Raw genomic sequence first — 127,104 nt, 5'->3', positions numbered from 1 at the left:
AAAGCCAGCCCATTTCTGCTATGTCATATTCTGGCAGCTTTAGCAAACCAAAACAGTCCATTTCCACAATTACGTTCACTTTCAGATATTAAAAAGTCTGGTACAGGAGAACCTAAGATGGTGGCTAGGAGTGACAGGGCAAAAAAACACCTCCATGAAAAATACTAGATAGAGGCCAGAAAGTGACCCAGAACACCAGTTCCAGCGATGCACCAGCTGGACAATGTCTGCTAAATCCACAGGGACTATGCAATTGGTGAAACCGGGAGTCTGCATTCTGAAATGAGTGAGTGAGCCTGCTGAATGTCTGGCAGCCACACTGTGGTGTGGGGAAACCAGAGGTTGGTGTTTGGAGGCAGACTAGTTCTTTTAAAAAAAAAAAAAAACCCAAAAGCAGCTGCAGATATGGCAGCGAGAACCACACAGTGAAGTGAAGCAGGAAAGGGCTGTGCGAACACGTCAATATCTGGCTTGGAAGATAGCCTTTCGTGCACCCACTGCTAGTTGTCTCAGAGCAAGGAGGGCAGAGGGGAGCCAAAAGGGAAAAAAACCATGTCCCTTGCAGCCATCTTCCTGGTGGGTGGGGAACACTCCTGCCCGGTACCGGAGCTACAGCCCAGAGGTGCGCCAAAGGACCCAGTGTGATGGGAAGTGTTTCCTGCAACACCGCACACACACCACAATATTGGGCATGGACAATAGTCTTTTGCACACCCACAGCTAATTGTCCCAGAGCTGGGAAGGTGGAGCTGTGTGAAAAGGGGGAAATTAACATGCCCCATTCAGCCATCTTTACAGCAGGCTGGAAATGCCCCTGCAAAGTCCAGCAGCCGAGGGCTTCCCTTGAGGGATGGTGCACACTTGTGACATAGCACAGCCTTCCCTCAGCAAAGGCCCTAGAAGGGCACTGCTGGGAAGAGGAACCCACCCAGAAATCCCAGGGACCCTATGCCAATACCAAGGACTTGTGGGTCAGCAGCAGAGACAATCTGTGGCAAGACTGACATGACGGTTTAGACTCTTGCAACAGCCTTAAATCTCCAGGAACACCTGGGAGGTTTGATTATAAAAGCTGCCCTGCCCCCCTAACCACTCAGACACACACCCCACATTCAGGGCAGACAGCACCAACAACCCATCCAAACTTGGTGCACCAATTGGACCCCACAAGAACCAGACCCACACACACCAAAAAGACAAAGTTAGGGAGAACTGACTTGAGGGGAATAGGTGACTCGTGGATGCTGGTTAGTTAGAGAAAGTGTATGCCACCAAGCTGTAGATCTGATAAATTAGAGATTGGTATCTGAATAATCTTTCATAGCTTAAAAGAACCCTATCAAGTAAAGCAAATGCCAAGAGGCCAAAAACAACAGAAAATCTTAAAGCATAAGGAAAAAACAGACAATATGGATAACCCAAACCCAAACACCCAAATCAAAAGATCAGAGGAGACACAGTACTTGGAGCAATTAATCAAAGAACTAAAGATAAACAATGAGAGCAAGGCACAGGATATAAAGGACGTAAAGAAGACACTAGAAGAGCATAAAGAAAAAATTGCAAGAGTAAATAAAAAAAATAGATGATCTTATGGAAATAAAAGAAACTGTTGACCAAATTAAAAAGATTCTGGATACTCATAGTACAAGACTAGAGGAAGCTGAACAACAACTCAGTGACCTTGAGAACCACAGAATGGAAAATGAAAGAACAAAAGAAAGAATGGGGAAAAAATTAAAAAAATCAAAATGGATCTCAGGGATATGATAGGTAAAATAAAACATCCAAATATAAGACTCATTGGTGTTCCAGAAGGGGAAGAGAAGGGTAAAGGTCTAGAAAGAGTATTCAAAGAAATTGTTGGGGAAAACTTCCCAAACCTTCTACACAATATAAATACACAAAGCATAAATGCCCAGTGAACTCCAAATAGAATAAATCCAAATAAGCCCACTCCAAGACATATTCTGATCAGACTCTCAAATACTGAAGAGAAGGAGCAAGTTCTGAAAGCAGCAAGAGAAAAGCAATTCACCACATACAAAGGAAACTGCATAAGACTAAGTAGGGACTACTCAGTGACCACCATGGAGGCGAGAAGGCAGTGGCATGACATATTTAAAAGTCTGAGAGAGAAAAATCCCCAATGAAGAATACTTTATCCAGCAAAACTCTCTTTCAAATTTGAAAGAGAGCTTAAATTTTTCACAAACAAACAAATGCTGAGAGATTTTGCTAATAAAAGACCTGCCCTACTTCAGATACTAAAGGGAGCCCTACTGACAGAGAAACAAAGAAAGGAGAGAGAGACATAGAGAAATTTACAGACATATGTAGAACATTACATCCCAAATCACCAGGACACACATTCTTCTCTAGTGCTCATGGAACTTTCTCCAGAATAGACCATAGGCTGAGACATAAAACAAGCCTCAATAAATTTTAAAAAATTGAAATTACTCAAAGCACATTCTCTGACCAAAATGGAATACAAATAGAAGTCAGTAATCATCAGAGACTTAGAAAATTCACAAACACCTGGAGGTTAAAAATGAAGGGGAGATGAAAACATTCCCGGACAATCAAAAGCTGAGGGACTTCAGCACCAGTAGATCAGTCCTATAAGAAATGCTAAAGGGAATTGTGCAGGCTGAAAGGAAGGGACACTAAACAATTGACTGAAACCACATGAAGAAATAAAGATTTCCAGTAAAGATCACATGGTAAATATAAATACCAATACTACTGTATTTTTGATTTATAACTCCACTATTTACTTCCTACAGGATCTAAAATACATAAAGTGTAATGATAAATCAGTGGTTTTGGACTCAATGTAAAATATGATATTTTTGACAAGAGCTACATAAAGGTGGGGAAATGGAGGAGTATAGGAACATAGTTTGTGTGCCCTATTGAAGTTAAGTTGGTATCAAAGAAAACAAGATTGTTATAGACTTAAGATGTTAAATTTAAGCCCCATGGTAAACACAAAGAAATTAACAGAGAATACAATCATAGAGATGAAAAGTAGAGTATGGGTTACAAGAAGTGGGGGAAGGGCAATGGGGAGTTAAGAAATGAGTGTAGGATTTCTGTTTGGGGTGAAGGGAATTTCTAGTAATGGATGGTGGGAAGGTGATGGCATTGCAACATTTTAAATGTGATTAATCACACTAATGGAATGCTAGGGAGGGGATGGAATGGGAATATTTATGCTCTATATATGTTTGCACAATTGAAAAAAAAAAAGTCTAAATAGATAATGACAATTAAATGCCATAGATGATCCTGGATGAGATCTAAGAATAGAGGAGAAAAGGCTCAAAAGAACACAATTGGGACATAAGAAAAAAAATAAAATATAGAATGTAAGCTTTATATCAATGTTAAATTTCTTGAACTTCTTAACTACACTTAACGTGATGACGTAAATGAATATTCTTGTTCATAGGAAATATACATGTGAATTATATTATTTGTTCAAGGATGTGTGCAACTTGCTCTCATATGTTCAGAAGAGAGAGCAATAGAAGATGGATGATAGACAGGGAGGGACAGAAGGAAAGAAATGGTAAAGTGACAAAATATTAAAGTTGGTAGATCAGGGTATCAGTGGAGGGAATTGGGGTATGTTGGAGTTCTGTGTATGGGGTTTGTATTATTTTTGCAACTGTTATTGTAAGTTTGAATTTATTTCAAAATAAAAATTTTAAAAAAGTCTGGTACAGTCTTACATATTCAATCATATATCCAATTCAAAGCCTTCGCCCTCTTCAAAGTTTAGCTCTGTCCAACCCTATTCTTCCCCTATTTCTCCTCTCAGTGATTCTTGCCTCCTGGTTTTCACACCCTTGTGTAATCTCCTCTCACATTAAATACAGCTAATTTGTAAAAGAAAATTGCAAAAAAGTGATGGAATATAAAAGACATTTTGGTTTCTGACTTGATTCCTCTTGATTTACTTGCTCAGGGGTATGCCTGCAGCTGTGCCTTGAGTACACTCAATCAGCCTTATGGAGAGGTTCATGTCTCAAGGAAATAATGCCTCCTGCCAACATCCATGATCAACTTTCTAGGCACATGAGTGGGCCACCTTGGAAGCAGATTCTTCTGTCCCAGTCAAGCCTTCAGATGAATGCAACCCTAGCCAACATCTTGACCATAACTTCATGAAAGACCCTGAGCCAGAACCACTCAGATAAGCTGCCTCAAATTCCTGATCCACAGAAACTGTGTGAGATAATAAATGGTTTTTGTTGTCTTAAACATCAAGTTTTAGGAAAGTTTGTTACTCGGCAATAGATAACTTATACACTCACTTATTCCCAGTGTTGTCTCTGGTTTCCTCATGAGCATAGTAGAGAAGAGAGAATGGAGAAATTTGGACTAATAACTTACCTAATAGTGCTATTGTATTCAGGCTGGTGGCCCAAATAATGGCTCTCTCTGAGATGCTGCCTATGAGTTTTTGAATGGTTACTGCTAGGACCCTGAGATGGGCAATGTATTGTCTGACTGTACTCTCATAATGTTCTTACCCCCTCAGCAATTGTCCCTCATGGCACCCCTCAGAGTCTTATTGTTAGATCCTCACACCCTGGCAGCAATCCCTCTGGGTTGGGGTACTTAAAAGATCACCAAGAGCCCAGTTATCATTCCTTCATGTCCAATAGGAAACATATGTTAACTTTCAGTGCACAATGATGTTGTAGGCAGCCCTTCTACTGCCCTGTGTCCTCTGGGGAGAAGCTGGCACCAGTTTCTAGGTTTATGGAAGCTCCCAGACTCCTGAGCACACATATCAAGCTCTATCAAGAGCCCACTCACCATTCTTTATTCCAATAACTTCACCAGGATGGATCCATGAGTTCTGGAACTTCATTAGGTACCCTGCAGGAAAGGGGAGCATCTGTCTCCCCTTCTGGTAAGCACCCCTAATCTCTCTAAATCGTCTTGTTGAAGCCCTCTTCCATTGGCCTGGAGTGTATGAATAATCCTCCTTCTCCCACCTTGATGTGGAGAAAGAGATCCTCAAAGGCATCCATGTGGGAAGTTGCAGAGTAGAACATGGAACTGGAGTCTGGGCTTTGTACTTCAACAATAATACTCTTAACTTGTGCTCTTGGCCAATAGTTGGCATGTGATTTCAAATATAAATGGAGAAAAAGAAAGTACACATTAAACAGACAGTATACAGACATCACTCAGTGTTTTGTGTGAAGACACAGATTATGTACTGGGTTCTTTTTAGAAAAAGTATTAAATCCATTTAAAAATACAATAAAATATACTAAAATATAAAAATAAACTTTCTCTTATAATCATGATACCTTTATATGACAACTAGATTCTCTCCCCCGCCCCCCCCCCATCCTCCTTTCTCTCTGGTTTTCCTTTCCAAGTTTAGAAAGGTCACTATGAAGAGTGGAAAATGCCTAAGATTTTGAGTCAGACAAATACAAACAAATTTGGGTTCAAATTCTGTTCTCCCTATTATTGAATTAACCTAAGATCTCCAAGTCACTCATCTGTTGTATAAAGACAATAATGTTTACCTTGAAAAGTTTTGGGAAGAATAAGAGATGAAATAAAGTGTCCAGAAGAATGTCCTGGAAGAAGATATTCAACAAAGTGCAGCTATTATCAGCTGTTATTATAAATGTATATATGGTTTTTATTATATAGTGAAATAGAATGTATAAAATATAAAATTTTGAGTTGTTTTTAAAAATTTATCTAATCTTATTTCAAAAACATTTCCATGCATTCTCCAATAACCATATTTTCATTTTGACTGAAAATCTTCCAACATTTTAATATTTTATAATTTATAAGCATTCCTCTAGCCCCTAAAATTGAGAGTATTTATAGTTTAAGACTTTTTTATTTTTTCGCAATTTCAAATTATGATGCTATAAACATCCTCATACATATAGATTTTTTATCTTACTTTAAATTACTTCTCTGAGATAAAACTCCAGTTGTGGAGTTACAAAAGTGGGTCAGAGGGCATGAATATTTTTATAGCTCATGATAAGTAATCCCTGCTGGAATGTAGGGCACGGTTGAAATTGTTTTTTATTCCATGGAGACCCCTATGCTGGCCAGGCATTCTCTGGCTCTGTTATGTGTTTAGCAGGAATGGCTGCCAAGGACAGAATTCACCACCAAGTCACAGTGGGTTACGTCTGTGATTGGAGGACAGGTTGGCATTCAAGAACATTTGGAGCCATCAGATGCTGCCACAGAAGGTGGTGCTCTATCAGGGAAGGTCATGATTTGGACCTCCCCTGATAGAGCACCTCTCTCTAAGATAAGCTTAGTCTTTTCTTGGTGAGACCTCTAGAAAGTGCAATAATTTACCTCCATGTAGTTAGTGAAATGACAGTGGGGACAGGTAGGAGATAGGATTGGAGATGTAAGCAGAAACCAGTTCATGTAGGGCTTATAGCTTATGGGTTTAGTTTTATTTCACTTAACATGGGAAGCCATTGGAAGGTGCAAGCAAAAGAATGATGGAATCTGATTTACAGCCAGGAACTTGCTATGAGATAAGGAGATGAGATCAGAAAGCAAAGGGAATTCTAATTCACGTGGGAGTGTGCATGCCCAATGTAAAGAGGGTCTTGAGCAAAGGAATAATGGGATTTGACTCAAGGGTTGAAAAAGATTATTCTATTTGATATTCAGGGTGGGAGCAAGAATAGTAGCAGAGAGAATAGTAACACAGATAGAAATGATATGGCTTGGACCAGAGTGGTAGCAGTGGGGATGTGAAAAGTAATCAGATTTGATATGCATTGTGAAGAAAAAATACACAGGATTTGCTAATGAATTAGATGTGAGAAGACAACAATAATTCCAATATTTGACTTGAGCAGCTGGAAAGATAAATTTACAAGTGGAAAAGATGAAAAAGGTTGAAGTGGGGCAGGGTTGGTTTTTTTTTGGGGGGGGGGAGTTATCATTTGAGGTTTGGGCATGATGAATTAAGCTATATATTAGATACCCAAATGAGGTGTCAAGTAGGTAGTTGGATATATGAGCCTGGAGTTTGGTAGAGATCTGGGTCATAGCTATAAATCTAGGAATTGTCAGCATATTTATGACATTTTAAGTCATTTGAGTTAATGAACATAACAAGGGAGCTACTAGAGATACAAAATAAAAAAGACACAAGACACATTGTTAACAATTCTTTTCTTTCAGTACTTGGAAAATATTACGCTACTTCTTTCTGGCCTCTAAACTTGCATGTTGTATCTTATGTGTAGCAGAACTATCCTTCAGAAATGAAGGAGAGATAGACATTCTAGAATGAAGGAAAACTAAGATAATTTGTTCCTACAGAATTATTCTTAAGGAATGGCTAAAAGGAGCCCTCCAAACAGAAATAAAATAACAGAAATTCAATATCTTCAGAAAGGAAGAAACAATGAAATGGGTAAAAAAAAAATAAACACAATGAACTATCATTTACCTCATGAGTTTCTTTAATCATATTTTGTGGTAGAAGCAAAAATGACACCACCATTTGATGTGATGTTCAATGTTTGTAAAGGAAATACTTAAGAAAATAATGTTTAGAAGTGGGGAGGGTACCTGAGGAATTGGGGGAAAATGTGGAAATATTAGACATCCCCACCTGGGTTATTACTGATATTCTTACAAACATTGAGGACTAACAATTTAGTAGGCTGAGCCTCAACCTTGGGTCTTGCTCTTTTGAAGATTGTTACTGCAAAGGACAGGATAAGCCTACTTATAACTGCCTAGGAGTCTTCCCCAGAAAACCTCTTTTGCTGCTCAGATGTGGCCCTCTCTCTTTCTAAACCCACTCAGCTGGTGAACTCACTGCCCTCCCCCCATGTGGGACACAACTCCCAAGGGTGTAAATCTCCCTGGCAATGCAGGTTGTAACTCCTGGAGAAGAGCCTGGACCCAGCATTGTGGGATTGAGAACATCTTCTTGACCAAAAGGGGGACGTGAGATGAAACAAAATAAAGTTTCAGTGGATGAGAGATCTTAAATGGAGTCAAGAGTCACTCTGGTGGGCATTCTTATCCACGATATAGATATCTCTTTTTACAATTCAGTGTATTGAAATAGCTAGAAGGAAATACCTGAAACTGTTGAAGTGCAACCCAGTAGCCTTGATCCTTGAAGATTATTGTATAATTATGTAGTTTACACGATGTGACGGTATGATTGTGAAAACTTTGTGGCTCACACTCCCTTTATCCAGGGTATGTATGGATGAGTAGAAAAATGGGGACAAAAATGAAATGAAAAATAGAGTGGGATGGGGGGATGGAAGGATTTGTGTGTTCTTTTTTACTTTTATTTTTTTCTTATTTTCATTCTTTTTGGAGTAATGAAAATGTTCAAAACTTGATTGTGATGATGAATGTACAACTATATGATGGTACTGTGAACAGCTGATTGTATACCATGGATGATTGTATGTTATATGAATTATCTCAATAAAACTGTATAAAAAAAAACCAAAAGGAAAAAAAAATTTTAAATGGGGAAGCTAAAGGGACTTAAATGGAAAAGATTTCTACACTTCATTTGAAGTGGTAAAACATTGATACCAGTAGGCTATGATAAGTTATGTATGTAAATGGTAATATCTAGAGCAACCACTAAGAAATCTATACAAAATGATATGCTCAAAATGTTATGTAGAAATCAAAATATATCAAAAAAATATTCAAGCAATCCACAAGAAGGAAAGAAAAGAAAAACTGAGGAATGAGAAACAGAGGGAAAAAAATGAAAACAAATAATAAAACAGCAGACTTAAGTCCTAACATGATCAATAATTACTTAAATGTAAGTGGATAAAACACCATGATCCAAGTAAATGCTATCTACAGGACATTCATCTCAGACATAACAAATATGTAGGTTGAAAGTAAAAGGACAGAAAAAGACATATCCTGCCAACATTAATCCAGAACAACAGAAATAGCTATACTAATATCCAAGAAATCAGACCTCAGAGCAGAGAAACATGCTAGTGATAAAGAGCAACATTATATATTGATAGATGCCTCACTCCACTAAGCAATCTTAAATATATATGTACCAAATATATGAAGCAAAAAAACTGATAGAAGGGAAAGTAGAAATAGAAAAATCCACAATTGTTGGGGATTTTAACAACTTTCTCACAACAATTAATAGAACAAGTAAACAGAAAGTCAGCATACATATAGTAGAACTGAACACCACCATAAAACAGGATCTAATTGACATTTATAGATCACCCCACCCAACAACAGCTATATACACATTCTTTTCAAGTGATCATGAAATATTCACCAAGAGAGACTATACCCTGGGTCATAAAACAAACCTGAACAAACATTTAAAAATTAAAATCATACAGATATGTTCTCTGACCATAACAGAATCAAACTAGAAATAAATAAAAACACAACAGGAAAATCTCCAAACACTTGGAAATTAAAACACACACACACACACACACACACACACACACACACACTTCTAAATAACCCACAGGTCAAAGAAGTCTCAAAGGAAAATTTTCAAATGTACATAGAACTGGATGAAAAGGAAAACACGACATATCAAAATCTGTGTGATGCTGCTAAAGCAGTTCTGAGAGAGAAATTTATGGCAATGAATGTTTACATTAGAGAAGAGGAAAGATCTCAAATCAGTAATCTAAATTCGCCCCCACCCCAAGAAACTAGAAAAATAATAGCAAAATAAACCCAAAACAAGCAGAAGGAAAAAATAATAAAGATAAGACCATAAATCAATGTAATTGAAAATATGAAAACAATAAAGTTCATGAAACAAAAACCTGATTGTTCTGGTTTGCTAATGCTGCCATTATGTAAAATACCAGAAATGGATTGGCTTTTATAAAGGGGGTTTATTTGGTTACAAAGTGACAGTCTTAAGGCCACAGAGTGTCCAATGTAAGGCATCAACAATAGGGTACCTTCACTGGAGAAAGGCGATTGGCATTCAGAAAACCTCTGTTAGCTGGGAAGGCACGTGGCTGGCATCTGCTTGCTCCCAGGTTGCATTTCAAAATGGCATTCTCCAAAGCATCAGCTTTCAATGGCCATCTTCAAAATATCTGTCTAGGCTGCAGCTCCTCTCCAAAATGTCACTGTCAGTTGCTTTCCAAAATGTCACTGTTAGCTACTCTGAGATCCTTCTGCCTGTGAATTCCTTTATAGGACTCCAGTGATCCAATTAACACCCACCCTGAATGGGCCAGGTAACACCTCCATCGAAGTTATCAAATCATATATTTCACTCACAGTTGATTGAGTCACATCTCCCTGGAAACACTCTATCAAAGGATTCCAATCTAATCAACACTGATACATCTGCCCCACAAGATTGCATCAAAGAACATGTCATTTTGGGGTCACAGTACATCCAAACTGGCACATTAATTCTTCAAAATAATCAATAAAATTGAAAAGTCTCTATTAAGACTTACAGATATAAAAAGAACACAATATCAGAGATGAAATGTGATAATACAACAGATTCTGAAGCCACTAAAAGAACAACAAGGGCAGGTGCCGCTGCCAGAGCTGCTGTCCGCCACCTCGGCCACAGCCAGCACCTCGGCCACAGCCAGCATCAACATCATGACAGGGCTCATGCCTCCCTCCAGCTATTTGCAGACCAAGTTCCAAAGACAGCAGAAAATATTCTTCCTGACATTCAACAACTTTATGTCAGCGACCCTGACCGAGGAGCCTATTTCTTTCTTAATGCTGAAAATTTTCTGTTTATCTTAGCATTTTGGGCAAAGCTTCAGATATCACCAGGTCTTAACCTTCCTAAGAAGAAAGAATTTGAGAAAACCAGACAGAGAAGTGGAGTGCTGAGGGGTAGAATTGTAGTGTTAGCATTTTAAATGTAACCTCACAAGTGTAAACAAGCTCTGAATTAGAGTCTCAGTCTCGCAGAGGAGCAATATGTGAAGTATGCACCCAGACTAGGAGTCATCATGCCCCAGGTAATTTAGAGGATGTAAATCCTAAAGGAAGTTGTAAATAGCTGAGATACGGAACTAATGAAGTTCTTTTGACCCCTGTTAACTTGTTACCCAAGATGATTATCTTTCTTTGTCTCTAAGGAGTTTAAAACTCCCAAAAAATCACTACTGGGAGGCAGATTTGGGAAGTCACCTCTGCCCTCCCACTGGCATGAATTAATCTTCTTTTCCTCCATTGCCCATTCGGTATGTCTATGCATTGAGCCATGCCAAGCAACAAATCCAGATTTGGGGGGAGGGGGGACCTCATCTTTAGAATCAGTAACAGAAGGGGGAAAGAAATAAAGTACAAAGATTAAAAAGAGAACAAATAATAAATCTAAAACAAAAATAAAAATAAATAAATAAATAAATAATACCAAGTTCATGCATACTTATTAGACCTGTATCAGCTAGCTTCTTTAGGATACACCCAAAAGGAGATACAGGCAGGAGACTGGAAGGCAAGAGATGGGGAAGAAAAACAGGAAGCCCAGGTGTTTCTGCTCCCTCGCTACCTCCTGCAGCAGCTCTGCCAGTGGCTTCATCTCTGGGTCTCCAAACTTGGCTGCTATGGCTTCCGCTTCTGTAGGATGAACCTAGGCCCTTTGTTCCTCCAGCCTCAGAGAGGTAATTGCTTCTCACTGTTGCTACTCTCTGGGTTGCCTCACTATCCTTTGTTTGGTTTCTCAACTCTTCTACCATCTCTATAATCAATTTCCTGCCTTAAATTCCTTCTGTTCTGTTGTTGTATGTTTACTTGTTAATGAAGTATAATATACAGAAAAGTACAAAATCCCAAGCTTGATGAAGTTTCTCAAAGTGAAAACACACCCAGTCATCATCACCCATATCAAAAAATCACAATGTTATCAATATCCCAGAAACTCCTCTTTTGTCCTTTTCCAGTCACTACCCCCTGCCAAGGTTACCCTTCTTCAAATGTCATATATTACTTTTGCCTATTTTTGTATTTATAAAAATAGGAAAGTATAGTATGTACTTTTCTTTCATAGCTGACTTCTTTGGCCCAACATTACATATCTTAGAGTTATCATTGTTGTGCATAGTTGTAATTTGCTCATTCTAATTGCTGAATAGTATTGCACTGTGTGACTATGCCTTGTCTTATTTATTCATCCTGTGGTTCATGAACATTTGAATAGTTCTCAGATTTGAGCTTGATTTGAGCATCATTTCATGAACATCATTTCTCTTGGGTATACATCTAGGAGTTCAACTGCTGAGTACGCATATGTGCAATTTCATATTGCCACTTTTCCAAAGTGGTTGTACCAATTTACACTTCCATCAGCAATGATGAGAGTTTCAGTTGCTCTACATCCTCACCAATACTTGATATTCTATTTTTCATTTTAGCCATCTTTGTGGGTATGTAGTAGCATTGCCTTGTAATTTGCATTTCTCTCATAACTGATGAAGTTAATCACCTCTTCATATGCTTACTTAATTTCTTCTGTTTTAAATACTACTAGCTTATTTTTCTTATTTGATTGATATACCTAATATAGGGAATGATAAAATTACTGTTGAGTTTTCTTCCCCATTCCTTCTCTACATCTAATATTAGTCAATTTATTCTTCTTAGTACATATACTATTTAAAATGCTTATAGTTGTATTATTTGACAGTTTGGAGTTTTTAAGGACCCCAGAAAAGATCATGTTCTTAAAGCTAATCCATTCCTGTGGGTGAGACCTATTGTGGGTGGGACCTTTTGATTAGGTTATTTCAGTTGAGGAGTGCCCCAGGAGGGTCTGATTCCTCTTAATGGAGACCTTTATAAGAGGATGAGAAATGGAGAGAGAAAGAGACAGAGAACATGAGAGAGAAAAAGACACAAATGCTGAGAAAGAAAGCCACAGGTAGAGAAGCCAGTAGCTGAAAGCAACAAAACCAGGGAGAAAAGGAGAGACCAGCAGACCTGCCATGTGCCGTGCCATGTGACAGAGGACCCAAGGGTCTTTGGCAGCCTGTCTTCAGAGTGCAGGTATTGTCTTGATAATGCCTTGATTTGGTCATTTTCACAGCTTCAAAACTGTCAGCTTGTAAGTTAATAATTCCCCATTGTAAAAGCCAACCCTTTTCTGGTATATTGCCCTTTGGCAACTTTAGCCAACTAAAACAATTGGATTTAAAATCTTTGGCTTACATGCACTCTTCCATGTTATCTTGAAGATGCCACCCCTGTAACTTCTTGTGTTGAATATTGCCAACTCAGAATCAGTCTCTGCTACCTCAGAGACGTGCTGCTTCCCACAAATATGGTGGCTTTGTCACTTTTTCTGTACCCTTCACCTCTTTTGCTCCCAAACCAACCTGCTTTTTCACTTCACTTTCTCTCCTGAGACTTCTAAATAAGTAGAATGAGTTTCAAAGGAGTCAGGTGGTAGCATATCTCAGAACACTCCAGCAAAGATACTGACCATCTTGATGGTGAGAAGCCCACTCTGAAGTGCAAATACTGTAGCCCTCATTGTCAGCAGTGAGGAAGGAAATGGGAGGACTAGGGTTGCTGGTAGAAACTTTCTTGGACCCAGGTTTCTTCAAGAGTATTATAGGTGAGGGTACAGAAAGGTCAGACATAGGGATTTTGAAGGAGATGAGGGTCAAGTTTCAAGATAAAAGAGTGGGAAATAGAAGACTTTAAGGTTCAAATTCTTAATAAAATGTTAGGTAACCTGACAATGTCACCTATGACAGGACAAGATTAATACCTGCAAAGAAAGTCAATGAGTGTTTTTTGGTACCCTTGAAGGTAGCTTTTGTGTAAAGATTTCAGGATATATTTGGTTTTAAAATTCAGTATTTATTTTATTAAACTTAAAAATTCAAAAGCTTACTTCTTTCTTAGAATTGAATTAAATTTGTAAATCTTATGCTATTTATATAAATTCACAAATTTTAGCAATTACTCAAGAGTTTTTAAGCACTTATTAATATTGTAGCTACTTTAACTGTCTTTACACATTCAATATAAGCCATTTTCTTTTTTAAGTATTTCAATTGTCTAACAATAAAGAGAAACTTTCCCAAGCACTTATAAATCTAAAATACATAATTTGTACATATTTTTACATATAACCTAAGAATGTGAATCTTAGTTTATATAAAATATGCCAAGAAATTACTCAATTACACATTTTAAATTGGAATCACAAGGCAAATATGCCAGATTACCCTCTAAAGTGCCAAATAAGTAATTAAAACACTACATATGCAGAGATTATTCCCAAACTTAAAAATATTAATCATATTAATTCAATTTATTTCATCCTTTCTGTATTTAATTGAAAATCTCCACTGGATTAAGTCAGTACATACTAAGGAGACACATCTGGTATTCTTCTTGGCTTGCTGATACTGTGTTTTAACCAGAGATTTTGACTGAAACATGAGATGCAGAGCAAGGGTAAATTGTTGCAAAATCTGGAGTGTTATCTTGAGTCCTTTTCTGTAGCTTATAAATCAATATGACCCTTAAATGTATGTCCTTTGGGTGAAATAATCTCACAGCTGGGGGCCTCAGCTTTATTCATTTACATTACTTAATTACTAGGTCAGTTTTATCTGTGACATCCACCAATGTCGCTACTTTAAGCTTGTTTGGGTTCAACTAATCTATTCTAATATTTTATTCTATTCTGAAGTCTTTCCATGTCCTTTCTATCTGGTAGGACATTTTTAGATATTTGAAAGGCATTAAAAGGCATTATGTAAATTTCTTATGTCTATGCATGACTTTGTTTACACAAATCTAATGATATTCTAATGATATACATTAAAAGTAATTATAGAGAATAGGCATCTAAGATGGTGGCATAGAGAGGAGTGGAAGCTAAGTAGTCCCCCTGGAACAACTGAAAAAAAAAACCAGAAACAACTAGTAAATAATCCAGAATAACTGCAGGAGGACAGACGTGAACATCCAATCATCATACACCAACCTAAATTGGGAGGAATGCCCAAGATCACAGCACAAAATCTATAAGTAAGAACTGTGGATCCAAATCGGGAGACCCCCTCCCCCATAGCCTGAGTTACAAAGCCTCGTGATGCCAGAGAGAAGCTCTCTCCCAGCAAGCAAATATAGCTCAGCTGAGTTCCAACTGGGGTTTTAATTAGCGAGTGTGAACTGCTCAATACAAGATGCAAATCCCCAACAAGTAGACAGAGGCTTTGGGTGATGACTAACCTTGGAAAGCCGGAAGGTCTCCTTGGACTAGCTCTGTTCCTTTTTCAACTCAGTGGAGAAAGCCTCGGCCATTTTGAGTTCCCAGTTCTGTGACCCAGACAAGGGTGTGGCACAGGCAGAGAGAGACCACTGAAATGCTAATGACCTTCCCCTAAGGCATCCATCTTCTCCAAAGAGGAAAGGGGTGGGGCCCAGCTTTACTGCCTGCCTTTCATTCAGAACTTACACCAGTCAAGAATTATAGGCTAATCTTTGCATCAGGCAGACAGCGCCCCTGCATGGCCTGGCAGCCCAGGGCTTAGCTTGAGGGACAACGTGCACAGCCTTCCCTCAGCAGAGGTCCTGGAAGATCACAGCTGAGAAGGGGGGCCTGCTCGGAAAACCCAGGGACGCCATGTCAATGCCAGTAGTATGTGGGTCAGTGAGAGAAAATCTGAGGCAAAATTGAAATGAAGGCTTAGACTCTTGTGGTGGCCTTGAATCTCCGGGAACCTGGGGGATTTGAATATTAAAGCTGCCCTACCTCCCTGGCCACCCATACACATGCCCCACTTTCAGGGCAGACATCTCCAGCAACACACCCAAACTGAGTTCTCCAACTGAACCCCACAAGAATCATTTCCCCACACACCACAGAGACAGAGTTGGGGAGAACTGACTGGAGGCGTATAGATGACTCATCTGCTGCTTAGTTAGAGAAAGTGTAAGCCAACAAACTGTTTCTGAAAAATTAGATCGGTATCTTTTTTTTACAACTTGAAAGAACCCTATCAAGCAAAGCAAATGCCAAGAGGCCAAAAACAACAGAAAATGCATATGATAAAACCAGATGATATGGAGAATCCTACTCCAAACTCCCAAATCAAAATATCGGAAGAAAGACAGTACTTGGCAAAATTAATCAAAGAACTACAATCGAGGAAGGAAAACATGGCAAAGGATTTAACGGACATCAAGAAGACCATGGCCCAGGATATAAGCGACATAAAGAAGACCCTAGAAGAGCATAAAGAAGACACTGCAAGAGTAAATAAAAAAATAGAAGATCTCATGGAAATAAAAGAAACTGTTGGCCAATTTAAAAAGACTCTGGATATTCACAATACAAGATTAGAGGAAGCTGAACAATGTCTCAGTGTCCAGAATAGAAAATGAAAGAACAAAAGAAAGAATGGAGAAAAAAATCGAAATGGATCTCAGAGATACGATAGATAAAATCAGACGTCCAAACTTAAGACCAATTGGTGTCCCAGAAGGGGAAGAGGAGGGTAAAGGTCTAGAAAGAGTATTCAAAGAAATTGTTGGGGAAAACTTCCCAAACCTTCTACACAATATAAATACACAAAGTACAAATGCCCAGCAAACTCCAAATAGAATAAATCCAAAGAAACCCACTCCAAGACATATTCTGATCAGACTCTCAAATACTGAAGAGAAGGAGCAAGTTCTGAAAGCAGCAAGAGAAAAGCAATTCACCACATACAACGGAAACAACATAAGATTAAGTTGTGACTACTCAGTGGCCACCATGGAGGCGAGAAGGCAGTGGCATGACATATTTAAAATTCTGAGAGAGAAAAATTTCCAACCAAGAATACTTTATCCAGCAAAACTCTCCTTCAAATTTGAGGGAGAGCTTAAATTTTTCACAGACAAACAAATGCTGAGAGAGTTTGCCAATAAAAGACCTGCCCTACTTCAGATACTAAAGGGAGCCCTACCGACAGAGAAACAAAGAAAGGAGAAAGAGATATAGAGAATTTTAACAGACATATATAGTACCTTACATCCCAAATCACCAGGGCACTCATTTTTCTCTAGGGATCACGGATCTTTCTCTAGAAGGGACCATAAGCTGGGACATAAAACAAGCCTCAATAAATTAAAAAAAAAAAATTGAATATACTCAAAGCACATTCTCCAACCACAATGGAATACAAATAGAAGTCAGTAATTTTTGAATTGTAACTCCACTATTTACTTCCTATATGATATAAAATACACAAACTCTAATGACAAATCAGTGGTTTTGAACTCAATGTAAACTATGTAATTTTAGACAACTATATAAAGGTGGGGGGAATGGAGGAGTATAGGAACATAGTTTATGTGTCCTATTGAAGTGAAGGTGGTATCAAAGAAAAACAAGATTGTTATGGATTTAAGAGATTAATTGTAAGCCCCACAGTAAACACAAAGAAATTATCAGAGAATATAACCATAGAGATGAAAAGTAGAGTATGGGCTAAGAGAAATGGGGGAAGGGGTAATGGGGAGTTAAGAAATGAGTGTAGGGTTGCTGTTTGAGGTGAAGGGAAATTTCTAGTAATGGATGGTGGGAAATGTGGGAAACTGAGTCTTCCATGTTGCCTGAGGCATATCTAGGGTGGTGGCTTAGAACACTAAGCCTCAGGCCTGCATGGAACGCCATGCGGGCCCACCCTGTAAAGATATGTGTCTTGTGACTATGACGACAACATTTACCATTGTCCTAAACCTAGATTGTCCCTTTTGATATGCAACAGGATGTAAACATAGGTATCTGGTGGGCTCTCCCAAGCCTGAGGACATTTAGCATATACTGCCTGATCTTCTGAAATAAATAACTGAAGCAAAGGCGCATTATGGTCCACTTAGCACGAGATGCCGTGGGCCCTCTGCTCCCTTAATTCTTAACTTTGTGTCTGTGTCTCATTCCTGCGCTGCCCTGTCAGCAACAGGGAAAGAGAATTACAACATTCTAAAGGTGATTAATCCCACTAATGGAATGCTAGGGAGGGGGTGGAATGGGAAGATTTAGGCTGTATATATGTTTCTACAATTGGAAAAAAAAAAAAAAAAGGCAGTCTAAATAGATGACAATTGAATGCCAAGGATGGACTTGGATGGGATTGGAGGATGGAGGACAGGAGGCTCAAAGGGACACAGTCAAGACACAAGGAAAAGGAAATATAGAATGTAAGCTTTGTATCATTGTTGAATCTCTTGTACTTCTTAGCTGCTCTTAATGGGATTGCATAAAAGAATGTTCTTGTTCATGGGAAGTGTATATGTGAATTATAGTGTTTGTTCAAGGATGTGTGCAGCTAGCTCTCATATGTTCAGAAGACAGAGCAATAGATGATGGATGATAGATAGGGAGAGAGGGAGGGAGGGAAAGAAATAGCGATGTGCCAGCATGTTAAAGTTGGTGGATTGGGGTATCAGGGGAGGGGGGTCAGGGTATGATGGAGTTCTGTGTATGGGTTTAGTATTGTTTTTGCAACTGTTCCTATAACTTTGAATTTATTTCAAAATAAAAAAATAAAACTAATACAAAAAAAGGAAATAAAAAAAGTAATTATAAACTTGTGCTTGGTAGTCAATCAGAATTCTATAAGGAAGTTAAGGATGGTTAAATAACATACTTGGAGTATAAACTACTGCCATCTATGTTATTTTTCCCAGGAGGTCCTTGGCGAGAGTTTCAAGAAGGGAGAAAAATTATTATTGGTCATTCTCAAGACCAATAATATCATATGGGAATGGAAAGGTGGGATTTTTCATTCTTAGGCTACAGCTAGACAAGTGCCTAAAAACTGACAAGGTATAAAAAGAGCTGCCATTTTACTGAAAGAAAATGCCGATCCATCAGATGTGGTAAGAAAGTAGATCCTCAATGTGGTTAGGTTCAGTTGGGACATGAAATTCCACTCTACCACCCCAAGATTTACCCTCTCCTTGGCAATCTTTCATTAGCGCTGCCAATGTCATGTGGCTCTGGCTTTCACACTCTGACCTGTTTGGAGTAGGCAACACTGTTCTTAAAAACCCACAACACAACACAAAGGAGCCTGAAAGTTTTAAACAAAACTAAAGGCCAAGGGGTAACAAAGTGTAATTATAAAAAAGAGTCACATATGTTGAGATTATACTTAAACATTGTGATTTGCAGAATTCTTCTCTATCTCCAGCCTGTGGACCTGACTCCTTGGATAAGTGGCACAAGGAATAGCTACCTACAGAGGGGAGAAAAAGTCTATCCTCGATGCATTCTGTCTCATAAGCTACCTCAGGATAATTACCAGCTCAGTAACACAATAACCGCAGTACTTAATCCAGAGATGCATTTCTACAATATATATATATAATATATGGTGGTGAGGGTCTGTGGGCAAATCTCCTGTCCTGGAAAACCTGGGTTCTAGATTTAGAAGGAAAAAAAAAAAAAAGATGGAATTTCCTCTTCCCTCTTCTACCTTCCCCCCACCCCCACCTCCCACCCCCACCCCTGCCAAATAAAAAAAAAAAGGAACTAGGACATTTTTCCCAGAGAAAAAAATAGTGTCAGGACAGACAAGATCTCTCTCAATATGTTGTACATGTTTTTACAGTAGCAAGAGCACAGGCCTTTGAGCATATAAAGGGAGCCTAGAATCCACTTCTATTTCCTACAAGTTATTTCCTCAGATAAGGGAACAGAACCATTTAAGCCTATGTTTTTTCATTTACAAAATGGGAATAAGATAAATATTTTACAGAGTTATTGTGAAAAATAAATGAGACAACAAAAATGGTAGGTATCCAACAGTTATTAATTAGCTTTCCTTTTTTCTTCAGATATTCAGAAAATTATCATGTGGTTGAATAATCAGGCTTGTTCAGTTTCACTAGATTAAGCACAAAGTCCCTCCTTAGACAGTACTAGAAGTTATAAAAATTAATATTTTAATAAACAATAGGAAGAAGCAACATTAATGTTCATTCTAGGGAGCCATTATTTGAACATATCAATACAAGATTAATTAAAGGTCTTTCTTTTTCCGTACAAAATTCATCAGAGTATTTTCACTTTCTTCACAAAACCTGCAACCGAGAGCCAAAAAACATAATTATATAACTCTTTTAATGAAATCAGAAGCACACCTTATAAACTCACTGATCTATATTCCTGAAACTTGTTAACCTTTTATGTAGCCAAAAGTAAACATTTGCAACTTGTAACTCACTGAACTGTAACCCCGGTGCCTTGATGCTTTCCTACTAATGCTTTACTCTGTAACTGTATAGCCTCATCATAATCTCATGACCCTGTACTTACTTATCCCTTATCTTGTTTTGCAACTTAAGAGTCTTGTGATTCTGCTTACAGCTTCTTAATGTTTATTAATGAAGAAACCCAATTCAACCCACCCCAATTCCTACCTTACCATTATCGATAAAACCAGTTCCAACTAGAATTGGCAGGCCTGACATGCCTAGTAGCTTAAAACTTCACTCTAAAGTAACCTATACCTCATTAAAATACTAAAAATCATGCCCATCATCATATTAAGGCTACCATCTTCTTACATGTGTCCTGTGACAGAGTATGTAAGCTATCTGCACACGCTCAACAATTATACTATCTCTAACTTCATCATCTCAAGCCACAGTACTCATTATCATGAGCCTGCCTTTGCCAAAATGCTATGAAACTGTCAAAGCCTCTCCAGTTTAGAGTCAGATCTGAGGCCTGGAAGCCTCCTGATTTCCTTACATTGCACTTTGCAATAAAAACTCTTTCTCTCTTTGAATCCCTGGTGTCATAGAATGGCTGTTATTTGCATTGGGCAGGGTGTCCACGTTGTGTTCAACAACAAACACTCTCCTTTTGAATCACACACCTCCTCCCCCACCCTCAGTAATAATAGCACCAGCATGTCTTCATCCAGATTTCCGTAAACAGATTAATATTCATTTAAGGGTTATTTCAATCAAATCAAATGAAATATAAAAATCCATAAAACAGTCACATTTATTCATAACTGATTTTAGATATATCATGAGCTATTGTTGCCAATAATGGCATGTCTTGAATTTTCCATTAAATTTTGTCCTTATTAGAAAATAATCAAATCGTCTATCACCAAGTGGTAGTCCAAACCTCCTCTCATGTCTCATCAAAGATATCCCTCTTTCAAAATTATGTATGCTTCTTCCCCTTTGCTTGATAATATCTGGTAACGATTTATTTGTTCCATCCACAAATATATTATGAGTAATGATTATCTAACAATTAGAAAAACAGCAAGAATGAGAACTAAAATTTACTTAGGGTTTATAATGCACAAAGCACTGGATTAAGAAATTTTTATTTACCCTCAATTTTATGAATAAAGACAAGTAATGTGGTAGTGACAGAGAGAGGACTGAAAAACAGGTCTGTCTTATTCTAACAAACACCTGAAAATTAACCAGGGTTACTTTGCCAAGCAGTATGGAGAATTATCCCAGATCCCCAAGCAAGGGAGTGACCAAATATTCAATCTTACCGATGTAACAGTTTTGACAAGGAAGAGGGCAAAGGGGCCCACTGTCTCTGCAAACTATTCACTACCTCTTTCTGCCTCACACAGTTTTTTGCCTGGACCCCAAGCTCTCCTCTGGGAATTAATGAGCTCTTGTAGAAGAGGTATTTAGGCCATGCTGCCCCAGCTATTGCAGAAAACCTGAAGGTTGTTTGTTCCATAGCTGATTTTGTAGCACAGATTTTAGCTCCTGCCTGGATAAGCCTGGCTTTCATGCTTCCACAATTCAGCCAATGAATGGCCTTGGCACACAAACAATATGGCTTTGTGTCAACGCTCTCTAGAGGGATCCTTGATAAGTAACAGGCAGTGTAACATGAGCTCCATGGACAGTTTCTTCTAGAGCTTCTATAAACAACCCGTTCACAATCTCCATTGTTGCCTACTGGAGGGCACTAGGAAACAATTCTTCTCACAGGAATAAAGATGAAAAAGACACAGTTCTTACCCTCAAGGAGCTCTATCCAGTTCTGTGAAGGAGGACAGAGCTAAATAATTAATATGAAGAGGTATGTGTTTCAGTAGAGGTATGATCCGCACACTGTAAGGAAACAGAAGAGGTTCTGATTAATTGCAAATAGGTAGGAGGTGATCCTTATTAAGCTATGCATCATACAAAATGTTGTACTTTAATAAGATTTGAAAAGTTGTTAGGATTTCCACAGGGAAGTAGGGAAGAGGAAGGCTTCCCAGGGAAGTAGAACTGCATGAGCCACTGTACAGCCTCCACAAGAGGACAAATGCTTATATTCAAGAATATATGTACTAAATCCATAAACTTTAAATTCATATTTGCTCACAAACACTAAACCAACTCACTGTATATTTCTGTCCCACAAACATCCTTCACATCCCTTATTAGAAGACAGAAACAATGAAAGATTAACTGCAAGAAAACCATTTGAGCATCTCCAGATTCAGTAAGAGGTGCAATGATATATCTAAACTTGGGGACAAACTTTTCACACTCAGGCCAGAATCTGAGCTAGGTCTCTCTTCTGCATATCATGTACAGTTATGAATCAAGTGAGTTTAATGCTAAGAAAAAATGTGGCTGTACAAAAGGGGATGGAAAGCAGGACAAAGGAAAATCTAAATATGTCTGGCAAAGTTCCCCAAATTTTGACAGTGTATTCTTATATGAAATCCAAGATTCTAGGAACCACTGCTCTGAATCTTGGGAGGAGATTATTCTGAAAAAGTAGGCTAGGAGCTGAAAAGCCTTGGAATTTTCCCAGGGAGCTTGGACTTTCTCCTGCAGTCACAGAAGGGCCATCAAAGACATTTAAACAGGAAAGTGAAAAGATTTATGTTTTAGAAAAATACCTGTGGCAACTGTGCTGAAGATGAAGTGGCACAGATGGTAACTATGGGCAAAAAGAACAATTTATCTCATATTTTTTTCTTTGCATCTTTGCAACTTTAACAAGTATATACTTTGAAACCCTTCAAAGTTCACAGTACAAAAATAATACAAACTCCATACAGAAATCTTCAACAAAGACCTATCCTCCTAGATATCCAGATCCAAAAATATTAACATTTTGCCACATTTGTCATATAATTCCATCTATCTATCATCTATTTATCAATCCATTTCTGAGTACTTGAGTGTAAGTTGTATAAATCATGCTCCTTGAACACTTAATACTGCCATGTACATTTCCTAAGAACAAGAATACTCACTATGTAATCACCTTAAATACAGTAATCAAGTACAAGAAATTTAACATTCTTGACTCCAATAAAGCTTATAGTCTAAATTCCAATTTTTTTTCATTTCATAATTATGTCCTTTGAGCCTTTTCTATTCACTTGTTAGAGCCCATCCAGAATCATGTATTGCATTCAATTGTTATTGTCTCTTTAGTTGCTTTTTCCTTATTATTATTTTTTGTAATTGTGGGAGCACACAACATAAACTTTCCCATCTGAACCACTCCCAAGTATAACATTCAATAAGATCAATCACATTCAAAATGTTGAACTACCCTCACCAGCTTCCATTACTAAACTTTTCCATCTCCCCAAACAGAAACCCTACACCCATTATTCATTAACTCCCCATTCCCCCTGAACTCCACCCTTGGCAACCTGTATGTACTCTAATTTCTGTCTCTATGAGCTTGTATAGTCACTGGTAGTTATCATGGGGCTTAATTTTAACATCCTAAACCTATACAATCTTGTTTGCTTTGGCACCAACTTAGCTTCAATAGCATACACATACACTGTTCCTATAAGCCTCTGAACCCCTACCTATTTGTTGTGCTTGTTACAGATTTTATCTTTATACATTATATGCCCAAAACCATAGATTCATCATTACTTTTTATGCATCTGCATTTTAGAACCTGTAAGAAATAAAAAGTGGAGTTAAATACAAAAAAAAAAAAAAATTATACATTATTACTGGCATTTATAATTACCCATATGGTTACCTTTATCAGAGGTCTTTATTTCTTTATACCGCTTTAATCCACTGTCTAGTGTCCTTTCATATCAGTCTGAAGAACTCCTTTTAGGATTGCTTGTAGGGCAGGTCTAATTGTGACAAACTCCCTCAGCTTTTGCTTATCTTGGAATGTCTTTAATCTCTCTCACTTTTGAAAGACAGTTTTGCTTATATAGAATTCTTGGTTGACAATATTTTGCTTTCAGCACTTTAAATATGTCCTACCACTGCCTTCTTTCCTCCGTAGTCTTCAACAAGAAATTTACAAGGGAATGGGTAATTTAGAAAGCATTCAAAGAATTGCCTGACATTGCTATAACAAAATACCTTCCATTTTCTTCTACATATTTATGTAATCAAGTTTTCTCAATGTTTATTTCTATAAAGATGAAAAATAGGAATAGAATTAATGCTGATACCTCTCTCTTTCTAGCAATAAGTAGCATTTAGTCACAGATGCGTGGACTAATTAGGGAAAAAAATACCATCTGTCTTAACAGCAGATGCCTTTCCAATAATTTTTTACTTTTTATATTTGATAATTTTCCATCAAAATGTAAAATATTTGGGTTGCTTTGATTAATTGTGAATTAATAATTCCTGTAGTGAAAACCCCATCAAGAAGAAAAAGTTTAATAATAAGAATCATACAAGAAATTTGGGGAAAAATTTAATATACACACACATAATAGGGTGATCAATAAAAGGCTTTTAAGCATAACATATATTGCATGAGTATAAATTCTGCAGAAATTCTTATTACTACTTTGACATAGAGTAATAACGAGAATTCAAGGAGGAAAAAGGAGCAGTATAAAATTCTGAATGTTAAAGCAAAGTTTTGTCTTGTATCTTTTAATGAAAAATGGTGTGCATCAAATTGCTAAGATAAATTTTTACCTCTATTCTAACGTAGAATGACAATAAGAGTTCAAGAAAAATAAAAGAGTAGTGTAAAATTTCTGACTGGTATGGAAAAGTTTGGTCATGTATTTTTTTTTTTTTTTCAATACCAATAAATCTTTAATTATTCATTGTATTACCCTAGGAAAAGGGGGAAGGGAAAAGGGTCAGCATGTGTTACAAAATGATAGCAGACGGGAAAGGAAGTACCCAGTACAAAATCAACCATCAAATAAATATACCCAGTGCTAGGGTCATTGAAGCCCAAGAGGCTCAGTCTCCTGCAGTTCAGGAATAAGGGAAAGGGATTAGGGAAAGAACGGACAGGTACAAACTTTCCTACCCTCCCTTTATCCTCATAAATTCAAGATTCCACACAAGGTTTTGGTTTCTAGCAGTAAACATGGAGTTACATTCTTCCATCTCCTATTAAACAATCTTGTGGCCACTTTGACCTAAGTTTCTGCACCTGCATAAAATTTCCTGAGTGACTTGGATATACATTCATCTTCCCTTTTTGGATCTCTTACCTCTACTTTCTACATGGAAACTTCCCCACCCCCACCCTGCATTGTTTCTCTGTAGTATAAGATTGATGATTAAGTAGGTTTGGTCAATCCAAGTACAGCAGCGTTAACCTTTTGGCATGAATCGAGGAATGGTCTTAATTCAGAAGGTTGGGGATGAGGGATTGAGGATTCCTAGATTCTTCAGGTCTTTTGCACAAGTCATTGAAGAGTTGTGGCGATAACCCCAAATTAAATGTGTATGGGGGGCTGGGGAGGGGAAGCTGGAAAAGGGTGATGGGGTAAATTTTTACGACAGAAGATTTAGTCCAAAATGGGAAATAGGGGAAGGAGAACATGAAAGAAAGTATGGTTCAAGATCCACACTTCAAAGAGGGTCCCCAAGCATGTTTCAGATGCTTTTGCCTGGTGCACAATCTTCTGTCAAAGATGTTTTGGCTGTTTTTCTTTCACCACACACACACAAAAGAAGTTTGTAAACAGTAAAAACCCCAAAAGAACACAGAGAAAGACCAACACATTGTATTTACACAAATAAGGCCACCTAGCAATCACCAAATCAGCAACTCGTGAAGTTCTACAATGCCCAGACAAATACAATAACTAGAGGGGGGCAGCATTTGGGGGAGACAAGAACCCAGGATCAGCACACATCACCTGATGCATTCTATTGCATTTGCCCCGTTTAAACACAGTGAAGTAGGTCTGCAGTGATCCCACAGCATGTAAACGAAACCCCCTTTCTCCTTTAGCTACTATGACATTATAATCACTACTGCAGCAGGGCAGGACATTGGCTCTGGGTGCCACAAAGAAGCCTTCACTTACGGTCTCTCTGGAAGCCAAGCAGGAAAAGTCCAGAATTTTGAAAGGTTAAGGATTTTAGTCTTTGCTTCATATATCCATTGTCGGACACACACACACACACACACACACACACACACACACACACACACACATTGTGCATGGCAGGCCTAGCCTAATCTGGGGAAGGATGGATCTGGTGTACCAAGCAAGTCCTGTGCCCTACAATTAAGAGGTTGGGAACAGGAATCCCTTATTACATACATAGATAACTCTCACCTAATCTTGGCTTCTTCTCTTGACCTTTAACCTGGCCCAGCCTCTCCTAACCTCTCTGCACCATCTTCCCATTTAAGCTAATTTCCTATCTTCCAGTAGAACGTCAAGTCATGAGGTGACCCAATTAAAACCTAGTCTCCCATAAAGGGAGGGACTTCAAAAGGACACCATGGCAGAAAAGCCAGCTCTAATTGGCAAAAATAAGGTCATTCAAGTAGTTGTTCTTGTGGTGATAAAGCAACAATAAAAAAGTATTCCTGCTGTGCAGACCTGGAGCTGCTGCCAACTTATACCTGAGAATGCTCATGTACCTGAGAACACAGTGCAAGAATGAGCACCTTAGATTAAAATATACAAAAATACAAAACCAGAATATTTACATTAAGAAAAAAATAGTTAAAATGCACAACATATATCCTTTGAACACAGCTAGTGCAGTTGGCATCCTGGAGAAAGTGGGACTCAAGGTACAGTTATCCAAGGGAGCAAATAAATGAAATCATATTGGCCCAGAATGGGGTAGGAGTGAGCTTAGGAATTAGTAGGTCTGCAGCTGTCCCACCAACCACCACTTTTGCCTATCATCACAACCCACTGCTTACGACAGTTCTCAGCATCCTGTCCCAAGAAAGAGTTATGAGACAAGACATGTAAAAACTCTGCCCTACCCCTGAGAGATCCCCCCCCCACACACACAGAATGTGGTGGCTCCTCCTGGGTTGGGTCCATCAATCTGCTCTCATTTTTTCACTCTGGCATGAGAAATTTTTAGAAACCCTCTTTCAAAGGAAAACTTCCCTATCCAGGACACTGTCAAAAAACTAGAGATTCTAGGGTATTTCATGTGGGTTCTAGGGGTATTTCTCCCAAAAGCCCTCACTTGTATTTGGAGAGACCATGGTTGGAGTTCCTTTGCCTCACCTCCTTCCCCCACCAAGAAGGAGGAGGGGGTGATGCTATGGACCCCAGCCTGAGATACACAACAGTGCCAGCTGCCCCCTACCCACCCTATCCCACTTTCTCCACTCTGCAGATGTCTGCTTCTTGGAACTCCTGATCGCAAAAGGATCCCCACATGCTGTAGCTCAATTCTGGGCCTCTCGGAGCAGGGCAGGACTGCAGATCTCTTCTTTCTCCTGAAAGTAGGAGGACTTTCCCTGTGAGCTGGGGATCTGAGCCTTCAGTGGACATGAAGCCACCACATGACTGATACTCTGGCAGAAGTGACATATCTCGGACTGTGGTGGCAGCTTGCATTCCTTTGCATGATGGTCTAGACCTCCACAGTTGTAGCACCCATCTCCTTTAGATTGGCACTTCTGCATGTTCTTCCCCTTTGGCCACCTCTCACTCCCAATACAGAACACCCCACCAGGTCCAGTGATGGATAGATTCCAGGCCCTTGGCAGACTTCTTAAAGGTGAACTCCATTGCCTCACCGTCTTTCAGGCTTCGGAAGCCCTCCATGCGCAGCTTACTCTGATGCACAAAGACGTCCACTGGGGGTTCCAGCGCGACCCTGGCAAGGGCGGTCATGGATTGGAAGCCGAACCCCAGGCGCACGTTGAACTACTTACAGATGCTGGCACCTTGCAGCAGCTGCGGCTCCTCTGCCTCCAGGGCCACATTCTCTCGCCCCTCCGCCGCGGCAGCCTTGGCGCAGCCACCTGCAAACTGCTGGTTGGACACCGAGCCCACGGCTGCTGGCCCCAGAAAAGTCCGGAGGCAGAAATCATGTATTTTTTAAATGAATGATCGTGCGCATCGAATTGCTAAGATATTTAGATTGTATTGGATATGCAAGGGTTTGTTTTTTTTTTTTTTTTTTAAGTGATATAAATGTTTTATTTCAAAATGTCAAAGCAGGCAACATGCTGGGAATTATATCCTGTGTAGCATCTAAAATTATAATAAAAATTTTAGGTGTCAACCCTTAAAACATGATAGATAAACAGTTTTTCAAAATTATTTTGGGGATATGCTCCGGAGAGCAGCCAGCTAGAGCATCCTGCCATTCTCTCTACCCAGAGCTGCTGACTTGGGTCCTGGATATTACTCCCTCCCACTGATATTTTTCTTTACTTATTTCCGATATATGTACCTATGAGCTCCTTTTAAATCCTCTTTGTATTTTATTATGTTGTGTTCCAGTTTATTTCTTATTCTTTCAATGATCTGTACTTTTTATTGTTTTTCTCTTCTTAGTTGCCTTGTTTTGTTCTTAATCTTTGACATAATTTTGCCATTTTCAACTATTGATTCGTTATTTATCCTTTTTGCTATCCATAGCAGTTTTTTTCCTTACTTGATACTCTTCATTTTCACTGATATTTATTTGGTTATACCCGACATTTAAAGTGCTTTATTGGAGAAGTTCCCAGAGTGGTATTTGAAACCTCTTTCTTGGGATTATGCAGTTTAGAATGAGAATCTGGAAACTGATTGTTAATCAGGGTCATTTGACAATATAATGAAACATATACTCCCAGTGATATCTAGGGTTCTAAATAAATAATAATATATTTAAATTCTATGCATTTCCTAGCCAACTAACAAAATAAATTTTTTTCTGCTGACACATTTTTTCAGTAGGTACTTAAATCCTTCATTGGCCTACCGGGTCCTAGAGGGCCAGCTCATCTCAAAGTCAGCAATAAGGGTGAATACCCAAAGAGATATCAGAGAAAGCAGTATTTTTGTTATTTATTACTTTGTGTCCCTTTGTAGCTAAATGATGACTCTGACCTGATACCTTCTCCAACTCCTCATTGGGCTTGAAAGTGAAAGCAGCAGAAGGAGTTGAATATGATGTATGTGAGGCTATCCACGTGAATCTTTCTCCCTACTTAGGCCAAGTGGCCAATTTAACGGTCCCTTTCTAATTGCAAAAAAAAGAACAAAGATAGGCTGGCCAATTGTCCTGTTTTGCCCAGAACTGAGGGGTTCTCTGAGATGTAGGACTTTCAGCGTTAAACTAAAAACAAGGCAGCTAAGGATGGTTGTCACCTAAATACAGATGATGAGGAAAGCATGGTCAAATTTTAGAGATTTTTATAAGTATTTCTTCTGTTGTTTTATGGAATAAATATAAGATTTTGTGTTAATAAATTCAGTGGTTTATGTTTCTTGTGCTCTCATTGAACAATACTATAAATTATTTGTTCATTAGGTTTTTAAAGGTTCCCAAGATATGAAGTAAATATACAAAAATCAATAGCATTTTAAAATACTAGTTATAAATAATTTGAAATTGAAAATTTAAGAGCAACAATTACAATATACCAAAAAACATGTAATATTTAGATATAAATGGAACAACATATATGCAAGATCTGTACGCTGTATGCTGAAAGCTACAAAACACTGATGGAGAAAACCAAAGAAGACATAAATAATGGAGAGAGATAAGTGTTCAATATTGTTAAATGTCAATTTTCCATAAATTGATCTATATGTTCAATGCAACATCAATCAAAATTACAGCAGGATTTTTGATAGAAATTGAAAGCTGATTCTAAAATTTAAATGAAAAGGTAAAAAAACTAGAATAGCCAAGACAATCTGGAAAAAAAAATAATGAAGTTGGATGACTCATGCTACTTAAACTCCAGGATCAGGTCAGTGTGGTACGGGTGCAAGGAAAGACACTTAGATCAATGAAACAATGAAACAGAATAGTGAGCCCAGAAGTAGATCCAAACACATTTCCAAAACATGAAAAAGGTTCTCAGTGAAAAAAAAGAGATTCTATCCAAAAAGTAGTCCTGAAATAATTGGACATCCATGTGCAAAAATGTGAACCTTGATCCATGCATGCACCATATATAAAAACTAACTCTAAATAGAGTTATACACCTAAACCCAAAACCCAAAACTATAAAACTTTGAGAAGAAGACATAGGAAAAAGAAACTTTGTAACTTCAGGTTAGGCAAATATTACTTAGACCTGAAACCAAAAACATGATCCGTGAAAGAAAAAATTGATAAACTGTACTTCAAAAATGCATAAACAATTATCAAAACTCAGTAATAAGACCGAACAACCTAAATTTTAAAAAAAGACAAAAGATTGAACAGACACTTTACCAAAGAAGAGATAAATAACAAATAAATACATGAAGAGATTCTCAAGAGCATCAGTCATTAGGAAACTGCAAATTAAAATCACAATGAGATACCACTACCCACCTATTAGTATAGCTACAGAAATGTTTGCAATATCATGTGTGAACAAGGATGAGAATAACTGGAACTTCCATACATTGCTGGTAAGAAGACAAATTTGTAGCAGCATTTTGCAAAATACTTTGGCGGTTCCTTATAAAGTTAAACATACACTTACATAGGACCCAACAATCTGACTCCTAGATTAAATGAAAACTTATGTTCACACAACAACCTATATGAAATTTATGTGAACATTATTCATAATTACCAAAACTGTAAACAACCTGCATGTCCTTTGTTCTGGTTTGCTAATTCTGCTGTTATGCAAAATACCAGAAATGGATTGGCTTTTATAAAGGGGGTTTATTTGGTTACACAGTTACAGTCTTACGGCCATAAAGTGTCCATGGTAAGGCATCAGTAGGGTACCTTCAATGAATGATGGACATTGGTGCCCAGAAAACCTCTGTCAGCTTGAAGGCATGTGGCTGGCATCCGCTTGCTCAGGTTGCGTTTCAAAGTGGCATTCTCCAAAATGTTGCTGTTTTTCTGGAGGACATAATATATACAAACCAACACATCTGAAACAAACTGGGGTGCATTCGTACAATAAAATATTATTCAGTAATAAATGGAGCAAACTGTTGTAATACATAATGAAATGATATGGATGAATATCAAATGCCTAAGAGAAAGAAGCCAAGTTGGAAAGGCTACATACAATATGACTCCACCAATGTCACATTATGGAAAAGACAAAAGAATAGGGTTTAGGAAACAGATCAGTAGTTAACGGTGACTGGGAGTTGGGGAAGAATTAGCTATAAAGGGACAAGAAGGAATTTTGGGGGGTCATGGAACTGTTCTGTATCCTGATTCTAGTGGCAATTATAAGACTTTGTACACTTTTCAAAACTCATGGAAATGTACACTAAAAAGAGTACATTTTATAATGTAAAAGGTATACCTCAATAAACCTAATTTTAAAATAAATTAAATGTTAAACCTTTCACAAATCAAATCTTAAGAGTTGTCTAACATTAATGGAGTGTGACAGTGAAGATAGTTGTTATGGTTTGCTAATGCTGCCATTATGCGAAATACCAGAAAAGGATTGGCTTTTATAAAAGGGGTTTATTTGGTTACTGGTAGGTTTTTTGACTGGGAAGAGAAAAGACCGAAAGTCAATCAGAGAACGTTTTATTTATGCGCAGGCAGGCTGAAGCCAAAAAATGGCGACAGCCCCTAACAAAAGCGGGAGTATAATTTTATAGCTTTTGGGAGGGAGGTTGGGGGGATAATTATTGGTGGATAACATAGGGAGAAGTTGACATTAGGGGATTGGTTTACTCAAGGTCTGGGGTTCAAGCAGGGAGGTTATTATGTTGTGGAAAATTTTTGTTTTTGCTCAAACCGTCACATCAGCTAAGGGTAGGCTCCATGCAAACAGTCACGTTCCTTGTGGGTGTGGGGAGCTTCTTGGGATATTTGCTAGAGGCGGGTTGTGTGTGTGTTGGGGGTGGGGACTTCTGCCTAACAGTTACAAATTTACAGTCTGAAGGCCATGAAAATGTCCATATTAAGGCATCAACATGAGTATACCTTCACTGAAGGAAGGCCAATTGTGTCCAGAAAACCTGTTAGCTGGGAAGGCACATGGCTGGCGTCTGCTGATCCCTCATTGTGTTCCAGCTACTCTCTCAGCTCCTGTGCATTCTTCAAAATGTTGCTCTTGGGGCATTTTGTCCTCTCTTAGCTTCTCTGGAGCAAACACTGGGCTAGCATTTCCAAAGTGTCAACAAAAGTCTGCTTTCAGTGGCCATCTCCAAAATCTCTCCAAAATGTCCCTCTCAGCTGCTCTTAGGTCCTTCTGTTTGTCAGCTTTTACAGGACTCCAGTGATTAAATCAAGACCCACCCTGAATGGGCAGGGGGGTGTCCATACCTCCATAGAAATTATCCAAACATTTCACTCACAGTTGATTGAGTCACATATCCATGGAAACACTCAAAGGATTCCAAACTAATCAACACTAATATGTCTACCTCCACAAGACTGCATTAAAGAACATGGCATTTTGGAGGACATCCCACTTGATCAGCATGCTGGCTTGAATCTATTGTGTCCCCCACAAAAGCCATGTTCTTTAATGCAGTCTTGTGGGGGCAGGGTTATTAGTTTGCCAATTAGGGTGGAACCTTTGATTGGGTTATTTCCTGTGACTAAATCAAGACCAACTCTGAATAGGCAGGGTCCATAACTCCATGGAAATAATCCAATCAAGCATTTCATTCACAGTTGTTTGAGTCACATCTCCATGGAAACAGTCAAAGGATTCCAACATAAAAAACACACATCTGCCCCCACAAGATTGCATTAAAGAATCTGGCTTTTGGTGGGACATAATATATACAAACTAGTATAATAGTGAAAGAAAAATATCCTGTGAACTATTTTTTAACCATTAAAGTACTGTGTTTTAGTTTATTCTATTTTTTAACTTCCTGGCTCTTTTATTTCCTTTGAAAACATATATCCTGTTTATTTATATATATTTATCTTTTAGTTATGGTTCTGATAGCAGTGACATTTTTGTCTACTTTGATTTATTCATTGAACTAGAATTTGTGGGCAAGGAAAAACACAAGATACTCAAGGGGTCTCAGGGATAAACAGTAGCTATCTCACAGGATTAATTTTTATAAGGTTATGTCTGTTAGATTCTCAGGAATGTTTTCAACAATAGCAACCCCTCTGGGATTCATGGCAACTGCAGCTGATAATAAGAAAGTCATTGGGAAGCAAGATGGCCTTTTCCCTTGGCATCTCTAATTCTTTGCCTCAGATTTTTTTGGTGGCCAGATTCCTCTGAAGAGACACTATACTAGTGTCTAAATTGCCACAGTTGGAACTAGGAAAGAATAAATGAGTTTCCCATGGGTAAGTGGACACCTTTTAAGGTAGCCCTTAATCATGTACCCCAACAAATGACATATTCTTAATCTTCATTTCCATGGGTGTGAACTCATTTGTAAGCAGTATCTTTGAACATGTTAAGGTGAGTCAGGCTGAACAGGATCTTAAGATCCTATCTCAGTGTGTCCAAACTGAATCAGGTGGGCCTTAACTGGTATTACTGAAGGGCTAATAAAGAAAAACAAGAAACTGAAAGAAGCCAGAGGATGTAGAAGCCAGAAGTCAGAGAAAACCACAGGAGGAAACCATGGACATCGCTATGCTGCAAGAGACAGAGATGCAAGCCAAGGAATGCTAAGAATTATGGCAAGCCAAAATCAGAATGCTACAGACTCCTAGAGAAAGTATGTTTTCCCAACATCTTGATTTGGGATTTCTAGCTTCTAAAACAATGAACCAATAAATTCTTGTTATGTACATCAACCCCTTGTATGCTATTTGTCTTCGCAGCTCTGGCAAACTAAGACACCAGGCTTAAGTCATCCTGCAGGTATTAACACAAAAGGTCGGGCTACTAGGAGAATCTGAGGGAGGTCTCGCAGAATCTGAGGTACAGTGGATCTCCTACTTCAAGTGTGCAGTGGGCAGACTCTTCCTGCGGCCCACAGAGAACTCTCACATGAACTACCCCAGGAAAGTCAGTGTTTTGGTACCTGCCCTGCACCCACTGTTGACTGATTACAATGGAATCAAGAGAGAAGGCACTTAGTCACACATCCAGTTAGATGCAATGCTATTTGCCCTTTTCCTTAAGTCTTTTTCCCTATCCCAATGATGGAGAAGAAGGAACCAAAATGTATTGGGGGATGGTGAGAAAGAATGAAAGAGAGGAACATATCCCTTTCTGTACTCCAAATCCCTTAAGCCAAAGCCTGGATGAAGATATGGCTTTATTAAAAATGAGATTAAAGTTTTAACCTGGGATAAAAGTGATTTAATAACTGAAATTGAACCAAAGGTTATAGGACCTTCCATAGTATCAGTAATGAATAGGGAAAAAATGAGTCAATGTAATATGTTAAAGCGAAGATTTTGAGGAAAAATAAATATGTGTCATATTAGTATTCTGCCAGATTCACCTTATTCAATAAATTCATTTAAAAATATTTACATACACAGATAAAAAAATACACTGGAATGCTAATAGTGATTGTCTCTATGTCATGGAATTACAGATTATTTTTATCTTCACTGAGCATTTTTGTATATTTTTATTTCTTAAACAACAAAATATTACTTTTATAGTCAGAAAAGAAGGTACTTTTCATTTTAAAGAACTCCTAATACTATTTTTAATGTACATACACATGGGCCCAAGGTCAATTTTTTTTTCACATTTATCAAAGTATTTCATGTATGTAGTTTAAAAATGTATATAGTGCTAAAAAGTTTGTATCACAAAACAGCATTGCTTTGCTCTTTACTGCCTTCCTTCCCTCATGCCATTCCTAAGAAGAAAACATTTCAGCTCATTTAACTATTTCTTCTGGCACTTATCCATATTTCTATCCATAAATATATTTATAACCTCTAGAGTCATGCATTTTAAACACTACCCATTGACTTACTATTATGGTAGATAAAGATTTAGCTCACTCAAAATTCTTTTTTTCCTCCCCCACCTCCACTCTTTATAACTTTTATCCCCATTTTAATTTTTCCCCTATAATGATTGTGACTATATAATTATTGTTCCCTGCTAAGTCAAAGGTGTAGTAAGATTATATTTTCTTCCTTGAACAATTTTCAATTTTTTTCTGGAGTTAATTTTCTTTGAACAACTACGTCTTCCTACAACTTTCAAGAGTTCTGTAAAATACCTTCCATACAAATTTTTACATTGTTAAACTTGTCAGATAGTTTGGCAGTTCTTTTTGTTTTCTTTTGTTTTGTTTTAGCCCAGACCTGGAGTTTAGCAATCTCTTGCTCTAATCTAGACTGGTTGCTCTCTAGATATGCTCTATGGCTAGCATCTTAAGATTCCCCTTTGCTATTTCTGTATTGAATCTCTTATTTCTTGTATCCAATGTCTTTCTCTTTCTTTTTTTAATTTATTTTGATGTGTATTTAAATACTTAATTGAAAAAACTTACATAGAGATATAATTTTTTCTAATTTTTCTATTTTCAAAATGTTTTTATTCTATCTTCCCACTTGATTGGTAGTCTGCAGGGTATATAGAATTCTAAGTTGAAAATCATTTCCACTCAGAAGTTTGAAGCTAATTTTCTAATATCTTTAAGCTTTCAAGGGTATTGTTCAAAAATCTGATGACATTCTAATTCCCAGTTTTTTATAAGTAACTTGTGTTTTTCTCTCCAGAGATTCTGTTTTTGTTTCTTGTTCTCCCTGTTGTGGGTGATTGTTCAACTGAGCAATTTTGAATAAAGCAGTATACATGCTGCTCACATCTTCTCTAACCTATTTCTCTCAGCCCCCAGCCCAAGGACTCCTGCCAGAGGTCTAAGGACAGCTGTTTCCCTAAAATCTCTGCTGAGCTCTGAGGGTGCAGGGAACACTGTTTTTCAGCCTGTGTAACATTAGGTACATAAGTGGAGGCCAGGGGACATTCTCCCTGTTCCAGCCATCTCTTGCTGTGTAACTAACCACCACAGAACTTAATGGTGAAAAGCAACAATCATTTCATTTTATTAATAATTTTGTGGATCAGGAGTTCAGGCAGAGCATGTGAGAATGGCTCATCTCTGCTCCATAACAACTGGGACTTTGGGTGGCTCAGATAGAACATATCTTCGCCCAACAATGAAACAAAAGAGTCTAAATTTTAAATTGAGAAGCATCAACAGAGCACTACACAGCAGCAGTCAGAACAAGAAAAGAACAAATGGAGGATACCACACTAGAACTTGGAGAATGTGCCTTTGAGGATGTGCAGGTGGAGAGGACAGCTGAGAGAACTGCATTCACAAACACACACCACACATCCCCCAGAGATTCTTGAACAATTGAAGAGAATTAGTTCTTAATATTCTTAATATTCTGCAAATAGGGAGGTACTCAGAGAAACAAAGCTCTTTTGTTATTGTTACGATGACCCCATTTGAGACATACACATGCATGCACACACACACACACACACACGTATGGCTGAAGGAAACACTGATTATAACCATAAGATTTCTGTAGCAATTGTGTAGCTATAGCCTAGAATGAACCATTCATTTCCTCCATGAGGGACACATCATCTAAAGATGATGGATTACATACTTTGCAATCAATGGATATTAAATATATATATTAAGGAAATAAAATACTGATGTTTGCTTGACATCAGTTTTACTTCATTTGTGGGCTAGGGAAGGAATGTCCCAATAGCTATCATTGATACAATAAGAAGTTCAGAATGTAGCAACTGAAGCCTTGCAGCTAAATGCCATACTACAGCAAGCCAAAGGGAAGATTCAGAGAGCAATAAATACCTAAAGACTATAAGAAGTACTCAAAGCCAATGTTCCAGTTTGCTAATGCTGTTACTATGCAAAACACAAGGAACAGACTGGCTTTTATAAAGGGGGGTTATTATGCTACAAATTTACAGTTCTGTGGCCATAAAAGTGTCCAAACTAAGGCATCAACAAGAGGATATCGTCACTGAAGAAAGGCCAATGGCGTCTGGAATACCTCTGTTAGCTGGGAAGGCACGTGGCTGGTGTCTGCTGATCCTTTGCTAATAGGTTCTGGTTTTAAAATGCCTTTCTCCAAAATGTCTCTGGGCTTGTCTCTCAGCTTCTTCAGCTCCTGTGAATCTAAGCATTTGGGGGTCCTCTCTTAGCTTCTCCAGAGCAAACTCTGGGTTGGCATCTCCAAATATCTCCAAGCATCTGGGTCTGTGTTGTCTCTTAGCTTCTCTTAAAGTACTCCAGTGATCTAATCAAGACCTGCCCTGAATGGACAGGGTAACACCCCCGTGGAAATCATCTAATCAAAGTTCTTGCCCACAGTTGGCTGAGTCACATCTCCACACAATAATGCATTAAAGAAAATGGCTTTTCTGAGGGACATAATATATTCAAACCAGCAAAACCAACCAGAATTAATTAATTACTTCCACCACTAAAAAGTAAATGCTTATATCTCTCCTTAACTAAATAGAACTTGCTTCTTTTTACATCAACTTCCTCTCCTGTGAGAGCTAGCTATTGCCTGCTACCCTGGCCCTTCCACACCTTCTCCCTCAGAGAAAATTACCATGGATGAACTAAGCTCTTCCATGACTGTCCACTTTCTCCTCTCAGTTTCAATCCCAAAGAACATTTCAGAAGTGGTTGACATCCTGCCAACTGCCCAAATCTGATGAGTCAGACCTGCTCAACCCAAGCAGCATGTGACATTGAACTGCATAATGTGAACAGTTACATTTTTTCCAGATTAGGATTCCTGTTCTGGAATGTAACAGGATGGGATTCTAAATGGAAAGAATGCGATCTCATGGATCATAAAAAATATCTGCCTGAAGGGAGCTAGATTTTTAGAAAATTAATTCACTTATTTCTAAAGTTCTAGGTCCTTTTATTTTCCAACTATACAGAGAAAAAAAATTGTTAGGAGAAAGCAAGATGTTTAATTCACTAAATACAGGGGAAAAAAATTTTTATTTTTCTTCACTTAAAAAGAACTGGTTTCCCTCAATCCTGATATGTTTGTTAGTAAAGGAGATGGTACTTATTAAATAAACACATCTTCCCTAGGACCTTGGATTTAAAGTGGTGAACATCTTGGGGTATGGTGGGGACATGTTGGAAGCAATACAGTTATTTCAGGTTAAAAATAATAATAATAATAAATAAAGTGGTGGACAAAACAGAGTGATTCCTACTTTCCTTAAACTTAAGTCTGGTAGAGGATAATATACAACTAAATAACTATAGAATTATAAATTATTATAACTAACATAAAAGTAAAGAACATACACATGGAGAGAAGATGGTTGTGGAGGTTTAAGAAGCACTTGCATTAGAATGGGTATCAAGAAAGGCTCATCTGAGTTGACAATTTCTTTTCTGATTTTAAAAAATGTTATCAAAGTGATAAATATGCATGGTTGAAACAAACAGACTCAGTGGGAATGGTGGAGTGGAGAGTTCCAGGACTCAGTCCTGCCACCAAAACAAATATTAAGCAGGCAGAAACAGTCTGAAACACAATTTTGAAACTCCTGAGGCCAGAAGAACACTATATAGTATCCAAGGAAGAGCAGGAGGAAGAGGCTCATAAATTATGGTAAAGAACAATAAATTGCTCTCTATGGGGTGACACCCATCCCCTACTCACAGCGAGCAGCTGTGGGGCCAGGAAAGGGACATAAAAATCATCTTCCCTAAGACAAGTGATGGGCACAGCTGATCACTGATCATGGCTGTGATCTGTGAATTCAGATTGCTGGGGGCCCAGCTTTGAGGGCCGCCATCATTTCATCCTGCCCAGACATGGCGGTGGCAGCCACTGTCTCAACCCACCCCACACAGGTGGTGACAGTGGAAACTCAAAGGCACTGCACTTCCTCAGGGCTGCAGGGGACAATTGAAGGGTGGTATTTGCTGAGCAGGCCAGGAAAGCTCAACTTTGGGGAGCAGTCAGAGAAGCTCTTGACACCCTTCCTGATCCCTTCCCCAGAGCACTTTGGAACTGGTCTGTGCCCCCTTTTTGGGTCCCTGGCCCTGTTTTGGCTGGGAAAGACTGACATGGGAAAGTCCTCTCCAGCATGCCCCGCCTCCCAGAATTTACTCTACAGGCAAAGACACCTGGACACAGCAAAAGGAGTGTAAAAAACTATGGAGGCAGACAGTCTGGGACAAAGACCTGCACGCCTCAAACACTCAACATCCCAGAGAGGGAGGTCTGCCTCCTGGGAAATAGAAGGGACAAAAAAACTCATGTAAACAGAGTAACTCCAATGCAACTAACAAGCAAAAGCCCAGACACAGGCCCAGAAAGACAGGGAAAGCCCTGCACACTGCATTCACTGTGGGCAGATATTCCTGATAGGAGGGCCAAAGTTCAGGAAAATCTCTTTCTTAGCACAAGCTGGTTATAAAACCAAGAAACAGACAACTCAACAGGAAATCCCAGAGTTAACACCTTAACTTATTAAAATGTACAGTGTGCAAAAAAAGAATACAAGATAAACAAAGAAATGATAGTCTATCCAAAGAAAGGATAAAAATACAAAAATACCAGTGAAGAAGACAAGTATATAGACATACAGAACAAAGTGTTTTAAAAAATGATCTTCAATATGCTCAAGGAGATGAAGGAAAACACAGAGAAAGAACTAAAGGGTATCCAGAAAGCAATGAATGAGCAATATGAAAGGCTAAGTACAATACAATTAGAAGTTAATAATAGAGGGGCATATAGGGAAGAACTATATACCTATTACAAACTATATACTACAGTTAGTAGTATTTCAACACTTTTTCATAAACAGTAACAAACGTACTATATCAATACTAGGAGTCAACAACTGAGGGGGGTTGGTTAGAGATAGGGGAGGTTTAGAGTTTCCTTTTCTTTTTTTCTTTTTTCATCTTTCACTTTATTTCTTGTCTGGAGAAATGAAAAGTTTCTAAAAATTGAACAAAAATTAAGTGTGGTGATGGATGCACAGCTGTATGAGGGTACTCAGGGGCAAGTGATTGTACACTTTGGATCTTTGGATAATTGTATGGTATCTGAACAATCTCAATAAAAATGAAAAAAAAAAAAAGAAAGTCTAAGTAAAGAGAAATTTGAAAAAGGAAACAAACAGAGCTACTGGGGTTGAAGACCGCAATAACTGAAATGAAAAATGCCCAGGGGGATTTCAAGAGCAGATAGGAGCTGGCAGAAGTGAACTTGAAGACAAGACACTCGAAATGAGTCAGGCTTTGGAGCAGAAAGAAAAACGAAGTATTAAAAGTGGAAATAGAATAAAGCAACTATGGGGCACCATGAAGCACACCAATATATCATTAGGGGAGTCCCAGAAGGAAAAGAAAGAGAGAAAGGGGAAGAAGGACTATTCAAAGAAATAATGAGAAAGAACTTACCAAACTTAGCAAAACATATAAATATGCACATCCAAGAAGCTAAGAGAACAACAAACAGGATAAACGTGAAGAAAAATATACCCCATCATATACTGATCACATTATCAAATGTAAAGGACAAGAAGAGAGTTCTGAAAGCTGCAAGAAAAAAGCAGCTTGTTTTGTACAAAGGAGTCCCATAGAAATCATGGAGGCAAGAAAACAGTGGGTTGAAACAGTTAAATTGCTGAAAGACAACAACTGCCAGCCAAGCATTTCATATTCAGTGAGACTTTCTTTCAAAAATGAGGGAGAGATTAAAACATTCTCTAAAAACAAAAGCTGAGGGAATTCACCGCCCCTAAACCAGCCCTACAAGCCATGCTAAAGGGAATTCTTCAGCCTGAAAGGGAAGGACACTGCAGTGGTTCAAAGTGACATAAAGAAAGACTTGCACTAAAGTTAGCCATTAAGGTAACTATTAATACCATTATTATTATAGTGTATTGTTTTGTATGTAACTCTACTTTTTACTTCATACAGGAGCTAAAATGCAAATTCATGCAAAATAATGATAAATCTGTGGTTTTGAACAGACAATGTAGAAAGGTATAAGTGGTAACATGTACAAAACAATGGTGATTGGACAGAGGGGTATAGAAAGAGCCTATATGCATGCTATTGAAGTTGGGTTGGTTTCAAACCAAATATGATGGTAATATATTTAGGATGTTAAATTTTAACCCCATGGTAACCACAAGAAAAATAAATGAAAAATATAGTCAGCTAGAAATGAGACAGCACTCAATGTGGTACAACACACAAAAAAGCAAATAAATATAAAAGTAGACATTAATGTAAGTGAAGGACCAAAAAGGTATAAAACTTACAAAAGTTAAATAATAAAATGACAGAAGAATGTCCTGTATTACCAGTAGTGAGTTTAAAGGTAAATGGATTAAACTCTCTAGTCAAAAGGCAGAGATTGGCAGAATGGAGAAAAAAGCATGAACTAACAATATGCTGCCTGTAAGAGACTCACATTAAATTCAAAGGTACAAGTAGGTTGATAGGGAAATGATGGAAAAAATTATACCATGCAAGTAGTAACCAAAAGAGAGCTGGTACAGCTATACCAATATCAGATAAAATTGACTTTAAGTCAAAAACAGTTATGAAGGACAAAGATAGTCATCACATACTGATAAAGTGGAAAATTCAACAGGAAGATGCAACAATTATAAATACATATGCACCTAACAGCAGAGCCACAGAATATATGAAGCAAATACTGACAAAATTAAAGGGAGAGATTGGTGGTTCTACTTAAATACTAGGAGACTTTAATACACACTCTCAATAATGGATAGAACAACTAATTGGAAGATCAATAAGAAGGTAGAAGACTTGAACAATACTCTAAATCAACTAGGCCTAACAGATATGTGTTGAATAATGCTTCACCCAACAAAAATAAAATACACATTCTTCTCAAGTGCACATGGATCAGTCTCCAGGATAGACCATAAGTTGGGTCACAAAACAAGTCTCAATAACTTCAAGAATATTGAAATCATACAATGTGTATTCTCTAACCACAAAAGAATGAAGCCAGAAATAAATAACAGAGGGAGAAATGGAAAATTCACAAATATGAGGAAATTAAACAACTACTCTTAAACAGCCATTGAATTAAAGAGGAAATCAGAAGCAAAAGTAGAAAATATCTTGAGGTGAATGAAAATGAAAATACAACATACCAAAATTTATGGGATGCAATGAAGGCAGAGCTGAGAAAAAAATTTATATCTCTAAATGCTTATTTTAGAAAGAAGAAAGACTTCAAATCAGGCACATAACCTCAAAACTGGAAAAATTAGAAAAAGAATAGCAAACTAAACCCAAAGCAAGCAGAAAGAAGGAAATAACAAAGATTAGAGCAGAGATAGATGAATAGAAAAAAAAAAAAGTAGAGAGAATTAAAAGAATCAAAAGTTGGCTCTTTGAAAAGATCAATAAAATCAACAAACCTTTAACTAGATTAACAAAGAAAAAAATAAGAGGGGCTATAAATAACTAAAATCAGAAATGAAAAGGGGGACTACTACCATACCCACTGAAATAGGAAAGACTGTAAGAAGATACTATGAACAATGCTACATGAATAAATTAGATCACATAGATGAAATGGATAAATGCTTAGAAACACACAAACTACCTACACTGAAGGAAGAATAATAGATGATCTCAGAAAACCAATTACTCAGAGAGGTTGAATCAGTCATCAAAATTCTCCCAACAAAGAAAAGCCCAGGACCAGGTGGCTTCATGGGGGAATTCTACCAAGCATGCCAAGAAGATTTAACCCTAATTCTGCTCAAACTCTCCCAAAAACTTGAACAGGTGGGAACACTCCCTAATTCATTCTGTGAGACCAACACCACCCTCATACCAAAGTCAGATAAATATACCACAAGAAAAGAAAACTACAAAACAAATATCTGTCTTGAATGTAGATGCAAAAATCCTCAACAAAACACTAGCAAACTGTATCCAACAGCACATTGAAAGAAACATCCACCATGATCAAGTGGGATTTATCTTTGGTAGACAAAGTTGGTTCAACATAAGAAAATGATGTAATACGCTACATTAACAGAATGAAGGGGGAGAAAGTGCATGATCATCTCAACTGATGCACAAAGGCATTGACAAAATCCAGGACTCCTTCATGATAAAAACAATTATATTACTAGGAATAGAGGAAATTTCCTCAACATAATAAAGGGCCCACAGCTAACATCATCCTTAATGGTGAAAGACTAAAAGCTTTCCCTCTAAGATCAGGAAAAAGACAAGGATGTTCATGTCACCACTGTTATTCAATGCTATACTAGAAGTTCTTGCCACTACAATTAGGGAACAAAAAGAAATAAAAGGCATCCAAATTGGAAAGGAAGAAGTAAAATTTTCCCTATTTGTAGATGATATGTTCCTATATACAGAATTTTCTGAAAAATCCGCAACAAAACTCCTAGAGCTTATAAGTGTATTCATCAAAGTGGCAGGATATAAGACCAACACCCCCAAATCAGTAGTGTTTATAAACACAAGCAATGAACAATTAGAAGACAAAATCAAGAACAAAAACATCCATTCACAATAGCAACAGAAAGAATCAAATATCTAGGAATAAATCTAACCAAGGATGTAAAGGACTCATACACAGAAAACTACAAAACATTGCTAAAAGAAATCAAAGAAGACCTAAATAAATGGAAGGATATTCCATATTCATGGATTTGGGCCTAGCCCACTGTTTTAGTTTGCTAATGCTGCCAGAACACAAAACACCAGAAATGGGTTGGCTTTTATAAAGGGGGTTTATTTGGTTACAAACTTACAGTCTTAAGGCCATAAAGTATCCAAGGTAAGGCATCAGTAATCAGGTACCTTCACTGGAGGATGGCCAATTGTGTCCAGAAAACCTCTGTTAGCTGGGAAGGCACGTGGCTGGTGTCTGCTCCAAGTTCTGGTTTCAAAATAGCTTTCTCCCAGCACATTCCTCGCTAGGCCAGAGCTCCTCTTCAGAATGTCACTCTCAGTTGCTCTTGGGGCATTTGTCCTCTCTTAGCTTCTCCAGAGCAAGAGTCTGTTTTCAATGGCCATCTTCAAACTGTCTCTCATCTGCAGTTCCTCTCTCAGCTTCTGTGCTTCTTCAAAGTGTCCCTCTTGGCTGTAGCATGCTCACTCCCGTCCAAGCTTATATAGTGCTCTAGTAAACTCATCAAGACCCATGCTGAATGGGCAGAGCCACACCTCCATGGAAATTATCCAATCACAGTTATCACCTATAGTTGGGTGGGCCACATCTCTATGGAAACACTCAAAGAATTACAATCTAATGAACACTAATACATATGTCTGCCCACACAAGATTGCATCAAAGAACATGGCCTTTTCTGGGGGACACAATATACACAAACTGATACACCTACCCGAAGTAATTTACAGATTCATTAGAGACCCAATCAAAATTCCAACAAACTTCTTTGATGAAATGGAAAAGCCAATCAAATTTATATGAAAGGGTAAGGGACTCCAAATAGATAAATCCCTCTTGAAAAAGAAGAATGAAATTGGAGTACTCACACTTCCCCATATTAAAAATTATTACAAAGACACATTAATCAAAAATGCATGGTTGTGGCACAAGGACAGTCAATGAAATCAAATTTAGAGCTCACAAATAGGCCCTCACATTTGTGGCCAACTGATTTCCAACAACAGGGCAAAGACCTCTCAAATGAGAAAGAACAGTCTCTACAACAAGGGGTTCTGAGAAAACTGGATCTCTATTTGCAAAAAAAAAAGGAAGAAAGAAAGGTAGGAGGACCCCAACACACCGTATACAAAAACTAACTCAAAATGGATCAAATACCTAAATATAGGAGCCAGAACAATCAAACTCCTCGAAGAAAATATTGTAGGGAAGCATTTTCAGGACCTTGTGTTGGGCAATACTCAGACTTTTCACCCAAAGAATAAGCAATGAAATTAAAAATAGAAAAATGGGACCTCATCAAAACTAAATACTTTTGTTCCTCAAAGGACTTTATCATGAAAGTAAAACAATAACCTGCATGATGGGAGAAAATATTTGGAAACCACATATCTGATCAAGATTTAATATCCAGAATATAAAAAGAAATCCTTCAACTTAACAACAAAAGATAACCTAATTTAAAAATGGACAAAAGACTTGAGTAGAGATATATCCAAAGAAGCTATAAATGACCAGAAAGCATGCTAAAAGATGCTCAACAAAATTAGCTATCAGGGAAATAAGAATCAAAACTAGTAGGAGATACCTTTTTACACCCATTAGTATGGTTACTATTTAAAAACAAAAACAAAAAAAGCAGAAAATAATAACTGTTGGAGAGGATGCAGAGAAATAGAAATACTCATTCGTTGCTCCTGGCAAGGTAAAATGGTGCAGCCACTGTGGAAGAGACCTTGGCAATTCCTCAGAAAGGCAAATATAGAACTGCCATATGACCTGGCAATCCCATAACTGCAAAGAATTGAAAGCAGAGACTCGAACAGGTATTTGTACACTGATGTTCATAGCAGCATTATTCACAATTGCCAAAGGATGGAAGCAACCCAAGTGTCCACCAACAGACGAATGGGTAAGCAAAATATTGAATATCATTTGGCATTAACAAGGAATGAAGATCTGATTCATTCATGCAACAACATGGATGAACCTTGAAGACATGTTGAGTGAAAATACTCAGACACAAAAGGACAAACATTGTATGAATTCACTGATTTGAAAATTAAACTAAGCAAATTCATAGAGTCAAAATCTGGAACATAGGATACCAGGGGATGGAGTGGAGATAGAGAATGAGAAGTTAAGACTTAAAATGAGCAGAATTTCTATTTAGAATGATGGAAATGTTTTGGTATGGATGGTGGCTATGGTAGCACAACATTGTGAATGCAATTAACAGCACTGAAATATATATCTGAATATGATTAAAGGGGGAAATGTTAGATTGTACATGGGTGTTCTAGTATGCTAATGCTGCCGGAATGCAAAATACCAGAGACGGATTGGCTTTTATAAAAGGGGGTTTATTTGGTTACACAGTTACAATCTTAAGGCCATAAAGTGTCCAAGGTACCACATCAGCAATCGGGTGCCTTCACTGGGGGATGGCCAATGGTGTCCGGAAAACCTCTGTTAGCTGGGAAGGCAAGTGGCTGGCATCTGCTCCAAAGTTCTGGTTTCAAAATGGCTTTCTCCCAGGACATTCCTCTCTAGGCTGCAGATCCTCAAAAATGTCACTCTTAGTTGCATTTGGGATATTTGTCCTCTCTTTTAGCTTTTCTGGAGCAAGAGTCTGCTTTCAACAGCCATTTTCAAACTGCCTTTCATCTGTAGCTCCTGTGCTTTCTTCAAAATGTCCCTCTTGGCTGTAGCAAGCTCACTCCTTCTGTCTGATCTTATATAGAGCACCAGTAATTTAATTCAGACCCACTCAATAGGCGGGCCAACACCTCCATGGAAATTATCCAATCAGAGTCATCACCCACAGTTGGGTAGGTGCATCTCCATGGAAACACTCAAAGAATTACAATCTAATTAATACCAATAGGTCTGCCCACACAAGATTACATCAAAGATAATGGCATTTGGGGGGACATAATACATTCAAACTGGCACAAAGGGTAACAGAATTTTTAAAAATCCATGGAACTACACTATATAAAACAATGAACCCTAAGTTAAACGATGGACTTTAATTAATAGTTCAACTATCAAAATATGCTATCATCAATTGTAACAGATGTTCCTCACCAATGCAAGGTATTGGTGGTGGGGTGCTGTATGGGAATCCTGTATTTTATGCATGATTGTTCTGTAAATTCACAACTTCTCTAATAAAGAAAACAAAGCAAAACAAAACAAAACCGACAGACCCAACTTCCCACTCCCAGTTCTGTTCTCCAGATGCAACTGCTTCTAACTTGTTTAGCTCTTTCTCCCTATTTACAAGCTGTATGCTCCTACCATTATTTCTTCCTTTTTAAAACAGACTTTATTTTTAAAGCAGTTGTAGGTCTACAGAGAAATTTTGCAATAAGTATGGGGTTCTGGTATTACTGGCCCCACCCCACACAGTTTTCCCTATTGTTAACATTTTACATTATTGTGGTACATTTGTTACAATTGATGAACAAATATTATTAGAATTATATTCTTAAAAGAAGTTCATAGTTTATTTTAGGGTTCACTCTTTGTGTTGCATAGATCTGTGGGGATTTTTTGTTTGTTTTGATTTGTTTTAATTTTTATTGTGGAAACATATCTTCCTAAAATAGTAGAGGAAGAGTAGCTTAGTAACACCTATACCATTCCACCCTTCCTTCCCATCAAACTTGAAGGGACCTAAGGAATGTGATGCTAAGGATGAGAAGGAGTCAACCAGTAGATAAGAAGGGAACCAAGCCTTCCAAGCAGAGAAAGCAAAGGGTTGGGAGGGCCTAAGGCAGGAATGAGTCTGATCCATTGAGAAATTAGAAGGAAATCAGTGGAGCTGGAGCATAGTGAGCAGGTATTGGGGACATAAGATGGAACTGGAGAGTTAAGCAAAAGGCAAATCATGCAAGGCCTTGTAGTTCTTCCAAGAACTGAATTTTATTTTGGGTGATTTTTTTCCTAGCAAAAGGTAAAAGATTTTTTGTAAAAAACTACAGTATGCAGCACTGTTGACACCAGGGGAAAGCAAATTACATAAACTTCCTAGAGGCCATTTGACAATACAAATCAAAAGATTTAAATTTGTACTGCTCTTCAACCCAGGAATTCCACTTTTCTAGGAAATCATCATGGCTGTGCACAAACCCTTTTTTTTTCAAGTGGATTCATCATAGCTCTGTTTTTGACAATAGTGAAAAAATGAAGGGAACTAAAATGCCTCTAGTAGTAGGTCATTAATAAAATGCAATATATCATTAATGGATTACCATTGAGCCATTAAAATATTATAAGTCTATACAAAACATGGAAAAGGAAGGTTACAAAAGAGTATATTTGATATAATCTCAAATATGTATAAAGAAAATTGTCTATATAGGCAGAGAAATAAATACTGGAAAAAATTTAGAGCTAAATGTTAACAATGGTTATCTTTGGATAAGGAGTGTACCAGTTTGTACATATATTATATCCCCCAGAAAAAGCCATATTTTTTAATGCATTCTTGTGTGGGCACACCTATTGGTGTTGATTAGATTGTAATTCTTTGATTCAGTGTTTCTATGGAGATGTGACCCACCCACCTGTAGGTGATAACTCTGGATAATTTCCATGGAGGTGTGGCCCCGCCCATTCAGCACAGGCCTTGATTAGTTTACTAGAGCACTATATAAGCTCAGGTAGAAGGAGTGAGAGCTTGCTACAGCCAAGAGGGACACTTTGAAGAATGCACAGGAGCTGAGAGAGGAACTGCAGCTTACAGAGATAGTGAGGCCTTGAAGTAAAATGAAGAAAGCATTCAAAACTGAAGGAAAGGAACTCTTGTTAAGTAGTGGTGGAAAGCTGACCACACATGCAACAACATGGTAAACAGGAAATGTACCTAATAGACTCAGTGTTCTAGCTAAATAGATTTCCAAACAGAATATTGAAAGTGCCACTTGCCTTCTATTGGCTGCCTGTAAGATACAAACAGAAAGAAGGTGAGCTTAAAAAAAAAACTGTTCAGTTTTTAAGCAAAACTTAAAGGAAATATAAAGGATCCAGAATTTGCTTGTTTCCAAAATAAAATTATTTCTTATACCTAGGTTTTCCAGAGAGCAGAAGATACTCAAACATGAAAAGACCTTAAGGCTGAGATCAATCCAGAATGCTGTCAAGAAAACATGGCTCTACACTGAAGATTAGGGTATAACTGTAATATCCTTTGTTAGGATAAGTACAGAAAGAGGTGAGGTGCTGCCACATTGACTCTTTCAGACAGAGGAAAGGCCGTCTAATAATTTTAAGGGTGTAATCCCTCAGCCAATTTATAAGGGGCCCACAATAGAGAAGGATCTGTTTCAAAGAGATTTATGTGTGAATTTTGTCTAATGGGGTGAACCCCAGTAGTATTCATAGAAAATCCACAAGGGTTTTAAGAGCATTATTAGGGAGCAAATCCTTCCAGCTTTGGACTAAATGGACAGAGACAACACAAAATGAAAAGAGGCCTTTGGATCCCTTTTATGGCACAGACAATAACCAGACTGAGAATAATATTCAGTTGCAAACTCAATTTTCTTATGGAAAAGGAAGTATGACTCAGGGAATGAAATGAAGAACCAGAGAGCAGAGCCAAAAGCCACAGAGAACAAATGCCAAGAAATAACGCTAAGCTCTAATCAAGGCATTGGCAAGCCGTGCCTGCCTGGAATTTAGAATTGCTATAGACCAATAACAGCTGTTTGCCTCCCATGCATCCCCCTTTTCAAAGGGAGTATCCATCTTGGTTTTCCTGTGATTATTCAACATTGTGAGCTGTGTGTGGTGGGTGGGGTGAATAATTTTTCCCTTTTATTCACAGGTCTTAAGATCTAGAGAATCAGAACTCAAGCTGTACACAAGGAATTGAATCTGAAAATACCCATTTATACCTGTACCATTTAAATGACGAGTTCTCAGACTTTGAGCCGATACCATAATAGGATAAAACCTTGGGGGGTCTTTTGGAAGGGAGTGAGTGTGTTTTGCCTGTGGCAGGGATGTGAATGATGATGATTAGTGGGTGGAATGTGGCAGATGGTATTTTCCGAAGATAATCTCAGTATCTCCCACTCCCATGCACATCTACAATGTAAACATTCATTCTTCCCCTTGGTTCTGGGAGGGCTTTTGTGATGGTTTGGAGGCTTCATGGACCCCAGCAAATTATGTTCTTAAAGTTAATCCATTCTTGTGAGTGTGGACCTTTTAGGTACCACTTTTTGATTAGGTTACTTACCTGTTGGGGCATGGCACAGGGTGGGTCTTAATCCTCTCACTGGAGTCCTTTATAAATGGGATGAATACAGAGAGAAAGACACAGAGTTAAAGCCACAGAGGCTGAAAAAGAGAGCCACAGAAGCAAGAAGCTGTAAGCAACAAAACCCAGAAGAGAACAGAGAAACAAGAAGATACCGTCATGTGCCTTGGCATGTGACAGAGGAATCTAGCATCACCAACATCAGGTCTTCAGGAAGAAGGTATCATCTCAATAATGCCTTGACTTGGACATTTTAACAGCCTCAGAACTGTAAGCTTCTAAGCTAACACATTCCCACTGTTAAAAGCCAACCCATTAGATTGGGAAAGCCATAAGGACCACACTCCACTTTGTCTAGTTTATGGAAGGAAGAGTAGAAAAATAGGGGAAGGAAACAAACAGACAAAGGTACCCAGTGTTCTTTTTTACTTCAATTGTTCTTTTTCACTCTGATTATTATTCTTGTTATTTTTGTGTGTGTGCTAATGAAGGTGTCAGGGATTGATTTAGGTGATGAATGTACAACTATGTAATGGTACTGTAAACAATCGAAAGTACGATTTGTTTTGTATGACTGCGTGGTATGTGAATATATCTCAATAAAATGAAGATAAAAAAAAAAAAAAAGCCAACCCATTAATGATATATTGCTTTTGACAGCCTAGCAGACTAGAACAGCTTTTAACACACCTATAACCAATAAAATGCAGTGGAAGTGGTGCTGTGTGAATTTGAGCTAGGTAAGAAAAGTCAATACAGTTTTCACCTTGCTCGATGGAATATTCATCCTTGAAGCCTTCAGCTGCAACTAACGAATATTACTACCCTAATGCCACCATGTTGTAAGGAATCACAAATTAAGCACACACAGACAGCACAGAGAGGCACTGAGAATACATGACATGAGAGAGATATCTGGCCGATCCCAATTTCTCCAGCCCCCACATTCCATCCCCAGTCATCATTTGACTGCAACTGATGAAGGACCTAGGTGCTTCTGAAATCCTTGACCCACAAAATTAGAAGAAAAAATAATTGTTGTTTTAAGCCACTGAGTTTGAGGTGATTTGATACTCATCCACAGATAACCATAAAAATAATTAAGTTAATCTTCAATATAAATACTTCAGCATAAACAATGTTGTGCGTGCATGTCTGCACACATGTGCATGTGTGAGAGAGAGGAGAAGGAGAGATAGAGAAGGGGAAGATTCAGATTGCATAACTATTTCGGTGCTTGCGTTCTAATATATATTTCTTTGACAGAACTCAGTCTGAAAATTGCTTTCCTTTAAAATACTGATAAAAAAGTTGAGGTAGTAGAGACTTATAGTCTTCACCCAACTCTAACTAAAAGATGCTGCCTACCAAAAATAACCTAATATATTTTTAACTGTATATTTTTAAATAATTTCAAACTTCCAAGCTATGTATAATTTTATACTGATACAGCCAATTCCAATAGAACCCAGAAGGTTCTTCCTCACCATCCCCCATAAAATATTTTTATCTTCCACAGTGAGGTTCCTGACTCCCAACTATGTCAATATATTTACTCATTAGCTCAATCTTTCAATAGACACAAACTAGTTTCAGAATTGCTCAACCTTTACACTGTGGAAAACAAATCTACTGAGAAGAGTTTGAAGTTTTTTTGTGGTTCTTTTTCTCTTTAGATTAAGGTTATATAGTCAAAGTGTAAGGTTCAAAAATTTATTTTTCCCTTTTGATGTGATTATTCATTTGAAAAACAATTGGGTTCATTTGTTTTTGTTGGTATTCCGTCTTAGGATTCCCACCAATTTTGGTGATTTAAATTTATTTTTGAATAAATTCTAAAAATTTGAATAAGTTCTTGTGCCAGATTGGATGTATTATGTCCCCCAAAATGCCATGTTCTTTCATTCAATCTTGTGGGAGTAGAAGTATTAGTGTTGATTAGGTTAGAAACTTTAGATTAGATGGTTTCCATGGAGATGTTGCTAATAACTTGATTAGATTTTTCCATGGAGGTGTAGTCCCAACCATTCAGTGTGGGTCTTGATTTAATCACTGGAGTCCTATAAAAGCTCAGGAACAGAAGGGCCTCAGAGCAGCTGCAGCTTAGAGAGACAGTTCAGAGAAGGCCATTTTGAAACGCAAGCTAGGAGCAAGCAGAAACCAGCCACGTGCCTTCTGAGCTAACAGAGGTTTTCCGGATGCTATTAGTGCTCTTCAGTTGATGCCTTTGTTTGGCCATTTTCATGGCCCTAAGACTGTAACTCTGTAACCAAATAAATCCCCTTCATAAAAGCCAATCCATTTCTGGTATTTTGCATAATGGCAGCATTACCAAACCAGAACAGATTTTAGTACCAGAGAAGTGGGGTGCTGCTGAGTTTGCAAATACCAAACATGTTGGAATGGCTTTTTTAATGGATAAGGGGAAGATTCTGGAAGAATTGTGAGGAGCTTGATTGAAAAGGCCTAGATTGCTTTGAAGTGACTGTAGAAATATGGACTCTAGAGATACTTCTAAGGAGGCCTTGAACAGAAATGTTGAATGTGTAATTGCAAACTAGAAGAAAGGCAATCCTTGTTTTAAAGTGGCAGAGAATTTGGGAAAATTGAGTCCTGGTGTCAGATGGAAGGCAGAATTTGAAACCAATGAGCTGGGATATTTAGCTGAGGAGATTTCCAGACTACTTGTGGAGGATGTAGCCTGGCTTCTCCTTGTAGCTTATAGTAAAATGCGACAGGACAGAGATAAGCTGATAAATGAACTCTTGGGTACAAAGAAACCAGAAACTGATAGTTTGGAAAATTCTGGGCTTCCAAAAAGTGAGACCCCAGAAGCTACAGCCCCATGTTAGGATTCAACCAAACATGGAACACGACTGCCATTTCAGTACAAGCCAGGATTGGAGATGGAGTTATCGGAAAGGATTTGTGGAAAGTCCTATTGTCTGACAGTTTTGACCTCTGTTTGCTTCACGCCAAGCCAACAAACTTTTTGTGAGATCTGTATAAACAGAACCACTGCCACTCTGGACTGGAGGGGATAGAGAAGGGAAAACTGAAGGAAGTACTTCTTCAAAGACAGGGCTGTGGAGGTTGAGGTCTGGAGTCAAGAGGTCTTGGGTAGGGAGACTGGAGTGGCCTAAGCATGTGGAAAGGGTGAGTTTGCCCCAGAGGCAGAGGGCAGGCATTCTGCCTCAATGCTCAGGAAGAGTGCTGCTACCCCAGGCCTCAGAGAGGGTGGAGCACATTCTGCGGGGATTGGGGAGAGCCTGGCCACCACCCTACTGTTCTGAAGGGGTTGAGCATGTGCCCTGGAGATGGAAGAGAGTCCAGGTGCTGCCCCAATGTCTGAGGAGGGTGGGGCTGAGAAGGTGGTCTCCCCAGTGCATGGATATGTTGGAGCACTCATCCCAGCATTTGGAGAGAAAAGGGCTGCCATGAAAGCCTTTGGAAAGCATTGGACTCCTGCTCTCTCAAGCCCCAAGGATGCAATGTTCTGTAAATTACTCTGAATCTGAAATCTAATGGAATTTGCCCTGCAGGTTTTAGGAACTGTTTTGGTCCTGTGAACCCTGTTTTCCTTTCAGTTTCTCCTATGTCAATGGGAATGTTTATCCTGTGGCTGTCCCTCCTTTAAATATTGGCAGCAGATAACTTGTTCTAGGTTTCAGAGGTCCAGAGCTAGAGGGGAATTTTGCCGTAGGACAGAGCATGCCTGTAACATTTTGATGAGATCTTGTACTTACCCGTGGTTACTGAAATGATTAAAGTTTCTGTGATATTGTGATGGGATAAATGTATTTTGTATATAGAAAGATCATGTCTTTTGGGGGTCCGGGGATGGAATGTGCCAGTTTGGATTATTATGTCCCCCTAAATGCCATGTTCTTTCATGCAATCTTGTGGGGGAAGATGTATTAGTGCTTACTAGGTTGGAATCTTTGGATTAGGTTGTTTCCATGGAGACATGACCCACCCAAATGTGGGTAATACATTGATTTGATTATTTCCATGGATGTGTGGCTATGCCCATTCAGCATGTGGCTTGATTAGTTTACCTGAGCACTATAAGAGCTCAGACAGAAGGAGCTCAGTGCCTTTTTGAAACACAACCTGGGAGCAAGCAGACACCAGCCACATGCCTTCTGAGCTAAGAGAGGTTTTCTGGATGCCAATAGCTTTTCTCCAGTGGAGGCATACTCATGTTTATGCCTTGGTTTGGACACTTTTATGGCTGTAGAACTGTAAATTTGTAACCAAATAAAACCCCTTTATAAAAGCAAATTCATTTCTGGTGTTTTTTATAACAGCAGCGTTAGTAAACTGGAACAGTACTCAAAAGCAAAATTATACGAAGAGTATCCTTAGTCCATTGTCTATCCATTATACATTATTCTCCCCACTCCCTAATCAATTTCATTAGTTTCAAGTATTGACTAAGTTTATAACATTTAGATCAGAGCCAACAACCTAACTCTTAGTTACCTACCTATTGTAGGGAGGGTTCATTATGGAGGAAAAAGAAACATGGAAAGGCTGGATTCAGATGAAACCAGAAAAGGAGAAATAGGTAGAAAATAGAGCCTCATAGTTTGTGGATTTAACATGGTTATTCGATAATTCCTAAATGACTCCTAAGTTGTATGACATGAAAATGTATGATTTTGCATAGATAGGAATGTGAAAATTTTGCTGTTCTCTACTTGGCTTTACAGATTCAGTAAGTCTCATAAATGATTTTCAAGTGTTTAATGTCCCCCAACAGAAAATAACTCTTCTTCAAGATGCCAAGGAAGAGAAAGTTAAGGGAATCTAGCCAAGATTTAGAAAATTGAAGATTTATGAGAGGAATGAATTCCTAAAATGGTGTTTAAAAATTAGGGAATTCATGAAGCTCTAAAAGATATGTGTGTACAATTCAACAAAATTCAACCATTGCCCATTAACAAGTCTCTGATTTTCAGAAGAATTGAGATACAACTCTCTACCTACAATAGATATTCATCACTTTGGATTTCCTTAGGACATAATAGACCCCTTGAAACTGTATGTAAAAATTGTGCTTTAAGGCATAATGAATCCCCTGAATTATATGTGAGTTTTGGGGCACTTTAGGGTGGCATGTTCATGGCTCTCATCTGCTTCTAAAAGGGTAACATGAGTCACAAAAGAAAAATAAAAAGCATTGTCCTACAGTTGAAAGTTGACAGATTTATTTACTTTAAAAAAATTTACATTTATTTTAGTATATAGTTTTTTATTTTAATTTTTATTCTAGTAACATAGGTATGACCCAAAATTTCCTCTTTTATACTACATTCACATTAATTAATACATTAATTCAGTGCTGTTAATTACATTCACAATGTTGTGCTACCATCACCACCATCCATTACCCAAACTTTTCAATTAACCAAAATAGAAATTCTGTACAATTTAAGCACTAACTCCCCATTCCTTACCCCCAACCCAGTCCCTGGAAACCTTTTTTGTATATTCTGACTCATAGAGTCAGATCCCAAAGCAATGAGATCATACATATTTGTCATTTTTTGTCTGGCGTATTTCACTCAATATGATGTCTCCAAGGTTCACCCATGTTGTCACATGAATCAGAACTTCATTCCTTTTTAATGATGAATAGTACTCCATTGTCTGTATATACCACTTGTGCTTATCCATTCATCAGTTGATGGACACATGGATTGTTTACATCCTATGGCAATTGTGAATAATGCCTCTATGAGCATTGGTGTGTGAATATGTGTTTGAGTCCCAGCTTTCAATTCTTTTGGGTATATCCTTGATAGAGGGATTGGTAATTGAAGAATTGCCAAACTGTCTTCCACAGCAGCTGCACCATTTTATATTCCCATCACCAGTGAATGACAGTTCCTATTCCTCCACCTCCTCACCAACACTTGTAATTTTCTGTTTTTTAGTAGTAGCCATTCTAGTGGGTATGAAGTTGTATCTCAATGTGGTTTTGATTTGCATTTCTCTAAGGGCTAATGATGTTGAGGATCATTTCATGTGCTTTAGGCCATTTGTATATCTTCTCTGAAGAGATGTCCATTCAACTTTTTTACCCATTTTTAAACTGGGATGTTTGTCTTCTATTGTGGTATTGTAGGATTTTAAAATATATTCTGAATATTAAACCCTTATTGAATATATAGTTTCCAAATATTTTCTCCTATGGGGTATGTTGTTTTTTCATTTTCATGATAAAGTCCTTTGATGCACAAGTTTTTAATTTTGATGAGCTCTCATTTATCTATTCCTTCTTTTGTTGCCTGTGTTTGTGTTTCACAAGAACAAGCCTCAAGATCAAGAACTTGACTTATTAAGTAAGGGGTTCCTAATTTCACATAGCATATATTCTGTCCAAGGTAAACAATCCATATCTGACACAATTAGGGGCTTGTGCTGGTTTGGATGTATTATGTCCCCCAAAATGGCATGTTGTTTACTGCAATCTTGAGGGAGCAGACATATTACTGTTGATTAGGTTGGAATCTTTGGATTAGGTTGTTTCCATGGAGATGTGACCCACCCAACTGTGGGTAATACATTTGACTAGATTATTTTCATGGAGGTATGGCCCCACCCATTCAGCATGGGTCTTGATTAGTTTACCTGAGCCCTATAAGAGCTCAGACAGAAGGAGCTAACTACTGCAGCTTAGATAGACATTTTGAAGATGGCCATTGAAAGCTGATGCTGACATTTTGGAGAATGCCATTTTGAAACACAACCTGGGAGCAAAGGAAGAAGATGCCAGCCATGTGCTTTACCAGACAACAGAGGTATTCCAGACACAATTGGCCATTCTTCAATGAAGGTATCCTACTGTTGATGCCTTGGCTTAGACACCTTTATGGCCTTAAGACTGTAACATTGTAACCAAATAAACCCTCTTTATAAAAGCCAGTCCATCTCTGGTATTTTGCATAATGGCAGCATTAGCAAACCAGAACAGGGTTGAATAACAGGGTTGAATAATTAGGGACTGATAAGGGTTTTAGGATGTTTTGTGTTATGATAATTGTTGAAAATTGAGAGTGGCGATGATTGCACAACTAAGTGAAGATAATGTGAGATACTGACAACTGTACTTTTGTGAATGCCTTAAAATCATGAAATGTGACTCCTCCAACTTTGTTATTCTTTTCAAGATGATTTTGACTTTTGGGGGCCACTTATTTCTCCAAATAAATTTGATGATTGGGTTTTCTATATCTTCATAGTAGGTTGTTAGAATTTTGTTTGGGATTGCATTGAGTCTGTAAAATCCTTTTGCTTAGAACTGATATCATATTTAGTCTTCCAATCCATGAGCACGGAACATCCTTCCATTATTTAGATCTTTGATCATTAGCTCCAGTAGGTTTGTTGTAGATTTTTTGGGACATTTTATATATAGGATCATGTCATCTACAAATAATGAAATTCTACTTCTTCCTTTTCATTTGGGTGCCTTTCAATTTATATTTCTTGCCTAATTGCTCTGATAGAACTTACAGTACAATGTTGAACACTGTTGTACAGCGCTGACAGTGGACATCCTTTTCTTGTTCATGATCTTAAAAGGAAAGCTTTCAGTCTTTCGCCACTGAGTATGATATTAGCAGTGAGTTTTTCACATATGATGTTTATCATGTTAAGGAAGTTTCCTTCTATTCCTATTTTTTGAAGTGTTTTATCAAGAAAGACCACTGGATTTTGTCAAATCTGTTTTCTGAGTCAATTAAGATGACCATGTGTTTTTTTTTCCTTCTTCTTCTTACTGTAGTATATTAATTAATTGATTTTCTTATGTGGAACCACTCTTGCATAACTGAAATAAATCCCACTTCATCATGGTGTATAATTCTCTTAATGTGCTGTTGAATTTGACTTGCAAGTATTTTGTTGAGGATTTCTGCATCTACATTCATAAGAGAAATTGGTTCTTAATTTTCTTTTCTTGTAGTACCTTTATCTGACTCTGGTATTAGGATGATGTTGGCCTCACAGAATAAGTAAGCTAGTGTTTCCATGTCTTCAATTTTTTAGAAGAATTTGAGCATTAATGATATAAATTCATGAAATGTTGAATAGAATTCACTTGTGAAGCCACCTAGCCCTGGGATTTTCTTTATTGGGAGGTGTGCTGGTTTGAATCTAATATGTACCCCCAGAAAAGCCATGTGCTTTTAATCCAATCCTGTGGGGACAGACCTGTTGTGGATGGGATCTTTTGATTAGATTATTTCCATGGAGATGTGACCCTGCCCATTCAAGGTGGGTCTTAATTTGTTTACTGGGGCCCTTAAGAGAGCCAACACAGATCCAGATGCTTGAAGATGCAGACAGAAAGACATTTGGAGATCCTAAGCTATGAGAGATGCTTAGAGAGAGACACTGAGAGGGAAAATGCCTAGAGACATTTTGGAGACCACCACTGAAACCAGAACCAGGAGAGAAGTTATGAGATGAAATCCAGAGTTTGCCCTGGAGAAGATAAGAGAGGACCTCCAGATACTTATTGACAAATGCCCTGGGAAAAACAAGCAAGGATACACAGTAGCAGAGAGAGAGAAGCTAAGACAGAAGTCCAGAGACATTTTGGAGAAAGCAACAGAAACCAGAAGCTAACCCCAGGAGAGGCCCAGCTGACTCTGGCCATGTGCCTTCCCATGCAACAGAGGAACCTCAGATGCCATCAGCCTTTCTTCAGAGAAGGTATACTCCTATTGATGCCTTAATTAAGACATTTTCATGGCATTAGAACTGTAAATTTGTGAACTAGTAAACCCCATTTCAAAAGCCAATCTATTTCTGGTATTTTGCATTCGGCAGCTTTAGCTAACTGGAACAGGAGGTTTTTGATGACTGATACAATCTCTTTACTTTTATTCAGTCTATTGAAGTCTTCTATTTCTTCTAGAGTCAGTGTAGTGTTGTTCATTTTTTTCTAGGAATTTATCTAATTCATCTAGGTTGTCTAATTTGTTGGTATACCACTGTTCATCATATCCTCTTACATTCCTTTTTATTTCTGTGGGGTCAGTAGTAATGTTGCCCCTCTCATTTCTGATTTTATTTATTTGCAAAATCTCTCTTTTTTTTTTCTTCTTCAGTCTTAGGATTTGTCAATTTTACTGATCTTTTCAAAGAGTCAACTTTTAGCTTTGTTAATGCTCTTTATTGTTGTGTGTGTGTGTGCGTGTGTTCTCTATTTCACTTATTTCTGCACTAGTGTTTGTTATTTCTTTCCTTCTGCTTGCTTTGGGTTTAGTTTGCTGTTTTTTCTAGTTCCTCCAAGTGTGAAGTTAGGTCTTTGGTTTTACCTCTTTATTCTTTTTTAATGTAAACACTTAGCAACATAATTTCCCTCACAGCCCTGCCTTCATGGCTTCCATAAGTTTTTTTTTTTTTTTATCTTCATTTTATTGAGATATATTCACATACCACGCAGTCATACAAAACAAATTGTACTTTCGATTGTTTACAGTACCATTACATAGTTGTACATTCATCACCTAAATCAATCCCTGACACCTTCATTAGCACACACACAAAAATAACAAGAATAATAATTAGAGTGAAAAAAAGCAATTGAAGTAAAAAAGAACACTGGGTACCTTTGTCTGTTTGTTTGCTTCCCCTACTTTTCTACACATCGATCCATAAACTAGACAAAGTGGAGTTTGGTCCTTATGGCATTCCCAATCCCACTGTCACCCCTCATAAGCTACATTTTTATACAACTGTCTTCGAGATTCATGGGTTCTGGGTTGTAGTTTAATAGTTTCAGGTATCCACCACCAGCTACCCCAATTCTTTAGAACCTAAAAAAGGTTGTCTAAAGTGTGCGTAAGAGTGCCCACCAGAGTGATCTCTCGGCTCGTTTTGGAATCTCTCTGCCACTGAAGCTTATTTCATTTCCTTTCACATCCCCCTTTTGGTCAAGAAGATGTTCTCTGTCCCATGATGCCGGGTCTACATTCCTCCCCGGGAGTCATATTCCACGTTGCCGGGGAGATTCACTCCCCTGGGTGTCTGATCCCACGTAGGGGGCAGGGCAGTGATTTCACCTTTCAAGTTGGCTTAGCCAGAGAGAGAGGGCCACATCTGAGCAACAAAGAGGCATTCGGGAGGAGGCTCTTAGGCACAACCATAGGGAGGCCTAGCCTCTCCTTTGCAGCAACCGTCTTCCCAAGGGTAAAACTTATGGTAGAGGGCTCAACCCATCAAACCACCAGTCCCCTATGTCTGTGGTCATGTTAGCAACCATCGAGGTGGGGTAGGCCAATACCCCTGCATTCTCCACAGGCTCCTCAAGGGGGCACTACATCTTTTTTTTTTCCTTGTTTTTCTTTTTTTTTTTTAACTTTCCTTTCTTTTTTAAATCAACTGTATGAAAAAAAAGTTAAAAAGAAAACAAACATACAATAAAAGAACATTTCAAAGAGACCATAACAAGGGAGTAAGAAAAAGACAACTAACCTAAGATAACTGCTTAACTTCCAACATGTTCCTACTTTACCCCAAGAAAGTTACATAATATAGCAACATTTATGTGAACTTGTTCCTACTATATCCATCAGAAATTAACAGACCATAGTCATTCCTGGGCATCCCCAGAACGTTAAATAGCTTATCTGTTCTTCTTGGATTATTGTTCCCCCTTCCTTAATTGCTCTCTACTGCTAGTTCCCCAACATTCCACATTATAAACCATTTGTTTTACATTTTTCAAAGTTCACATTAGTGGTAGCATATAATATTTCTCTTTTTGTGCCTGGCTTATTTCGCTCAGCATTATGTCTTCAAGGTTCATCCATGTTGTCATATGTTTCACGAGATCGTTCCTTCTTACTGCCGTGTAGTATTCCATCGTGTGTATATACCACATTTTATTTATCCACTCATCTGTTGAAGGACATTTGGGTTGTTTCCATCTCTTGGCAATTGTGAATAATGCTGCTATGAACATTGGCGTGCAGATATCTGTTCGTGTCACTGCTTTCCGACCTTCCGGGTATATACCGAGAAGTGCAATCGCTGGATCGAATGGTAACTCTATATCTAGTTTTCTAAGGAACTGCCAGACTGACTTCCAGAGTGGCTGAACCATTCTACAGTCCCACCAACAATGAATAAGAGTTCCAATTTCTCCACATCCCCTCCAGCATTTGTAGTTTCCTGTTTGTTTAATGGCAGCCATTCTAACCGGTGTTAGATGGTATCTCATGGTGGTCTTAATTTGCATCTCTCTAATAGCTAGTGAAGCTGAACATTTTTTCATGTGTTTCTTGGCCATTTGTATTTCCTCTTCAGAGAACTGTCTTTTCATATCTTTTGCCCATTTTATAATCGGGCTGTCTGTACTATTGTCATTGAGTTGTAGGATTTCTTTATATATGCAAGATATCAGTCTTTTGTCAGATACATGGTTTCCAAAAATTTTTTCCCATTGAATTGGCATCCATAAGTTTTGACATATTGTGTTCTTGTTTTCATTCCTCTCAAAATATTTACTGATTTCCATTGTAATTTCTTCTTTGACCCTTTGGTTGTTTAAAAGTGTGTTATCAATTGAAAGCTATACCAATTTACATATCAATACATAGCTTTTAGTTTATGAAATTCATGTAAATAGGTACTAAAGATAATATGAAAAATGCAATACGGTTCAACAAATGGTTTTCTATGAGGTTAAAAAAATTCTGATGATGAACTTTTGCTTCCAGATAGTATGCAGAAAACATCAAGCAACTTAAATTTTATTGCAATACAATAGTGCCAAAGCCATCAGAGCAATAAGGACACAAAGAAATCTATTAAATTAGCTAAATTCAGGGAAAAGAGGTGGAGAGAAAAATCTCACAGATGCTAAATACCCCCTGAGCTTCACTTATTGACCCCTAACTCCCTTCCCTCAAACCCTGGGCAACCACTAATCTTTGTACAGGCATATCTTGGAGATATTGAGGGTTTGGTTCCAAATCACTGAAATACAGTGAATATTGCAATAAAGTGAATAAAAGTGTTTTTGGTTTCCCAGTGAATATAAAAGTTATATTTATAATATACTGTAGTCTAGTAAGTGTGAAATACAATTATGTTTAAAAACAATGTACATACCTTAATTAAAAATACTTGGTTGCTAAAAAAATTGTCTTATTTAACTTTCATATACTTGTGTATTTTCCATTTCTATGCCTGTTATTAATTTCCAGTTTCATTCTGTTGTAGAGAGGAAGCTTTGTATAATTTAAATGTTTTTCAATTTGTTGTGACCCAACATATGCTCTATACTAGAGAACAATCCATGTGCACTTGAGAAGAATGTATGTCTTGCTGTTCGGGGGTGCAACATTCTATATATATCTGTTAACTCTAGTTCATTTATCATATTATTCAAGTTCTCTGTTTCCTTATTGATCTTCTGTCTAGATGTTCTGTCCATCTTGAGGATACAGTATTATTGTGTTTGCATTTATCCTTCTAGTTACCTTTACTGAAGATCTTCATTTCTTCACACCACTTGAAGCTACTCTCTCCTGTCTTTTCCTTTCAACCTGAAGAAATCCCTACAGTAATTCTTGTAGAGCAGATCTTTTGTTGACAAACTCTCTCCAGCTCTATCCATTTGTGAATATTTTAAACGCTCTCTCATTTTTGAAGGACAGTTTTGCTGGATAAAGAGTTTGGGGCAGGCAGTTTCTCTCTGTCAGTACTATTAATATCACACCACTGCCTTCTCACCTCCATTGTTTCTGATGAGCAATCGGCTTAATCTTATTGAGGATCCCTTGTATGTGATGAATCACTTTTCCTGCTTTCAGAATTTTCTTTTTATCTTTGGCATTTGACATACTGATTAGTATGTGTCTTGGAGTAGGTCTATTAGGGTTTATTCTGTTTGGAGTACATTGCATTTCTTTGACACATGTGTTTATGTCTTTCATAAGAGTTGTGCATTTTTGACCTTTATTTCCTCAAATACTCTTTTGACCCCTTCCCCTTTCTCTTCTCCTCTGAGACACCCATGATGCATATGTGTATATGCTACATGCTGTCTCTCATGTCCCAGAGGCACTACTCAATTTTTTTCTGTTATTTTCTTTACCTGTTCCTCTGACTAGATGATTTAAACTATCCTGTCTTCTAGTTTGCTGATTCTTCCTTCTATCTGGTCATATCTCATGTTGTATGCCTCCAGTGTATTTTTTTTTCTCTTTCAAATCTTTGCTATGTTGTTGGCAAATACTACCAGGATAAAAAAAAAAAATTGGTTTGCTTTATCTTCTAGTAGATAATCTTCTGGTTGCAATCAGCAGTGGAAGCAAGCAAATAGTTTATTGTTTGTCAGTAGATATTGGTGATGAATTAAGCATTTCTGATTTTAAAGTAATAAAGTGATAGTATGTGTTTCATATGCCATGCTAAAAGTAAACCAAATAAGTAAATTATAGTCTCCTCTAAAAGTATGGAACATTTTATGAATTTCCATGTCCTCCTTGCACAGGGGCCATGCTTATGTTCTCTGTATCATTCCAATTTTATTATATGTTGTACTGGTTTGTATATATTATGTCCTCCAGGAGAAGCCATATTCTTTAATGCAATCTTGTGGGGGCAGATGTATTAATGCTGATTAGGCTGGAATATTGGATTATGTTGTTTCCATGGAGATGTGACCTACCCAACTGTGACACCTTTGGTTAGGGTGTGACCTCTGATTGAATGTTTCCATGGAGGTGTGGCCCTGCCCTTTCAGTGTGGGCCTTGATTAGTTCACTGGAGCCCTATAAAAGCTCAGACAGAAAGAGCAAGCTTGCTACAGCCAAGAGAGACACTTTGAAGAACACACAGGAGCTGAGAGAGGAACTGAAACACAACCTAGGAGCAAACAGATACCAGCCGCTTGCCTTCCTAGCTAACAGAGGTTTTCTGGATGCCACTGGCCATCCTTCAGTGAAGGTACCTATTGTTGATGCCTTACCTTGGACACCTTATGGCCTTAAGGCGGTAACTTTGTAACCAAATAAACCCCCTTTATAAAAGCCAATCCATTTCTGGTATTTGGCACAACAGCAGCATTGGCAAACCAGAACATATGTGTTGTCAAATTGAGCCACCCTCAGTGTATTTTTAATCCCCATCATTGTGCCTTTAATCCCCATAATTTCTATGTTTCTTTTTACCCTTTATAATTCATCCTTTTGCTTACACATTGTCTTCTTAATATCTGTTAGCTCTACTTCCACCACTAGTTTATTTATATCCATATTTTCCCTCATCTCCTTGAATTGATTTAGATTTGTTTGAATTTCTTTGATTAGTTGTTCCAAATTCTGTGACTCCTCTGAAGTTTTAATTTGTTTCCTGGACTGAACCATATCTTCCTGTTCCTTATTATTGCTTACAATTTTTTGCTGATGCCTAGGCTCTGACTATTTTGATGTATTAACTCTGAAGGTCAATTTCTCCCTTTTGCCTAGGGTTTTATTATTGACTGGCTTTGTGTTAAGGCTCTTCTTTGATGCTTGGTCCAAGTTATTCTGGATCTTTAGAGTAGCCAATGTTAACTGTTCAGATTTTCTCATCTCTTCTTCACTTGATTCTTGCCCTGGATATGCAGGACAATTTTTCTCCAGGAGAAAGCTTCCTTTCATCTGTTCCTTCTCTGGGAATCCTATCTTTTCTGTTTGGGTTTTTTTTGTGTGTGAAGAATTTTCTCCCCAACTCTGTGATTCATTAAATTTCTCTCCCTTATTCAGTGTCCCTTTTTCAATACAATTTTCAGTTCTGGAACTTGTATTGTCTTACAGCAGTTCAGTTTTCCCACTTTATTTTTTCTGTGATGCTTCTCTCTTCAGTTGCTTCCCCATTTGGATATCCTGCCCCAGGGAGCCAGGCAGAACCAATCCAAAAAGATTTGTTCTGCATTTCAATGGTCCAGCAAACAGACACATGATGGAGTGTGTGTACCTCTTGCCAACATTTCTGCCATACTCTCTTTTCTTGCTGGGGGCCCTGTTGTATGTGGCACTTTTCAGCCACTTGTATTCTGCCCTGGGACTCTGCAAACTTGGGTCCCTGTGCCTGGATAAGCAAGTGGTTCTATCTCACTGATGTAACTATCCCTATGGTCTGAATTCATGCCAGTAGGGAACTGGGCCATGCTGCCTCTGTGCAACTCCCAAGTTGCATGGGATTGAGTGAGGGAGAGGGGTCCAAACTGGTGGGTCTGAGATGCAAATCTCCTACCTGATTTTGGTGTTTTTCTTTTACTTCAATTTAACATTTGTGGAGTCCTTCTCCAGTCTCTACTGTATTCCCAATAGCCAAGCAAGTGGAATTTGTCCTTTTATTAGTTGATTCTGAGGGCAGACTTTTCCAGGGGATATCTTATGTCACCATGTTGATGACTTTTCAGACTGTTTTTTATTATACTACTTTGGACCAAATTAATCACCTTCTTATACTTCTAAATCAAAGCACCGTGTCTTTCTTGGTCATACCATACAATTATTATATGAAAGAGGATATGAGGTAACTGGATCAAATTTGTTTTTTTGTTTTTTAAAGTCAGATTTGTTGAGATATAATTATCATAAAGAGTAAAATTCACTCTTTTTAGGTTCATAGATCTAGGAATTGTTTTTTCATTCCATTTTATTGAGATATATTCACATATTCTATAATCATTGTGCCAGTTTGAATGTATTGTGTCTCCCAAATGCTATTATCTTTGATGTAGTCTTGTGGGGCAGCCGTTTTGGTGCTGATTAGATTTGCTTGGAATGTGCCCCACCCAGATGTGGGTGATGACTCTGATGAGATATTCCCATGGAGGCATGGCCCCACCCATTCAGGATGGGCCTTGATCAGTGAAGCCATATAAATGAGCTGACTCAAAGAGAAGGAACTCAGTGCAGCTGTGAGTGATGTTTTGAAGAGGAGCAAGCTTGCTAGAGAGGAACATCCTGGGAGAAAGCCATTTTGAAACCAGAACTTTGGAGCAGACACCAGCCACATGCTTTCCCAGCTAACAGGTTTTCCAGACACCATTGACCTTCCTCCAGTGAAGGCACCCAATTACTGATGTGTTATCTTGGACACTTTATGGCCTTAAGACTGTAACTGTGTAGCCAAATAAACCCCCTTTTTATAAAAGCCAATCCATCTCTGGTGTTTTGCATTCCGCAGCATTAGCAAACTAGAACAATCATCCACAGTGTACAATCAGCTGTTCACAGTTCCATCATGTAGCTGTGCATTCATCACCAAAATCAGTATTTGAATATTTTCATTACTCCAAAAAAATTAAAATAAGAATAAAAATGTTAGTAAAGAAGAACACCCAAAGCATCCCATCCCATGACCCCCCACCCCCATTATTCATTTAATTTTTGTTCCTATTTTTCTACTTATCTGTCCATACACTGGATAGAGGGAATGTGAGCTACAAGATTTTCATAATCACACAGTCACACCATGTAAGCTACAAAGTTATTCAATCATCTTCAAAAATCAAGGCTACTGGATTGCAGTTCAACATTTTCAGGTATTCCTTCTAGCCATTCTAATATGCTAAAAACTAGAAAGGGATTAGATCTAGGAATTTTGACAAATTAAACAGCTGTGTAATGACAGTGTTGGATTTTACCTGAGCCCCATGCTCATACATAGCAGCGATGATTAAGAAATCCATTTGTGTTCTGGGCAAGGGCTTATTGCAAAGAACCCTCCTTCCCAATAAGACTTAGATAAGACTCAGGGATGCTCTCCTTATTTGCATATGACAAAGTCCAAACACAGACTGTTTTGGTTTGCTAATGCTGCCGTTATGCAAAATACCAGAAATGGATTGGCTTTTATAAAGGAAGTTCATTTGGTTACAAAGTTACAGTCTTAAGGCCATAAAGTGTCCAAGGTAAGTCATCAACAATAGGGTACCTTCACTGGAGAAAGGCCATTGGCATCCAGAAAACCTCTGTTAGCTGGGAAGGCATGTGGCTGACGTCTGCTTGCTTCCAGGTTGCATTTCAAAATGGCATTCTCCAAAATGTGTCAGCTTTCAACAGCCATCTTCAAAATGTGTCTCTCAGCTGCAGCTGCTCTGAAGTCCTGCTGTTTGTGAGCCCCTTTATAAGACTCCAGTGAACTAATCAAGGCCCAGGCTGAATGGGCAGGGCCACACCTCCATGGAAATTATCTAATCAGAGGTATCACTTATAGTTGGGCGGGTCACATCTCCATGGAAACAACCTAATCCAAAGGTTCCAATTTAATCAACACTAGTACAACTGCCCCCACAAGATTGCATCAAAGAACATGGCATTTTGAGGGACATGATACATCCAAACCAGCACACAGACACTTCAAGTTCCCATTCTTTGTCTCATAAATGATTAACTGAACTATTTTATCCCCTCTGAACAATCAGAGCAAAGTGCTTTTAACCAAACTTTTATTAAGCTTCTCTTCTTCCCCCAGGCCCCTGAACTTTGACTCACTCTCAGCCAGCCAGCAGACAAGACCTCCTGAAAAACTTCTCCAGAGAACACGCTGACATAAAGGTAAAACATTCTTTATCCAAACAGGCTACCTTGACTCTTTCATCCTGTTCATTCCACTTCCCTTCCCCATCTTTTTGTTTTTAATTTTTCTGTAGAAATTGACAGGATGATTCTAAAATGAATAGGAAATGAAAAAGGAATAGAGAAACAAAAACAATTTTGGAAAAGAAGAACAAAGTTGAAGGACTATTACTACTTGATTTTATGTTATTATGTTATAAAGCTACTATAATCAAGACAGATCTCCAGTTAGTAAAAGAGATCAGTGGAACAGAATACAGTCCATTAAATATGATAATTTAATGGAGAAAGGATAGTATTTTCAACAAATGATATTGAAACAACTGGACACCCATATGCAAAAATAAGAACCTCAACCCATACCTTCTAAGAAAAAATACAAGAAAAAAATTTTATGACCTTAGGTTAGGCAAAGATTGCTTAGGACATAAAAGCACAAACTGTAAAAGAAAAACTTTGATAAATTGGACTTCAACAAAATTTAAAACTGTTCTTTGAAAATCCCTGTTAAAAAAATGAAAGGACAAGTCACAGATTGGGATAAAACACATACCTGATAAAGGATATGCATGCAGCATATATAGCAAATGCTCACAACTAATTACTAAGAAAACAATTCAATTATAAAATTAGCAAAACATTTTAACAAACACTTCAAAGAAGAGACACAAATGGCAAAAAAAAAAAAGCACAAAGAAAATACTCAACATAATTAGTCACTAGGGAAATGCAAACTAAAACCACAATGAGATATCCCTATATCCTATTAGAATGACTAAAATAATAATAATAATAATGAAAATAAAAATAAATAACTGGCAATACCAGGACTAACAAGGATGCTAACTGGAATGTTGATACATTGTTGGTGGGAATGCAAAATGATACAACCACTTTGCAAAATAGTTTGGCAGTTCTTACAATGTTAAACACACTCCTGCCATGTCACCCAATAATATCTTTCCTATGTAATTACCCAAGTGAAATGAAAATATATGTCTAGACATAAACCTTTATGTGCATCCATATAACAGCCTTATTCATACTTACTGAAACCTGGAAACAGTCCAAATGTCTATCAGTTAGTGAATAGATAAACAAATTTGGGTACCTCCATAAAATGGAAAACTATTCAGCAAAAAAATGTACAAACTGATAAGTGCAACAACATGGCTGAATCTCAAAAGCACGATGCTAAGAGAGAGAAGCCAGATTACATACTGTGTGATTCTATTATATGACATTCATGAAAAGGAAAACTTATAAAGAGAGAAAAAAAGAAGAATATTTACCAGGCATTAAGGGAAGGGAATTGATTAAAAAAAAAAAAAAAGGCAAGCTTTTTGGTATGATAGGAAATATTCTGTATCTTTATTTCTGTGGTATTTGCTGTCAAATAAAAATCAACTCTGAACCTAGGTAAGGAGAGACTTTATTCGAAAGGTTATTGCAAGAAGGAAAGAAGGGACTTTCACAATAGAGAGAATGTCCCAACCATAAGATCTGCAAGTGTCTCAAAGTTTAAGCAGAAAGGGCCTTTTCTTTCATAGGGAAGAGTAAACACAGCTAGGGTGTGGGGAAGAAGAAAGACTTAAGAACAAAGATAAACTTTCTGAGAAGCCACCAGCATATTTCTCCTTGTTTCTCATTGGCCAAAATTAGGTTGCCTGCTCATTTCCAAACCAACTACAAAAAGTAGTACGGAATTAGACTTATGCTAATCAGGCCCATCCCTTAGGTTGAGATATATAGATGTATAGATCTAGATATACATACACATATACATATGTTAAAATTACAGATTCTTGAATCCTACCACAGACCTAGTAAATATATATCTATTTCTTTTTGCTAAACAGGTTGCTAGAACCAAATAAGATTCAAACAGTGGCACTTCACCACTAAATACTTCAAAGGCATCTCCTAAGAAAAAGGACTTCTCTTATAAACTGCTAATACCATTATCACACTTCAGTAAAATTTCATTTATTTCATAATCCAGTCAATATTCAAATTCCCCAATCATCCCAAAATTAATTTCTTTTATAGCTTTTTTCAAACCAGGATCCAATAGGTTCACACATTATATTATTTAAATAGATTAGATAAAGATGGATAGATAGATATAGATAAGAGAAAAAGATGAATGTCTGTCCCTTAGTCTCCTTTAATCTAGAACTATCACACATACTTTAAAAAAAAAAAAAATCACATTGACTTTTAGAATAAACCAGTTGTGAGGCGGGGCAAGATGGCAGACTGGTGAGCTGTAAGTTTTAGTTACTCCTCCAGGAAAGTAGGTAAAAAGCCAGGAACTGCGTGGACTGGACACCACAGAGCAATCTGTCTTTGGGCATACTTCATACAACACTCATGAAAACGTGGAACTGCTGAGATCAGCGAAATCTGTAAGTTTTTGCGGCCAGGGGACCCGCGCCCCTCCCTGCCAGGCTCAGTCCCGGGGGAGGAGGGGCTGTCAGCTCCGGGAAGGAGAAGGGAGAACTGCAGTGGCTGCTCTTATTGGAAACTCATTCTACTGATTCAAACTCCAACCATAGATAGACTGAGACCAGACACCAGAGACTCTGAGAGCAGCCAGCCCAGCAGAGAGGACACAGGCATAGAAAAAAACAACACGAAAAACTCCAAAATAAAAGCAGAGGATTTTTGGAGTTCTGGTGAACACAGAAAGGGGAAGGGCGGAGCTCAGGCCTTGAGGCGCATATGCAAATCCCGAAGCAAAGCTGATCTCTCTGCCCTGTGGACCTTTCCTTAATGGCCCTGGTTGCTTTGTCTATTAGCATTTCAATAACCCATTAGATCTCTGAGGTGGGCCGTTTTTTTTTTTGTTTTGTTTTGTTTTTTGTTTTTTTTTTGTTTTTTTTTTTGTTTTTTTAAATCCTTTTTTCTTTTTCTAAAACAATTACTCTAAGAAGCCCAATACAGAAAGCTTCAAAGAATTGCAATTTGGGCACGTCAAGTCAAGAGCAGAACTAAGAGAGCTCTGAGACAAAAGGCAATAATCCAGTGGCTGAGAAAATTCACTAAACAACACAACTTCCCAAGAAAACGGGGGTGTCTGCTCACAGCCACCATCCTGGTGGACAGGAAACACTCCTGCCCATCGCCAGCCCCATAGCCCAGAGCTGCCCCAGACAACCCAGTGTGACGGAAGTGCTTCAAATAACAGGCACACACCACAAAACTGGGCGTGGACATTAGCCTTCCCTGCAACCTCAGCTGAATGTCCCAGAGCTGGGAAGGTGGAGCAGTGTGAATTAACAAAGCCCCATTCAGCCATCATTTGAGCAGACTGGGAGCCTCCCTACACAGCCCAGCAGCCCAGAACTGCCCTGGGGGGACGGCACTCACCTGTGACATAGCACAGTCATCCCTCAACAGAGGACCCGGGGTGCACGGCCTGGAAGAGGGGCCCACTTGCAAGTCTCAGGAGCCATACGCCAATACCAAAGACTTGCGGGTCAGTGGCAGAGACAAACTGTGGCAGGACTGAACTGAAGGATTAGACTATTGCAGCAGCTTTAAAACTCTAGGATCATCAGGGAGATTTGATTGTTAGGGCCACCCCCCCTCCCCGACTGTCCAGAAACACGCCCCACATACAGGGCAGGCAACACCAACTACACACGCAAGCTTGGTACACCAATTGGGCCCCACAAGACTCACTCCCCCACTCACCAAAAAGGCTAAGCAGGGGAGAACTGGCTTGTGGAGAAGAGGTGGCTCGTGGACGCCACCTGCTGGTTAGTTAGAGAAAGTGTACTCCACGAAGCTGTAGATCTGATAAATTAGAGATAAGGACTTCAATAGGTCTACAAACCCTAAAAGAACCCTATCAAGTTCAGCAAATGCCACGAGGCCAAAAACAACAGAAAATTATAAAGCATATGAAAAAACCAGACGATATGGATAACCCAAGCCCAAGCACCCAAATCAAAAGACCAGAAGAGACACAGCACCTAGAGCAGCTACTCAAAGAACTAAAGATGAACAATGAGACCATAGTACGGGATATGAAGGAAATCAAGAAGACCCTAGAAGAGCATAAAGAAGACATTGCAAGACTAAATAAAAAAATGGATGATCTTACGGAAATTAAAGAAACTGTTGACCAAATTAAAAAGATTCTGGACACTCATAGTACAAGACTAGAGGAAGTTGAACAACGAATCAGTAACCTGGAAGATGACAGAATGGAAAATGAAAGCATAAAAGAAAGAATGGGGAAAAAAATTGAAAAACTCGAAATGGACCTCAGGGATATGATAGATAATATGAAACGTCCGAATATAAGACTCATTGGTGTCCCAGAAGGGGAAGAAAAGGGTAAAGGTCTAGGAAGAGTATTCAAAGAAATTGTTGGGGAAAACTTCCCAAATCTTCTAAACAACATAAATACACAAATCATAAATGCTCAGCGAACTCCAAATAGAATAAATCCAAAAAAACCCACTCCGAGACATATACTGATCACACTGTCAAACATAGAAGAGAAGGAGCAAGTTCTGAAAGCATCAAGAGAAAAGCAATTCACCACATACAAAGGAAACAGCATAAGACTAAGTAGTGACTACTCAGCAGCCACCATGGAGGCCAGAAGGCAGTGGCACGATATATTTAAAATTCTGAGTGAGAGGAATTTCCAGCCAAGAATACTTTATCCAGCAAAGCTCTCCTTCAAATTTGAGGGAGAGCTTAAATTTTTCACAGACAAACAAATGCTGAGAGAATTTGCTAACAAGAGACCTGCCCTACTGGAGATACTAAAGGGAGCCCTACAGACAGAGAAACAAAGACAGGACAGAGAGACTTGGAGAAAGGTTCAGTACTAAAGAGATTCGGTATGGGTACAATAAAGGATATTAATAGAGAGAGGGAAAAATATGGCAAACATAAACCAAAGGATAAGATGGCCGATTCAAGAAATGCCTTCACGGTTTTAACGTTGAATGTAAATGGATTAAACTCCCCAATTAAAAGATATAGATTCGCAGAATGGATCAAAAAAAATGAACCATCAATATGTTGCATACAAGAGACTCATCTTAGACACAGGGACACAAAGAAACTGAAAGTGAAAGGATGGAAAAAAATATTTCATGCAAGCTACAGCCAAAAGAAAGCAGGTGTAGCAATATTAATCTCAGATAAAATAGACTTCAAATGCAGGGATGTTTTGAGAGACAAAGAAGGCCACTACATACTAATAAAAGGGGCAATTCAGCAAGAAGAAATAACAATCGTAAATGTCTATGCACCCAATCAAGGTGCCACAAAATACATGAGAGAAACACTGGAAAAACTAAAGGAAGCAATTGATGTTTCCACAATAATTGTGGGAGACTTCAACACATCACTCTCTCCTATAGATAGATCAACCAGACAGAAAACCAATACGGAAATTGAAAACCTAAACAATCTGATAAATGAATTAGATTTAACAGACATCTACAGGACATTACATCCCAAATCACCAGGATACACATACTTTTCTAGTGCTCACGGAACTTTCTCCAGAATAGATCATATGCTGGGACATAAAACAAGCCTCAATAAATTTAAAAAGATTGAAATTATTCAAAGCACATTCTCTGACCACAATGGAATACAATTAGAAGTCAATAACCATCAGAGACTTAGAAAATTCACAAATACCTGGAGGTTAAACAACACACTCCTAAACAATCAGTGGGTTAAAGAAGAAATAGCAAGAGAAATTGCTAAATATATAGAGACGAATGAAAATGAGAACACAACATACCAAAACCTATGGGATGCAGCAAAGCAGTGCTAAGGGGGAAATTTATAGCACTAAACGCATATATTAAAAAGGAAGAAAGAGCCAAAATCAAAGAACTAATGGATCAACTGAAGAAGCTAGAAAATGAACAGCAAACCAATCCTAAACCAAGTAGAAGAAAAGAAATAACAAGGATTAAAGCAGAAATAAATGACATAGAGAACAAAAAAACAATAGAGAGGATAAATATCACCAAAAGTTGGTTCTTTGAGAAGATCAACAAGATTGACAAGCCCCTAGCTAGACTGACAAAATCAAAAAGAGAGAAGACCCATATAAACAAAATAATGAATGAAAAAGGTGACATAACTGCAGATCCTGAAGAAATTAAAAAAATTATAAGAGGATATTATGAACAACTGTATGGCAACAAACTGGATAATGTAGAAGAAATGGACAATTTCCTGGAAACATATGAACAACCTAGACTGACCAGAGAAGAAATAGAAGACCTCAACCAACCCATCACAAGCAAAGAGATCCAATCAGTCATCAAAAATCTTCCCACAAATAAATGCCCAGGGCCAGATGGCTTCACAGGGGAATTCTACCAAACTTTCCAGAAAGAACTGACACCAATCTTACTCAAACTCTTTCAAAACATTGAAAAAAATGGAACACTACCTAACTCATTTTATGAAGCTAACATCAATCTAATACCAAAACCAGGCAAAGATGCTACAAAAAAGGAAAACTACCGGCCAATCTCCCTAATGAATATAGATGCAAAAATCCTCAACAAAATACTTGCAAATCGAATCCAAAGACACATTAAAAAAATCATACACCATGACCAAGTGGGGTTCATTCCAGGCATGCAAGGATGGTTCAACATAAGAAAAACAATCAATGTATTACAACACATTAAAAACTCGAAAGGGAAAAATCAATTGATCATCTCAATAGATGCTGAAAAAGCATTTGACAAAATCCAACATCCCTTTTTGATAAAAACACTTCAAAAGGTAGGAATTGAAGGAAACTTCCTCAACATGATAAAGAGCATATATGAAAAACCCACAGCCAGCATAGTACTCAATGGTGAGAGACTGAAAGCCTTCCCTCTAAGATCAGGAACAAGACAAGGATGCCCGCTGTCACCACTGTTATTCAACATTGTGCTGGAAGTGCTAGCCAGGGCAATCCGGCAAGACAAAGAAATAAAAGGCATCCAAATTGGAAAAGAAGAAGTAAAACTGTCATTGTTTGCAGATGATATGATCTTATATCTAGAAAACCCTGAGAAATCAACAATACACCTACTAGAGCTAATAAACAAATTTAGCAAAGTAGCGGGATACAAGATTAAGGCACATAAGTCAGTAATGTTTCTATATGCTAGAAATGAACAAACTGAAGAGACACTCAAGAAAAAGATACCATTTTCAACAGCAACTAAAAAAATCAAGTACCTAGGAATAAACTTAACCAAAGATGTAAAAGACCTATACAAAGAAAACTACATAACTCTACTAAAAGAAATAGAAGGGGACCTTAAAAGATGGAAAAATATTCCATGTTCATGGATAGGAAGGCTAAATGTCATTAAGATGTCAATTCTACCCAAACTCATCTACAGATTCAATGCAATCCCAATCAAAATTCCAACAACCTACTTTGCAGACTTGGAAAAGCTAGTTATCAAATTTATTTGGAAAGGGAAGATGCCTCGAATTGCTAAAGACACTCTAAAAAAGAAAAACGAAGTGGGAGGACTTACACTCCCTGACTTTGAAGCTTATTATAAAGCCACAGTTGCCAAAACAGCATGGTACTGGCACAAAGATAGACATATAGATCAATGGAATCGAATTGAGAATTCAGAGATAGACCCTCAGATCTATGGCCGACTGATCTTTGATAAGGCCCCCAAAGTCACCGAACTGAGCCATAATGGTCTTTTCAACAAATGGGGCTGGGAGAGTTGGATATCCATATCCAAAAGAATGAAAGAGGACCCCTACCTCACCCCCTACACAAAAATTAACTCAAAATGGACCAAAGATCTCAATATAAAAGAAAGTACCATAAAACTCCTAGAAGATAATGTAGGAAAACATCTTCAAGACCTTGTATTAGGAGGCCACTTCCTAGACTTTACACCCAAAGCACAAGCAACAAAAGAGAAAATAGATAAATGGCAACTCCTCAAGCTTAGAAGTTTCTGCACCTCAAAGGAATTTCTCAAAAAGGTAGAGAGGCAGCCAACTCAATGGGAAAAAATTTTTGGAAACCATGTATCTGACAAAAGACTGATATCTTGCATATACAAAGAAATCCTACAACTCAATGACAATAGTACAGACAGCCCAATTATAAAATGGGCAAAAGATATGAAAAGACAGTTCTCTGAAGAGGAAATACAAATGGCCAAGAAACACATGAAAAAATGTTCAGCTTCACTAGCTATTAGAGAGATGCAAATTAAGACCACATTGAGATACCATCTAACACCGGTTAGAATGGCTGCCATTAAACAAACAGGAAACTACAAATGCTGGAGGGGATGTGGAGAAATTGGAACTCTTATTCATTGTTGGTGGGACTGTATAATGGTTCAGCCACTCTGGAAGTCAGTCTGGCAGTTCCTTAGAAAACTAGCTATAGAGCTACCATTCGATCCAGCAATTGCACTTCTTGGTATATACCCGGAAGATCGGAAAGCAGTGACACGAACAGATATCTGCACGCCAATGTTCATAGCAGCATTATTCACAATTGCCAAGAGATGGAAACAACCCAAATGTCCTTCAACAGATGAGTGGATAAATAAAATGTGGTATATACACACGATGGAATACTACGCGGCAGTAAGAAGGAACGATCTGGTGAAACATATGACAACATGGATGAACCTTGAAGACATAATGCTGAGCGAAATAAGCCAGGCACAAAAAGAGAAATATTATATGCTACCACTAATGTGAACTTTGAAAAATGTAAAACAAATGGTTTATAATGTAGAATGTAGCGGAACTAGCAGTAGAGAGCAATTAAGGAAGGGGGAACAATAATCCAAGAAGAACAGATAAGCTATTTAACGTTCTGGGGATGCCCAGAAATGGCTATGGTCTGTTAATTTCTGATGGATGTAGTAGGAACAAGTTCACTGAAATGTTGCTATATTATGTAACTTTATTGGGGTAAAGTAGGAACATGTTGGAAGTTAAGCAGTTATCTTAGGTTAGTTGTCTTTTTCTTACTCCCTTGTTATGGTCTCTTTGAAATGTTCTTTTATTGTATGTTTGTTTTCTTTTTAACTTTTTTTTTCATACAGTTGATTTAAAAAAAGAAGGGAAAGTTAAAAAAAAAAAGAAAAAAAAAAAAGAAAAAAGACAAACAAGGAAAAAAAAAAAATAGAATAAACCAGTTGTCTTATGAATATCCCACTTTAGGGATTTGTCTGATTAAGATACTCTTTGCTTATACCGCATAGTTGAAAAAACGGTTGCCAGAGCTCCTTAAATCAAGGGCGCTTTCAAGAGAGGAAAAGGAAAGAATAGATGCTGTCAGCTGCATCTGCCTCTTTCATCAGGAACAAAAAAGTTTTCCCAATATGCTCTAACAATCTTTTGCTTATGTCGCATCAGCCAGAACTGACTGCACGGAAGACTGAGAAAGTCAGTATTTGGCTGTCCCAGTCTCTGTGGTGGAGACTGTCATGAACAATATTTGTTACAAAAATCACAGCTGAAATCAACACTCAACTATTGTGTTCCTTGGGGAATTAAGCTCAGTTCTGTGGCTCCCATTCAGGAGGAGGGCAATCTGGTGTCACTTTCTTTTGTGATCTAAATGTTTAAACTCTACCAGTGCTTAAAGCTTCTGTTTTCTTTACCGATGTACTTCATTTGAAATTTTCCTAAAAGGAAACTAATCCTTATCATAGGCAAGTTTAATTTGTTGGACAAAGATTCTGGGCTCAGCTCCACATATTTCTGTCACTTCACAGTACTACTCCTCTTTGCTGTCCTGTGGACAAATTCAAAAAATATATTTTATAATTAAATTTTTTTATAAAAATCATAAAACAGGAAAAACAAAAGTATAAAGATAGAAGAGTAGGGTAGTGTAGTAACCGGACATAGTCTCCCATGTTTCATTCAGATAACAAAATTTAATGCAAACAGTTTCTGAGAACTCTAGGGAAAGGAAATGGTGATCAAAATGGTCATATATTTGACACCAATACTCATTTATTAAATTTTTAATAAAAATAAATACCAGACATATTTTTATAAAATAGTAGAAATACTATAATCCATAAGCTATCCTTTTATTTGTCCCACCTCCCACCTTCATGAAATGACTATACAACCAAATGATGAGAATTCTATACCTACCACCTCCATTTTCTTTAACTGCTTTTTTTCTTTATCTACAGTGTGAATTTATTTGGAATTTAGATCTCACATGACATCATATACTAAAATCATTCCAGATTGAATAAAAATTAATGTATAGAATGTATCATAAAGAACAGCAATTTAAAAGATTTAATCCTGATGCATGAGTAAACAAACACATCAATGGTACATAATATAAACTATAGCAGTAGATCCAAATGTATATGGGAATTTAATATAGGGAAAAGGCAACATATCAGAACAGTAGGGAAAAAATTTGATGTATAATAAATGGTGTTAGGAAGCTGGGAAGCCATCTGGAAAAAAATTAAGTTGGCTCTCTACCTCATTCCTTCTGCCAAAATAAACTTTACATGGCCTAAAAATTTAAATACAAAAATGAAATCTTAAAAGTAGTAAGAAAAAACATAAATTCACCTCAGTATATGTTTAAACAAACTGTAAATCCTGGAAACTATGAAGGAAGAGATTGATGAGTTGGACTACATAAACATTTAAATTTTCTGTATGGCCAAGAATACTGCAAACAAACACAAAAGACAAACTGGGAAAAAAAATCATTGTAACACATTTGGCAAAATATTAATTTTCTTAATATATGAAACATTCTTAATAAACAATTGCTTTGATCCAGCAATTCCAATTCTAGAAATTTAACCCATTTTTATTCTTGCATATGCATACAAAAACATATTCACAAAACTGTTCATTGCAGCATTATTTGTAACACAGTAGCCTGGAGGTAACATAGCTTTCCATCATCCTGAGATGTTCATTGGAACACAGTGAAGCTATTTTTAAAACTGGGTTCCATCTATGCATGCTATTGACTTGAAAAGATCTCCTAAATATATCCATAAAAGAAATAAAGGGCAGAAGAGAGTCTGTATAATGCTACAATTGTTTAAACACTATATGCTGCATGTGCATGGAAACTTTCTGAAAGAACACTTCAGACCTATTGGTGTATCTGGAGATCGGGGTTGGAAAGGAATCTTACTCTTCATTCTTTATTTTTGCACCATTTGACACTTTTGAAGGAGCATATAAGATATGGGCATGTATTTCTTTTCAAATAACAAAGAATTTATGTACAAAAATAAATGAATAGTTACCAAACAGCTGAAGGTGAAAGACTCTAAGATTAAAAACAACAAAAACAATTAGGAGAGAAAAGATTGATCAATTTGACAACATGGAATTAAAACATCTATATTATAAAATATAAAATTTAATTGCAGAGAAAACTGTACATAAGAAATATGACAAAGTGTTTACATTTTAACTAAATTATTAACTCAAATAAAACAACATGATCAACACTAAGACCCCAACAGATAAATGCTCAAAAGACATAAATAAAGAATTCATAAAAGCACGCTGCCAATTTTCCTTCATAGCATTTAGCATGATTTTGGTTATATAGGTCTTGTGTGGCTATTTGTATGTCTATCTCCCTCATGAACCTATAAAATCCATGAGGGCAGAGAGTAAGTCTGTTTTGTTCACTAAGACAGCCTCAGCAATTAGCACACTGCTTGACACACTGCAGGCACACAAAAAATATTTGTTGTATTAACTGGTTGATAGGTGGAATACCAAAACCTTGAAATATGCTCATACTTAAGAGTAATCTAATTTAAAAATAAAAGTATGAAATACTTAAGAGTAATCTAAGTTTAAAAATAAAAGTATAAAATAACAAAGATTTCCTATGTGATAATATTTAATGCTAGCATATATAAAGGGATACCTGCCCTCCCATACATGCAGGTAAAACTTCACATTTATGAAAGCAATTTTGTAGGTTGAATCCTTAAAAATCTATCAGAAAATCCTGTTGATCAAAGAAAGCTAAGTTTATTAGACTTACTGGAGTAAGGGATAATATCAACAGTCAGAGTCTCAGTAGGGTCTCAAAATGGGAAATTAAAATAGGACATCTCTAGTATTTTAGTGCTTAGGCTGGGTAATTTTTAAGGCAGGCCTTACATGACAGGGAACTCTTGGGAATTGGACACAGTTTATGGCATCATAACTTTGGACTGCTGGGCACATCCAGGCAAGTGAGTCTTCTTTCTATGGTGTTAATAGTAATAAATAAATAATTTGCTGATTCATAAGATATTTCTTGTAGCAAGCAGTTATTTTGACTTGGTCTCGGTATTATGTAGCAAAATATAGGAACGTATGTTTCATCCCAGAATTGTTTAACCAGGGACAGGAAAGTATATTTGGTCCCAGAATTTTTTAACTTGGTGTACCAGTTTGTATATATTATGTCCCCCAGAAAAAGCCATGCTCTTTGATGCAGTCTTGTGGGGGCAGACATATTAGTGTTGATAAGTTGGAACCTTTGGATTAGGTTGTTTCCATGGAGATGTGCCCCACCCAACTGTGAGTGACACCTTTGATTAAGGTGTGACCACTGATTGAATGTTTCCATGAAGATGCAGCCTCACCCATTCAGCCTGGGCCTTGATTAGCTCACTGGAGTCTTATAAAGGGGCTCACAAACAGAAGGACCTCAGAGCTGCAGTTGAGGGACACATTTTGAAGATGGCCGTTGAAAGCTAACACTGACACTTCGGAGAACACCATTTTGAAACGGCACTTGGGAGGAAGCAGACGCCACCCATGTGCCTTCCCAGTTAACAGAGGCTTTCTGGATGCCAATGGCTTTTCTCCAGCAAAGGTACCCTATTGTTGATGCCTTACCTTGGACACTTAATGGCCTTAAGACTATAACTTTGCAACCCAATAAAACCCCTTTATAAAAGCCAATCCATTTCTGATATTTTGCTTAATGGCAACATTAGCAAACCGGAATACTTGAGGAAAGGAAAGTATGCCTGCTCCCAGGACTGTTTAGCAAAGGGACAAAGAGATAGCTTGGTTTCAGTTCTCAAAAACCTTAAATATTCCTGATTTTGTAGGATCCTAGAATAGAGATTACACACTCTCTGCCCAGGTTTTATCTTAGTAATATAAGGTGAGACAATGTGCCTTGTTTTGGTATTCTTTCTGATGATATAATTCAAGAATTATAATTTTTAAAAAAATGAATAAACGAATATTTACCAGGCTCAACACTGTAATGTATACTTTCCATTATTTTAGTGAAAATAGATGGGAAAGAAAAGCTTACCTCCCATTATATAATCCCAGTGAGCTTAATAAAACAAAAATGTATTTCTCATTAGTGCTACACATCCCTTGAGGGTTGGTGGAGCTTTGCTCTATGTCATTAATCTCCTAACTCCTAACTGCTGATAGAGCAGTCATTACCTGAAATAACACCAATCCTGTACAAAAAATGAAAAGAAAGCTCTTGAGGGTCTTACATGAGCAATTACATGCCATTTCTGCTCACAACTCATTTGCCAGAACTAGTCACCTGGTCCCACACAATCACAAGGAGCCAGTAAGTAGAATTCTACTATATGTCTGAAGGGAGGCAGGGTAGAAACAGCACATATAGTAAATAGCACTACTGACTAACAAATAATACCTTATACTCATCAAATATTTAATTCACTCTTCTTCCTACCCCCAAAACACATTCACCACTTCCCCAAGGAGACAACCCAAAAGTTTCATCCAATCACATCATCAAGCTCAAAGTCCCAAGATCTCATGATAGACTCTATATCTGGAAATGATATGTGCATTCTCTACATCATGTTCAGATGTAGCTTCTACTCCTCCAAAGACTTAATGTATTAGTCAGCTTTTACTGCATTAATACAAACCTTTCCTAGACTCAGCAGCCTAAAACAATAAACATTTCTTTTTCACTCAGGTTTGATTCAGCTCTGCTCCATGTGTCTCCACATTTTCTTGACACAAGAGACATACTTGTGCCATAATGGTCTGCAGGAGCATAGCAGCACAAACCAAACTGCAAAAGAACATTCAAGGCCTATGTGTACATCATATATATTCATATTCCATTGGCCAAAGCAAGTCATATGGCTATGTCCAAAGTCATTGGGACGGGAAAATATACGCCACCACAAGGGGGAGGTAGAGAAGAGTACATATTTGATGAACAATAATCTGACCCATCACACCTATAAATTACAAGTACAAACTATCTGTCCCTTTTATATCCAATATACCATGATGGAATATATACAGGGTATAAACAAACTACTACCATTTGAAAAGGAAAAAAGTGGGAGATACATAGCCATGACTGAGCCACAGCAACTTAAAAATCAGGAGAATATTCCTTTATTAAGCCCCAGTTCTATTCACTGAGAAGACTCCAGCCCATGGTTTTCTATGGCTCTTGGTTCTATTCTCTGGAATTCCCTTCCTTTTCTTTTTAGCTCCTCAGCTGTGTTTGAAGAAAGCACTGGAGAATACACCTTCCTTGGGGACTGAGTAGTTTTCTTAGGCTGTTTCCTGATGATAAAAGGTAGGGGATCCATGAGTGATTTTACATCTTCAACAGTCATTATCTCCTTTATTCCAGGCTGGTAGTTCTTTGAGCACCTACTCTAGTCAGCTTCTTATCAATTTGATTCCAGTCAGCTGAAAGTATCAATAACCCCATCCACAGTTTACTTCTAGATATGCTTATACATTTTCTATATTCCTTGGCTTTCTTGCCCCATAATTCTGATGGGCTTAATTCTGGGGCTCAGGTGGGAGAACCACACCCTTTGTATCCTCCTGGCCCCACCCCAAGGCTAACAGGATTTACGTGTTGTCACCTTAATCCATTAAAAGGTTTTAACAATGGGCGTGATGATCATACTCTTGATTTAATCCTTGAGAGGATGAATTCTTATCAGTCTTTGTCATGCAAAAGTTTTCTGCATTTAATCCTGTTCATAGGTGAAGGGTGAAACACAATTGATTCTACCAACCCTGCAAATTCCCAAATTTCTGGACTTCCTATTCCCTTTTGTTTTGGAGGAACATTTGACCATCACAGAAGGCTTACGTGCCAATCATTTAGGTTAGAAATCATTTAGGATTTGGAGGATGCAGTGTCCTGATTATGTAGCTTGACTCTGGAAGATCTATTTATCTGCTTCTCCTTAGATTGGGGAGAGAGGGCAGGGAGAGGCAGTGAAGACACTTTTACCCTTGTATTTTCAGATAGAAAGAAGAAACCTCACCTAAGAAGGTTGAGAAACAAGTACAGGTAACTTCTGATTATGGCTAAATATTAAGTAAAAAATGCTCTTTTGAAAAATTGTTGTGACTCATGTCTGCCTCCTTGAATTCTGAATCTTTTACTAGCTATTATATAAAAGGAACCAATTAATTAATTACTGATTGGCAAAGACAGTGGAATCAATATATTCTTTGGTCCAAAATTTATTTTCAACAAAGATTACAGGGAAGAAACATCAGGCTCAAGAAATAGCAACATTTAATGCCAAGGTGGTAATGAATGAGATTGGAGAAGGTAATGTTAACAGTGGTTTGATCAGAATAGAAGACGCTATGGAAAATAAAAGAGAAGGCTACATAAGTGAGACCAATTACCAAGGACCATCACCAATGTTTTCCTTTCTTTCCGTATAAATACCATTTTACTCCATACTCCGAAACCTCTTGTTTTTTAATCAATGCATTTGCCCCCAATCTCTGCTTATTTCAGTCTCTGTTAATATTTTTAGAGCATTGTGTTCCTCGAATGTCACTGTCATTCTATGAATCTACAGTTGTAATCTACTGTTTATCATATCAGATTCTTTAGCATCTGTGATACATTTGAATTTTCCAGCTTAGTTAAGGCATTAATACTCACATGTACATTCTGAAAGTGGAAAGTACAAAGAAAAATTATCCCTAATAATATTGTTTCTATAGAAACAATTCTTGCACAAGTCATTTCATTTCTCTAAACTTCAATTTTTTTAATCTGTAAAATGCAAACAACAACAGTTTCATTTTCTTTTTTCTGGGGATTAAATACATGAAAAACATTTAGCAGAGTGCCAGGCATATAGTATCTGCACAATGAAAGTTCACTATTTGCAATGTATTTAAAAACTTAGACACTTTATTCCCAAATAACTTCTGTTTAAATATTTAGAAGACAAACTGCAAACAAGCCTTAAATTCTTAAAACAAAATTACCTAAGTACCTAATAATTGTTTTCTTAACTAATCTTTTACTGCTTAGTCTAATGATACTTGTTTAGGCCCAAGGGAAAAACATACTTTGATCCCCTCTCTTTGATTCCAGAAAGTGAGGTCTATAGGCAGCTAGGAGTTAAAAGTTCCTCTTGAACTGTAGATTCCAGTAGTTAAACAGGAACCCAGTAAGTGATTGTGCTTCGCCTCAGGTGGCCCCTCTACAATCAATGCTCTACAATCACTGCTCTGCACATTTTCCTTCTCTTTGCACTTAAACACTTCTAGCACCACATGGCCCACTGGCCCCAAATCACACTTTAAAGTAGCCGTTTTAAAACTGCTCTCCTTATAGCCAAGCAGAAGGAGAGTGTATTAAAAATGGGGAAATCACAACCATACCAAGGCTAGGTCTATAATGTATGATTGTCCTCTTTCGATCCTGAGAATGTTGTCCTAGCAACCAGCTTTACTAACTTGTTCATTTCTCCTTCTTAAAGTCTTTGAAGTGAGTCCCTCCTCCCTCCCAGCCTTTGAAGTTATTCTGAATAGAATACTAAAGATTATCTATTAACTGCCCTAGCAGGTTTCTGAACACCCCAGAAAAACCTGGAACTTTTTCTTGAGCCATATGGCAGCTTGTGATTGCAGTAACCAGCTAACAAACTGACTAATATTTATTGAACATTTCCTGTATTCTGAGCACTTTGCGAGGCTTTACAAATATCAGAATGAAACACAACCTCTAATCTCCACAGTTTCAATCTAGTGCTGCCTAATCTTCTAACCCGCGATATGCAGTACAATCGCCAATGACCACACATGGTGATTGAGCATTTAAGATGAGAAATGCTCACTGGATTTCAAAGACTTAACACCAGAAAAAGAAAAAGGTAAAATATCTCATCAATGAATTTTATCTTGGATATATGTTGAAACAATGTTCTTAATATAGTGGGTTAGATAAAATACATTATTAATTTTGGGGGGCTTTTTTTTTTTTTTTGCTTTTTTTAGAGCAACTACTAGAAAATTTTAATTAAATTATATACATGGTTCACACTATATTTCTGTTGGATAATGTGACTAGAAACATGTACATCAAAATTATCTGAACAGCTTGTTAAAATGCAGATTCCAGGTCCCATCCCACATTTATTGAATCAGAAGGTCTAGGTAGTGGGGTTCAGAAATAAGAATTTTCAACAAATGTCCTAGGTGACTTTTATGAATGTAAAAGTGGTCTCTTAACTAGTAAACCAGGAGCCAAGAGTTTTTCCTATGCCCAATAAAATTACTTTCACTGATTAGGCAGAGGTCAAGAAAGAGTAAATAGAAGTTAAGGGAATTTTCCTCCAGTGAGTCCAAACTGGGCTGCCACTATCCTTGCTAAGGGGGAGGAGGGGCACTCAATCTGTAGCTGGGCACCCCACTGCACTATCACTCTCACATACTTTATTTGATGGTATTACAAACAGGGTAAGCACTTAAACAGAAGAAGAGAACAATAAGGGCATAGTCTTAGACTATCTTAACCACCCAATTTTACAACTTTATGGTTCATTCTGACAATAGAACTGAGGCCATAACTCCAGCCTTCTTATCTTGGGCTTTCTGTGTCTATGCATCTAACAACAGCAATCAACATTTCTCCCACAAATAGTGATCAGAGAGTCCACCGTGTTTCAGAAACTGTGTGAAATGCTGACTGTGGCAGAGACTGACACGGGGTTGACTTGACTATCTGCTCTCATCTTTTTCTTAATAATAGATTTTCAACTGGCCACACAGCCATCCAGAACATAAAAAAGAATTCTACATTTTTCATTGTCTTTTCACGTAAATGTGGGAATATGACTGAGTCCTAATTATGGGGTTTAAATGGAAGTATTGCATGGTATCTCCTGTTCCTTAAAAGATAGCTGGAATTTCTCCTTTGCCCATTCTTCCCCCCTTCCTCTACCCTGCTGCTCAGAGTATGACTGGATGGATGGGGCACCATATTTGACCATAGTTCAGAGCCCCCTCCTTGATACAGTGGGATGGAAAGCTGGAAGTAGGCTGGGACCCAGAGTATTTTGTGAAGTAGAGCCACCATACCAGCTTTGCTCTGCCTCCCTTTGGACTTTCCTGTGAGAAAAAATAAATTTATATCTTGTCTAAGCCAATGTAATTTAGGTATTTTCTGTTATCTGCAGCTGAAACAAATCCTAAATGAACTGATTATATAAAGTACAAAAAGATACTGGCCTTTGAATTCAATGCCCTTCAAGTTGGAAAACAATGAATTCTCCATGTTCATGCCTGGATTTCAGCTTGTAACTCTGGTCTAGAATATATTGCAGCTCTTCTTTGGAGCTATCCTATCCTATAGTATGCTTCTAATTTTGTAACCTAATCATAATTAGAGAAATTGCTCAGCCTTTTCTATTAATGTTGTATCACACCTCTCCCAAGTCTATCCTTCTAAACCAAATATTAAAGCTTCTCATTATAGACCATCTGTCAATTGCTCCTTATATTTCCTGTAGCTTAAAACTATTTTTGTAGCTATGTTATTACATGCAAAAAAAAAGTGTCTGTGAAGCTTACGTGGCACTTTTGTGAATTATAAGTGTGACCCTATTTATCTTATTTGTCACTTTTTTCACTTGTGTTCAAGTTTATTTGATATGAATATAATGTCCTTTCCATTTTTTTAATGTGTTCCTTGATTTTTTTTAACCTGTGAGCCCGTTTGGATGTATTATGTCCCCCAAAACACCATGTTCTTTAATGAAATCTTCTTGGAGCAGATGTATTAGTGTTGATTAGGTTGGAATCCTTTGATTGTTTCCATGGAAATGTGACTCAATCAACTGTGGGTGAAATGTTTCAATGAATTATTTCCATGGAGATATGGACCCTGTCCATTCAGGGTGGGTCTTGATTTAATCACTGGAGTCCTATAAAAGAACTCATAAACAGAAGGACCTCAGAGCAGCTGAGAGTGACATTTTGGAGAGCAGCTCAGAGAGACCTTTTGGAGATGGCCACTGAAAGCAGACTTTTGCTGAAACTTGGGAGATGCTAGCCCAGAGTTTGCTCCAGAGAAGCTAAAAGAGGACAAATGCCCCAAGAGCAACATTTTTCAGAACACACAGGAGCTGAGAGAGGAGCTGGGACACAACCTGGGATCATCAGACACCAGCCATGTGCCTTCCCAGCTAACAGAGGTTTTCCAGACACAATTGGCCTTCCTTTGGTGAAGGTATACTCATGTTGATGCCTTAATTTGGACATTTTCATGGCCTTCAGACTAAATTTGTACCCAAATAAACTCCCTTTATAAAAGCCAATCAATTTCTGGTATTTTGCATAATGGCAGCATTAGCAAACCCAAACAACCTAGCATATAGTTGACCCTTTGTGCTGGATATTTTCTGTTTCTTTTCCAGATCTACTCTCCCCTTTTCTACACCCTGATCCAGGAGACTGACCAATATGCACTGACCAGTGGGGAGGATGGACAGGAAATGAATAAATATAGAGAGAGGTCAGAGCACTTACCCTCTGCCTCCCTCCCTTCAATGTCACTAAGAACTTGGTTGAAGCTCTCAGGTCCACCAGATGTGTTCTCCACATCTCTTTGTCTCTAGGCTCTGGAAACCACTCCCTCCCTTTGCCCATTTAGACCTAGGGGAGGTAACATTTCCCTGCAGTTACCATCCCCAGGGTGTTGTGGTATCACCTTTGCAAATAGTCCATCTATAAATCCTTCTCAAATTATCCTAATTTGAGTGTGCCATCTGTTTCCTCCTGAGACTCTGGCTGATAGACTAATTGCTGACAGGAGTGACCCCAGAAAACATAGTCTCAAAATAGACTTCTAGATTTAGTTGCTAATATATATATAAGGAACACATGTAACCTCCTGGCTGGGATATTGGGCAGGGTCAGGACTAGGACAAGAAGAGTGGGGCATGCAGGGAGCAAAATTTGAGAAGGAGAGTGAATGTCTCCCTAAATTTTGCACAGTAGGCTCCTCACTCGCTTCACCTTAGTCTTTTACCCTAGTCCTATCCCTGGTGTGGGAAAGAGTAGAGAATGGCAGAAATAGAATCCAAGCAATGCATGGCATGTGGTGGTGTCAAAATGACTCAAATTGTCACCAGTGGTAGCATGGAATGAGTCCAAGTGAAGGGAATGTCATTGGGAGATCTAGTGGCTTAGGTACTTGGTCATTATGGCAGCAATTACGAACATAAAGAGTGAAGTCATCTGGTATCTTTAGATAGTCATAGACAGACTTCACAGGGAAAAGAGAAATGAAAAGCTATGAATAACCAGCTATGAACACATATAGAGAACTAGACAGCCTTCATGACAGCTATTGAGGAGTCTCTCCTCTTCTTCACAGTTCACCTACTGCCTAGGGCCAAGCTCAGGGTTTGATGGTTAGAGTTGCAGTTGCAATGCCAGACTTTTACTCTTAAGGACAGGGCACTGATGGGGAAGGAGTGAAATCCATGGGATAGGGACTACTGAGCAGACATGGATGAAACTGGAGAACTCTGAGTCTCAGAATTATCCCGATCCTCTTACCAGGGACACGATCCTTCGCTAGTTTTGAAGGAAACAAGCCCTCTTCTGCTTAAAAGTCTTCCAATGTTGCTTTCAAACAAACCAACCATATAAAAATGCTATTTTTATTGAATCTTCATAATAAAAATAATTCATGTTCTTAACCGCTGCCTTATACTTCCATCCATTTTCTGGACCGGTATGCACTGAAGTTTTGCTCCAGTTCATTGTATCTATATATATATAACATATATATGTTATAGGATGTATAATATTTTCATTGATTCAACAAATATTTAGTGGGCATATACTAGGTCCTTAGGATAAAAGAGTAAGATCTGTGAAAATCCCTGCTGTTATCCATCTCACATTTCTTTAAAAAAAGATAACATTTGTATTCTATTTTATAGTTACTTAGACTAAGTTCAATGGATAACAGAATTAATTACACACAGACTCCCATTTCTATCATGGTTTCCACATTCATGGATAGTTTATTTCTTATTCATCTCACTGTTGATTGGATTATGTCATTAAGTTGTGTGTTTTTTTGTTTTGTTTTGTTTTTGTTTTTTTGTCTGGTTGAGTTTTTGTTGTTTGTTGCTTTAGGAAAAGTCGGGGGAAATCTCTCCTGAGAGTTTGCCCTCATCTGGGAAGATCTTCCTTTTTCTTAGACATATAAATAACTATTGAGCAGGAGAGAATTCTTTGTTTGTTGCTCACTATTTTTATGGCCCTGGCTGCATGTAGACTTTTTTTCTTTATCCTTAAATTCAATTGAGAAGATAATTAGAAAGAACAAAGAGATAAGGAAAAAATTTCACCACACTGGTCCAGGGAAGAATTTCTATCTTTCTTAATTCCCTTCTAGGAAGAAATTAGCATTCCTGATAAAATATTTAAGTAATTCTGATAAACTTTAATGGGATTAAGATCTCTGAGAAATTAGGTACCCTCCCAATCAGCTGACTATCAATGGATATTCTAATTGATCTTTAACAAGGCGCTCTTTTTTCACCCTTATCTTAACCATTTTCTTTTCTTATAGTCTCCCTCCCAAGGTGTAGCTTGTTTTTATTTAAGCCACTATATTTAGGTCACTTTCTTTAGGTCACAAGACAAATGAAAGAAAAATTTTGATACTCATAACTAAAATATCTGAAAAAAATAACAAAAACAAACCAAAAGAAAGCCAAAAATAAGAATAAAATAAATAATTGGTGAAAATCCAAAAAGCCAAACTTTTTTAAAACAGTAAAATTAGTCAATCCAAGAGCTTATACATTGGAGGAGAAAAAGAAAATATAAAACTTCATTTCTTCAGAATTCCTTAATTAAAATAGAACTTGTCCAGAAAGCAATGCATATCAAGAGCCTCAAATGTAATTTTTCACCAAAAATTCCAGTGCTAGAAATCTACCCTGAGAAAATAAAGAGGTGTCAAAAAAGATTGATATACAAGAATATACATTAGTATACAATTGAAACTGAGTATTGAGAATTAACAAATAACTGACAGCTTGATGTATGTTAGCCTTTTTAAGTAGCTGGAGGCAAATATTGGTATATTAGCCTTTTGAAGTAGAGTCAAATATCTGTAACTGTTATAACTCACTTGTTTCTTTGATGCTGATGTTATATTTTGTAACTGCTTACCTTGTAATTGGACAGTCACATGTTAACTCATGATTGGCCTGTTTGTATCCCCTTATTTTATCCCCTTATTTTATCATACATGCCTCAGCCAGACCTTTTCAGTTCTTAAACTTACCCTCAACTGGCCAGTTTTGTTTAGCTTAGTCTCTTTACTTGTTATCTCATGTTAACTAAGTATGTTACCACCAATTAGCTCAGTCTCCTTACTTATTATCTTACATGGATTGAACTATTTACAACTCTACTGTAACCCATAACAATATGTATTACCCCAGCCAGACTTTGTCAGTTCCCAATGGCCTGTATTGTTTGGCTTAGACCCTTTACTTGTCATCTTACGTTAATTAAGCAATTTACGACCTGGTTGTACCTGTAACCCGATGCTTACCCCAGCTGGCTTTTGTCAATCCCCAAGAGCAGCCCCTGTGGCCCATGCTTACACACTTCCCACTGAACAAATCAATCAATATCTCCCAACACCCCAACATCACTATCTCCATCTCCCTTTGTTTGAAGTTCATAAAAAACTCCAAAATTCCCCAATTCAGGGGGGACAGTTATTAACTTCCTGTTCTCCCTGCCTTGTGCAACTGCAGAAAAGGCTCATTCTCTCTTTGAAATCCTGGTGTCTCACGATAGATTACTGAGCGCTTCGGGCAGCTTACCCACGTCTTGTCTGGCAACACTATTTGTAATAAGACTGACAATTTGGAAGCAACAAAAATGTTCCACGGGAGTAGAATTCAATTATTCACCCAATATATTTCTTTAGCATCTACTGCTTGTTGGGAAATGCTAGGTATGGAGATGTTCAAGTAAATTAGGGTAAACGCATATGCTGGGATATTAAGCAGCCATTGAAACTCATTTTTTACATTGTTGGTGGGAAAATAACTTAGTCCAACTCTTTTGGAGACTAATTTACCAATATGTATTAAAAATAGATAAACTTAGATAAAAATAGATAAACAGTAGACGGTTGTTTAATGGCTGCAGAAAATGTTACATTGTTAAGATAGAAAAAGGAGGTCACAGATGAATGCTCTCAACCATCTTATACATAGATAAACTTACTCTCCCCACATTCTTCAGCCACACAGGAGTCTACTAATTAATTGAATGCACCACAGTCTCTTAGAACTTTGCAAATGCTGCTAATTTGATTGTTTCCCATCTCACAGGCTCTGTTTCTTCTGGTTAACTCCAATCTTCCAGACCCAGTTATTTTTTATTTTTAAGAAACCTTCCCTGACCCTTTACACATTTGGGTTGAAAGGTCCTTCCTAACACCCTTTATTTCTCCTATCCTGTGTATCTGTCTATTGTCCTTAAGAAATAATAAGATCAAGTGCTAACCATATATGGAGGAGTGACTGGAGTATGTGCTGGATGCTCTGCTAAGTATTTGGCATGAATTATTTTATTTACCCTTCAAACATTCCCTTCTTAGTAGTACTGATGTTCTTCGCATTTAATAGATGAGGAAACTGAAGTTGGGCTGGGTTAAGTAAGTTTTTCAAGGTCACACAGCCAGCAGAAGCAGAACCACAACTCAAATCCAATTCTGTCAAATTCTATACATCTATTCTCTAGACTTGCATGCCAGAAAAAAACATATTACCATGGAGGTGAACAACTTCTGGAATATCAGCATAAGGACCTCCGTAGACCCTCTCCCCAATGAAACAACCATAATTGGTGAAAATTATTTAAAAAAAAAATTTTAAATCTCTGGACATACAGCAAATGAAGAAACATTTACTCAGGAAAACCTACAAAATCTCAATAAGAACAGCAAGACTCTGAGATGTTTGAGGTACAACCTGACCTCTCCAACTTGCTCAGCATGCTGGCAAGTATAGACAAGTTCCCATCCCTTCCAGCTACCAGTCTAAGGCTACTGTGCCTCTCCAGAAGGGGAAGACCACCCGAACTTCTCACCCACCCCAGTTCTGTGTTACAGAAATTGTTTACAAGCAGAGAGGCTGGAGGCCGCTTTCTCCAGAGGCTGAGAAGTCAGGCAACTTCTTCTACCCAGACCTCACTAATAAGGTGAAAACCCTACCCTATGTGTGCCATGATGAAAACACTGGAGCCCTGATAACTCTCACCCCAGTCTGCTCATAGGTCAGATATTCCACTCAAAAAGCAGGGGTGCCACTAGGATAGAAGCCACTGTTTCCACCTCCAGCTCTGAAGCAGTGATGCAGAGATTTTACCCAGGGAGAGAAGTGGGCTGTAAGAAGAGAGAGCTCTGAACTGACATAATTTGGAACAGAATGTGCGGAATTTCAGATCTAATAGCACTGTAGAAAACTATGGAAATTTTGTGATAAACAGTTAAGAAGATAAATTTTGTGATAAGCAGCTAATAAGAGCAACAAGCCTAACTTAGAGCAGCTAGAAGTTTAGCAAGGAGAACAAGAGAAAGAGTCAGCTAAGAAGAGAAGAGGCCTCTGGGATCAGAACAAGCCCCAAAGACTGGTCTTGATGACTACCCCCATAAAGGGGCCCAAATTTAATTTGAACAGATGGTGGAGCAATTTATGCCCCCAGGGTATTTTCAGAAACAAGAGATATCAGCTGACAATTAGTGGGTGCTAACAGCTGGGTTTGACACCAGTAGAGGAAGACAACTAACAAAGAGAGCTGGGGAAAACACAGTCAAAGAGAGCCCTGCTAAAACCACTGTAATCCCAGTGTGACTATGTGCATACCCAAGGCTGCACCCTTTGAGGAGTGACAAAGAGGCATCACATGGCAGAGGAACTAGACTTCACTGAACTAGTCCAACCAAGTCACAAGCCAACAACAACAAGGTGCAAGTATGGGGAGATGGTCATTAGTATCCAGAGTTGCCAAAATATATTAACTAAAATGTCCAGTTTTCAAGAGGAAATTATAAAACATTCAAAGAAACAGGCAAGTGTGACCCATATGGATGGGAAAAATGGAAAAAGCAGGAAGCAAAAATGGTCTGTAAGAGAGCACAAATGTCAGACAAAGACTTCAGATATAAATATTTGGGATGTTATAAATGTGTTCAAAGAACTCAAGGAAACAATGTTTAAAGAAGTAAACAAAGATATGATTATGTCTCATTAAATAGGTAATATCAATAATGAGATAGAAATTATAAAAAGGAACCAAATGGAAATTCTGGAGTTTAAAAGTATAACTAAAATGAAAAATTAACTAGAGGAGATCAACAATAGATTTCAACTAGTTGCTTTAGGATTTACAATATACATGCCTATAAAAATCTATTTTAGATTTTTACTTGTTTAAATTAAAATAAAACCACAACAGAAATTAAAATCTACTTTGAGATGAAAGAAAATAAAGACAAAGCATATCAAAACTTATGATATGCAGCAAACCAGTGCTTAGAGGGAAATTTATAGTTGTAAGTGCTTATTTAAGAAAGATGATCTCAAAACAATAATCTAATTTTCCACCTAAGACACTGGAGAAATGAAGAGCAATCTAAATCTAAAGCAAGATCAGGAAGTGAACAATAAGGATTAGACTGGAAATTAATGAAATAGAGGAGTAAAGCAATAGAGAAAATCAACAAAACCAATAGCTTGTTCTGTGAAAAGATTTTGAAAATTGACAAACCTTAGCTACACTGACCAAAAAAAAAAAAAGAGAGATGGTTCAAATTACAAAATTTAGGAATGAAAAAAGGGCACTACTATAGACCTTACAGAAACAAAAAGAATCATAAGGTAATCATATGAACAACTGTATACCAAAGAAATTAGATGACCAAGATGAAATGGACATATTTCTAGAAAAATGCAAACTACCGAAACTGACTTAAGAAGAAATAGAAAATCTGAATAGATCTATAAGTAAAAGCAAAACCCACATGATCATCTCAATAGATGCAGAGAAAGCATTTGGCAAAATCCAACACCTTTCATGATAAAAACTCTCAACAAATTTGGAATCAAAAGGAACTACCTCAGTCCACAGCTAATGTCATTCTTAATGTTGAAAGAGTGTATACTTTCCCCATAATATCAGAAACAAAACAAGAATGTCTGCTCTTACCACTTCAATTCAACTTTGCATAGAAGGGTCTAGCCTGGGAAATTAGGCAAGAAAATAAACAAAAGGCATACAGATTGGAAAGGAAGAAATAAAACTATCTCTATCTGCAGATGACATGATTTCATATCTTTAAAAATCCTATGAAATCCACCAAAAACAAGTAGAACTTATAAATAAGTTCAACAGAGTTTCAGAGTATGAGATCAATATACTACAAGTAATTATATTTCATACACTAGCAATGAAAAATGCAAAAATGAAATTAATAAAACAATTCATTTATAATAGCATTGCAAATAACAGAATACTTAGAAATAATTTTTTTGTTTTTTTCCTTTTTTTATTTCATTTTTATTGAGATATATTCACATACCATGCAGTCATATAAAGCATACATTCAGCTGTTCACAGTACCATTATATAGTTGTGTGTTCATCACCAAAATTAATTTTTGAACATTTTCATTACCACACAAACATTTCCTTTCACATCCCCCTTTTAGTCAGGAAGATGTTCTCTATCCCATGGTGCCGGGTCTAGATTCCTCCCCAGGAGTCATATTCCATGTTGCCGGGGAGATTTACTCCCCTGGGTGTCAGATCCCATGTAGGGGGGAGGGCAGTGAGTTCACCTGCCAAGTTGGCTTAGCTAGAGAGACAGGGCTACATCTGAGCAACAAAGAGACATTCGGGAGGAGGCTCTTAGGCACAATTATAGGCAGACCTAACCTCTCCTTTGCAGCAACAGCCTTGCCAAGGGCAAGTCCCATGGTAGAGGGCTCAGCCCATCAAACCACCAGTCCCCTATGTCTTTGAGCACATCAGCAACTATCAAGATGGGGAAGCCCAACACCCCTGCATTCTCCACCAGCTACTTAGGAATAAATTTAACAAAAATGTGTAAAACTTGTATTCATGAAACTACAAATGACCATTGAAAGAAATTAAAGAACAGCTAAATAAATGGAAAGATATATCATGGTCATGGATCAGAGGAATTACTAATGTTAAGATGACAACGTTCCCCAAAATGATCCACAGGTTCAACATAATTCCTTTTTTAAATCCCAGTTGGCTTATTTGAAGAAATTGGCAGGCTGATTCTAAAACCCATAAGGAAATTCAAAGAACCTAGGATAGCCAAAATAATCCTGAAAAAGAAAAACAAATTTGCAGGATTCATCCTCCCTAATTTCAAAACTTACTACAATACTATGGTAATCAAGACAGTGTAGAACTGGCATGACCATGGACATATAGATCAACAGAACATAATTGAGAGTTCAGAAATAAACTCTTACAGTTATGTTCAATTGATTTTCAAGAAGAAGGACAAGAAAATTAAAGAGAGGAAATATAGTCTTTTCAGCAAATGAACACTGCATAGTCACATGCATATTAAAAAGTTAACTCAAAATGGATCATAGACTTGGAGAGTGACGTCATCAACATGGTGATGTAAAACAGCCCCTAAAAAGCCTCCCCAAAGATTTAGCAAACAAAAATACAAATCCCACTTGCTTAGAACTCTGGAGGATGGTAGAGACTGGAGAAGGACTCCACCAATGCTGAATCAAATAAAAAGAAAAATATCAAGTAGGAAAATTCCAACATGGACCCTGGTTGCATTCTCCATCCCCTCACTCACTCCTTGGGAGTTGCAAGAGGCATCATAGCTCAGGTCCCTCTCACCAGAGTCAGAAATTATAAAGCCGCTAACAGCAGCAAGTTAGAATGCCATGCATATCCAGGCACAGGGACCTAAGTACACAGAGAGCCAAGACAGAACACAAGTGGCTGAGGAGTGCTGCAAACAAAATGGTTATCAAGCAGAGGGGTGGAGGTAGACCACAATAGATCTGCTGGCAACAACTGTGCCTTCACTCAATCCAGTTTCAGTTAGCTGGACCACCTAATCACAAAACAGACTTTTCCTAAGTGACCCACCATTCTAGAGTGATCTCATCTGGCTCCCCAGGGAAGAATACCTTAATGGAGAAGAAATCAGATGCAGAAAAGTCTCCCAGAAAAAAAAAGGGGAGTGTTAAACTGAATGGCTGTAAAATAGGATGGGTCTCAGAACTGAAAAGTGTAAAGAAAATGGGGCACTGATTGAGGCAGAGAATTTAAGCAAATCATAGGAGTTGGGGAGAAATTTCTGCACAAAAACAAACAGGACAAATCTATATTACCAGAGAAGAAACACAGAAAGGAAGCTTTCTTCTGGAAGTGAAACAATTGCACAAACAGTGCAATCTTAAAAATTGTACCACATATCCAGGTCAAGAATCACATGAAGAAGAACTGAGAAAATTCAAACAGTTAAACATGTGCTATTGTAAAGGTCTAGGCTAGGTTGGACCAAGTGTCAAAGAATAGCCTCAACACCAAGCCAATAAACAATAAAACCCTAGGCAAGAGGGAGAAATGGACCTTTAGAGTTAACCCATTGAGACAATCAGATGTCTAGACATCAACAAAAAAATCACAAACCATACTAAGAATCAAGTAGAAAAGGCTAGTCAAGGAAACAAATTAAAACTACAGAAGGGACTCAGAAGTTAGAACAACTAATCAAAGATGTTCAAAAAATCTTCTAAATCAATTCAAAGAAATGAAGGAAACTATGGATAAATATCTAAAGGATATTAAGAAGGCAAAGTGTGAGCATAAAGAAGAATTTGTAAGTATAAAAAACACAGCAGAAATTATGGGGATTAAAGGCACAACAATGGAGATTAAAAATACACTAGAGGCATACAACAGCAGATTTGAGCAGATAGAAGAAAGAACTGGTGAGCTAGAGGACTGGACAGTTGAAATTATACAGTCAGAAGAACAGATAAAAAAAAGAATAGAAAAAAAACTGAGCAGTGTCTCAGGATTTGAGTGAGAGAATGAAGTACACAACTGGGGAGCAAGCAGATGCCAGCCATGTGCCTTCAGAGCTAACAGAAGTTTTCGGGATGCCATTGGGCATCCTTTAATGAGGGTACCCTATTGTCAAGGCCTTACCTTGGACACCTTATGGCTTTAAGACTGTAACTCTGTAACCAAATAAACCCCCTTTATAAAAGCCAGTCCATTTCCAGTATTTTGCCTAATGGGCAGCATTAGCAAACTGGAACAGTCAGAATATTGAGTTTCCTTTTCAATATTCTGTATGTTCCTTAAAAATCAGATAAGATAAAAAGACAAGCAGCCAAGGGAAGCAAAATTGGTAACAGAATGACAGGAGCCAAGCATGTCAACTTAGTAGATGAGATACTTGAATGATTTTGCCAGATCAGAGCAAATAACATTTCTATATCTGGGTTTTGTCTGTTTCTTTTTAGAAAAGACTAATGAAATTGTACTCCAGATGGGGTTAATGTCCAGTCTTGATGGCTGGAGGCAATGCTTTCAGCATAATTATCATATCGTGCCACTACTCCTAAAAGATGAAGCCTCTACAATGGCTTCTGTTTGTTGAAGATGAGCTTGAAAACTGGAGGTGTAGTCTGAATAAATATGCCCGTGAGGGCACATCTAATGTGCCATTGCCTGCAACCAAACCAGACATGCACTGTTACTGAGATGTTTGCCCTGGAGAAAAATAAATATATAAAGATAGGCCATTAGTCTTCCTTTGCTGCAGTGCTGAGAAGTAGCACAAAATTAGAATCACTTATATGGAAATTCAAAATTTCCCTTTATATATGCAACTTTCCTGCATATATATAAAGCTGAAAAAATGAACTGATATCTGGCAGGTTGTTTGGGAAATTGCCCCTAAGAGAAAAGTGTCTTTCTAGAATTAGAATATTCTACTACTGATTGATAAAATGTGCTATACACACTCACTGGGGGTTTAAATTGAAACAACTGTATAGCCTTTTGCCTGCTTGCAGCATGGCTAGGTGCAGCCATTAGTCTGAGACATAATAAATCACCATGGCACATCATGTGAAGCATTATGTGGCATATTCTTGATGTACTGAGTATTCTCATTGCTGTGGTAATGAGACACCCCTGAAGTAATCCACAACTGCTTTGCAAAAGCTGGTCTCAGAACCAGTGACTGTTCAAATGAATAGAGCATGATACATGATAACTCTGACTGAAAGGAGCTGCCCCAAACTCAAATGTTGAGGGTTTGGTAGATATTGATACCATGTTAGCTCCCTCTGCTGATGTTGAATCCCAAACAAGAACAGACACCCTTGACATAGGTCTGTTATGAGCACAGAAGAATGGGAAGAAAAGTTGCCAAAGTCAAAAAATCCCAGGAGAAAAAAAGCATAAACAGCCTTGGCAATCAATGGTTGGTAATATTGCAATAGTCAGAATGACTAAATATGTTTGTGAACTACAAAAGAACCATCAGAATTCAATGCAATGTTAAACAAAGTAAAACCACGGACACTTCAGATATGACTAGAGTTCTGTGTGATAAATGTGCCTTATTTAGCCCAACAGACATTTCTGGAGGCTTTCTAAGAATTGATTTCCAGTCCAGGCTCTGCCTTTCATTAGCTTTTGTAATCTTTGACAATGCCAGTGGATTCCTTACCTGTGTAATTAGGTGATTGAATCAGATGGTTTCTGAGCTGTCAGTTCTTTAGTGTCTGCTTTGGTAGCTTAGGAACTGAAATAGCATCTGAAACCTTTTTAAACTCAACTATCTAAATTATGAATTACAAAGCAAGAGATGATATTCTTCAAAAAGCTGATTTTACCACACTTTTGAATTTGAAAATTATAAAGACAACTGTTTAAATGGTTCTACATATACTCCAGAAAGAAACATTTCTTTGGAAAGCACCCAACTTTTTTTATAACTGTGCATATTAATTTATTACCAGAACAAACTACTGGTATGCTAAATAAAGTCAGATAATTTTTTTTTTTTTTTAAAAAGACTAAGCTCCAATTTCTCATCAGGAGTCATGGAGGCAAGAAGTCAGTGGTATGATATATTTAAGGTACTGAAAGAGAAAACCTGCCTGCCAAAAATTCTTTATCCAGGAAAACTGTCCTGAAAAAAATGAGGAAGAGTTTAAAAAATTCACAGATAAACAGAAATTGAGGGAATTCATCAACAAAAGACCTGTGCTACAAGAATTACTAAAGGGAGTTCTGCAGGTTTTAAGGAAAAGACAGAATAGAGTGGCTTGGAGTAGTGTGAAGAAATGAATATCATTGGTAAGGGTAGCTAAAAGGACAAATGCGAAACTCAATAGTATTGTATCCTCAGTATACAACACTACTCTTTAATTCGTACAAGAATCAGAATACAATTGAACAAAGAAAAGGCATATTTCCTGATAACAGACATGCGAAATGTAAAGTGCTAAAATAGGACAAAAACCACATAAAGAGGGAAAACAGAGGGGTATGGGAGCAGAAAGTGTGTATGATATTGAATCTAAGTTGGTATCTTTTCAAATCAGTAGGTTATAGATGCAGGTTGTGTAATATAAACCCTGCACAGGTTGTGTAATATAAACGCTGTTTTTGGGGAACCACAAAAAAAAGTATTTGAAAAATATATGGAAATGAAAAAGGGATCAGTCAGATACATCACAAAAGATCAACTATACAGAAAAGGAGGTTGTGATAAAGGAAAAGAGAGATAATAAAAAGATATGCCATACAAAAAACAAAGAACAAAATGGCTGAAGTAAGTACTGCCTTTACAATAGTAACACTAAATATTGATGGATTAAACTTCCCAATCAAAAGACAGAGATTGGCAGAATGGATAAAAAGCATGATCCAACTATATGTTGTTTACAAGAGACTCACCTTAGATGTAAAGACATAAATAGATTGGAGTGAAAGGATAGAAAAAGGTATCATATACAGAACATTGCACCCCCAAACAGCAGGATATACATTCTTCTCAAGTGCACATGGCTTATTCTCCAGGGTAGACCACATGTGGGGTCACAAACAAATCTCAATAATGTTAAAAAGATTGAAAGTATATAAAGTATCTTCTCTGGTCATTATGGAATGAAGCTAGAAATCAATAACAGGTGGAGAACTGGAAAATTCAGAAATATATGGAAGTTAAATAACACTCTCTTAAACAATCAGGAGGTCAAAGAAGAAGTTGCAAAGGAAATCAGTAAATATCTTGAGGCAAATGAAAATGAGAATACAACATGTCAAAACTTACAGGCTGGCCTCTCACCTTTCTCACCTCTGTCTTTGCAAGAGTGCCCACATGTTCCGCTCATGTGAGTATCTAATAAATTTTCTGCCTGCTTACTCTGTTCTGTGCTGTGTCCTTGAATTCTTTCTTGTGACATGGCCAGGAATCTGGAAGCCAAAATCTGGCAACATATTATGGTGAGCCAGCCAGGAGACTCTTCTCTCCAACCATCTGGATGGGCCAAGGAGGAGAAGGCAAAAAGAGATAAGCAAAAGACCAGGGAACAGGCTCAGCTTACTGCAGTCACTGTTAAAGGCACCCTGCCCCCTTGGAGTCACCCAATTCATGGCTCCAAGCCTCAAAATCCTTGTTTCAACTGTGGGTCAGAAAGTCACCAGCAGAGGAAGTGCCAGAAACCTCAAGACATCCCTGAACCTCAGGACTCACCGGGGCCTTGCCCCAAGCACCACCAACATGTGCAATGGACCCAGGGACTGTACTGTCTCATGAAAAGGGGGGCAGCACAGCCCCTTGAGCCCTGCTCACAGTAAGTGAAGAAGACTGAGGGTGCCCAAGGCCACTTCTGCTCTGCTGACCTCACATCTGACCATCAATCTAGAAGAGCCTTGGGTGACTCTTGACATGTCAGGTGAGATTATTAATTTCTTAAATAATTCTAAAGTTGCTCTCTCCCGACCTGCCACTCTGGACCTACCTCCACTCAGAGTTGCCTAGTTGTGGGAGTTGATGGTGAAGCCAAAACTTAAAGCCTCCACCACCTCTCTCCTTTGTAGGCTTGGTGACATTCTAGTGTACCATCAGTCTTTCATTATCCCTGAATGCCCCACCCCACCCCCTTTTAGAGAGGGATCTTCTTCACTCCCTGAAAGAGAATGAATGCTCACTCGATTGTGGAGAAGAAAAGAATTTATTCATGATCTTGCAAGAACAGGCATGCAACCAAAATTTGGTGGCTGGTGCGCCAAACAATAGAAAGTAGCACAATTTATTCCTGAGCCTGGCATACAGATCTCTCCCCTGTTTCCCCATTAGCTGGGTATTCCAGAGGTTATAGCCTATCTGAGAGGTCTAACTAACCCACGTGAGTCCCATTCCCCACATTTTTACCCATATAAGGAGTTGGCGCCAGTCCTAGGCTTACATCAGCGGACCTTTTCTTCTTCTTAACTATGGGGCCAGTTTGAGCTAGTTTTGCTTAGTTTCCATTTCCCCTATTTCACATTTGCTTTATGTGAAAGCTAAACTTAACCACTTTCTTACAGATTTCCCCCTTTCTTTTAAATTCCTTTTAGTTTTCATATTCTAGTTTCTCAAATTTGCTAAGAGCTTTTTCACATTCTTCATCATAGGGATCTTCCTCTTCGAGAGGGTATAAGTTGCCCTGCCTATATTGTATGGGCATTTGCTTGGTTAGGGCGGTTTTAATGAGTCTCTGAGCTAACCCTCAAGCACATGGGATGATGCAGCATCCAACTGCTTGTGAGTTCCCCAGGTGAAATGATAAGGGAAGTTAAGATGGATAGTGCAACCCCTTCCCACTTTCCAAACCAGCTTTCCAACCATTCTGTGAGTGGGTTGTTAATGCCAGAACTTTCTCCCAATTCTTCAGATAAGGCTGTCAAGCCCTGCAAAGCCTTGGTGACAGTTCCGTCTGGTGCTGTCTCATTGGGGATGAATGTGCAACAACTACCTTTAATCATAACACAGATGCCTCCTTTTTCAGCTTGCATCATGTCTAGGGCCATCCTATTTTCCCATGCCATTTGGCTGTAGCATTCAACTGTCCCGCTATTCCCTTAACTGCATCCCTGGTGTAATTGATAAATCTCTGCTGATTATAATATATATATAATTAATCCAATCCACATTTTTGTTACTGGTGACCCACCAGAATAAGAATGATTTAAACCCTGCAGCTACTTGATTTCTAGCCGTAAATTCATCTGGGATTCCCCAGGGAACTATTATATTATCTAGATAAATTCGTTCATCAAAGGAACCAGGTAAACTTCTTTTCTTTTTTTTCCCCTGGGTTTGTATTTCCTCTTTTTTTTAAATGCTAGGGTGAACAGGATAGCTAATTGAACTAGAGCACAGGTCCCTCCCCACTTTTCAGGTAATGCTGGTTGGAGGATGCCCCTTCTGCAGTACCACCAGAGGTTTGCTCAGGGTATGGTTAAACTGGAGAAACTGCTAGTACTATCCTTACTCACGTTCCACACTTGTGTACACAAGGCCATGATTCCAAGATCCTGGAGCCCTTCTTCCCATCTAGAGAGACAGGCAGAGTGGTTTTCTGGACCAAGGCAAGAAGCTGGTATAGGCTTGGTGTTTTCTTTCTTGACTGGAGGAAAGAGAGAGGACAATGTACAATTTTCACCAGGAGTAGCATTCAGGAAGAGGAGTACCATACACTTAAACTCCTTTTCACGCTTTTTCATGCCTAATGGAAAGGGCATGATTTGAGCAGTGGCTTGGCCTGTTGCACAAGTGTAGCAGTTGCTCCTGTTCAGACTCTGGATTGTATACGTAATCCATTTTACCCAGGCATTTGTATCCCTATATCCTGTCTCTATTTCTATGGTTTGCTTTAAGTCCTCTGCCTTGAGTATCCTGATTATCTTGGGATCATTTTGAATTGGGGAACTGGCCCCCAGCTGGGTTTCCTCTGGCATCACTGAAGAGCTAACTGGGGAGGGTGTTGTTGGGGGTGTGTTTAACATGGAGGGGAGGACCTGTATACAGAACCTCCCCAGAGGATCTTTTCCAGTGACATCTGCCCCCATTCCATATATTCTGTCAGGTGAGGAGTACCTTGCTACCCCACTTGTTACCTTTAGTTATGTTTATTTTGTTTGCCCTTCTAATAGTTATTACCACTGGGTTGCACTGGGGATTTTTATAATTGCCTTTATAAAAGGTTATTTTACAATTTGAACTTCCCCTTTCCTGATCAGTGGTCCACCCCTTGTACTGAGTGGCTCACTATACATGATTCCAGGAGGGGCAAGCAGGACCAGGAGATCATACCAGTTCTGGACATAGATATTATTTTCCCCACTCAGCCACTGCTGATGTTCCAGATTCCCACAGTTTATTACCTGGCAGCTGTCAAACTGTATAATCTGGGACTCCAAGCCTTCAGTTACATTTACTACCAATTTGATGGGGCTCGTTGCATCCCAAGCATGGAACATTATAGCTAGTATAATTATTCTCATTCTTGGACAGAGCTTTAACCCCCTCATCTGTCAGTTTCCCAAGGCACTAAACAAAGTGTTTGGGGTGACAGCCTGTCTTCTATGAATTATGTTTAAGTAGAGGGATATCTTTTTGCAAAGTTCATTGACCAGGGCCACTATTAATTATAGTAGAATTAGAAAGATACAGGGTTCAACCCACCCCACCCCATTTCCCAATATGCCCTCCCAACTATTGTCTTTTCAGAGTGATTTTTACGGGATCCAAGGTTGGACTTATTTTTTAGGATTTGGACAGAGTTGCTGGGTACTTATCGTCTGGTTCAGGAACTGGTCCCTTTACTCGGGTGTAATGAGTCCAGCTTCTTTCTGCTGTTTGGACTGCAGATTCAGTTGTTAACAAAACTTAATAGGGTCCTTCCCAGGCCAGTTGCAATTTGAACCCCTTCCACGACTTGATCAGGACTCAACTGCTGTGCCAGTGTTGATGGACAGCAAAGTCAAGAGGCAGGGTCTGGGCTAGCAAACGGCAATGCCTGAGGGAGGACAAAGTAGAAGACAAAGCCAATATATAATTATTAAGGAAGAGATCCTTCAAATCTCGGGAAGGGAGTTCTCCAGTCCTCCTGGGAAAAGGCAAGCCAAAGATGATTTCATAAGGGGAAATTCCCAGTTCTCTTCTAGGGGCAGCCCTAATCCTCAATAGGGCTATGGGTAAGCACTTGATCCAGGGTAACTTTGTTTCTAAGACCAACTTAGAAAGATGCTTCTGTAAGGTTTGATTTATTCTCTCTACTCTCCCTGAGGATGGTGAATGCCAGGGTGTATGGAAATCCCATGTGATACCCAGGCTTTGCATAACATTTTGTAACACATGGGAGGAAAAGTGGCTATCATTGTCTGAATCTATATTTTCCACTAAACTGTAATGGGGAATGATTTGTTCAAGGACAATTTTTCAAGTTCCTGATGCTGTAGCAGAAGCCAGAGGATACACCTTCACCCATCCTGTCAGATGATCTACAATAACCAGAACATACTTTAGCTGACCCACTGGGGGCATTTCAGTGTAATCAACCTGAATGCTCTGGAATGGCCTGAGGCCCAGCTCCCTTCCCCCTTGTACTTGCTTTCTTAAAATTTTCTTAGTGACCTTTTGACAAATTATGCATCATTCACTTCTTTGTTTAGCTATAGTTTAAAAGCCCACACATGCAAAATGTTTAAGAACCAGATCACAATTGGCCTCTACTCCCCAATGACTCCCCTAGTCCTCAAAATTCATCAGTGGTATAACTTGACCTTCTTTCTTTAAATTTGACACTCCTTTTGAAATGACCAGTTTTCCCACAGTGATAACACCCTGTGGAGTCCTGCGTTCTCTTCATCCCTTTATCTAAGTTAGCCCAGCATACTCCCCTCTGCCCTGTTTCTAATCTTTTCTTGACCATGTGGTCGACAGTGCTTATCATGACCTTGGCTTTTTGTTTCTGCTTTTTCTCCTCCCTTTTCACAAACGCTTTCTGAGACTCTGTTCTAGTTTGCTAATGCTGTCAGAATGCAAAACACCAGAAATGGATTGGCTTTTATAAAAGGGGATTTATTTGGTTACATAGTAACAGTCATAGGCCATAAAGTGCCCCTCAACAAAGGTTACTGTCACTGGACAAACGCCACTGGCATCCAGAAAACCTCTGTTAGCTGGGAAGGCACATGGCTAGCATCTGCTTGCTCCTATGTTGCATTTCAAAATGGCATCTTCCAAAATGTCTGTCTCAGCTCCAGCTAGCTGTGAGCTCCTTCTGTCTGAACTTATATAGTGCTCCAGTAAACTAAACAGGCTCACATTGAATGGGTGGGGCCATGTCTCCATGGAAATTATCCAATCAGAGTTATCACCTACAGTTGGGTGGGTCACATCTTCATGGACACTGAACCATTAGGTTCCAACCCAATCCACACTAATACATCTGCCCCCAAAAGAATGCATTAAAGTATATGGCTTTTTCTGAGGGACATAAATATACAAACCAGCACATTCCACCCCTTGGACACCAGAAAAACATATTCTTTCCAAATACAAAATACATTCATCCCATCACAATATCAAAAAACTTAAATCATTTCAGTAATAATAGGTAAGTACAAGATCCCATCAAAATCAGTTACAGGCATGGTCTAACCAAAAGCAAAATTACCATCTAGCTCTGTACCTGTGAAACTTAGGACAAGGTATATGCTTCTAATATACAAAGGAAGGACAGTCATAGGATAAGCATTCCCACTGCCATAAGAAGAAACAGTATGGAAAACAGGGTTTAAGGGAACAAAACAGTTCCTAAAACCTGCAGGACAAACACCATTCAATTTCAAAGTCTTAGAGTCATTTATAGAATGACATTTTATCCTTAGGGCTTGAGAGAGGGCGATTCCAACCCTTTCCAAGGCTTTCATGGCAGCCCTTTTCTCTCCAAAAGCTGGAGTAAGTGCTCCAACATATCCACACATTGGGGAGACCACCTTCTTGGCCCTACCCTCCTCAAACATTGGGGCAGCACCCAAATTCTCTTCCATCTCTGGGGCACATGCTCAACACCTTCAGAACAGTAGGGTGGTGGCCAGGCTGTCCCCAATTCCCTGGAAATGTATTCCACCCTCTTTGGGGCCTGGGATGGTGTGCTGCTTTGAATGTATTATGTCCCCCAGAAAAAGCCATATTCTTTGATGCAATCTTCTGGGGCAGACATATTAGTGGGGATTACTTGGAATGTTTGGATTAGGTTGTTTGCATGGAAATGTTCCCCACCCAACTGTAGGTGATAACTCTGATGAGATATTTCCATGGAGGCATGGCCCCACCCAGTCAGGGTGGGCCTTGATCAGTGGAGCCCTATAAATGAGCTGACAAACAGAAGGAACTCAGTGCAGCTGCAGCTGTGAATGATGTTTTGAAAAGCAGCTACAGCCAAGAGGGACACTTTGAAGAAAGCATAGGAGCCGCAGATGAGAGACAATTTGAAAATGGCCATTGAAAGCAGACTCTTGCCCCAGAGAAGCGGAGAGAGGACAAATATCCCAAGTGCAACTAAGAGTGACATTTTTGAGGAACTGCAACCTAGAGAGGAATGTCCTGGGAGAAAGCCATTTTGAAACCAGAACTTCGGAGCAGATGGCAGCCACATGCCTTCCCAGCTAACAGAGGTTTTCTAGACACCCTTGGCCATCCTCCAGTGAAGGTACCCGATTGCTGATACCTTGGACATTTTATTGCGTTAAGACTGTAACTGTGTAACCAAATAAACCCCCTTTTATAAAAGCCAATCCATCTCTGCTGTTTTGCATTCCAGCAGCATTAGCAAACTAGAACAGATGGCAAAACTCTTCCTGAGAATCAAGGCAGAAGTCCCACCCTCAATCTCTGGGGCAAACACCCTTTCCATGCATCTGGGCCACTCTGCTCTCCCAGGCTGAGACCTCTTGACTCCAGAGCCTCCATGGCTCTGTCTTTGAAGAAATTTTTCCTTCACTTTGTTCCTTGTCTATCTCCTCCAGTCCAGACCAACAGCATCTTCATCTGTAAAGATCTCGCAAAAATTCTGTTGGCTTTGAATGAAGCTCACAGGGGTCAAAGCCGTCAGACAATAGGACTTTCCACAAATCCTTTCTGCTTAACTCCTTCTCCAATCTTGGCTTGTACTGAAATGACAGCTGGGTTACATGTTTGGTTAAATCCTCACATGGGGCTATAGCTTCTGGGGTTCCATCCTGTGTCAGTTCAATGTAGTATGTCCCACAAAATGCCATTATCTTTGATGCAATCTTGTGTGGGCAGACATATTAGTGTTGATTAAAGTTTGGGATCCTTTGGGTGTTTCCATGGAGATGTGACTCAATTAACTGTGGACAAGACCTTTGGTTGTATAATTTCCATGGAGGTGTTGCCCCACCCATTGAGGGTGGGTCTGAATTAAATTACTGGAGCACTATATAAGCTCAGACAGAAGGACCCAGCTTGCTACAGCCAGGAAGGACACTTTGAAGAACACAAAGGAGCTGAGAAGAGGAGCTGCAGATGACAGACAGTTTGAAGATGGCTGTTGAAAGCAGACTTTTGCTCTGGAGAAGCTAAGAGAGGAAAAATGCCCCAAGAGTAACTAAGAGTGACATTTTTGAGGAACTGCAGCCTAGAGAGGAATGTCCTGGCAGAATGCCATTTTGAAACCAGAACTCTGGAGCAGATGCCAGCCACATACCTTCACAGCTAACAGAGGTTTTCCGGACGCTATTGGCCATCCTCCAGTGAAGGTACCCAATTGTTGATGTGTTACCTTGGACGCTTTATGGCCTTAAGACTGTAACTGTGTAACCAAATAAACCCCCTTTCATAAAAGCCAATGGTGTGTTGCATTCTGGCTGCATTAGCAAACTAGAACACAGCCCCTGGAAGCCCAGAATTTTCCAAACCACTCGTTTCTGGTTTCTTTGAACCCAAGGGTTCAGTTCTAAGTTTATCTCTCTCTGCTCACATTTTACTATAAGCTGCAAGGAGAAGCCATGCTATATCCACAACTTTTAGCTTTGAAATCTCATCAGCCAAGTATCCCAGCTCATCACTTTCTAATTCTGCCTTCCATCCAATACCAGAACTCAATTTTGCCAAAATCTCTGCCACTTTCAAACAAGATCACCTTTCTTCCAGTTCACTATTTCTGCTCAAGACCTCATCAGAAGTATCTTTAGAGTCCATATTGATACCAACAGTCTCTTCAAAGCAGTCTAGGCCTTTTCTATCAAGCTCCTCACAGTTCCTCCAGAATTTTCCCCGTATCCATTTAAAAAGCCATTCCAATATGTTTGGTATTTGCAAATTCAGCAGCACCAGCACCCCACTTCTCTGGTACAAAATCTGTTCTAGTTTGTTAATGGTGCCAGAATGCAAAACACCAGAAAAGGATTGGCTTTTATAAAACGGGGTTTATTTGGTTGCACAGTTACAGTCTTAAGGCCATAAAGTGTCCATCAAAAAAGGGTACCTTCACTGGAGAAAGTCCATTAACATCTGGAAAACCTCCATGAGCTGGGAAGACACGTAGCTTGTGTCTGCTTGCTCCTAGGTTGCATTTCAAAATGGCATTCTCCAAAATGTCTGCATCAGCTTCCAACGGCCATCTTCCAAATGTCTGTCTCAGCTCCAACTAGCTGTGAGCTCCTTCTGTCTGAATTTATATAGTGCTCCAGTAAACTAAAAAAAAGAGGCCCACACTGAATGGGTGGGGCCACATCTCCATGGAAATTATCCAATCAGAGTTATCACCTACAGTTGGGTGGGTCACATCTTCATGGACACTGAACCAACAGGTTCCAACCCAATCCACACTAATATGTCTGCCCCCACAAGAATGCATTAAAGAATATGGCTTTTTCTGGGGGACATAAATATACAAACAAGCACAGACTCCCTCAATAACTCTTTCAGTGGCTTATCCATCCATTCATTCATTTTCTGGATCTTTGTCTGAATGTCATGCCAAGACCCCTTTATGTAGCTGAACTTTAGCATTCCCTGGGCCACAGGGTCATTAAGGTTCATTCCTGAGTATTTCCTCACCTTATCCCTCAATCTTTGCAGGTAAGCAGAGGGAGACTCCTCTTTTTCTTGATTCACCTCAAAGGCCTTATTCAAGTTCTAAGATTTGGGCATGGCCAATTTTATCCCCTGTATAATGAGGTCTCTAAGATCCTTCCTTTGTGCGCTATTCCGCCTGATCATTATTATCCCAGTTAGGGTCTACTTTGGGAAACTTTTGCTCTGCTGACATTACCCCTTGTCCTGGCAGATGCTGCCTCTCCCATTCTTTCATAGCTGCCCTCCTCACCATTCCCCTTTCCTCCCCCATAAAGAGGATATTCTGTATGGACATGAGTTCAGACCAAGTATATAAGCTAGGGCCTAGGAATTGATCCACTTGCTCAGCTAGCCCTGTTGGAGCTTCCATTAATGATTTTATCTCTTTTTTGAAGTTTCTTACCTCTATATTCATTAATGGAGCATTTCCTAGCCAATCTCTCCTGGCCCGATATGTATTTCTCTCAAAGGGTATAGAGGCTCAACGGGATTATGCTCCCTCACTCTCTTTTCCTCAGGGGACTTTGGAAATGGAAAATTCTGTATATCCTTCTTACATTGTGCCAATTTTTTCCTCAACAGTTGGTGGGTCGTATCTGGTGGGGCAGTTGGCACCAATTGGCTTTCTGGCTCCCTGGGGCTTGGATGGGTCCTATTGGGTCTTCAGAGTCCAATAGTCCCTGCTCCAGGAGAGGAGGGGGAGCATAGGGAGGAGGAAGACTCAATAAGGAGTCCCAGGTTTTAGTTTTCACAGACTTAGTTTCCGGATCTGGAGTTTTAAGTTTCATGGGATAAAGGGTGGTCCCTTTTCCCTTCAGCCAGCACATGGCATAGTCAAACTCTTCCTTGGAAAAGAGTTTCTTTTCATTAACATAAAGTACAAGGTTGGCACAGAGCCAATCTTCATCTGCCCTGTATTTTGGCCAAAATACATTGGGTGGTAAAATGCTTTATTTGGTTCAAATGTAACAGCAATATTTAATCATTTTCTTTTTGTCCTTTCCCTTGGTCTGATCACTATTGGTCCAATGTTTTAACATCCTTCCTAATGGACTATTTGGAGGAATGTCCCTGGGGGACCCTACAGATACCCCCTTTCCCTTTTCCCTGGCTGGCCAACTGCCCCTATTCTCCATTCTGAGTCTTGTCTGGGTTTCTTTCTCTCAGATCATTTAGCTTCATCTGTCTCCAGTCCTTTCCCTCATGGGAGAAGGGAAATGCGAATTCGGACTCTACGTTTGCTTTGCGCAGTATGTTGCATGTCTCATACATACACAACCAGCCTCAGACTCATCAGAATTTCCCAACCACCAAGGCCATACTTAATAGTCCTTTTTTTTTGCCCTTGGTCCATGCACAGAGTTGCCCGGTCAACAAGAGGCAAGTTTTCCCTTCCCTTTTTCTCATCCACAATCAGCACATCTAAGCATCTGATCTGGGGTCCCTCCAGCTGTCAGAGGTGGGCCCCCAATGGCAGACTCCAAGACCACTCAATCAGTGGGGGGTGCCTTCCCCTTGTCCATCCTGGAAGTCCCCCTTCAAAGCTTCAGGTCCCAGATGAGCCCTGCAGTTGTTAGAAAGAAAGCTGTACCTGAAAGAGAATGAACACTCACCTGATTATGGAGAGGAAAAGAATTTATTCACAAGCTTGGAAGAATGGGCGTATGACCAAAATGTGGTGGCTGGTGCATCAAACAATAGAAAGCAGCACAATTTATTCCTAAGCCTAACACACAGATCCCTCCCCTGTTTCCCCACTGGCTAGGTATTCCAGAGGTTACAGCCTATCTGAGAGGTCTTATTAACCCACGTGAGTCCCATTCTCCACATTTTTACCCATATAAGGAGTTGGCACCAATCCTGGGCTTACATCAGAGAACCTTTTCTTCCCCTTAATTCAGGACCAGTTTGAGCTAGTTTTGCTTAGTTTCCATTTCCCCTATTTAACATCACCTTTATGTGAAAGCTAAACTTAATCCCTTTCTTAACCCCTTTCTTACTGGATTGAGGCCTTTTGGTATGACAAAGGAGATTCTTAAGCAAGTAAACCTGTCTGCATGGGATAAAGGCATCCCAGGGTGCTCCTGCCAAGTAAGCCCTGTCTGCATTCAGGTTCTCATTCCTAGATTTTAAAGACATATTTTTTTGTATCCTTCTTTACCCTAACTCTCAATAGCTATCTGCTTTTAAATGGCAAACCTTAAGGATAAGATTCCTGCCCTCCTCATTTAGACAGTGTTGCCTCAAGGGTTTCAAAATAGTCCCTATATCTTTAAGAATGGTTTAGCATCAGACCTTACTGACCTCCAACTGCCTCAAAGAACAGTCTTGCAATATATTAATTTTGTGAACTAATATACTCCTAGTGTGAAAGTGAGTTTTGTTTATAGTCACTGATGTCTCCAAAATAAAACTGTAGAATTTATAAAAATCAGTTCTGTCTGCCAAAGTCAATGCTGCTGTCTGTTAAACTGCCCTTAATGAAAAGATATAAAAGAAGTTTTTCTTAACCATCTAAGTACTGTCTAGAAGATAAAAATTTGTTATCATATCGGAATAATAATCTTGTTAGTGTTTACCTTAAGTTTATCATCCTTTATTTCAGAAGACAAATCTTCTCACTCTTAAGGGAAAACTGTTACAAAGGATTTGTTCTTTCACCTTGCAAAAGTGAAGGGCTGATGGAGCGCTACGTTGGCGTCCTGGAGGAGGCGGCGGATGGGACCTGGCAGCAGGAGCCGCACTAGCAGCTTCTGTTGGCGCTGCAGAGCCTGGTCAAGGAGCTGTCCAGGTGTGCTGCGAGGCAGGCGGTGGCGGGCCAAGGCCCGGGTCCGGCAGGCCTTGACGTCTCGCCCGCTCGCAGCTCCTTCCAGCAGTGTTTGTCCTACACCACGTTCAGCGACCTGGCCCTGGCACTGCTCGACGGCACCGCGTTCCAGATTGTGCAGGGGCTGTTGAAGATCCGGCGCCTCACCGAGAAGAGTCTGTACAACCAGCGTCTGCGACTGCAGAGCGAGCACCAAGGTGATAACTGATGAGATATTTCCATGGAGGCATGGCCCCACCCATTCAGGGTGGGCCTTGATCAGTGGAGCCATATAAATGAGCTGATGGGCAGAGGGAACTCAGTGCATCTGTGAGTGATGTTTTGAAGAGGAGCTACAGCCAAGAGGGGCACTCTGAAGAACACCCAGAAGCTGAGAGAGGAACTACAGTTTGAAGATGGCCATTGAAAGCAGACTCTTGCTCCAGAGAAGCTAAGAGAGGACAAATACCCCAAGTGCAACTACGACTGACATTTTCGAGGAACTGCAACCTAGAGAGGAACATCCTGGGAGAAAGCCATTTTGAAACCAAAACTTTGGAGGAGATGCCAGCCACGTGCCTTCCCAGCTAACAGAGGTTTACTGAACACCATTGGCCATCCTTCAGTGAAGTTTTCAGCAGTGGCAGTTTGTTGAACTTCAGGACTCTACTACACACTGTAGACCTTCTGAAACATTGACTTTTCTGTAACTATCATAATTTGGGGGCCATGGAAGTTGCCAAGGACAATACGTAGACCTGGCTGGATCATTGCCAGTGAAACCAACCTGGAAGATCACTATTTATGGTATTGGTAAGAAGCCTTTTCTCGGATTCCAAGATATATTTATACTTTCACCAATTGTGAACAGTGTGTTTTAATATTAAACAGTTCAAATATTTCTGTAAAAGTTCCTCCTTCCCTATAAGGGTTGTGTAAAACAGCCAGTTCATGTTCTCATTAAAATGCTTAAATCATATATCTAATTCAGCCACATCTAACTACATTTGACAGGATTAGCATTTCTTGCAGCAAGGTGGGCTTAATTGAGAACTGATTTAGAGAGCTAGAAGGAATTAAGTCATTCAATAAAGAAACAGCAATCATTTATCTTCTGCTTTCTTTTATCCCAACCTCCTCACCTTAATCCCAGAATATTGTGAAACAAGTACTGAAAAAATGTTAGGTTTTATGTAGGCAAAACATGAAAGGATCTTTTGAAGTTAACTTACCCCAGTACAAGTGGTGTTCCAGAATACTCTTACTGGTATTTCTGCAATTTTCAGCATTGAGAGATGTCAGAACAAAATGCAGACAGAATCAGTCTAGAAAAAATGTTTAGATTTTAGGAGTCACATAATTAGAATCAAAATAGTTATTTTGTAGTTCAATAGCTTCTAATTTTTAATTTGTTTGTTGTCACTAATTCACTGTGTGGATATTATACTTTGGGATTTGCCTGAGGACTGTTGTCATTCTACCCAGCCAGAATCAGGTTCCTGCCAGTGGCAGTGCTATATGTGAGCCCTTTAAAATATAGGTGGCATTTTACTGGCATTAGTCAGTGTGATGCTCTTTAGTTTATTTCTGTTTTGACTTTTAACATTAGTGCAATTTATTGAACTTGCTACATAACCCCTGGATCAACAATGAAGGGGCTGGGGTCTCTTTTTTCCCAACTCATTGTGTTATTTTATTATTTCTGTTCTATCTTTTCTGCTTCTCCAAGGACCAAATATTCCCATGAGCATTGGTGTGTTATCCAGTGCTAAGCCAAAGGCTGGAGTCTTCAGCCTGTATCTGTTCTGCAGCTGCCACTGACTTTATAGGAACAGAAACTGTATTTTATATGAGAGCATCTGCTAAGGGCTCCTGGGAAGGTGCCAATCAGTGCAAGGGAAAAGAAAATGATGAGAGAGAGAGAGAGAGATATGATATTAACCTTGGACACATATTTTAGGGAGGACTGAGGGTACTTGAGTGTGAAAGTGTGGGCAGGGATCACTTTCCCCCATTCATAAATTGGATTATAAATATTGTAATGTCATTTTTCCACATAAAAATGCATCTCATTTTAAAATAAAAGGTAATATATAAAAAGGATTTTCCTACTCAAAATTATTAGGCTATTAATACTTTGCCAAAATTCATGTTAATAACTGTTATGCCAGAAAAACTGAAGATTTAACTATCACATGGGTTATATTAACAGTGATCAAAAGAGGTATTTTCCATGACACAACTTGAAGTGGTGACAATGAGCAAAAATCATAAATGTAACTATAGTGATTTGAGTTCACAACTTGCAATGCAGCATTATCTGTGGGCTTTTAAAATGATTTTGTGAGTATATTAACCTTCACTTTTGTTATTAAGTTATAGAAGTGTTATTATAGAGAGCAGTGTAGAACTTAGTCTCAAAGAATTATATAGAAGTGTCTTGATTTTGTTTAAAGTGATGTCTGTTCAGTGCCCAGTAGACAAAAGTGACATTTTTATAATACAAATATACATTTTGTACATTGTTTTCATTCTTGAATAAAGCAAATTCAGTGTTGGTAGATACTAAAAAGAAAGTACTGATTTTGATTCAATAAATTTTTTTAATCCTGAAAAAAAAAAAAAAAAAAAAAAAGTGAAGGGCTAAAATAGTTTAACACGATACATAAAAAGTGTTTAGGATCCTTCTGTTAAACTGAAATTTGTCATATTTTAGAAAGGCATAATATTCCTAAAAACTTAACATTTTCGGAGAACTTAAGATGGTGGCTAGGTGAGACAGGGCAAAAAAAAAAAAAAAAAAAAAAGGCTGGGAAGGCCCCTGCATGGCCCAGCGGCCCAGGGCTTCCCTGGAGGGCCAGCGTGCACTTGTGATGTCACACAGCCTACCCTCAGCAGAGGTCCTGGAAGAGCATGGCTGAGAAGGGGGACCCACTCGGAAATCCCAGGGAACCTACGCCAATACCAAGGACTTGTGGGTCAGTGGCAGAGACAATCTGTGGCAAGACTGAAATGAAGGTTTAGACTCTTGCAACAGCCTTAAATCTCTGGGAACACCTGGGAGGTTTGAGTATTAAAGCTGCCCTCCCTCCCTAACCACTCAGACATGCCCCACATTCAGGGTGGACAGCACCAACAACTCACTCAAACTTAGTGCACCAGTTGAACCCCTCAAGAATCAGATCCCCTCACACCACAAAGACAAAGTTGGGGAGAACTGACTTGAGGGAAATAGGTGACTCACGGATGCCATCTTCTGGTTAGTTAGAGAAAGTGTACACCACCAAGCTGTAGATCTGACAAATTAGAGATTGGTGTTTTTCATATCCTGAAAGAACCCTATGAAGTAAAGCAAATGCCAAGAGGCCAAAAACAACAGAAAAGTTTAAAGCATATGCTAAAACTAGACGATATGGATAACCCAAACCCAAACACCCAAATCAAAAGGTCAGAAGAGACACATTACTTGGAGCAATTAATCAAAGAACTGAAGACAAACAATGAGAGCATGGCACAGGATATAAAGGACATGAAGAAGAGCATGGCACAGGGTATAAAGGACATAAAGAAGACCCTAGAAGAGCATAAAGAAGAAATTGCAAGAGTAAATAAAAAAATAGGTAATCTTATGGAAATAAAAGAAATTGTTGGCCAAATTTAAAAGATTCTGGATACTCACAGTACAAGACTAGAGGAAGCTGAACAACAACTCAGTGTCACGGAGGACCACAGAATGGGAAATGAAAGAACAAAAGAAAGAATGGGGAAAAAAATCAAAAAAATCAAATTGGTTCTCAGGATACGATAGATAAAATAAAACATCCAAATTTAAGGCTCATTAGTGTCCCAGAAGGGGAAGAGAAGGGTAAAAGTCTAGAAAGGGTATTCAAAAAAAATTGTTGGGGAAAACTTCCCAAACCTTCTACACAATATAAATACACAAAGCTTAAATGCCCAGTGAACTCCAGATAGAATAAATCCAAATAAAACCACTCTGAGACATATTCTGATCAGACTGTCAAATACTGAAGAGGAGCAAGTTCTGAAAGCAGCAAGAGAAAAGCAATTCACCACATACAAAGGAAACAGCATAAGACTAAGTAGTGACTACCCAGCAGCCGCCATGGAGGTGAGAAGGCAGTGACATGACATATTTAAAAGTCTGAGAGAGAAAAATTTCCAATGAAGAATACTTTATCCAGCAAAACTCTCCTTCAAATTTGAGGGAGAGCTTAAATTTTTCACAGACAAACAAATGCTGAGAGATTTTGCTAATAAAAAGCCTGCCCTACTTCAGATACTAAAGGGAGCCCTACTGACAGAGAAACAAAGAAAAGAGAGAGAGAGAGAGAGAAATTTAACAGATATATATAGAACATTACATACCATATCACCAGGACACACATTATTCTCTAGTGATCATGGAACTTTCTCCAGAATAGACCATATGCTGAGACACAAAACAAGCCTCAATAAATTTTTAAAAATTGAATTTATTCAAAGCACACTCTCTGACCACAATGAATACAAATAGAAGTCAATAACCATCAGAAACAGAAAATTCACAAACACCGGGAAGTTAAAAATGATGGGGAGATGAAAACATTCCCAGATAATCAAAAGCTGAGGGACTTCACCACAAGTAGATCAGTCCTATAAGAAATGCTAAAGGGCATTATGCAGGCTGAGAGGAAGGGACACTAAACAATTGACTGAAACCACATGAAGAAATAAAGATTTCCAGTAAAGATCACATGGTAAATATAAATACCAATACTACTGTATTTTTGATTTGTAACTCCACTATTTACTTCCTACAGGATCTAAAATACATAAACTGTAATGATAAATCAGTGGTTTTGGACTCAATGTAAAATATGTAATTTTTGACAAGAACTACATAAAGGTGGGGAATGGAGGAGTATAGGAACATAGTTTATGTGTCCTATTGAAGTTAAGCTGGTATCAAAGAAAACAAGATTGTTATAGATTTAAGATGTTAAATTTAAGCCCCACGGTAAACACAAAGAAAGTATCAGAGAATATGACCATAGAGATGAAAAGTAGAGTATGGGTTATGAGAAGTGGGGCAAGTGGCAATGGGGAGTTAAGAAATATGTGTAGGGTTTCTGTTTGGGGTGAAGGGAAATTTCTAGTAATGGATGGTGGGAAGGTGATGGCATTGCAACATTTTAAATGTGATTAATCCCACTAATGGAATGCTAGGGAGGGATTGGAATGGGAAGATTTAGGCTGCGTATATGTTTCCACAATTGGAAAAAAAAAAAAGGTAGTCTAAATAGATAATGGCAATTAAATGCCAAGGATGATCCTGGATGGGATCTGAGGATGGAGGAGAGGAGGCTCAAAGGGACACAGTTGGGACATAAGAAAAAAAAAAAAGGAAATATAGAATGTAAGCTTTGTATCAATGTTGAATTTCTTGAACTTCTTAGCTGTGCTTAATGGGATTGCATAAAAGAATGTTCTTGTTCACGGGAAATATATTTGTGAATTATATTGTTTGTTCAAGAATATGTGCAGCTTGCTCTCATATGTTCAGAAGACAGAGCAATAGATGAGGGATGATAGGGAGGGAGGGAAAGAAAGAAATGGTTGAGTGACAGGATGTTAAAGTTGGTGGATCGGGGTATCGGGGAAGGGTGGTCAGGGTATGCTGGAGTTCTGTGTATGGGGTTTGTATTGTTTTTGCAACTGTTCCTGTAAGTTTGAATTTATTTCAAAATAAAATAAAAAAATAGATTGGGGTGATGAATACATAACTATATGATGGTACTGTGAATGGTTGATTGTATACCGTGGATGATTGTACGGTATGTGAATATATTTCAACAAAACTGAATTTAATTAAAAAATAAATGAAAACAAACAAACAAAAAAATCAATTGGCCTTAGATCTGAGGGTCTATTTCTGAACTCTCAATTTGATTCCATTGGTCTATATAACTATCCTTGTGCCACTACTATGCTGTTTTAACCATTGTAGCTTTTTAATAAAAGCTACTTTAAAGTCAGGAAATGTGAGTTTCTGAGTGGGACCCCCTTCCCAGCTGTGCTCCTCCAAGCCCTCTGCTGAGGGAGGGCCGCGCCACATCACAAGTGTGTGCCGGCCTCCAGGGAAGCCCTGGGCCTCCGTGCAGGATCGCTCCCAGCTTGCTTCAAAGATGGTTGAATGGGACGCGTTAACTTCCCCCTTTTTGCAAAGCTCCACCCTTCCAGCTCTGGGACATTCAGCCATGGGTGTATCAAAGGCCACTGTCCATGGCCAATATTGTGGCATGTGCGCCATGCTGCGGGAAAGACTTCCTGTCACTGGGTTTCTTGGCGCGGCTCTGGGCTGTGGGTCCGGCCCCGGGCAGGAGTGTCCCCAGCCCGCAGGGGAGATGGCTGCAAGTGGTGCTGCTTTTTTCTCCTTTTGGCTCCCCTCTGCTCCCCTGGTCCTGAGACAATCAACAGCAGGTGTCATATCTGCAGCTGCTCCCAGGCTTTTTTTTTTTTAAAGAATCAGTCCACCATTTCCGCACACCACTGAGCGGCCGCAGGACTTTCAGCTGACTCACTCACTCTTTTCAGATTGTAGACTCCTGTTTTCACCAAATGCATGGTCCCTGTAGATTTAGCAGAACTTGCCTGGCGGTGCTACGCTGGAACTGGTGTTCTGGGTCGCTTTCTGGTTTTTATCTAGTATTTTTCATGGAGGTGTTTTTTTGCCCTGTCTCACCTAGCCACCATCTTAGGTTCTCCCACAATTTCTTCTTTATGCTCTTCTAGGGTCTTCTTTATGTCCTTTATATCCTGTGTCATGCTCTTCTTCATGTCCTTTATATCCTGTGCCATGCTCTCGTTGTTTATTTTTAGTTCTTTGATTAGTTTCTCCAAGTACTGTGTCTTCTCTGATCTTTTGATTTGGGTGTTTGGGTTTGGGTTATCCATATCATCTGGTTTTTTCATATGCTTTAAAATTTTCTGTTGTTTTTGGCCTCTTGGTATTTGCTTTACTTGATAGGGTTCTTTTAGGATATGAAGAATTATTGAAACACCAATCTCTAATTTGTCAGATCTACAGCTTGGTGGCATACACTTTCTCTAACTAACCAGAAGATGGCATCCATGAGTCACCTATTCCCCTCAAGTCAGTTCTCCCAAACTTTGTCTTTGTGGTGTGTGGGGGTCTGATTCTTGTGGGGTTCAACTGATGCCCAAGTTTGGGTGTGTTATCAGTGCTGTCCGCCCTGAATGTGGAGCGTGTGTCTGAGCAGTTAGGGAGGCAGGGAAGCTTTAATAATCAAACCCCCCAGGTGTTCCTGGAGATTTAAGGCTGTTCCAAGAGTCTAAACCTTCAGTTCGTTCTCACCACAGATTGTCTCTCTCTCTGACCCACATGTCCTTGGTATTGGCATATGGTCCCTGGGATTTCCAAGTGGGTCCCTCTTCCCAGCTGTGACCTTCTTAGGGCCTCTGCTGAGGGAAGGCTGTCCTACATCACGTGTGTGCACGGTCCCTCAAGGGAAGTTCTGGGCAGCCAGGCCATACAGGGGTGTTCCAAGCCTGCTGTAAGGATGGCTGAATGGGGTGTGTTAATTTCCCTCTTTTCACACAGCTCCGCCTTCCCAGCTCCAGGACAATTAGCTGTGGGTGCACAAAAGGCTATTGTCCATGCCCAATATTGTGGCGTGTGCTGTGTTGCTGGAAACACTTTCTGTCACACTGGGTCCCTTGGCATGTCTCTGGGCTGTGGCACCTGCGCCAGGCAGGAGCATTCCCAGCCCACTGTGAAGATGGTTGCAAGGGGCGTGGGTTTTTTTCCCCTTTTGGCTAACCTCTATCGTCTTCACTCTGAGACAATTAGCTGCAGGTATACAAAAGGCTACCTTCCACGCCAGATTTTGAGGCATTCGCACAGCCCATTCCCACCATGCTTCACTGTGTGGTTCTTGCTGCCGTAGCTGCATCCACTTCTGGGTTTTTTTTAAAAAAAGAACTAGTCCACCTCTGTTCTAGTTTGCTAATGCTGCCAGAATGCAAAACACCAGAAACGGATTGGCTTTTATAAAAGGGGGGTTATTTGGTTACACAGTTACACTCTTAAGGCCATAAAGTGTCCAAGGTAACACATCAGCAATTGGCTACCTTCACTGGAGGATGGTCAATGGTGTCCAGAAAACCTCTGTTAGCTGGGAAGACACGTGGCTGGCGTCTGCTCCAAAGTTCTGGTTTCAAAATGGCTTTCTCCCAGGATGTTCCTCTCTAGGCTGCAGATTCTCAAAAATGTCACTCTTAGTTGCACTTGGGGTGTTTGTCCTCTCTCAGCTTCTCCAGAGCAAGAGTCTGCTTTCAACAGCCGTCTTCAAAGTGTCTCTCATCTGCAGCTCCTGTGCTTTGTTCAAAGTGTCCCTCTTGGCTATAGCTCCTCTTCAAAATGTCACTTTCAGCTGCACTGAGCTCCTTCTGTTTGTCAGCCCATTTATATGGCTCCACTGATCAAGGTCCACCCTGTATGGGTGGGGGCCATGCCTCCACAGAAATATCTAATCAGAGTCATCACCCATGGTTGGGTGGGGCGCATCTCCATGGAAACACTCAAAGAATTACAATCTAATCAACACCGATAGGTCTGCCCACAGAAGATTACATCAAAGATAATGGCATTTGGGGGACATAATACACTCAAACTGGGACAACCTCCAAAAGCCAACCCACAGTTTCCCCACATCACAGCACGGTCACCAGACATTCAGCAGGTTCACTCATTTGTTTCCGAACACAGACTTCTGGTTTCGCCAAGTGCATGGTCTCTGTGGATTTAAAGACCTTGTCCAGCTGGTGCATCACTGGAACTGGTGTTCTGGGTCACTTTCTGGCTTTTATCTGGTATTTTTCACGGAGGTGTTTTTTTGCCCTGTCTCACCTAGCCACCGTCTTAGGTTGTTGCCAATTGGTTTTTGACAAGGTTGCCAAGTCCACTCACTTGGGAAAGAATAGTCTCTTCAACAAATGGTGCTGGGGGAACAGGATGCCCATATACAAAAGAAGGAAAGAGGACCCCTATCTAATACAATATATAAAAATTAACTCAAAATTGATCAAAGACCTAACTATAAAAGCCAGGACTGTCAAACTCCTGGAAGAAAATGTAGGGAAGCATCTTCAGGATCTTGTGTTAGGTGATGGTTTCTTAGACTTTACATGCCAAGCACAAGCAATGAAAGAAAAAATAAATAGAATCTCCTCAAAATTAAAAACTTTTGTGCATCAAAGGACTTTGTCACAAAAGTGAAAAGATAACATACTGAATGGGAGGAAATATTTGGAAACCACATCTCCGATAATGGTTTAATATCCAGAATATATTAAAAAAATCCTTATACTTAACAATAAAAAGACAAACAACCCAATTAAAAAATGGGCAAAGGCTTGAATAGACATTTCTCCAAAGATGAAATACAAATGGCTAAAAAGCACATGAAAAGATGCTCAGCATCACTAGCTTTTAGAGAAATGCAAATCAAAACCACAGTGAGATATCATTTCACAGCTACTAGAATAGCCACTATTCGAAAAACAGAAAACTACAAGAGTTGGAGAGGATGTGGAAAATAGGAACACTCATTCATTGCTGGTGGAATGTAAAATTGTGCAGCCACTGTGGAAGATGGTTTGGCAGTTCCTCAGGAAGCTAAATACAGAATTACCTATGACCTGGCAATCCCTTTACTAGGTATATACCCAGAAGAATTGAAAGCAGGGACTCAAAATGTTTGTACACTGTTGTTCATAGCAACATTTTTCACAATTGGCAAAAGATGGAAGTATCCCAAGTGCACATCAACAGAGAATGGATAAATAAAATGTGATATATATATACACAATGGAATATTTTTCAGCTGTAAAAAGGAATGAAATCCTGATGCATGCAACAACATGGATCAACCTTTAGGACATTATACTGAGCAAAATAAGCCAGACACAGAAGGACAAATATTTTATTATCTCACTGATATGAACTAATTATAATAAGCAAACTCGTAGATTTATAATCTAGAATACAGGTTAGCACGGGATAGATTGGGAAGCTATTGCTTAATTTGTACAGAACTTCTATTCAGTTTGATTGTAGAGGTTTGGAAATGGATGATGGGGATGGTAGTACATCCAGAATATATAAAGAACACTTGCAACTCTACAAAAAGATGAATAACCGAATTAGAAATGAGCAACGGAACTGAATAGACATTTCTCAAAAAAGATAAACAAATGACCAAAAAGCATTGCTAAACATCTTTAGCCACCAGGGAAATGCAAATAAAAATCACAATGAGATATCACGTCACGCCCACTAGAATGACTATAATTAAAAAGCCAGATAACAAATCTTGGTGAGAATATGGAGAAATTAAAGCCCTCATATATCATTGGTAGGAATGTAAAATGGTACAACTGCTTTGGAAAAACGTCTGGCAATTCCTCAAAATGTTAAATATAGAGTTACCCAGAAATTTCAGTCCTAGTTATCTTCCCAAGAGAATGATAACTTATGTCCATGCAAAAATTTGTACATTAATGTTCATAGCAGCAATATAAATAATCACCAGAGAATGGAAACAACCTAAATGTTTATCAACTGATAAATGAATAAATAGAATGTGGTATATCATACAATGGAATATTATTTCGCATAAAAAGAAATGAAGTACTGACACATGTCACAACACGAGTAAACCTTGAAAACATTATGCTAAGTGAAAGAAGCCAGTCACGAAAGACCACAGAATGTATGATTCCATTTACAGTAAATGTCCAGAATAGGCAAATCTATATAGAGAGACATAAAGTAGATTAGTGGTAGAATTGTGGGGAAATGGGGAGTGATTGTTTATCATTATAGAGTTTCTTTTAGGGGGTCATAAAAATGTTCTAAACTTAGATTGTTGTGATGGTTGCACAACCCTATAAACAAACTAAAAACCATTGAATTGTATCCTTTAAATGAGTCATGTATATGATATGTGAATTATATCTCAAGAAAGCTGTTAAAAATGGAATCAACAAGTTTCTAATCAAGAGAGAAAGCGCTAATTGCCTCTCTGTTCTCAGCAATCACCCAAAGCAGGGACTTGGAACATTGATGAATTTGATGCATTTTTAACAAGAAGCAGAACCTGTACTGAGCTTTTGTAGCCACCTTCCGCCAGTGCTCCATTCTCCGCTACCTACAAATCAGACTTGTTATTCAAGATGAATTTTTTCTCCATCTCATCTACATTCTTAAATATAGTAAAAATAATAATAATAATAATGGTTAGAAGGCAGATTTGGAGTAGCATGTATTTTTTATAATCAGAAAAAAATGTTATTTTTAAGGGGAAAGGATATATTCTTATGTTACTGGGGAGCAGCAATGCAGCAGTGTTGAATCAATACAACATCATTGTGTATATCCCTTGGGTTCTGGAGGCATAAAATAATAAATATCAAATGTACTAATGAATATTTTACAGATTTTCAATAAAGTTATTTCAAAATTTCATAATAGATTAGCAGAATTTAACATTGCTTCCCAAGGAAAAAGTATTTTCTATCTGTGAAGCCCACAAAGCAAGCTTCTTTCTCATATTCCTTTCACAGCTATCAAGCCTTGCCCTCACAGGATAGATGTTGGATTACTTACATATTTTAAATTTATTTTATATGTAGCTTTATTTGCATAAAAAATTTTTAAGAACTAAAAATCTATCAATATTTTTCTTTATGTCTTTTATTTGTGCTGTATGGTACAAAACTAATTAGGCTTTTATGTATGCCTATTCTCCCCAACTAGACTGCATGCCTGAGGGGATTATGTCATAATATAATATAGGTACTTTAATGTCCCTGAAATAGTCCTTTACTATTATTGTAGGTAATCAGTAAGCAGCTTTCAGACCACTCTAATGTAAAACATTTTTTAGTAACCAAAAAAAGCATGCACTGCACATTGTTTCACATAAATGTCTTCAACTATTTTGTTCTGTAGATGCTAATCAAGATATTTATAGCTCATTTTATTCTATGCTATATTACCATGTTTATAAATCACCCTCTGGTTTTCATAGCATATAAGTGGCCTCTAAAGTTTTGGTCATTAGTAAAAGTTGTCACTATTCTTTAAAAATGGCTTATACTTGAGTTGCAAATGTGTTTTAATTTATGATGTCTTTCTTGTTTCCTATCTTGCCAAATTTTATCTACCCAAGTTTGGTTTTGAGTAGATTTTTCCAATTTCTTTCTTTAGCACAATTTTTGTAATCATTAAAACCAAATGCAAACTTCAAAAAAAAAACAAATATTGATCTTTTGAAATATATTTAACAGTAATCAAATGTCTTGGAGCGAATGTTCCTCATATTTACAATAAGCTGTTCTAAATCTTAACAATCTTGGGGCCAAACCACCACATCCAAAAATGATTATCTTTCATTCTGTCCTCACATCATCTGATAATCTGGTGAGGTACATGTGAGGTAGTCCTAAACTACCTATTAGCAGGCAGAGTAGAAGGGCTCTTTCATATTCCATGTAAACAATCAGATCCAGCTATGATGGAATGTTTTTGATCACCTCTAATTTCATTTCCTTCCTTACTTTCCTTCCTCCCTCTCTCCCACCAGTCTATTCCAGTCCATCTCTTCTTTTAAATTTCACAAGATCAAGAACCAATCATAAACGTTCCCTATATAAAAGTTTTTAATGGAACATCATTACTGAATAAAGCTTAATGTGGAAACTAAAATAAGGTACATGATGATGAAGAGAATATTGACTAGTGGCTGGCTTGTCAAGATGACATTTTCCTTGCTGAAGTCATCATTTGTGTGGCTGGTTTTCATTTAATTAATTTTGTCAATTTGCCAAGTGCTCATGCTCTCACTAAAGTAACAGAAGATTGATATATAAACAATACTGATGCATTTAGCTACAATATGAAACTTAACTGGCAAGAGGACAGGCTGTTAAGATCAGCTCAATCTTGCATTCTTAGAGTGAAATGTACGACCAGCTATATTCTTTTTTTTTTTAATCTTCATTTTATTGAGATATATTCACATACCACGCAGTCATACAAAACAAATCGTACTTTCGATTGTTTACAGTACCATTACATAGTTGTACATTCATCACCTAAATCAATCCCTGACATCTTCATTAGCACACACACAAAAATAACAAGAATAATAATTAGAGTGAAAAAGAGCAATTGAAGTAAAAAAGAACACTGGGTACCTTTGTCTGTTTGTTTCCTTCCCCTATTTTTCTACTCATCCATCCATAAACTAGACAAAGTGGAGTTTGGTCCTTATGGCATTCCCAATCCCATTGTCACCCCTCATAAGCTACATTTTTATACAACTGTCTTCGAGATTCATGGGTTCTGGGTTGTAGTTTGATAGTTTCAGGTATCCACCACCAGCTACCCCAATTCTTTGGAACCTAAAAAGGTTTGTCTAAAGTGTGCGTAAGAGTGCCCACCAGAGTGACCTCTCGGCTCCTTTTGGAATCTCTCTGCCACTGAAGCTTATTTCATTTCCTTTCACATCCCCCTTTTCAACCAGCTATATTCTAACTGAAATTGCATGTGCTTTGAATCATGGCACACAGTGTTATGCTTTAGGCACCTGATGGCATTAGGCTTGAAATTTTAACAACGGATTTATCCTGCACCATGCCAATATTATTGATAAGATAAGAGAAGGGTTCTTATTCTCTTGTTTCTGAACCAAGAAATATTTTTATGTAAGGTCCAAGGATCTGATATCTTACATCTGGCCTCATTTTGTATTTTCACTCTCTGCATCTCAGGTTGATTTGGTTTTGTTCAGGCCTACAGAGGTAGTCTAGCAACAGACGATTGTAAATAACCAGAACCACCTACATAGTGTGTGGGGTCCAGTACAAAATGAAAACAGGGGCCCAGTACAGAATGAAAATTTGTTAAAAAGTTATTCCAAATTTCAAGACAGTAACAGTAGAGTATCAAATCAAGTGCAGGACATACACACATGAAGCCAGTCCTGTATATAAAATTAGAAGCATCAGCAAGCTACCACTCACAGTCTAAATCCAGCCTGCCTCCTGTTTCTATAAATAAAGTTTTATTGGGCAGCCACACCCATTGTCTCTAGCTACTTTCACACTACTGTAGCAGAGTTCAGTAATTGCTACAGAGACTCAAGCCTAAAATATTTACTATGTGGTCCTGTAAGAAAAGGTTTGCTTATTCCTGCTCTAATGTATGGTGTGCCAGTCTTTGCTCCATACTTGCTATTCAAAATGATGGCTTAGCAATCTTCAGCTTGCCCCATTCTCCTCTTAGTAAACTGTGTAGGGCCCATGTAGGCCCTGCAGCCAGAAGTCAGAAGGATTTGGAAAATGCTGACTTGCTCAAAGTTCACAGATTGAGGTGCCAAGAATTTCTGTGATGCTGTAGTAAAGCAATACCCACGAGTTCTGTATAGAGAAGCCTGAAAAGCAATGTGGCCTCTTCTACCATATTGCTTGGGCACTTGGGATTTCTAACCATCCTCATCATCAAAACCACACACAACTATCAAGGTCCAGTCAGAGAGTTGGCTCTTACCTGGAGTCTTGTGTTCTTTTCCATTTAAACTCAAGAATTGCTCTTTCTGTAACTGGCTATAAATGAAAACTCTGAAATTCTCTAGTTCAGTATCTGGCATTTCCACCCTCACCTTATTTCCCCTGCATCAAGTGCCAACATAATCCTAATACCTGGGCTAGGGCCTCTGCCAAGAACTGTAAAGGATCTGAGATTTTACCCTATTTGCTAGCTATTTAGT

The 127,104-nt window shown here is 38.5% G+C and overlaps 2 pseudogenes; both read right to left on the bottom strand.

Moving 5' to 3' along the window:
• Positions 1-27,646: 27,646 nt before the first annotated feature.
• LOC119535298 lies at positions 27,647-118,873 on the bottom strand (annotated as a pseudogene).
• Positions 63,768-63,862, bottom strand: LOC119535583 (annotated as a pseudogene).
• Positions 118,874-127,104: the final 8,231 nt, after the last annotated feature.

The sequence above is a fragment of the Choloepus didactylus genome, chromosome 5, assembly GCF_015220235.1.
Source record: "Choloepus didactylus isolate mChoDid1 chromosome 5, mChoDid1.pri, whole genome shotgun sequence".
NCBI lineage: Eukaryota > Metazoa > Chordata > Mammalia > Pilosa > Megalonychidae > Choloepus > Choloepus didactylus.
This window is presented reverse-complemented; position numbering and strand designations above follow the sequence as displayed.